At 45.9% G+C, this 144,179-nt stretch overlaps 1 long non-coding RNA gene across 1 annotated transcript; it reads left to right on the top strand.

The window, feature by feature from the left end:
- The first annotated feature begins 75,277 nt into the window (after window positions 1–75,277).
- Window positions 75,278–143,451, top strand: LOC139226460 (uncharacterized). The gene is made up of 3 exons (XR_011587264.1): window positions 75,278–76,094; window positions 141,161–141,279; window positions 143,219–143,451. It is a non-coding gene; the product is annotated as an uncharacterized lncRNA (long non-coding RNA).
- The last annotated feature ends 728 nt before the right edge of the window (window positions 143,452–144,179 follow it).

The raw sequence follows: 144,179 nt of genomic DNA, 5'->3' as shown, positions 1-144,179 counted from the left end.
AACCAGCCCATTTTTCGGCGCACTTACCGGTGTTGCGCCACTTTTCTCCATTCTGAAGTGTGCCGAAAAATTTCCTTCCCACTTTGGCCACTATTTGGCCTTTTCCCTGTAGTCGCGCAGCGTGGACAGTCGAGTCGGGGGTGGAGCCAGTGTTCTGCGGCGTAAACTATGCCGGGACATCTGCACATGCGCAGTGGCGTGTTCGCGCATGCGCAGTAGCTTCTCACCCCAAGCCTCTCCATGTGCTTGCTGCAGCCGCTCTGTGGGACCCATTACCGGCCACTGGAATTGCTCCTCATCCCCAGCCTCTTCGTGTGCTTGCTGCAGCCGTTCTGTGGGACCCGATTCCGGCCACTGGAATCGCTCCTGCCCCTAGCCCAGGCCAAGTGGCCTCCTGGTGCGATTTCTAAGAGATCGATCGCACTGGGAGGCCACTCGGCCAGGACTAGGGGTAGGCAGGAGAACTGATAGAAATCATCGGCAGGCAGGAGTACTATCAGTTCTCCTGCCCGCCCCTAGCCCTGGCCGAGTGGCCTCCCGGTGCGATCGATCTCTTAGAAATCGCTCCAGGAAGCCACTCGGCCAGGGCTGGGGCGGGCGGGCAGGAGAACTGATAGTGCTTCTGCCTGCCGATGATTTCTATCAGTTCTCCTGTCCGCTCCTAGCCCTGGCCGAGTGGCCTCCTGGTGCGTTGTCCTACCACTAGCCCTGGCCAAGTGGCCTCCCGCACCGGCTGGTCCGCTGCCTTCCCGGGTTGAGTTTTAAGATGAAGGTAGGACTTACTTCAATTTTTTATTTGTTATTGAATTCTTAGAACTTTTTGTTTGCAAGGTTTGGTGGTTTGTAAGGCTTGGCGCTTTAGGTGCAGGTCCTCTCCACTTCCCTTCCCTCCCCTATCCCAGGCTGAATGGCCTCCGATGTACCTACCGGCGCCGATTTCTTTAACTCTCCGCAAGGGTTTTCTGAAGTGGCCACATACGCTGGCCTAAGTAGATTTGGAGTAACTATTAGCTGGCCAAAGTTGCCTAAATGGGCAGAACTGGTGTAGGTGGCTGGTAACGCCTCCTTTTGAGGGAAAAAAAACTAAACTAAAAAAATTGTAACTAACTCAGTTACACTGGTGGAAATTGATTGGGGAAAATGGGGATTTTTAAGTTACGCCAGAAAAACCAAGTTACTCCAAAAAAAATGGAGCAACTCCTGGCCAAAATTGAGCCCATTATTACCACCATTGGACAAAGCATTGTTGGCATTATTACTGCCAATATTATTAGTGACATTCAGTAATGCACTATTGGCAATATTGCTACCATTAATTAAAGAACTGTTGACAGTATTATTACCATTAGGTATTGTAGTTGTAATTATTACTATAAATAGATAAAATAATGCTAATTTTATTAATTGATCTCTTTTAGCTTACTGGATACGTGACAAGGTAAAAGCTGAAAGTTGTTTCAGTTCAGTAGCTTTTTTCTGGGTTCTGGCATATGGTCAGATGGAGGATTGCATATTGTGAGGCGTAAAATACATTCATTAAGTTTCAATTCAAACTAACACATTGTTACAAAAAGACAAAAGAGGCAAAGTTGCTAAACAGACTTCCCATTTATACATAAAACTGCGTTACGGAGTATAATTAGCCCGCGTCAGAATTTTGCAGTTGTATTTATATTTTATATTTTTCTCCCTAATATCTGCTGAATGCTTTATTGCTTCTAATTTCTACTTAATATATAAAAAAAATCTGAGTTATCATTGCATGCCTCTCTTAGCGCCATTTATGAAGTGATTGTGATAATGTAACACTAAACTATGTTTAATCCATTTCACAAACTACTGCAAATAGATCCTTGTTAATACTCTGGATCACTCTGGAAAGTAAATTATTCAAAGATGCAACTGCTGGATTAAAGGGGACCAGGTTTGTTGCAGAAACTGCTGTGAAACTGTTGAGTTTCTATAAAAGCCTCAAATTTTAACAGTTAGAACTTGTGTTCGAATTCCTGGCGACTTCTAAATCCTGCTACTTCATTGCACGGAAAACCCAATTGGCTCTAATTTTTCAAAATTTTTGTTGTTTGAATATTTAATGCTTAATAATTCTAGTCTGTGATATAATTGTTGTAGCAAGAAGCTACCAAGCCACATCAATTTGTCTGGTAAGGTTATATCATTATTATGGCATCATTTTTAAGGTGGTCACCTTCTCACCAACAGAAAGACACTGATACCTGAATTCCCAATGGCTTGAGATAGTTCATTGCAACTGAATATTGCAAACCAAAACTTGCAAAAGCAAAGGATCTTGGCTGGGTGGCTGTTGTCCACCGAGGCCAGAAGATGAAATTAGGAACTTGATGTCACATTTTCATCCTCTGAGAACCACACTCAATCACACTGCATGAGCTGCAATAACTGCCTGATGTTTCTTGTGGGCTCTTACTGCTGTATTTTCAGAAGTGTAAAAAAAAGTTGTTTTACATTTAGACTGACTGACATGCAAACCTGGAACATGAACAAACAGAACTCTTGACCTTTTCAAGCCCACATTGCTGTTGAATTAGTTTGGGTTTCATCCTTTTTACTAATCATTAGATATGACTGAATCTGAGGTGGCGGCTCTGAAGTCTGTTTTTGGTTTTTTGTTGAAAATAATTATTATCTTATCAGAATGACTAACCTTATGAATGTACTTCTGCATTTACCGCTAACTACTTGAAGCCATTAGTACCTATATTAGCAATGAAAAGACGTATTCATTTTGTGCCTTTCACACCTCTCAGAAACATCCCAAAGTGCTTCATAGATCACAAATTACTTTGAAGTGCAGCAACTGCTGTTATGTCCAGGAGGAGAGTAAGTGGCTGGCCATCCGGCAGGGTAAGAAGAGCTAGGCAGTGCAGGAATCTGTGGCACTCTTAAACTGGTTTTCAATGCTGATTAACGTGGTGATGATACCTCGGGGGACTGCAGTCTTGAGCACATCCACAACAACGTGGGGCAAATAACTGCACAGGGGGTTGGGGGCACAGTGTAGAAATGCATTGGCCTTAGGGATTCAATAGTCAGGGGGATAGACAGGCAACCACTGACCTGAGTCTCGCATGGTGTGCTGCCTCCCTGGTGCCAGGGTAAAGGACATCTCTGAACAGGTGCAGAACATCTTGCGGGGGAAAGGGGAACAGCCAGAAGTTGTGGCGCATGATGGAATCAATGGCATAGATAGGAAAAAGCTTGAGGTCCTACAGACACTGTTTCAGGAGCTAGGGAGGAAGTTAAAGAGCAGGACCTCAAAGGTAGTCATCTCTAGATTATTCCCAGTGCCATGTGCTGGTGAGTATAGGAGTAGTAAGATAAGATAGGTTATGCACGGTTTGAGAAATGGTGCAAGAGGGAGGGCTTCAGATTTCTTGGGCATTGGGACCAGTTCTGGAATAGGAGGGACCTGTATAAGATGGATGGATTGTACCTCAACAAGGCTAGTGCCAAAGTCCTCGTAGAGAGTTAACTAGTGCTGTGGGGGAGGGTTTAAACTAATTTGGCTGAGGAAAGGGCACAAGGATGACGCATTATCGAGGAGAAACAAGGTGCTCAGAGAAAGAAACAGCATTACAATAAACAGTAATTCAGAAATAAGAGGGATCAGGCAGGAAGGAAATGTGAGAGTGCACATGCATAAATGTCCAGAGTGTGGTACAAGAGGTTGGTGAGCTGCAGGTAGCCACATGGGATTCTAATATAGTGGCAATAACAGAGACCTGACTCAAACAAGGGGAGGAATGGACACTTAATATTCCTGGCTACAATGTATTTAGGGAAGATAGGGAAGGGGTGGCAGTATTGGTCAAAGATATTGTTGCAGCATGAGAAAGGGATAATGTATTTGAGGGTTTTAAGAAAATATCTATGTGGTTAGAATTAAGGAACAATACAGGAACTATTGTGCTACTGGGTGTCTCCTGTAATCCATTAAATAGTGGGAAGGAGATAGAGGAACAAATTTGCAGGCACATTGCCGAAAAATGCAAGAATTTTAGAGTAGTGATAATGGGGGACTTCAATTATCGTAATATAGTCTAGGAAAATAGCAGTGTAAAGTGAAAAGAGGGGGAGGAATTCATGAAATGTATCTTGATCGGTATGTTTCCAGCCCAGTGAAGAAGGAAGCAATGTTGGATCTGGTTCTGGGGAATGAAGTGGGGCAAGTGGAGCATGTTTCAGTGCGAGCGCATTTGGGAAACAGTGATCATAATATCATTAGGTACTTATGGAAAAGAGTGAGGAAAAATCAAATGTGAAAATATTAACTGGAGGAGGGCTAACTTCAGTGAGTTGAAAAGAGATCTGGCCCAGGTGGATTGGAATCAATGACTTACAAGTAAAACAATAAATGAGGAGGCCTTCAAAGACGAGATAGTTCGGGTCCGGACTAGAGACATTCCCACGAGGGGGAAAGGAAGGGATCCAAAGCTACAGCTTCCAGGTTAACTAAAGATCAGGGGCTAGACTTTTGGCACATCATCGGCCATTTATCGCCCATTTAGTGCTGAGATTCAGGTTATCGCCCATATTTGATGAAAAATGGAAACTAGCGCCTGATTATTGCCCATTTACCGCCGGCGCAACTTTTGGCATACAGGAATGAGCTGCATCGCCCGACCTATTTAAAAATATATATACATGACGTCAGCCTCGTGCAAGGCTCAGAATACTGTTTATAATGGAAACTAGCGCCCGATTATCGCCGAGCGCTACTTTCGACATTTCACCCATAATTCACCCAAATGATCGCTCGCCCAAAAAGACTGCATTCACCTGACCTTAACTCGGCACTATGGACACCATTTTGTAACTCAGACGATCTTTAATAAAAGGCTGCTTGAAGTGGTTGGAAGAAGAAGTAATTCGTGAGTGATTTAAAGTGCATTTTTGAATCTTGCCAATGGTTAATTTCCAGTTTATATTGTATTTGTTGAGGACAATTTAAGAAGACAGATTAGAGCATTTATCGTGATTTATGGTGATGGACATGCGGCGAATGTTTTTGTGGTGGAGGAGCGGCGAGAGATCGTGCTGGAGGAACGGTGAGAGATTGTGGCGGAGGTGCGGCGAATGTTGTGGCGGAGGAGCAGCGAGAGATTGTGGCGGAGGAACGGTGAGAGATCGTGGCGGAGGTGTGGTGAATGTTTGTGGATGAGGAACGGTGAGAGATCGTTGCGGAGGTGCGTCGAATGGTTGTGGTGGAGGAGCGGTGAGAGATTGTGACGGAGGAGCGGTGAGAGATTGTGACGGAGGAGCGGCGACAGATTGTGACGGAGGAATGGCGACAGATTGTGCCGGAGGAGCGGTGAGAGATTGTGGCGGAGGTGCGGCGAATGTTGTGGCGGAGGAGCAGCGAGAGATTGTGGCGGAGGAATGGTGAGAGATTGTGGCGGAGGAACGGTGAGAGATTGTGACGGAGATGCGGTAAATATTTGTGGCGGAGGAACGGCGAGAGATCGTGGTGGAGGTGCAACAAATGAAGGTACGGGGCCCAGAAGAGCCGAGGACCCAGGGTCAGCACGGGCCAACCCACACTGCGATATGTGTGCGCACTAGGTCCGTGCAGTAGAGCAGGTCTCCAGTCGCCCTGGTTAACCCTTGCCACTGGATAAAGGCCTAGCTCTGTCAAGCCCATGTGATGGCTGATGTGCAACGGTCGCCATACATTAAAAAAATCCACGCACAGGCATCTTCCACCCTGTCAATTGGAGTTCAGGATTGGAATATCGGGTCCTTTATTGAAACATCTGTGAACACATGTGGAAGCAAATCATCCTCGTTTGAGGGACCGCCTATAATGATGATGATAGTGATGGGGCCTCTAATTTATCAACCAGTATTGACGATTACTCACATGCTGCAGAATAGAGATGGGAGAAGGTTCATTGAAGAGCATTATATGCCCAATCAACGAGGTGGCAGACTGCTGAGGAGGAGGAGACGTTACACCCAACGCATTTACAGGGATAAGCAATCATACCTGGACTTGTCTGATAACACGTGCATTAGAAGGCTGTGATTCTGAAAGGAGTTCATCAGTGAGATATGCCAGCTAATTAATGGAGATCTGCAGCCTACCAGCACCATCGCACTGCCCATTGAGGCTAAGGTTACTGCGGCACTTTCCTTCTACGCATCGGGCTCCTTTCAGGCCTCAGCTGGCGACATTTGCAATATCTCTCAGCACGCCACACATTGCTGCATTCGACAGGTGACTGAAACCCTTTACGCACACAGGATGGACTTTATAAACTTCCCTATGACCAGGGATGCAGAGAGTGAGAGGGCTTTGGGGTTCTCGAGAAGAGCAAACTTCCCCAAGGTGCAGGGAGCAATAGACTGTATGCACATCGGCCTGTGAGCACCTTTATAGGATGCAGAGGTATTTCGGAACTGAAAGGGATTCCACTCCGTGAATGTGCAGTTTGTTGTCGACCACAAGCAAATAATCATGGCAGTAAATGCAAATTTTCCAGGGAGCATCCATGATGCACACATCTTGCGTGAGAGCACTGTCTCTGACCTGTTTAAGAGTCAGCCACAAGGTCACGGTTGGATGCTGGCGGATAAAGGATATGGCCTTGCCAGCTGGCTCATGACACCCCTGTGTAAGCCCAAGACGGAAGCCAAGTAGCGCTACAATGAAAGCCATGTAGCCAACGCATTATCGTCGAAAAGACAATTGGAGTTCTGAAGCAGCACTTCATATGCCTGGACCACTCAGGAGGCAACCTACAATACGACCCTGAGCAGGTCGCTGAGTTCATTGTGGTGCGCTGCATGTTGCATAACCTAGCTATCAGGAGAGGACAACAATTGTCAGATGGGACCGCCAGTCCACCTCAGGGCAGAGGGAGGCAGAAGAGGAGGATGAGGACCTCGGGAAGGACAATCAGGCTGGCGATGAACCCATGCCCCCAAGCAACCCCCTACACCACTGGAAAAGCCCCGTGGTAGTTACGCAGCTGCAAAACTGTTGCGTCAGCAGCTCATAAATGAAAGCTTTGAGTGAAGTTACGTTGGTGACAGTTACAGTTGTGTTACGTTTCATCCTTGCCTGACCTGGACATGGCCATTGTTTGCAACCCTTGTATTGATGTTTTACCATACGTTATTAGAAGACACTTCACAACAATTGTAAAGTTAAATAAAAAATTTTAATAATTCAACAAGTGATTTAAAATACTTTTTTTAACAAACTGTAACACCCCCTCCCCACCAACCCCCAACAGTCAACAAAATGTTTTCAAGAATAATATAACAATAACACCCTCCCACCATCCCCAACAGTCAACAATCAACATATTTAAAAAAATAATAATATAACAATAATAATATACGACCCCCCCCCCACACCTGCAACCACACTTCCCTCCTCTAACTTTAACCCCCCTCATCGTAACCCCCCAGTTTCCCACTTAATCCCCTAGTAATGGGACCAAAACGCCTTGCAGCAGAGTACCTCAAGGGCTGCTGCTGTGGGGATGGTGGGAGGGGGGCACGGTGGCAGGAGTGATGTTGGCAGAATGACTTCAGTAGATCGAGGAGAAGACATTTGCGAAGAAACGTCTTCCGAGTCAGAAGGAAGTTCTTCCTCCTGTCCCTCTTCTGTTGCGCTGGATGGTGGTACGGCACCTTGGGGTGCAGTGCAGTATCCCAAAACTATCGCATGCCGCAAGGCATCAACAGAGTCGGTCGCTCGCCGCATTGCCGCAACCATTTGCCCCATGCCCTCCAAGATTCTGGCAGATAGTGTGGCAATGTTGCCGGTCAAGCCACCAATCGCCTGGAGAAGCTCTTGACCTATGTCGACGCTCGCCCTCGACAGTCACACTATGTCCTCGTTGACATCTGCCTACCTCACCAACTCAACCTCTGCGGGGCCTGCTGAGATGACTCAGAGTGGCCTGCTGTAAGCCATTTGGCCCTGCTCCTTCATCCATTGAGGATGACATAGCCGCAGGTATCACAGATGACCCTGTAGGCTCATCATCCCCCTCCTCGGTTGTCTCTTGTTCTTCCCCCGTGGTCAACACGACCTGCAGCGATTGGGGTGATACTCCAAGGGTCTCCCGTTGTGCCTGGGGAACCTAGAGAGCTGGAAAACATAATTGAGGTTAGTAGAAGAGAAGGGGAGACATGAGAATGCTTGCACTGCGCAGGCATATGTACAAGGAGCAACACTAAATGTGAACAAGAGATGTTACATATGATTAACATGAGAGGACAGAAGAGTACAGAAGCTGCATGCATAACATTACATCATTCATATATTATAATCAAATGGCATTAAATTACTTTAAATTACCACTGGTTTACACATTACTCACGTGGCGCAACAACGGGATCTGCACCACCACGGGTGGCAGAACGATTATGCCTGCCCACTAAGGCTGCGGCAAGCTCCTCCAGATCAGTGAGACGGTGCAGGTCAGCAGGCCCTCCTCCGGTCCGTCTCCGCTCCGCCTGATTCTTAGATATCTTCCTCTGCAAACATGACAAGAGCATGGCATAAGTTAATTGACTAGGTACTATTATGGAAACACAACAGATATTGTAATCCACAATTAGTCACCCCACATGCTATTCATTGTTAACGTTAACGTTATATACTAATACAGTTGGTATCCAATGGATGCATGGTTAGAACATCTATGTTCAGAGAAAATATTTAATAAGATCATATTTAGGAACTAATGCTTGACACCAAACATCTCATGTACAATCTCCAGGAAAGGCCCCATCCATGGGCCGTGCCATTTGGCGCCTGAGGGGAGAGAGGCAGTTTATTGGAATCGATGGAGGTCCCTGAGGGAAGGGGAATCAGGACCACTGTTGAGCTGGTGAGCTCGGCAATAACAGGACCATAATGGGAGGGGGCATCGTGTCCCTGGGCTGTGCTCGGAAACCTCCATGTGGCCGGAGCTAATGTCCCCAGTGAGCCAGGGAAGACAGTGAGCCAGGGCAGCTCTCCTCCAGTCCAAGCTGGGTCACTGTGTGACTGACAGCAGCCGGCGAGACTCACAGTTTGGGCAAAGCTGAGCGGCCTCCTCAGTGCTCAGTCATGCCCCCATCCACCAACCTAACCAAATAGGTGCCAAAGTTAAAGAGTTGCTCACAGCACACAAGCAGTGATGTAATTTAATAATTCTCCTTCTAAACTAAAGTGGTAGAAATGCCGCGTGTTTGCGGTCTGTCTGTTTCCAGTCATTCCTATGGCCTCAATTTTCAATCAAAGCATTTAAATAATAATTAATACTGTCGATTAAGTTTAAGGCATCTCAGCAACATTAGATTAAAAGGGCGCAGTTTCCGACACCAGTCCAAATCTTAACAGGGAAGCTACCCAAGATTACCCAGCTTAATTACAATCTGGCAGATTTACATTCTAATTAATGAGTCAGTGCATCATAATTATAAATTTAATAATTTAATACTTACTCTTGCGAATGAAACAAGACTGTTCCAGCACTTGCGGCACTCATCTATTGTCTATTGTGGGCCACAGATGACACTATAGTGGCAATATCCGCCCATATTCGCTGGTATATCCGGGGGGGAGGTTTCCCATGCCCACCTTGGGTTAATTGGCCCCACTGAGTCTCCACCTCGTGGACTAAGGCCTCATTGGCCTCTTAAGAGAAAGCTTTCACCCTCCTTCTCCCGGCAATCTCCTCAACACTCTCTCCTGACTCCTTGTGCTCCATCTCCATCTTATCTGATTATCAATTCCTTCAAAAAATGACTCCACACAAACTTTCCTTCTGTCTTTCCCTCCCTTTGCCTTCTGAGCATGCGCAGATGACCCCCTGACCTCCTGAATCGCAGGAAAAGTTCTTTGCCTGAAAAAATACGCGCATGTGCAGAACGGCCATGGCCAAGGACGCCAACCTTGCATGACTGACTACATTGCTATCGCTTATTTCACATCGCGAAGGCTATCGCCCAAATTAAAAAGTCGAAAGTAACGGTTTTTAAAATGGGCGATATTCGAACGATCCTGAAAAATAAAAAAAGCACTAATGCCGGAAATATCGCCCATTTTGGGGCGATAACAATCAAAGTGGAAAGTCTAGCCCATAGAGATTAATATGAAACAGAAAAAAGAGCCTTATGATAAACTTTGGGCTCATAATTCAGTGGAGAACCAAGCTGAATTGAAAAAGTACAGGGGAGAACAGAAAAAGGAAATCAGAGAGGCAAAGAGACCATATGAGAATAGATTAGTGGGTAATATAAAAGGGAACCTAAAAGTTATATATAAGAAAAATAGTTAAATGGTAGTCAAAGAAAGGGTAGGTCCAATTAGGGAACAAAAAGATGATTTTCTTGTGGCTGCAGAGGAGATGGCTAAGGTACTAAATGAATACTTTTCATCTGTCTTCACTAATGAAGAGGATGCTGCCAATGTCACAATAAAGGATGGCCCAGGGGAAGCACGGGCCAACCCACACTGCGATATGTGTGTGCGCTGGCTCCATGCAGCAGAGCAGGTCTCCAGTCATAGAAACATAGAAACATAGAAATTAGGTGCAGGAGCAGGCCATTCCTTCCCTTCGAGCCTGCACCGCCATTCAATAAGATCATGGCTGATCATTCAACTTCAGTACCCCTTTCCTGCTTTCTCTCCATACCCCTTGATCCCTTTGGCCGTAAGGGCCACATCTAACTCCCTTTTGAATATATCTAACGAACTGGCCTCAACAACTTTCTGTGATAGAGAATGCCACAGGTTAACCACTCTCGGAGTGAAGAAGTTTCTCCTCATCTCGGTCCTAAATGGCTTACCCCTTATCCTTAGACTGTGACCCCTGGTTCTGGAACTCCCCAGCAACGTGAACATTCTTCGTGTCTCTAACCTGTCCAATCCCATCAGAATTTTATATGTTTCTATAAGATCCCCTCTCATTCTTCTAAACTCCAGTGAATACAAGCCCAGTTGATCCAGTCTCTCCTCATATGTCAATCCTGCCATCCCGGGAATCAATCTGGTGAATCTTCGCTGTACTCCCTCAATAGCAAGAACGTCCTTTCTCATATTAGGAGACCAAAACTGAACACAATATTCTAGTTGTGGCCTCACCAAGGCTCTGTACAACTGCAGTAAGATCTCCCTGCTCCTATACTCAAATCCTCTAACTATGAAGGCCAACATGCCATTTACCTTCTTTACCGCCTGCTGTACCTGCATGCCATCCTTCAATGACTGATGTAACATGGCACCCAGGTCTCGTTGCACCTCCCCTTTTCCTAATCTGTCACCATTCAGATAATAGTCTGTCTCTCTGTTTTTACAACCAAAGTGGATAACCTCACATTTATCCACATTATACTTCATTTGCCCACTCACCTAACCTATCCAAGTCACTCTGCAGCCTCATAGCATCCTCTTCGCAGCTTACACTGCCACCCAACTTAGTGTCATCCACAAATTTGGAGATACTACATTTAAACCCCTCGTCTAAATCATTAATGTACAGTGTAAACAGCTGGCGCCCCAGCACAGAACCTTGCGGTACCCCACTAGTCACTGCCTGCCATTCTGAAAAGTACCCATTTACTCCTACTCTTTGTTCCCTGTCTGCCAACCAGTTCTCAATCCACGTCAGCACACTACATCCAATCCCATGTGCTTTAACTTTGCACATTAATCTTTTGTGTGGGACCTTATCGAAAGCCTTCTGAAAGTCCAAATATACCACATCAACTGGTTCCCCCTTGTCCACTCTACTGGAAACATCCTCAAAAAATTCCAGAAGATTTGTCAAGCATGCACCCAATTGCACCCTCACTAAAGCCTTGACATCTTTCCTAAAGTGTGGTGCCCACAATTGAACACAATACTCCAATTGGGACCTAACCCGTGTTTTATAAAGGTTTAGCATAACTTCCTTGCTTTTATACTCTATGCTTCTAATTATAAAGCCGAAGATCCCATATGCCTTATTAGCAGCCTTCTCAACTTGTCCTGCCAAGTTCAAATACTTCTGTAAGCACACCCCCAGGTCCCTCTGTTCCTGCACTCCCTTTAAAATTGTACCATTTCATTTATATTGCCCCTCCTCATTCTTCCTACCAAAATGAATCATTTCACTCTTCTCTGCGTTAAATTTCATCTGCCATGTGTCTGCCCATTTCACCAGTCTGTCTATGTCCTCACTGTTTACTACATTTCCGAGTTTCGTGTCATCTGCACACTTTGAAATTATACCCTGTATATTTACTAGAATGGTACCAGATATGAAACACTTCAGTTACGTGGAGACACTGGGCTTGTTCTCCTTAGAACAGAGAAGGTTAAGGGAAGATGTAATAGAGATGTTGAAAATCTTGAAGGATTTTTATGGAGCAAGTGAGGATAAATTGTTTTCAATGGCAGAAGGATCAATTAGCAGAGAACACAAATAAGGTAATTGGCAAAAGAACCAAAGACAACATAAAGGAAAAAAATTGACGCAATGACTTGCTATGTTCTGGAATGCACTGCCTGAAAGTGTAGTGGAAGCAGATTCAATAACTTTTAAAAGGGAATTGGATAAATACTTGAAAAAGAAAAAAAAATGCAGGGCTATGGGGAAAGAGCAGGGGTGTGGGAATGATTGAATAGATCTTTCAAAGAGCCAGTACAGGCACAATGAGCCAAATGCCCTCTTGTGCTGTATCATACTAGGATTCTATGTAGGCAAATACAGCAGCCATTTTGAATACAGTGAGATTCCACACACAGCAGTGATTTGACTGACGAGTTAATCTGTTTTTCATGATATTGTTTGAGGGATCTTTAACATTCACCTGAACGAGAGGATGGGGCTTCGGTTTAACAACTCCAACAATGCATCATTTCCTCAATACGGCACCGAAGTATCAGACTAGATTATGTGCTCAAATCATAGAATCATAGAAATGTACAGCATGGAAGGAGGCCACTTTGGTACATCGTGTCCATGGTGGCCAACAAAGAGCTATCCAGCCAAATCCCACTTTCCAGCTCTTAGTTCATAGCCCTGTAGGTTACGTCACTATAAGTGCACATCCAAGTACTTTTTAAATGTGGTGAAGGTTTCTGCCTCTACCATCCTTTCCAGCAGTGAGTTCCACCACCCTCTGGGTGAAGAAATTTCCCCTCAAATGCCCTCTAAACCTTCTACCAATTACTTTATATCTATGCCCCTTGGTTGTTGATCCTTCTGCGAAGGGAAATAGGTCCATCCTAACCACTCTATCTAGGCCCCTCATAATTTTATACAACTCAATAAGGTCACCCCTCAGGCTCCTCTGTTCCAAAGAAAACAAACCCAGCCTATCCAATCTTTCCTCATAGCTAACATTCTCCAGTCCAGGCAACAGCCTCGTAAATCGCCTCTGTGCTCTCTCTAGTGCAATCAGTACTGGGTCCAAAGAACAGAACTGTGGCCTAACTAGTATTTTCAAACAGATCAAGCAAAACCTGCTTGCTCTTTTATTCTATATCTTGGCTAATAAAGGCAATTATTCCATATGCCTTTTTAACCACCTTATCTACCTGGCCTGCTACCTTCAGGGATCTGTGGATCTGCACTCCAAGGTCCTTTTGTTCCTCTACACTTCTCAGTGTCCTACCATTTAGTGTGTATTCCCTTGCTTTGTTAGGTCTCCCCAAATGCATTACCTCACACTTCTCCGGATAGAATTCCATTTGCCACTGTTCTGCCCACCTGACCAGTTAATTGATACCTTCCCGCAGTCTACAGCTTTCTTCTTCATTATCAACCACACAGCCGATATTAGTATCATCTGCAAACTTCTTAATCATACATTCAAGTCCAAATCATTGATATATACCACAAAAAGCAAAGGACCCAGTACTGAGCCCTGCAAAACACCACTTGAAACAGTCTTCCAGTCACAAAAACCCCCATCAACCATTACAATTTGCTTCCTGCCTCTGAGCCAATTTTGGATCCAACTAACCACTTTGCCCTGGATCTTTTACTTTCATGACCAGCTTGCCATGTGGAACCTTTTCAAAAGCCTTGCTAAAATCCAGATACACTACATCAAATGCACTACCCTCATTGACCCTCCTGTTACCTCCTTAAAAAATGCAATCAATTAGTTGTCAGACACCACCTGTACAAATCTGTAGTGGTACTTGAACCAAGAACCTTATAATTTAGAGGTAAGAATGCTACCAAATGAACCAAACTGACACAATTGAGACTGTTTGAAGGTCTTAACCCAAGAAACCATAGAAAGCCAAGTACCTTAAATATTGGTAGCATTGGGAGACTGGTGTACTAGAATGCTGCCTTTCCTTCATCACTTGATGTCCCAGTGTATAAATGGCTTATGTGATGTTTTACTGAGCCTCTTTGCCAGTAAGGCTGTAGGCTTCATCACTGATCTGGGCTTCAGGTGGGGCAGCAGCTCATGGTTTAATATTGTTGAGCTGGATGAAGTTGATTCTGATTGAGTGTCTTCTTCTTAACTATGATTCATTATCTCTTGCTTTTATCTCAGGGACTTGATTAACATTCCATCCAGAGTGCCCTTTCTCTCTGTTGGATAACATGATGTTGCAGAGAATAGTCACTATCCTTTCAACTCTGTAAATTGATCGAGCTCTGATTCAGCCAGTCAAAGAGTTGAACGTTTCATCTCATTGGAGAAGGTTAGAGGGTACCTAGTTTGTACAGGTTGAAGTCCCATGTCCTTGGCACAAACCTGCTTATAATTATGACCTCTTCATCAACCTCAATAAAATCCATTGTATCGATAATGCACATGATACAATCAGTTGTTGTGGTGTTGCTAGAGGTTGGCTTGAAGGTGTACAGTTTGGGTAATGAAGGAGACACTCTGTGATAGACAAGGCACAACACACATCTTGAGTTGGGACTGTGTCATTGATGCAAAGTATTAAAACATACCATGACTGTGATATGCAGACTTGCTGAATGGTACTTCAGTCATTTTTGCACCCCAATAATAATGAGACTGTGGGGTCAGCTGTTATTTTATAAAATCAGAATGGTGAGATGTGGCAGATAATTTGCACAGAGAACATAAGCATCTTAGTTGAATTATTTCCACTGACCCAATGTTTGTAAGTCAGTAAGTAGTGTGGAAAAATGAAATGAATACACTAGTTAATCAATATACATGGCATAAGGAATTTGCTGGGGTGGTCTGGTCATACCATATGGGGTACCTGTTAAAAGCAACAGATCAAGAAAAAGACCTGGGGTAATAGTTCAGAGTTCATTACAGATGTACAAGCAATGTGAGGTGACTATAATAAAAGAAAATAGTCTTGTTCTGCTAAGACCATTGAGTACAAAACAAAAAGCTTAGGCTCCTGAAGTGCAGGGGAATTTTAACCTGGAGGAGCGCATGTGTTTGGGTATGGATGGGGGTTTAAGTCCGGCAAAAATGCGAGCACATTGGGAAGCGAGCTCCAACCCATTGACTTCCGTGTTTAACTCGAGCGTGTTAGTTTTGTTGTGTGTAATTTCCAAGGGAGATGCGGGTTGTTTATTAACACATGGCATTCGCTCAATTTGAGCAATATTTCAACACAGTTATATGTTTAACGTCGCATCCATGGGTTTCCCGGGCTTCCGCCATTGAAACTAAGGTGAGAACACTACAGCAATTGAGGGGGCTGATTAAAAGCCATGGAAATACTGAAATAAATACTCGGTACTCACAGCTGCTTTCTTACCTACTAGTGGGAAAGGGTTGTTCACATTACTGTCGCTGAGGCTTTACGTTCTACACTTTGGAGGTTTTCTGAATCACATCAGGGTGGGTGGCGCCTTGGCTGCTTTAGATTGGACCTCGGCTGAGGAGCAATATGACCAGCACCCCCAGCAGCAGCCTGCTGTTGGGAAACCTACAATTGGACAGTAGAGAGGGGAACAGCAGAAGGGTGTACAGGCACAGGCTGAGTTTCCTTGACAAAATGGAACAGCAGTGTTACAGAAGGTTCAGATTGTCGTGTGAGATGGTGATAGACATCTGCAGCCTCCTACCAGAAGACATGCTGGACCTGGTGGCTATTCATTGCCGGTGGCCAGCACCCTCAACATTTTTACTTCCAATACTTCCAGGGCTCTGCTGGAGACTTATCCAGGATCTCCCAGTCGGCGGCTCTCAAATACACAAGACAGGTGACTGATGGGTTGTTTGCTAGGACTGGCAATTCTGTGAACTTCCCCTGCAATGACGCCAGTCAGAATGATTGGGCGCTCATGTTTGTGTCACTTGTTGGCTTCCCACAGGTGCAGGGCATCATTGACTGCACAAATGTGGCAATTTGTGCACACCAGATCAACCAGGAGTATTTGTGAACTACAAGGGTGTTATGTCTCAAATAAAGCAATGTGACTGAGTACTGTAGACTTGAGTAAGTGTGACCCTAGTCTCTTTATTCTGACTCCAGAGTTCTCGCACAGCATGGGCAACCTGCTTATATGCAGTGCTCCCAAGGGATGCTGGGGTCCCTTGGGACTCCAACAGATGCGCCCTCTGGTGGCAGTAGAATGCTGGTTACAAGGTGTTGCATACATAACATCACTCCCCCCTCCCCCCCAAAGTCATTAATACACTTATTTACAGGGTGAGATGATCTGGGGCTTTCCGCTCCCTAGTCGATCGTCTCGGTACAAATGCAGGTGTAGGTGAGTTGGTTGGGCCGTCGCTGGGCTGCTGTGCAGCTGGCCTTGCTGGGCTGCTGGGGATGATGAGTTCAGCTTCATGGTCAACCGTGATGTCGGTTGCCACTTGTGTGTGTATCGGAGGGTCGAAGTTGGTGGTGTCCTCTTCAGGTTGCTCGTGATTGTCTGTGAATCGCAGTTTGGTTTGGTCCAAATGCTTTCTGCAAGTTAGTCCATTTGCAAGTTTGACCTCAAACACCCTACTCCCTTCTTTGGCTATGACACGCCAGCAAGCCATTTGGGACCATGTCCATAGTTGAGTACAAATACAGGGTCATTGACTTCAATATCGTGTGACAAATTTGCGCGATCATGGTACATGCTTTCTTGATGCCGCCTGCTCGCGACATGATCATGGAGATCAGGGTGGACTAGAGAAAGCCTTTTTTTGAGTGCCCTTTTCATGAGCAGTTCGACAGGGGGAACCCCGGTGAACGAGTAGGGTCTTGTGCGGTAGCTGAGCAGGACTTGGGACAGGCGGGTCTGCAGAGAGCCTTCCGACACGCATTTCAAGCTTTGCTTGATGGTTTGGACTGCCCGTTCTGCCTGGCCATTAGATGCGAGCTTGAACGGGGCAGATGTGACATGCTTGATCCCATTGCGGGTCATGAATTCCTTGAATTCAGCGTTGGTGAAGCACGGCCCATTGTCACTGACAAGGACATCAGGCAAGCCATGTGTGGCAAATATGGCTCATAGGCTTTCGATGGTGGCAGTAGATGTGCTTACAGACATTATTACACACTCAATCCATTTCAAATAAGCATCCACAACAACCAAAAACTAGAAACGGGCCAGCAAAGTCAACGTGAATCCTAGACCACGGTTTGGAGGGCCATGACCACAAACTTAGAGGTGCCTTTCTGTGTGCATTGCTCAGTTGACAGCAAGTGTTGCATTGGCGCAAGCAAGACTCCAAATCTGAGCCAATGCCGGGCCACCACACATGCAATCTGGCTATAGCTTTCATCATTACTATGCCTGGGTGGGTATTGTGTAGGTCGCGTATGAACGTTTGCCTGCCTTTCTTGGGCAAAACCACGCGACTACCCCACAAAAGACAGTCCGCCTGTATGTACATTTTGTCTTTGTGCCGCTGGAATGGCTTGATCTCTTCATGCATCTCCGCTGGGACACTGGACCAGCTCCCATGGAGGAATGTTTATTTTACAAGGGACAGTAAAGGATCCTGGCTGGTCCAGGTTCTGATCTGGCGGGCCGTAACGGGTGACTTTTAGTTTCTAAATGCATTCATCACCAAGAGCAAGTCTGCAGGCTGTGCCATTTCCACCTCGGTGGTGGGCAATGGTAGCCGACTGAGAGCATCAGCGCAGTTCTCTGTGCCTCGCCTGTGGTGAATTACATAGTTATATGCAGACAGCGTGAGCGCCCATCTTTGGATGCGAACAGAGGCATTGGTATTAATACCTTTGCTCTCTGAGAATAGCGATATGAGCGGCTTTTGGTCAGTTTCTAACTCAAACTTAAGCCCAAACAGATACTAGTCCAATTTTTTCACCTCATAACCGCATGCCAGAGCTTCTTTTTCAATCATGCTGTAGGCCCTTTCAGCCTTGGACAAACTCCTGGATGCATAAGAGACCGGTTGCAATGTTCCCAATTCATTTGCTTGTTGTAACACACACCCGAACCCGTACGAAGGCGCATCGCAAGCTAGCACTAAACGTTTACATGAGTCATACAGAACAAGCAGTTTGTTGGAACATAACAGATTTCTGGCTTTCTCAAAAGCAGTCCCTTGTGATTTCCCCCATACCCAGTCATCTCCCTTGCATAGCAACACATGTAGAGGTTCTAGCAAGGTGCTTAACCCGGGTAGGAAATGAACAAAATAATTGAGGAGTCCCAGGAACGACCGCAGCTCCGTTGCATTCTGTGGTCTCGGCGCGTTCTTGATGGCCTCTGTCTTGGCATCGGTGGGTCTGATGCCGTCTGCCGCAATTCTTCTCCCTAAGAACTCGACCTCTGGCGTTTCAACCTGAGTCCCGCACGATCTAGCCGACTTAGAACCTTTTCCAGGTTCTGCAAGTGTTCGATGATGTTCCGACCTGTGATCAATATGTCATCCTGGAAAACCACGGTGTGCGGAACCGACTTTAGCAGACTCTCCATGTTCCTTTGAAAAATAGCCGCGGCCGATCGAATTCCAAACGGGCATCTATTGTAGATGAACAGACCTTGATGCAGGTGAGGCCTTTCGAAGATTCCACCAGCTCCTGCGTCATGTAGGCCGAGGTCAGGTCCAACTTGGTGAACGTCTACCCTCCTGCCAGTGTCACAAATAGGTCGTCTGCCTTGGGTAGCGGGTACTGGTCCTGCAGCAAAAAACGGTTAATCGTTACATTATAGTCCCAACAAATTCTGACCGTACCATTGCCCTTGAGAACCGGAACAATTGGACTGGCCCATTCGTTGAACTCAACCGGTGTGACGATGCCCTCTCGTTGCAGCCTGTCCAGCTCAATCTCCACTTTCTCTCGCATCATGTATGGCACTGCATGTGCCTTGTGGTGGATGGGTCGTGTACTGGAATCCAAGTCCGGGAAGGATCTGCACCTTGGCCCCAGAGAAATTTCCAATGCCTGGCTCAACCAACGACAGGAACTTGCTCAAGACCTGGGCACATGAGACATCGTCGATGGACGAAAACACTCAGATGTCATCCCAGTTCCAGCGGATTTTTCCCAGACAGCTTCTGCTGAACAGTGTGGGCCATCTCCTGGTACAATCCATAGTGGTAGTTCGTACACCGCTCCATCATAGGAGACTTTTACTGCTGCACTGCCAATTACAGGGATCAGCTCTTTAGTGTAAGTTCTTATCTTGGTATGAATGAGGCTCAGCTTGGGCCTTTGTGCCTTGTTGCACCACAGCCTCTCGAAGGCCTTTTTGCTCATGATAGACTGACTCGCACCCGTGTCCAATTCCATGGATACTGGAATTCTGGTCAGTTCAACTTTTAACATGATCAGTGGACATTTCGTGGTGAAGGTGTGTACCCTGTACACTTCTGCCTCCTCTGTTCAAGTCTCTAGTTCAGTTTGATCCGCCATGGATTGATCTCCTCTGCAACGTCTGCAACGTGGTGGTTTGCAGGTTTGCAGCTCGTCTGCACATTTGCTGGAGGTGTCCCATTGTTCCACAGCCTTTGTACGCATAGTGTTTGAAGCGGCGTTGATGGGCTCAATGATCACCTCCGCAGCGCCAACAAGGTGTTAATTGCCTCGCATTCACACTTGATGGCGGACTCTGAGTCAACTGAGGTCGTGCAGCTGCAGGCGTGTACGTTCTGCCATATGCATTCCTGCTTGAAAACGGCGTTACTTTGTGTACAGTACTTGCCAATGCATCTTTATGCTGCAAAATTTGTTTGGTGTTGTCGCTGGTGGACATAAATGCCTGGGCTATCGTTATGGCTTTGCTCAGGTTCGGTGTTTCAACAGTCAATAGGTTGCAAAGGATAACCTCATGACCAATGCCAAGCACAAAAAAGTCTCTTAGCATTTGCTCCAGGAATCCATCGAATTCGCAATGACCTGCAAGGCGCCTTAGTTCGGTGACGTAGCTCACCACTTCCTGGCCTTCAGACCGTTGACATGTATAAAATCGATACCTTGCCATCAGAACACTCCTGGAGAAGCGTACACAGTTCTTCATACGATTTGGTTGTTGGTTTCACCGGAGCAAGAAAATTCTTCATGAGGCCGTAGGTTGTTGCCCCGCAGACGGTGAGGAGGATTGCCCTTCATTTGGCAGCGTTCTCATTCCCTTCCAGCTCATTGGCCACGAAGTATTGGTCGAGTCGCTCCACGAAGGCTTCCCAATCGTCATCTTCTGAGAATTTCTCCACAATACCAACAGTTCTCTGCATTTTTGCGTGATGGTACATTATCTATTACTTTAGTGACCTTAGTCTCTTTATTCTGACTCCAGAGTACTTGCACAGCATGGGAGTCCTGCTTATATGCAGTGCTCCCAAGGGATGCTGGGATCCCTTAGGACTCCAACAGGTGCGCCCTCTGGTGGCGGAAGAATGCTGGTTACAAGGTGTTGCATTCATAACAAAGGGCTTCCACTCCATCAACGTGCAGCTGGTGTGCAACTGCAGAATGATATTTCTGCAGGTGTGTACAAGATTCCCGGGGAGTTGCCATGATGCTTTTGTCCTGTGGCAGACCAAGCTCCTGACGACTTTGGACCTGGAAGCACACATAAGGGATGGCTACTATCCTCCTCACTATTTACTACATTTCCTGTGGTACATGCTGGTCCAGTTATATGGATTAGTTATTCGAGATGGAGAGGGGTGGGAGGAACAAGTGTCACACCTATAAAATCTATTGACAAAGAGCTAGGTCAGAAGCCAACAAGTATGTATTTTACAATCATGGCCTTCTGGAACAACTGCAGAGATATGTGGTGAGAATGGAGTTGCTACAGTTCTTTAAAAGGTACTTGACATGTCCTGAGAGAAGATGATATTTCTGGCTATATTGGGGTGTGAATACCCATCATTATAGCTCCTTTTTATATAATTTAACTGCTCTAATTTGGAGTGGGTAATGCATGTCTCTCAGAAACTAGCTTGCATGACTTTTTCAATTAATTGCATGCCATTAAACATTGAACGAGCAATTATCCCTACTGTAGATGAAAGGGAGGACACTGCCTCGAGGTGCATGAATGGTGATGTGAATGCTACCAGTGGTACTATGTATTCAGAGAATGCCATATGACTTACAAAATTGGGTCTGTCCCTCCAGCTGGTGCTGCAGGTTTGTATTGTACTTGATATGTGGGGAAAGAGGGCATCACAATTGTAAGGAATAGGCTAGATAGACCAGCTGATCTTTTCCTATCTGGCATTTTTTGTATATTTATAACTATTACCTCAGGGATGCAGCAGTGAACTTCATACTGACTGGTTCAAGAAATATCTCTTGCAGCATCTGGATGTTACTCCTTGTTTGAATATCTCGTCCCAGGAACTGACACAAGTTTGTGATTAAGTGCCTGTAGAAATGCACCCTTCTTAGAGATGATTTGTCACTGAGGGCCAGGTGTATAACACAGTGGTGGTACTTCAGCTGCATTATGGGTTGACCTGCAGGCTTCTTTGCCCACTTTGGTGCATGCTGAGTACATTGGGCCTGTTTTAAACCTGTGGCTTCCATACCCAATTTTTCAGGAAGCATGTAGTTAGTTCATATACCTTCCATTATTTTATTGGACCCCCAAAACACTCAAACAGCATAGATATCATTCAATAAATAAGATCATTTCACTGTTATTATATTGTGCAACCTTTAACTGTGCAGAGAAGAAAATGCCAGATGCTCAAAGCCAATTCAACACAGTGGCCAGAAATCTGCAGTGGCATAAAGGTTGAGGGTAATAGTGACCTTGACTGTCACTGGTAGCGTCTGGCAGATAGATGAATACCATGGCATACCTCTTCAGCACTGCATCTCTGCCACGTCCAGGGAACTGAAGCTATTACAATTAACCTGGGGGGTATCTGCTGCTTTAGTTGCTGCACCTATGCCACGAGACTGAAATCGTTGGTGTATTATTCACTTCTGTCAATGCGGTCCTCCTTCATGTAACTAACTCAGAAGTCTAACTGAGAGATGTTTGCTCTGATTCGCTATGTGGGAGTTACATCAGAAACATGACAGGGAGTTTTCCTTTGCTGGCTGTTCTTAGTGAAAGAGTAAACTTGTTCTTTTAGATACTTCCAGGATTTCATTAGAAATTATCAGTGCAGGAGTTCATCTGATGTTAAGTTAAGAACTTAATCTTATTGTATTGCTTCTCTCACATGAGGCTCCATCCTTTGATTACAACTTACCTTTAACGAGGCCTTAACAAACAATTTTGGGGGACTGACTAACCTTAACCACATTTTAGTGCAGGGAATGAGACTCCAAGTAATGGCAGAAATGTAAGGAACGTCTATTACTGACTTCTACCCTGACTGGCCAGGCTTTAATTGCATCTACATCTTTATTAATCATTAGCACAGAGGAGGGAATGGTGATTATATGCCAGAAGCCTAAATGTTAGGGGAAGGTGACTTCACAAACTGCGAGGCCAAATTGTGAGTAATTTGTACATCTTGCCTGATCACTGGGGTTAGATTTAGGTGTCTTACCCCATCAAACTAAGGTATCACGTATCATTCACAATATAAAAGAACAAAATTTAAAATTGGGTTTCCTTTGGTTGTGGTCTGGCTCAGTCTGGGCTTCTTTGATGTTGAGTTTTCAAGTACCGCTGCTGCAACAGACCGATGGGAGTTACTCATTCCATTACCAATGTCAGAGGATGTTGCAGTCACTGTTTTGTTAGCAGGTTATTTCTTCAGGGAAGTTGCAGGAACATTTGCAGTTTCCTGTTTGCTATGAGTAGACTCACATCAGACCATCACATATGTCCCATCACAGCTACTGATGCAGACAATATGCAAATAATAGGACAAAGCTCACTTTTTAAATAACTAATATGGGCTCCATAGCAGAAACATCTCTGACTGACTTTACACAAAAATACACACACACCCTTATAATGTACACATCATACGTATACTCATACACATCCATACTTACACTCTCATACCTGCTCACATCTAAACTCACACATAGACATTTACTCTCATGCACTCACACCCAGAAATCCTCATGTTTTCAGTTACATATGCATGTACACACACATGCAAAAGGGAGACTGAGTGAATCTACGAAAGTATGAAAATGAAGGACAGGAAAAGGCCATTTGGTTCATTGAGCTTGTCCTATATGGTCATGCTGTTATTCCTACACACCATTACTGCCATCTGCGCCTCCCCCATCCCTCCCCCCTCATCCCGCACACCCATCAACCATGCAGCCTTCAGGAAGAGCCAATAAAATCGAGAAAACATCTTAGGCCAGTTTAGGGGAAAAAAACTCTGAGCTATTCTTCTCTGATGGCAATAATGATAAAACAAGTTCCAGAAGTGACTGGGGATACACAGATCCCAAAGTGTCAGCCCTGGCTCAGTGGTAGCACTCTTGCCTCTGAGTCAGAAAATTGTGGGTTCAAGTCCCGCACCAAAGACATGAGCACAAAAGCTAGGCTGACACGTCAGTGCAGTAGTGAGTGAGTGAGTGAGTGCTGCACTGTTGGAGGTGCTGCCTTTCAGATGAGACTTTAAATCAAGGCCCCACCTGCCCTTTTAGGTGGAAGTAAAAGATCCCATGGCACTATTCAAAGAAGAACAGGGGAGTTTTTCCCAGTGTCCTGGCCAATATGTATCCATCAACCAACATCACTAAATCAGATTATCTGGTCATTATTTCATTGCTGTTTGTGGGACCTTGCTATGAAGTGCCCTAGAAATAGTGGATGCATTGGCGATCATTTTCCAACAGTCTATCGACTCTGGATCAGTTCCTGTGGACTGGAAGGTAGCTAATGTAACACCACTTTTTAAAAAAGGAGGGAGAGAGAAAACGGGTAATTATAGACTGGTTACTATGACATCAGTAGTGGGGAAAATGTTGGAATCAATTATTAAAGATGAAATAGCAATGCATTTGGAAAGCAGTGACAGGATCGGTCCAAGTCAGCATGGATTTATGAAAGGGAAATCATGCTTGACAAATCTTCTGGAATTTTTTGAGGATGTAACTAGTAGCGTGGACAAGGGAGAACCAGTGTATGTGGTATAGTTGAACTTTCAAAAGGCTTTTGACAAGGTCCCACACAAGAGATTGGTGTGCAAAATTAAAGCACATGGTATTGGGGGTAATGTACTGACGTGGATAAAGAACTGGTTGGCAGACAGGAAGCAGAGAGTTGGGATAAACGTGTCCTTTTCACAATGGCAGGCAGTGACTAATGGGCTGCCTCAGGGCTCAGTGCTGGGACCCCAGCTATTTACAATATACATTAATGATTTAGATGAAGGAATTGAGTGTAATATCTCCAAGTTTGCAAATGACACTAATCTGGATGGTGGTGTGAGCTGTGAGGAGAACGCTAAGGGGCTGCAGTGTGACTTGGACAGGTTAGGTGAGTGGGCAAATGCAAGTCAGATGCAGTATAATGTGGATAAATGTGAGGTTATCCATTTTGGGGGCAAAAACACGAAGACAGAATATTATCTGAATGGCGGCAGATTAGGAAAACGGGAGGTGCAACGAGACCTGGGTGTCATGGTACATCAGTCATTGAAAGTTGGCATGCAGGTACAGCAGGCAGTGAAGAAGGCAAATGGTATGCTGGCCTTCATAGCTAGGGGATTTGAGTATAAGAGCAGGGAGGTCTTACTGCAGTTGTACAGGGCCTTGGTGAGGCCTCACCTGGAATATTTTAGTCTCCTAATCTGAGGAAGGACGTTCTTGCTACTGAGGGAGTGCAGCGAAGGTTCACCAGACTGATTCCCGGGATGGCAGGACTGACATATGAGGAGAGACTGGATCGCCTGGGCCTGTATTCACTGGAGTTTAGAAGGATGAGAGGGGATCTCATAGAAACTTCTAAAATTCTGACGGGACTGGACAGGTTAGATGCAGGAAGAATGTTCCCGATGTTGGGGAAGTCCAGAACCAGAGGACACAGTCTAAGGGTAAGTGGTAAGCCATTTAGGACTGAGATGAGGAGAAACTTCTTCACTCAGAGAGTTGTTAACCTGTAGAATTCCCTACTGCAAAGAGTTGTTGATGCCAGTTCATTGGATATATTCAAGAGGGAGTTAGATATGGCCCTTACAGCTAAAGGGATCAAGGGATATGGAGAGAAAGCAGGAAAAGGGTACTGAGGTGAATGATCAGCCATGATCTTATTGAATGGTGGTGCAGGCTCAAAGTGCCGAATGGCCTACTCCTGCACCTATTTTCTATGTTTCTATGTTTCCTACATTACAACAATCACTTCACTTCAAAAGTACTTAATTGGTTGTAAAGTGCTTTGGGCATCCTGAGATTGTGCTTTATAAATGCAAGTTCTTTCATTTGAATGTTTGCCCACTGCCTGCACTGGCAACTTGTTTCAGAGGTCGACAACTCTCAAAAGAAATACTTTCTAACATCTAACCTAACTCTATACTTATGTAACTTAAAGTAATGTTCCCTGATCCACCCTAACTACCCAGCTGGAATAGCCTATCCACATAGACTGAGTAATTATTTCGTTACTTTAAAGACCTCAATCAAATCTCATAGAAATCAGTGCTTTTCCAGGAAAAAAGGCCCAGCTCTTTAAGTCTATTGTGGTAATTGGTACTTATAAACTATATATCGATCTAGTGGCTCTCCAGATTTAGAATATGGGCAGCAGAGTTTTGAGTGAGCTTAAGTTTATGGAGGGTAGAAGATGGGAGGCTGACCAGGAGTGTGTTGGAACAGTCAACCCAAATGCTGCCTGCTAATCCCACAGGACTCATACTTATGTAGTAGTCTTTTGTGAATATAAGAACATAGGATCATTTAGCCCCTTGGGCCTGCTCCGCCATTCCATCATGGCTGATCTGTATCCTAACTCCATCCAGCCGCTTTGGCTCATAGTCTGTAATACCTTTGGTGAGCAAAAATCTATCAACCTCAGATCTAAAATTATTAATTTAACTAGTATCTAGTGCTTTTTGTGGGAGAGAGTGCCACATTTTGTGTGAAGAAATGTTTCTTAACTTCTCTCCTGAATTCCCCTTCGAGACTCGCCCATCAGCAGAAAAAGGTTCCAATCCACTTGAACAGTCCCAGACCCCAGTGAGCTGTTATAAATACAAGCAAGGGGCTCACAAATGTCCCATCTCTTTGATCACACTGGGGTGAGTACCATCAGGACCAGCCCAATCATTTTTGAAACCCCTTATTCTAGCCTGGACTATATCCACATCAACTTTGATACTTGCAACTTTAGCATCAGCTTTACATTATATCAATAACTAGGTACCATCTTCTGTAGTTGAGACTGATAGAAATAAACTGTTTAACACTTCTACCACATCCTGGGAGCCAGCCTAAATCTGTGGTGTAGTGAATTATCTAATGGTTTCTTTACTTTTGGGTGCTGTGTTTGAATTCAGGTCAAACTAAAAGGATGGAAGTCTCTTTTCACTGCCAACTATAAAGAAGATGCCTGGACATCAGCTATACTATAAGTTGGACTAGATTCAATTCTACTGATAGACAAAAGCCATCACCTATGCTGTCATTGTTTATCTATGTTAGACAGAATTCTTCATATACAATAAGTATTCATATATTGTTGATGCAGGCTAACCTGCTATCAAGTCACATAAATGAATCTTGGCAACATAACTATTTTTTGTCAAGCATTCATTTAAACTCTTTGAGTGATGTTAAATTTTCAGATTGTTTCGATTGTTCTAAAGACACGGTACGAGAATGTTAACATTCATATACAAAAATCAAAGCAAGTCCTAACATGGTACAATGCAAGAAACTCTTTGCATGAATGTCTGCAGGAGAAGAGGACCCAGGGGTCAATAAAATGAAAGGAGACAAAATTGGCTCAGTGACAGAAAGCAAAGGGTAATGGTCAATGGGTGTTTTTGTGATTGGAAGGCTGTTTCCAGTGGAGTTCCGCAGGGCTCAGTACTTAGGTCCCTTGCTTTTTGTGGTATATATCAATGATTTAGACTTCAATGTAGAGGGCATAATTTTGAAGTTTGCAGATGATACAAAAATTGGCTGTGTGGTTGATAGTGAGGAAGAAAGCTGTAGATTGCAGGAAGATATAAATGGACTGGTCAGGTAGGCAGAAATGTGGCAAATGGAATTCAATCCAGAGAAGTGTGAGGTAATGCATTTAGGGAGGGCTAACAAGGCAAGGGAATACACAATGGTAGGATACCAAGTAGTGAAGAGGAATAGAGAAACCTTGGAGTGTATGTCCACAGAACCCTGAAAGTAGCAGGACAGGTAGATAAGGTGGTTAAGAAGGCATACATGATTCTTACCTTTATTAACCAAGCCACTGACCACACATGATCAGCTCTGTTGGAAGATGCCTGTGCGTGAGTTATTTTAACGTGGGGTGGCCATTGCACACCTGGGAGGATAGATGTACCAACGTCAGTGTTCTCTATCAGGCCAACATCCCCAGCATTGAAGCACTGACCACACTTGACCAGCTCCGTTGGGCGGGCCACATTGTTCGCATGCCCGACACGAGACTCCCAAAGCAAGCACTCTACTCGGAACTCACACATGGCAAGTGAGCCCCAGGTGAGCAGAGGAAACATTTCAAGGACACCCTCAAAGCCTTCTTGATAAAATGCAACATCCCCCACCGACACCTGGGAGTCCCTGACCAAAGACCAACCTAAGTGGAGGAAGAGCATCCGGGAGGGCTCTGAGCACCTCGAGTCTCATCGCCGAGAGTATGCAGAAAACAAGCGCAGGCAGCAGGAGTGTGCGGCAAACCAGACTCCCACACATCCTTTCCTTCAACGACTGTCTGTCCCACCTGTAACAGAGACTGTAATTCCCGTATTGGACCGTACAGTCATCTGAGAACTCACTTTTAGAGTGGAAGCAAGTCTTCCTCGATTTCGAGGGACTCCCTATGATGATAATATAAGAGCAAGGAGGTTATGCTTGAACTGTATAAAACACTAGTTAGGCCACAGCTAGAGTGTAAGTTGCGAGGAGGATGCAAAGAGACTTCAAGGGGATATAGACAGGCTAAGTGAGTGGGCAAGAACTTGGCAAATGGAATATAATAGGGAGAAATATGAAGTTATGCACTTTGGTAGGAAGAATAGAAAAGCAAAGTATTTTTTAAATGGTGAGAGATTGGAAAATGTTGGTGTTCAGAGGGACCTGGGTATCCTTGTACACGAATCACTGAAACTTAACATGCGGGCACAGCAAGCAATTAAGAAAACAAATGGTATGTTAGTCTTTATTACAAGAGGATTTGAGCATAAGAGTAAAGATGTCTTAATGCAATTATATAGGGCCCTGATGAGTCCGCACCTGGAGTATTATGCATAGTTTTGGTCTCCTTGTCTAAAGAAGGATATACTTGCCATTGAGGGAGTGCAATGAAGGTTCATCAGACTGATTTCTGGGATAGGATGATTGTCCTATGAGGAGAGATTGAGTAGACTACGCCTATGTTCTCCAGAACAAGAAGAATGAGAAGAATGAGAGGTGAAACATACAAAATTCTTACAGGGCTTGACAGGGTAGATGCAGGTAGGATGTTTCCTCTGGCTGATGAGCCTAGAATATAGGGTCACAATCTCAGAATAAGGGGTCAGCCATTTAGGGCTGAAATGAGGAGAAACTTCTTCACTCAGAGGGTGGTGAATCTTTGGAATTTTCTATCCCATAGGGCTGTGGAGGCCAGTCTTTGAGTATATTCAAGATAGCGATCGATAGATTTTTGGATATTAAGGAAGTCAAGGGCTATGGGATAGTGCAGGAAAATGGAGTTGAGGTAGAAGATCAGCCATCATTTCATTGAAAGGCGGAGGAGGCTCGAGGGACCAAATGGCCTACTCCTGCTCCTAATTCTTATGCTCTTATTACAGTTCTAGTCACCACATCACAGGAGAGATGTGATTACACTAGAGAGGGTACAGGGGAGATTTGCAAGGATGTTGCCAGGACTGGAGAATTTTAGTTATGTGGAAAGATTGGATAGGCTGGAGTTGTTTGATTTGGAACAGAGGGATGCTGAGGGGAGACTTAATTGAGGTGTATGAAATTATGAGAGGCCTAGATAGAGTGGATAGGAAGGACCTATTTCCCTTAGCAGAGAGGTCAATAACCAGGGGCTTAGATTTAAAGTAATTGGTAGAAGGATTCGAGGGGAGTTGAGGTGAACATTTTTCACCCAGAAGGCAGTGTGGTTTGGAAGTCACTGCCTGAAAAGGTGGAAGAGGCAGAAACCTTCATCACATTTAAAAAGTACTTGGATATGCACCTGAAGTGCCGTAACCTACAAGGCTACCGACCAAGAGCTGAAAAGTAGGATTAGGCTGGATAGCTCTTTATCAGCTGGTACAGACACGAATGGCCTCCTGTACCGTAAATTTCTATGATTCTATGATGCCACATGCAGAAGAATCTTCTGGAAATTACTAGATTTCATCTTGGAGACAGTAGTTGAAGGAAAGGGTGGGTGGGGAATCTGGTTTGCCACACGCTCCTTCCGCTGCCTGCACTTGTTTTCTGCATGCTCTCGGCGACGAGACTCGAGGTGGTCAGGGCCCTCCTGGATACTCTTCCTCCACTTAGGGCGATCTTTGGCCAGGGACTCCCAGGTGTCAGTGGGGATGTCGCACTTTATCAAGGAGGCTTTGAGGGTGTCCTTGAAATGTTGAGCCATACTGTTGCAAAGAGTGAAACACTTGCACTAAATAGCAAATTATCACATCTCTCAGATGGTGCTAAAATGTTTCACATAAAATAAATTTGAAGTGCAATCAGTGTTATTAGGTAGGCAAACGGGGCGGACAATTTTGTACCCAGAAGTGTACAACAAATAGCCATTGATGATGTTAGTTGAGGGGGGAATTTTGGCCAGGACACAGGGCACAGACCAGAACTGCCTGCTCTTTTTTGAATAGTGCTATGGATTCTTTTACATCAACCTGAGCCAAAGTACTGGACAGACAAGACCTTGGTTTAACATCTCATCTCCCAATACTACACTGGAGTGCCAACTTAGATTATGTGCTCAAGTCCTGGAGTGCATGGACCCCACTAGTGGGATAACATATAATGAATCTGGAGAGCTATTTTACCCCAGTTTGGGATGCAGCTATGCTAATATTGGCTTTACAAATACAAGCAACTCTATTTTGTTCTTTAAACACAAATCTTAAGCAGTGTGCGTAAATCTCCAAAGCCCAGGAAAGTTTGTGGTCCCTATATTCATTTTTTAAAACATACCCCCACACAATAACATACACAGGATGGGGATAATTGGATAATGCAGCCAGATTTATGCTTTTCCAAGTACATACATAAAAATTTACACTAGCACATGGGGGCAACATTATCCAATCAACTCTGCAGCTGCACAGGGGCCAAATAAGACGTTACAGAATACATGCAAAGTATTCGAAATATTGATCTTTAGGCCTCTTCATGACGGTGGTTGGTGTGTGAGCTGGATTCACAGATTGCAAACTGCTGACAGTTATTTTTCCTATAAATCTAATCTGTGAATATCTGAGCCTGGTGCTGGGGTGTTACCATCCCCAATATTTAAATATTGCAAAGTGTGATTTATACCGTTAGAAATACGTAGGTTTGGCTTTGAGTGGGCCTCTGGGCGTGTTAGAAGCAGTTTGCACGTTTCCTGTGGTTTTATCACGTGCGAACGTCGAGTTAAATACAGCCAAGTTGACGGTTAAGATCCTACTTACAGAGAGCGCGACCATGGGATGGTTAGAATCTACAATGGGACTGGGTAACAGGGTATTAGACCCTTTGTATAATTTTACTGCGTTTCATTAAAGCTAGTTAAGATGTAATGTTCAATAGCAAACTTAATGAAGTAATTGTAAGACGTTTTAATGTTGTAGATGTACAGTTGTTAAAATAGTTTTATTTTGTAATGTGAATTTGTATTAATACCGGGAAAAAGTAGATTGTCTCTTCTTGTCTTCAACCAATATTTCCTGATATTGCTATCGGTGGCGTTGCTTTAGTGGGCAAATTTTTACTAAGTTTCCACGCTTTGCGTAAGTTCAACTTCGATTGTAAAGGAGCAAGGTCTCGAACCGGCCCGGGTGGAAGCACCGTCAGTCAGCCCTAACTTTCTGAATATCTCGGTGTCTGTTCAGCGATCTCTTGAGTTCTGCCGTTGTACGCAGCTCGGGGTTGCTGTCTGGAGGTCGATGGTCCTTCAGTCTGGGTTGGCTGGCTTCCTGGCCAGCCGGTTGGCGAACTGCCTCTTACATTTTTTGATCTTGTTAAAGTGGGTAAAATTGGGTCGATGATTTGTGTGTGTAGCAGTTTAATCCGCGATGTCTGCCTAGGTTATTGTAAAATGTAACGGGTGCGAGTGTTCATTGAGTTAGAACTTGGGTCCATGCTGCTCGAACACGTGGAATAAACGGTTTCCAGCATTGTAAGAGGACATGGGTCAGGATACTTGCAATAAATTGAAAATAAATCCGCTATGTGTAAATAAAATGGAAATTAGATGGATTCAAATGTTTGATGTAGAATGCGTGGGTGGGAAAAGCAGAAGTACGAGACGGCGCTGGAGAGAAGCGGAAGAGGATCTTTTGATAGACAGTGCAGTCATCCATAAAGTAGAAAGCACTACTAAACCATTCAACCCAGTGTAGTGTTTCCTACTTTATGGATGAGTGCACTGTGAGCTTCTGAGAGAAGACCTGCAGGACAAGAACACGACTGCACCAACCAAGAACTTCGAAGAATACATGGGCCGAGGAGAGAACTGGTTCAATTCAATGTCTTAATATTCTAGTTGTGCGTACTATGTATCGTTTTTTAAAAAAAAAAATTCTTGGATTCTGCCCTCGGCGTCAATTGGGCAAAGAAGGAGTTGGAGTAAAGACTGTTGCTTTTGTGCTGGTGTCTTTTGTGTGGCTTTTTTTGTGTGTGGGGAGGGAGGGAGGTTATCAGTGGTTGGCAGGCGCTCTCGCTCTAAGGAGCCGCCCTTTTATACAGATTATTAGATTATGGCGGCTGGGGCCTTGAGCCATAAACTGCACATTATGGAAGAGTATTCCACTCAGATCAGGGTGGCTGTAGCCCCGGGGCGAGGAGGGTCCGCTCCGTTCATCTCTTCCCCCCCCCCCCCCCGCCCTCCAGTCGACTATGTGCACTGGAAGCAACCTTTTCAGCTTTAATTACGCCGTTTACTGTGGTTTTTTTTTTTACATTTGATTTGTTTTTCCATCTCTCTTTCCCCCCCCTGCCTCTACAACCGCCAGATTGCCCCCGGGGCTGTGCAGTCCACCTGGTCCCGGTACTCCTCCCGCTACACGAATCGGGGCGGCCCCAGCTCTGATTGTAAACCCCTGACTGACTGACTATCCCAGCCAAGGCCTTTGCTCCCGCAGTGCTGTCCTATTCGGGGGTTCAACTGGAGAGGAAACATAGAAAATAGGTGCAGGAGTAGGCCATTCGGCCCTTTGAGGCTGCACCACCATTCAATAAGATCATGGCTGATCATTCACCTTAGTACCCCTTTCCTGCTTTCTCTCCATACTGGAATTGCTGGTGAGGTTGCAGCTTGCTAGCTGCACCTCGGGGTGGCTGGGAAGGTACTAGACAAATCTCTCTCCCTCAATACCCCCATACGTGCCACCAGTTGAGTTAAACCTCTTTCTGCGAAGATATTCTGAGTCTTAACCAAACTGGTGGAATCAACCTGCTGGCTGGAGGGGAATCCCTCAATTATTATCTGACTTCAGGACACACTCAACCCAGATATAATGAGCGTAAGGATACAATATAAAGCTACGCCCAGCTGGGATAAATACAATATTGGCCCAATAGGGGAGGGGTGCACTTACAAGGTTCGGAAGAAGGCTTTACCCTACATCTAACGGGCTGGGGCTGCCTGAGGGGCCGAGAGAAAATCAGCTTTAGGCTGCGCCTAAGTACAGGATGTGAGCAGGGCGGGGGAGTGGCGAGGACCGAGGAGTCTGCATTAACCCGTAATAGAGTCTCCTATCCACGTGATTTGAGTCTGGGTAGAACCACATCAAATGTGAGTCTTGTTGAGGTAACAGTTTGGAGGCAGTGAGCATAATATTTCAGATCCAAGTTTAAAGTAATGAGGTATCCGAATTTATTAGAGATAATTCTTGACCCAATGTCACTGCAATCTCAACTGCCTATGTTAATGTAGCCCCCTTGCATTGTCGGGCTCAGAGTTCCTCTCAGCCAGTGCTGTGTGTCCATTACCAGCTGCACTGTTATTTAGGTAGCCCCCCCCACACACACCACCGTTGGCCGCAGTGACTGCCCCAGTTGTGTTAATGCTAAGTTGTCTGATTTTTGAAAAGGGCTGGTGCGAATCCAGCTTTAAGCATTCAAGATTCAGTGTGTGTAAAAGCTTCCCGGGAGCTGTGTGGTGGACATTTGGGTTCGTCTTGCTACCTTTTCCTGGGTGAAGATGTCCAGTTGTTGAGTGTGATTGGAGGGAAACACGGAAGTGATTCTTGTTACGGCACAGCACATTTTAGTTCATTTCCATTTATGGTATTCCACTGGGGTGTAGAATCATTGATATTTACAGCACAGAAGGAGGCCATTCGTATCGGTGCCGGCCGACAAAGAGCTATCCAGCCTAATCCCACTTTCCAGCTCTTGGTCGATAGCCCTGTAGCTTATGCACTTCAAGTGCACATCCAAGTAAAACTACATGAAGGTTTCTGTCTCTACCACCCTTTCAGGCAGTGAGTTCCAGACCCCACCACCATTTGGGTGAAAAAATGTCACCTCAAATCGTTGTGTCTTACACCGCAGATATTAACGTTTAATTTGCGACTAAAAAATAAATTGCGGTCTTCTTCCTTAATCTAAAATACTGCTCCCCTTGGCTGACTATTTTGCTGGCTCAATATATTAATGTCATTTAAGATGCAATTATTGATATTTCTTTCCATTCAACGTGATGGGTTTGATCTTCCTAACTAGATTGTGGTAGTAGTACTCGACCGATTAGCTCTCGTGTTGGTGCAGGACTTCACACAGCCTCTAGGTTTGTTCTGTACTATTGCCATCGTGTGCAGCTCGGGATGGCGGAATGATCATTTGCAACAACGTTGCAAGCCGGAAGTGGGGCCGAACCAGGAGCTCATTGCCGCTGGAGCTCCTCGGGCTTTTGGATTATCTCCAGGACTTTTGCTTAAAATATTGCTGTGATTATCTACACGAACATTTTCGCAGCCTTCTGTGGGAGAGAAAACAATTGGAGGTGGGGGAGAGAGTGAAAGAGACCGGCGGGGGGGGGGGCGGGGTGAGAGACTGGGGGGAAGAGAGTGAGACTGGGGCGGAGAGAGTGAGCGATTGGGGGAGACTGGGGGGGGGGGGGGAGAGTGAGAGACCGAGGGGAGAGAGTGAGAGAGCCTGGGGGGGTGGGGGGGGGGGGGGAGAGTGAGAGATCTGGGTGGGTGGGGGAAGAGTGAGAGCAAGACGGGGGGGGGGGGGCGGGGAAGAGAGTGAGAGAGACTGGGGGGGGGGGGGGGGGAGAGAGATTGAGAGTGTGAGCGAGACGGCGGGGGGGAGAGAGCGAGACTGGGGGATGGGGAGAGTGAGAGCAAGACTGGTGGGCGGGGAGAGAGAGAGAGCGAGACTGGTGGGTGGGGAGAATGAGAGCGAGACTGGTGGGCGGGGAGAGAGCGAAACTGGGGGGCAGGGGAGAGTGAGAGCGAGACTGGGGGGCGGGGGAGAGCGAGACTCGAAGGTGAGAGAGAGTGAGGGTGAGACTGGGGGAGGGGGAAGAGAGTGAGGGCGAGATTGCGGGGGAAAGAGAGAGCGAGAGACTGGGGGGGAGGGAGAGAGCGAGAGATTGGGGGGGGGGGGAGAGAGAGAGCGAGAGAGACTCGGGGAGAGAGAGAGAGACGGGGAGGGGAGAGAGCGAGAGACGGGGGGGGGTGGGAGAGCGAGAGACGTGGGGGGGAGAGAGAGCGAGAGACAGGGGGGCAGAGAGAGCGAGAGATTGGGGGGGAGCGAGAGAGACTCGGGGAGAGAGAGAGAGACTTGGGGGGAGGGGGGAGAGAGAGAGAGACTGGGGGGGGAGGGAGAGAGAGAGAGAGAGACTAGGGGAGAGAGAGAGAGACTGGGGGGGAGAGAGAGAGAGCGAGAGACTGGGGGGGAGAGAGCGAGAGACGGGGGGGGGGGGAGAGAGAGACTGGGGGGGAGACGGTGGGAGAGAGCGAGAGATTGGGGAGAGAGAGAGAGACTGGGGGGGAGGGTGAGAGAGACTGGGGGGAGAGTGAGAGAGATTGGGGAGAGAGAGGGAGAGAGACTGGGGGGGTGGGGGAGAGAGATCGGCGGGGAGAGAGGTAAGTGAGTAGACTGGGGGGTGGCGGGGAGTGAGTAGAGACTGGGAGGGAGTGAGTGAGGGGGAGAGGGAGAGAATGAGCAACTGGGGGACAGAGAGCACTGGGGATAGAGAGAGAGACTGGGGGGAGCAAGGGGACGTGGAGAGGGGATCAGAGGGGAGAGAGTGAGGGAACTTGGGGAAGATGGATCACGTTCCACCAACCCCCTCCCCCTTTACACCCGCACCACATTCTCCGGTGCGTGTGTGAAAAGTGACATCATTGGAGTGGATGAAATCCAGATGTCACGACACTGTCACTATTCACTTCACTATCTATGTCACGGAATGGAACAGCAATTTGGGTTGGGAGGGGGGCGTCAGGATCCTGGGTTGGGGAGGGGAGTCAGGAACTTGGGCTGGGGGGTGGGTGGGTCAGGAACCTGGGCTTGGGAGGATGGAGGGTGTCAGGAACCTGGGCTGAGGGGGGGGGGTGGTCAGGAACTTGGGCTGGGATGGGGCAGGAACCTGGGCATCCATCAATGGTTGAGCAATTATAATCAGGGATGCTCAAGAGGGCAGAAATAGAGGAGTACAGATATCTCGGAGGGATGTAGGGCTGGAGGAGATTACAGAGATAGGGAGGGGTGAGGCCATGGAGGGATTTGAAGACAAGGATGAGGCGTTGCCTCAACGGGAGCCAGTGTAGGTCAGTGAGCAAAGGCATATTCCACCCCTTCAATTGGAGTTCAGGACTGGAATATCGGGTCCTTCATGGAAACATCTGTGAACCCATGTGGAAGCAAGTCATCCTCGTTCGAGGGACCGCCGATGATGATGATGATGATGGATGAGCAGGACTTGGTGCGAGTTAGGACACGGGCAGCTGAGTTTTGGATCACCTCAAGTTTACATAGGGTAGAATGTGGGAGGCCAGCCAGGAGTGCATTGGAATAGTCAAGGTAGCAAAGGCATGGACAAGGGTTTCAGCAGTGGATGAGTTGAGGCATGGGCGAAGACGGGCGATGTTACGGAGGTGGAAATAGGCGGTCTTAGTTATGCTGCAAATATGTGGTTGAAAGCTCATTTCAAGATCAAATGTGACACCAAGATTGCGAGCAGTGTGGCTCAGCCTCAGACAGAAGTTAGGGAGAGGGATGGAGTCAGTGGCTAGGAAACAGAGTTGATGGCGGGGTCCAAAAACAATGCCTTCGGTCATCCCAATATTTAATTGGAGAAAATTTCTACTCATCCAGAACTGGATGTTGGACAAGCAGTCTGACAAATTAGAGATCATGGAGGTGTCGCAAAGTGGTAGTGAGGTAGAGCTGGATGTCATCAGCGTACATGTGGAAACTGATGCTGTGTATTTGGATGATGTCGCCAAGGGGCAACATGTAGATGAAAAATAGGAGGGGCCAAGGATGGATCCTTGGACACGAGGGATAATGATGCGGGGGCAGGAAGAGAAACTATTGCAGGTGATTCTCTGGCTATAATTTGATAGGTAAGAATGGAACTAGACAAGTATTGTCCCACCCAGCTGGACGATGTTGGAGAGGCGTTTGAGAAGGATGTAGTGGTCAACTGCGTCAAAGGCTGCAGACAAGTCAAGAAGGATGAGGAGGGATAGTTTGCCATTGTTACAGTCACAAAGGATGTCATTTGTGACTTTGATGAGAGCTGTTTCTGTATTGTGGTAGGGACTGAAACCTGATTGGAGGGATTCAAACATGGAGTTGCAGGAAAGATGGGCGAGGATTTTGGAGGCGACAACATGTTCAAGGTCTTTGGCGAGGAAAGGGAGGTTGGAGATGGGGCAGTAGTTTGCAAGGACAACAGGGTCAAGAGGTAATTTTTTTGATGACAGGGTGATGACGGCAAATTTGAGGGAGAGGAGCACAGTAGCTGAGGAGAGAGAATCATTAACATTGTCAACTAACATGGAAGCCAGAAAAGGAAGTTGGGTGGTCAGCAGATTGGTGAGAATAGGATCGAGGGAGCAGGAAGTGGGTCTCATGGACAAGATGAACGTGGAGAGTCAAGAGGGGAGATCGGAGAAAAACTGGAGGAAGATGTGAGCTCGGGGCTAGTGCAGGGGAGGATCCTTATAGGAAGTTTGGCCCGATGGGCTAGGGGAAGGAAGTGGCAGAAGCAGCTGATTGGATGTTCTCAATCTTAGAGACTAAGAGGCCCATGAGCTCCTCAGGCTTGCTGTCGGAGGTGAGGGGGAGGAGACAGGGAGAGGTGTTTAAGAAGACAGTTAGCAGTGCAAAATAGAAGCCAGGGGTTATCTTTGCATTCCGGAATGATCCTGGAATAGTGAGCAATTTTGACAGACGAGAACAGGACCCGATAGTGCTTTATGTGATCCAGCCAGATCTGGCGGTGAATGGCTAAACCAGTTGTCTGCCATAGATGAGGACTGTATCAGGGGGAACGGCCAGGGTGAGAGAGTAATGGTTTTAATAGGGACTAGGGCATCAAAGGTGAGGGTGAGGGTGTGGTTCAGCAGATCGGTAGATGCAGAAATGTCATGGTGAATGGAGGGCCAAACGCTGGACAGTTGGGATTTCATAAATGCAATTGTAAGAGAGTTGGGAGAGAGTTTTTTCCAGGGGCGGACACAGAAAGAAACAGGGTTGGGTGGGCGGAGGGGGGGTGGGGCGGTTGTGGAAGGGGGATGTGGGTGGAGAGCTAAACGAGGAAGTGGTCAGAGATGGCCTTATCTGCGATTAACATGATGGGAGTAGTGAGGACACGAGAGATGGCAAGGTCGAGGGGATGGCCGTGACTATGGGTTGGCGAGTTTACATGGAGGGAGAGATTAAGGGAGGATAGAAGGCTCCTGAACTCAGAGGAGAGAGCATGATGAATTGAGATGCAGGTTGAAATCACCGAGGATGAGAAGTTGTTCGGTGCAGAGGCTGGAGGAGGAAAGCAGTGAAGATATCTTGGTAATACCATTTTTATGGTACTTGGTTGGGCGGTGGAGAAGGAGAATTTTAAATGAGAGGTGAGAGCGGTGGAATAAGGTGACCCTCTATTCCCTTCTCCCTCATATTACAACACATTCCAACAGTGAATACTCTCCAAAATGTACTTCATTGGCTGTAAAGTGCTTTGAAACGTCCGGTGGGCGTGAAAGGCGCTATATAAATCCAAATCTTTCTTTTCTTTCATATGCTTGTCTAGCCACCCCTTAAATACATTTATATTATTTGCTTCAACCACTCCCTATGGTAGCAAGTTCCACATTCTCACCACTCTCTGGGTAAAGAATCTAGTGCAGCAAGTAGGTACATCACCAAGGATTATTAATTTTTTTAAAGAATGTAGTTTGTGGTGGTGGTAGTAGTGGTGAAACTATCAGCCTTCGCCATCATTACCCTCAAAAAATGACCGTAACTTTAGGATTTAACATGCAGGTAAACATGGACATTTTGAAGTTCCGATCAGTCGTTCACTGCTCCGCCACAGGCTGTGCTATGGAAATCCGCCCACATGGAACACCACCAACCTGACCCCGCCACACAGCACTGCCCCCCGGTCATCAAAATCCACAGTGCGGCCTTGGACAACGTGGACCATTTTCCATACCTCAGGAGCCTACTATCAGCAAAGGCAGACATCGACGCCAAGGTCCAACACCGCCTCCAGTGTGCCAGCGCAGCCTTCGGTCGCCTGAGGAAGAGAGCATTTGAAGACCAGGACCTCAAATCTGGCACCAAGCTTGTGGTCTACAGGGCAGTAGTGATACCCGCTCTCCTATATGGCTGAGACGTGGACCATATACAGTAGACAACTCAAAGCGCCGGAGCAGTACCACCAGCGCTGTCTCCGCAAGATCCTGCATATCCACTGGGAGGATAGATGTACCGATTTCGGTATTCTTGCTCAGGCCAACATCCCCAGAATCGAAGCACTGACCACTCTCGACCAGCTCTGTTGGGCAGGCCACATCGTCTGCATGCCCGACACGAGACTCCAAAAGCAAGCGCTCTACTCGGAACTCCTACACGGCAAGCGAGCCCCAGGTGGGCAGAGGAAACATTTCAAGGACATCCTCAAAGCCTCCTTGATAAAGTGCAACATCCCCAGCGGCACCTGGGAATTCCTGACCAAAGACTGCCCTAAGTGGAGGAAGAGCATCCGGGAGAGCGCTGAGCACCGAGAGCATGCAGAAACCAAGCGCAGGCAGTGGAAGGAGCGTGCGGCAAACCAGACTCCCTACCCACCTTTTCCTTCAACCACTGTCTGTCCCACCTGTGACAGAGACTGTAATTCCCGTATTGGACTGTATAGTCACCTGAGAACTCCACTTCTAGAGTGGAAGCAAGTCTATGATGATGGAACTCCCCCGAGTCAGTAATCAGTTGAAATCACATAAAAGGATGAAAACGTCCCCTTTTGCGATGGAATATCGCTGTTAAAACGTCACTAAAACTTTAACAAATGCAAAATAAATCTGTTGTAAATCTAAAATAAAAAACAAAGTGCTGCAAATACTCAGCAGGTCAGGCAGCATCTGTGGAGAAAGAGAGTTAATTAATGTTTCAGGTTGATGACCCTTCGTTCAGTTCTGATGAAAGGTCATCGACCTGAAATGTTAACTCTCTTTCTCCTCAGTTGCTGCCTGAGTATTTCCAGCAATTTCTGTTTTTATTACCTCTAAAACTTTAAGCCTTGTTGAAAGATGTGTAACTCGGTTTTTCAACTGCGTTCTCACTGCTGAACAGCTGTTCTGGCCATTTTTTTTTTTTTTTAAATTTGAGGAATGTCAAATTTTCCATTAACATGATTAATAATTATAAGTTTTTGATATAATATATTTTTAAATAGTTTGTTTATGATATTTCAGCTTCTATCTTAATCATATGTCCCAATCTTTATTTTGCTCTCTGTGAAATTTATAAAATGTGAATTTGAATCTGTGCATTTTACTTCCTGGTTTGCTGTCTGTGGTTGGTTGCTCAGCCAGCTGTTGCTGCACATTTAGGATTTGCTTGATTTGGCACCAGATTCAAAAAAAGATCAGGATAGCTGACATTCATGCCACAGAGATCGCTAAATCTTTGTGGGCAGCTTTCTTCGAGATCACCGGTGAGCACTGTTGCTTTGCCGCTGACCACAAATTGCGGGCCAATGGGATAGATGTTGATTTTGTGTGATAGTATAAAACAGGTGAACAATGGAAATAAAAATTGGGAGCGATGTAAAACGGGCTGTCAATTCACTATCAGATATTTTACACTATTGCAGAAAGTTAAAGAGCTAACCCGATATGTACTAGGGCTGACCACAAATACCGATGTTGCACATGATGATATATTTGCCAACTCTGGTTGGAGGCATTCCTGGAACTTTGATAATGTGACTTTCTGACCATGTGTGTCTGATCACAGGATATATGATCATGTGACACATTATCACATGATTTCTACAATTGTAAATTACATTTACCTTCTAAAGATTGGATCCACTGTAGGGGAGTATTTTACCTCGTGACCGCACCAGCAGCTGTTGTACGACAAGTTCCAAAAACCAGGAGGCCTCCCATGAGCAGGCGAAAATGGGACACTGAGGGCGGGGCTAAGGGGAAACTGAGGGTGGGGTAGAGGGAAATCCCCCATTTCAGAGACCCCTTCATTTCAGAGAACCCTGCATTTCACAGACCACCCATTTCACAGACCACCCATTTCACAAACCCCTCTATTTCATAGACTCCCCATTTCAGAACCCCCCCTCATTTGTTGAGTCTCCCAGAATGCCAAGACTGCCAGATTGATGACTCCCCAGACTCTTCCCACCTGCATTCCGTTAGATCATGAGACTCTGCAGGCGGCATCACAGAGCGGGGAGGGCATACTGCAGTGGGAAATTGAAATCACTGATCTCCCGAGCTGCTGGAGACATCACTTTGGGGAGGTACTCGCAATTCTGGGAAACTCCTGGCCATTCTGGGAGGATTTGGAACCCTACACGGAGAGTCAAGACCGAGTGTAGTCTTTTTCGTAAAGCAGGATTAGATGGCAGCAGATAATTGGACCAGGTGCATAGACTGTAATTTAGTCTCCATTTTAAAGTCATACAGGAATTTGTGTGAGTGGAGTGGAGTAGAACTGGTTTGCAGCGTAGAACTTTCCCTGCAGTACAGGTTGAGGAGCTGGGAGATGCAAAACTGAGGTGCTACATTGACATCACTGGTGGCACAGTGTAATTACAGTATGACAGGATTACACAGGCAGTGCCATTATAAATGTGGATATCGGAATTTATGATGTAAAAAGCTAACACTAAAGTGTGAAAATAACATGATACAAGATGGTAAGTTTTGTAGACAACAAGCATGTGCAGATGTAAAATATTAATGTGTAGCATTTATATATTTCTTCTTGCACAAAAAAGAGACTTGCAAGACCTCAGGATGTCTCAAAGCACTTTACAGCCAATGAAGTAATTTTGAAGTGTAGTCACTGCTGTAGAGATAATATCGCAACAGTTTACAAGTGGTGAAATGGACACTGAGCAGGACAGGGGAGAATTGGATGAGATGGTTTTTAAGGAGGCCATTGAATGTGGAGAGGGAGATAGCATGGCAAAGTGGGTTTTGGGAAAGAATTCTAGAGGGTAGCGACTTATTGGGTGAAAAATCAGCTTCTGATGATGTAACAGAGGAAACAGAGAATGAGGAGCCCTGAGTCAGAGGAGTAGAGGGTGTGAACAAGAGTGTATGATTGGAGATCATTCACATAGACTAGGGCAATTTGCAAACAGATTAGAAGCTTGAAATTGTTTTTCTGGAGCTATTGGAGCTGGATGGGAATGCAGCTGATGGGTGGATCATAGAGAGAGAGGACTCGGGTCACAGAGTCTGTGAAGGAGACGCTGGGAGGGGAATGCTGGTGAAATCAATCTTGAGGTAATGAAGATATGGGAGAGAAGTGGAAGAATGTGCTTGTGTTTTGAATGCAGCATTAATGTTGCACAACACAACACCAAATGTAGTTAGAGGGCAGTTGGGGAGGCCAATGGAGGTGGAACCTGGGTAAGGAGACAAAATGCATGGATTCAGTTTTGTTGAGATTGAGCTGAAAAAGTTTAGACTAATCCAGGACTTGATGTGGACGAGGTAGTCAGAAAACATGGCAACAGTTTGAGTGGAAAACACCACAGAGTGAGCTGGTAATAGTGAGATGAGGTCAATGAAAACAGTACTTTGATAAAGGGAAATTGGTTAGAGTGGAATTTAAGAGCAGAGGGGAAAGGAGAAAATTAGTTTAATTGAAATTAAAGTAGCTAAGAATATAAGCTTAAATATGACTTAACTAACAATTATATAACAATGGCAGCACAGGAAGGGACAGTGATATTGGGTTCCTGTGTGAGATGGGAGATTCAAGTAGCAGATGTTAACTTGGACATAGACATTAAAAACAAGTATCTCCAACCAAACTTATTTCAGCTCAGGATCTCAGAACTTGACGTGGAGTTGGAGACAATATGATGAACGATGGATGGAGAGGTTTCTGGAACTAGAATTTGAGTGCGATAACCACTCCCCACTTTCTTCCAGTCTGGGGAAATAGACTTTCTCTATGAAAACCAGTAGACAATAAAGAGAAAATGGCAGTGAAATTTAACAAGTACTTTGCCTCAGCTTTTACAATAGCGAAGGATATTGGTGAGGAGGTACATTTTGAATTGGTTAAAAATCAGATGAGTGATATCATAATATATAAAGAAAAGTATTAGTGAAGTTAGTTACGCTAAAGGAGGAGAAAGTGCTGGGCATGACAGAATACATCCTGAGGGAAAAGGGAGAAGAAACAGCAAAGGCCCAAGAAATTATATTTTATGGTACAAGAGGCATCAAGTAGATAAGGCCATAAAAAAAGCTAATAGAATTCTGGATTTTATGATGAGATATGGGGCCTAAATTGCCCTCCGCCCCAAATGGGGCGGATAATTCAAATTAAATGAGTATTCTCTGCCCCAATCCATGCGGCAGAGAATAGAGGGAAATTGGCCTCTAACTTTTATAATTTGTCGGGGCAGTGTTTGGGGCAACTGAGGGACGGAAGTGTTATGGGAGCGAGGCGGAAGACGGGTAGTATCATCAGCGCCGCGCTGAGCACATCGCACTGATGCGTAGCAACGTCCCTCCCCTTCAGCTAAAGGGGAGGGCCACTGCGAGCTCTGTAGCCACTTTAGTGGCACCCACTGGGCCAATGGGGAGGGCTTCGGCCGAGCCAACAGCCGGCACCCAAGATGACAATTAAAATAAAATGGTGGCCGCAGCGGATGCGCCGCCCAGCCACTGGCAGTTTCACGCCGCGAAAAGCGGTCGAGGGCACCGAGTGGCGGCGGCCCCACTCCTGCAGGGCAATTTCCCTCACTGGGCAGAAAGATGTCGCTGCCGGGCGGTATGTAGTCGCCGCATGCTTGACGGGGTGGGAACAAGAGAAAATAGATATAAGATTACATGTAAGAGACTTAGGACAGCGAGCAGTTATGGCTGAATGTGTAATAGGGTACCAACTATGAAGTTGATTTTCAAATGTAGCCCACCCCCATCTCACCTGAAAAATGGATGTTGGCTGCTGGAAATTGGCTGGGGTGCCTCGGTATACCCAAGGCTCACCTGATGGATTTTAGTATGCAAAAAAGAAAGAGAGAAGAAAGAAAATATGCAGTAACACCCTGTGGTGTGTGGCCTCCAGCCTGGTCACCTCCAATGCTGTGCGCCCTCGCTGTGCCAGAAATGCTGATGGCCTCTTCCATTGGCGTCAGGATCTATCTTATGACAGGGCATCGATCATTCCATTCTCGTACTCTCCCTTCTGTTGTGTGCTAGCTTCTCCTGCTCAATGAGTGGAAGTGGATTAGCCTGTGCCCTGTTGCAAGATTTTCAATATGTCTGAGACTGTGTCGCATTTGTGCTTGATGACAGGAAGAAGTAGCAAATGTGACCAAGAGGGCTGTAGCAGGTGTTTAGAATGTGAGTGCAAGCAGAAGAGGCCCAATGAAGTCTCTCATTCTGATTTGAGGAGAAGCATGGGAAGTGGGGAGGGAAGGATTGCAAGTGTTAGGGTTAAAGTAGGGTAGTGCAGGGCTGTGCGGGGAGCAAGAGCAAGGTTTTGTCTTATAACACTCCTGTGAAGCGCCTTGGGAAGCTTTACTCCATTAAAGGTGCTATATCAATACAAGTTGTTGTTGTTATTGTTTGTCTTGGAAGAGTCCCCCAACTCTGAGCTACATTTGACCCCCTGTTTCCTAATTAATTTGCTTCCTTCAAAAATAAATTATGTAAAATGACACCCTCCCTCCCCAAGAGCTCACGAGAGAGTTTCTCTTCCTTGTCTCTATTATGTATGGAGAAAGAGTCAGACTGAACACTGTGAGCTCAAAGTAAAGTGTGACCTGAGACTTTTATTGCAGGTCTCCAGAGTGCCTCTCCAACCTGTGAGGCCTCCTTAAATACCTGTGCTCCCAAGGTATTATGGGATCCCTTGGGACTCCAGGGGATGAGCCCTCTGGTGGCTGTACAAAGTAAATACAAGTTTACATATATAACAACACTTCCCCCCCCCCCCCCCCCTTCCCCAAAGTCAGTAGTGTGACTATTTACAATGTGAGTCGATCTGGGGCCCTTCTTGCCCTGGTTGATCGTCTCGGTGTGAAAACTGGTAATGTTGAATCATTTGTTGGGCGCTCGCTGGGCTGCTGTGCAGCTGGCCTTGCTGGGCTGCCTGGTGTGTTGGGCTGCTGTGGATGATGGGTTCTGCTTCGTGGTCAACCGTGGTGTCGGTTGCCACTGGTGTGTAAGTTGGGAGATCAAAAAAGGTAGGGTCCAAAGTGTGTTACTCAGGATAGTCCTTGAATCTGAGTTTGATTTGGTCCAAGTGTTTCCGGTGAATGAGTCCATTTGAAAGTTTGACCCGAAACACCCTGCTCCCCTCTTTGACCATGACAGTGCCGGGAAGCCACTTGGGACCTTGTCCATAATTCAATACAAATACAGTATCATTGATTTCAATCTTACGTGACACATTTGCGCTATCATGGTATGCACTTTGTTGAAGCCGCCTGCTCTCTACCTGTTCATGTAGATCAGGCTGAATTAATGAGAGCCTTGTCCTGAGTGCTCTTTTCATGAGTCGTTCAGCAGGTGGGACCCCAGTGAGCGAGTGGGGTCTCGTGCGGTAACTAAGCAGGACTCGGGATAGGCGAGTCTGCAATAAGCCTTCAGTTACCCTCTTCAAGCCTTGCTTGATGGTTTGCACTGCTCTCTCTGCCTGACCATTGGACGCTGGTTTAAACAGGGCAGATGTGACATCTTTAATCCCATTACGGGTCATGAATTCTTTGAACTCAGCACTGGTAAAGCATGGCCTGTTGTCACTCACCAGGACATCGGGTAAGCCGTGAGTGGCAAACATGGCCTGCAGGCTTTCAGTAGTGGCAGCGGACATGCTAGCCGACATTATCTCACATTCAATCCACTTGGAATAAGCGTCTACAACCACAAGGAACATTTACCCAAGAACATGTACCCTAGATCACGATTTGGAGGGCCAAGACCATAAACTTAGCGGCGCCTCCCTGGGTACATTGCTTAACTGCGAGCATGTATTACATCTGTGAACGCAGGGCTCTAAGTACGCATTGATACTGGGCCACCACACGTGGGATCTGGCTATCGCTTTCATCATTACGATGCCTGGGAGGGTACTGTGGAGGTAATTGATGAAGGTGTCTCTGCCCTTCTTGGGGACCACTACTCGATTGCCCCACAGAAGACAGTCTGCCTGTATCGACATTTCATCTTTGCGCCGCTGAAACGGCTTATCTCTTCCTGCATTTCCACTGGGACGCTGGAGCAGCTCCCGTGAAACACAAAGCTCTTGACTAGAGATAATAAGGGGTCCTGGCTTGTCCAGGTTTTGATCTGCCAGGCAGTGATGGATGATTGCTCAACCTCAAATGCTTCCATAACCATGGCTGTGCCATTTCCACCCCGTGGTGGGCAATGGCAGCCTACTGAGAGCATTGTCGCAGTTTTCTGTGCCTGGCCTGTGGCGGATGGCATAGTTGCATGCGGACAACGTGAGCACCCATCTCTGGATGTGGGCAGATGCGTTGGTATTTATCCCTTTACTCTCGGAAAACAGGGATATAAGTGGCTTATGGTCAGTTTCCAATTCGAATTTTAGCCCAAACAGGTATTGATGCATTTTCTTTACCCCATAGACACACGCTAATGCTTCTTTCTCAATCATGTTGTAGGCTCTCTCAGCCTTAGGCAGACTCCTAGATGCATTAGCAACCGGTTGCAGTTTCCCAAAATCATTAGCTGGTTTCAATACACATCCGACGCCATATGACGATGCATCACATGCTAGTACCAAACGCTTACATGGATCATACAACACAAGCAATTTGTTTGAGCATAACAATTTTCTCACTTTTACAAAGACATATTCTTGGCTTTTGCTCCAAACCCATTCGTCCCCTTTTCGTAGTAAGATATGCAGTGGTTCTAGCAGTGTGCTGAGACCCGGTAAGAAATTACCAAAGTAGTTCAGGAGTCCCAGAAACGACCGCAGCTCCATACATTGGTGCCCCACAGACGGTGAGGATGATCGCCCTTCGTCTGGCAGTGCTCTCTTCCCCATCTAGCTCGTTGGCTACGAAGTATTGGTCGAGTCGCTCCACAAAAGTTTCCCAATCATCTCCCTCCGAGAATTTCTCCAGGATGCCCACTGTTCTCTGCATCTTTGGGTTCGCTATCTATATCTTGTTGCCAGTTGTTATGTATGGAGAAAGAGTCAGACTGAATACTGTGAGCTCAAAGTAAAGTTTGACCTTAGTCTTTTATTGCAGGCCTCCAGAGTGCCTCTCCAACCTGTGAGGCCTCCTTAAATTATGGGATCCCTTGGGACATCAGGGGATGAGCCCTCTGGTGACTGTATAAAGTAAATACAAGTTTACATATATAACAGTCTCCCCTTGTGGGCACCCCTACCTTGCTCAGTTGTCTAACTAATTAGTATAGAAAAGATAATTCCAGAACTCGGCTGTACTGAACCTTTTTTTGCCTCTCCCAGCAGACTTGATGGTTGGAGGAGTGGTGGAGAGAGGGGTGACGGTGGGATATGGATGGAGGCAATGGTGTCCAGGATTATAGGACAGGTTTGATGGACCAGTTAGCTTTTACTCCGAGATGAAGGGGAAATCATGTTTAACTAATTTACTGGAATTCTTTGAGGATATAACGAGCATGGTGGATAGAGATGTACCGATGGATGTGGTGTATTTAAATTTCCAAAAGGCATTCGATAAGGTGCCACACAAAAGGTTACTGCAGAAGATAAATGTATGCGGAGTCAGAGGAAATGGATTAGCATGGATCGAGAATTGGCTGGCTAACAGAAAGCAGTGAGTCGGGATAAATGGGTCCTTTTCGGGTTGGAAATCGGTGGTTAGTGGTGTGCCACAGGGATCGGTGCTGGGACCACAACTGTTTACAATATACATAGGTGACCTGGAAGAGGGGACAGAGTGTAGTGTAACAAAATTTGCAGATGACACAAAGATTAGTGGGAAAGCGGGTTGTGTAGAGGACACAGAGAGGCTGCAAAGAGATTTAGATAGGTTAAGCGAATGGGCTAAGGTTTGGCAGATGGAATACAATATCGGAAAATGTGAGGTCATCCACCTTGGAAAAAAAAACAATAAAAGGGAATATTATTTGAATGGGGAGAAATTACAACATGCTGCGGTGCTGAGGGACCTGGGGGTCCTTGTGGATGAAACCCAAAAAGTTAGTTTGCAGGTGCAGCAGGTAATCAGGAAGGCGAATGGAATGTTGGCCTTCATTGCGAGAAGGATGGAGTACAAAAGCAGGGAGGTCCTGCTGCAACTGTACAGGGTATTGGTGACGCCGCACCTGGAGTACTGCGTGCAGTTTTGGTCACCTTACTTAAGAAAGGATATACTAGCCTTGGAGGGGGTACAGAGACGATTCACTAGGCTGATTCCGTAGATGAGTGGGTTACCTTATAATGATAAATTGAGTAGACTGGGTCTTTACTCGGAGTTCAGAAGGATGAGGGGTGATCTTATAGAAACATTTAAAATAATGAAAGGGATAGACAAGATAGAGAGAGGTTGTTTCCACTGGTCGGGGAGACTAGAACTAGGGGGCACAGCCTCAAAATACGGGGGAGCCAATTTAAAACCGAGTTGAGAAGGAATTTCTTCTTCCAGAGGGTTGTGAATCTGTGGAATTCTCTGCCCAAGGAAGCAGTTGAGGCTAGCTCATTGAATGTATTCAAATCACAGATGGATAGATTTTTAACCAATAAGGGAATTAATGGTTACGGGGAGAGGGCAGGTAAGTGGAGCTGGGTCCACGGCCAGATCAGCCATGATCTTTTTGAATGGCGGAGCAGGCTCAAGGGGCGAGATGGCCTACTCCTGTTCCTAATTCTTATGTTCTTATGTTCTTATGTACCAATCCTCTGATTTTGTCTATTCGCAAATTAAGCCAAAGTACAAAATGGCAAAGAGCAAATTTAAGACTGATGTCAAATGTTTTTACATGTGAGCAGTGAAGGCTAAACTCCTGGAATAATTCCCAGATGATGTTGTGATGAGAGGGTTGCATGTTATTTCTGGATGGGTGAGTTCGAGTAGGACCATATTTATCATGTGCACTGTGACCAACCAGCCTGTGCTCTTTCCACTATTCTGATACAGCTCCAGTAGAGGGCACTGCATCCTTTGAGTTGAGCTGCATTTCAATCTGTTCAGCACCTCAGCTCGAAGCAGGGAATCACTGTGGATTTGAGCAGTGCTCAAACAGCTTGACAATACAGCTTGACCTATCACCTTCATAAGTGACCATCAAACATGCATCCTAGCCAGGACCTTACAGTGATTTTCATGTAAACAAAGTACTGAACCCTGATACTGGGCTGTTGTGCTGGATCTAGAACCTGTATAGTAGACCTAGAATTCCCTAGGGCCTCAACTCTGATGCTGCACCCTGAGCCCTGATACTCGGGTCCCGAATACTGAAATGAACAACAGTAAAAAAAAGAACGAAAGCCTTAACACACAGCAGCCACCTTCTACAGTTACATTATTTTGTAAGATTTCCGCTCCACTGCCAGGTCATTTTCACTTGGCTATCCTTTCAGTATGTAGTGCAACATTTGTCTCTGAGTCTAGCCTGACACATATTACTGGGTGATACTGGAACTGAGTAATGACCAAAACATAAGCCTCACATGTCAAAAAACAGTCAGGACTATGGTGGAGTTAAAGCCACTCTCAGACAGATACATTTCAATTGCAACCAAGATAATCCAACAGCTAAACTTTATTTCCTTTGGGGTCAATTTTCCCCAGTTATTTGCACTGTTTTTTTGGCGTGTGCTGCTTTTCTGGCCTAAATTAAAATATCCAAGTTTCTCCAAAGATTGTGCACCAGTGTAACTCAGTTAGTTGCGATTTTTTTTTAGATTTGTTTTGTTTTACCTCATTGGAGGCGTAACCTGCCACTTGTGCCAATTCTGGCCATTTAAGCAAGTTTGGCCAGCTCCGATTTACTCCAATTTTTCTTAGGACGGCGTATGTGACTGTTGTGGAAAAACCTTCTGGGCAGCTAAGAAAATCGGCACAGGTAAGAGAATCAGCGCAGCAGATGCACTTCCAGGCCCTGGATAGCAACAGCAGAGAGGGGAGAGAGAGTGGGAGAAGCCTTTCAGCCAGAGTTAGGAGCGGATACCGGGAGGGAGGGGGCCCTTCGACCTGGGATAGTAGAAGGTACCGGCATCGGGAGGCACTTTGGTCTGGCATAGTAGCGGGTAGCGGCATTGGGGGTGGGGGGGGGGGGGGGGTGGGGGTGGGGGAGATAGACTTTTGTCATAAACACTTTAATAATTTAATGGTGGTAAGTTGCTGCAATGTGTAATGTGCTTATGCAGATTGCTGTGAGCTGGCTGTTGTATGTGTCACTTTCCAGCCTCAGTCCACAGTGTATCCCTCATTACCCTGACAACCCGATCTTTTTGGCGCAGATCTTAGGCTCCACCCCCAAAGCTAAAGGACAGGTTAGATGGCACCAAAATGAACAATTTAAACGGGGGAACTTGGATGATTTTTTGGGACGTAGTTGAGCCCCAAAAAAACAGGCGTAACTCTTCAAATACACCAAAAAACAGCTTTGGGGAAAATTGAGCCCAGTATCTTTCCTTAAACATCACAGCTGGACGTGCTTAAATTGGATTCCCTCCTTTTGGCACCAATATCAACATATGTTGATTGGTCATCAAAATAAACATCCCACTATACAGATGTTGGTGTGAATTGGCTGGCCTTGTGTGATAGCTCATGCTTGCTTTCCAATCTGTGAACAATTTCTGCAGAGACTAATGACTGAGATGCATATGCTATAGGCCTACCTTAAATCTCTTCACAAGTGTGTGGAAGGACAATGCCCATTCCATAATGTGAAGCATCCATCAGAGGAGTGACTACTTTTGTCAAATGGCAGTGAATGGTGAACAACAGATAACTCGGAAGGCTGCTTAAGGCCAGAAAATACAGTCACCTGTCAGCACTCACACATGTACTCACCACTAGCCTAACTTGACTACACTCACCACTAGTCTAACTAGACGCACCCCCACCATAAGCCCACCAGACACACCACCACTACTAGTCTAACCAAACACACACCCCACTAGCTCACCAGACACACACGCACCACCAGTCCACCAGACTCTTTCTGTGTTGTAAATCCTATCATTTTATGAAATTTATCACAATTTTTAAAAAGATCTGATGCAGCCAGAGATTCCTTATATGCATTCTGAATTTGCTACATGAAGAGGTTCCTCCTTTTACCATATAAAGTGCTTCTTCGCCATGGAGTCTTTAAAGGTGCTAACATATTGAACAGGCTGTTTGTCAGTCATGTTGTAATGAATGATTCTGGGATTAATGTACATAAACACATTTAACAACCTTTACATGACCACAGTGCCAACTGTGGCTCAGTGGGTAGCACTCTCATCTGAATCAGAAAGTTGTGGGTTCAAGTCCCAACCCAGATGTAAAAGATCCCATGGCACTATTTCGAAGAAGAGCAGGGGAGTTAATTTTATCCCTCAATCAACATCACTAAAACAGATTATCTGGTTAGTATCACATCGCTGATTGTGGGAGCTTGCTGTGTGCAAATTGCCTGCTGCGTTTCCTACATTACAACAGTGACTACAATCCAAAAGTACTACTTTAGCCGTAAAGCGCTTTAAGACATCCGGTGAGCGATGGCGGCTCTAGTGTGGTCCGGGCTGCCATCGTGCAGCCCAGCACTCCGTCTTGGGTGCCGGGCTGGTGGCCCAGTGGCAGCGTGCAGAGTGTGCAGTGGCCCTCACTTTAATCAAAAGGGAGGGGCGTTGAAGCGCGTCAGTGGCAAATCCGCCCCTGTAGCGCCTCCGGACCCACCCCTAAACGAAGTGGAACACTGGCGATTGCATTGAGGGGCGGTAAGCCCAACTCAGCGTAGGGGGCGGGACTTCCGCGTCGGGCCCTAAAAGTCCCGGCTCTGGAAGGTTACCGCCCCCAATCGGGGCGCAGGGCAATTTGACCCTGAGTTTCAGAAATATTCTTACTGAAAGAGTCGGAGATCCTAAGGAGAGTGTTTGTCAGATTTGCAGTCATGGGTCTGGGGTTATGTTATTGAAACCTGTAGGTCCTTTGTTTACTTGCCTTAGTATTAAGGATAAGAGAGGACAGTTGTTGTACAAACTCAAACTCTTTGAAATCTTATAAGGACAAAGATTCATTTTAAAGATACAGTTAGGTTTATGAGAAATGGTACAGGGAACTGCAGTGTGTAAACTTAAGGATCAACTGTAGATTTGGTGTTAGGGTGGAGGGAAGTCACGGCTGCAGAAAATACCACACTACCAATTTAAGGATGAAGGTGGATGAAAGACTCACAGCAATCTGCAGGCATAGTTTCTTTTAGGAAATAAATTAAATTAAATGAATTACACTGTTGAATGTTACTGATTCTTTGTGGTTCCTCACTCTATGAATTTCTATTTGTGTCACTTTGTGTACGTGATTCGACTCGTGCATCCATGGTGACTCAATAGGTTTTAACACGGAAAACTACATTTGTAAAACAGTCGAGGAACACATTGAAGAGGTAAAGAAGTTCGATAGATAATTGAAAGGACTGGTGGATAATGAAGTGGACCTGCAGGTAGTAGGGAATAGCTGCAGATACCAGAGAACACCTTCAGATACTGGACAGGATGTGCAGGTACTAGAAAGAAGCTGCATATACTGGAGCAGATTGGCAGATAATAAAGGGGACCTGCACTAAATGGATGGGACCTGATGATACCACAGGGACTGGCAAATACCAGAGGAGACCTACATATATGAGGGGGATAGATAGCACAGGGTACCTTCAGGCACCAGAGAAGGGGTGAAGATACTAGAGGGGAGTTGCAGATACTGGAATAGACTTGCAGATAATAAAGGGGACTTATGCAAACTGAAAGGATCCAACTGATACAAGAAGGGATCTGCAGATACCAGAAGGGACCTGCAGATGTAAGAGGTATAGATACCACAGAGCACTTTCAGAGATCAGAGCAGAGGTGCAGACACCAAAGGGGACCTGCAGACATCAGGCAGAGCCACTCCAGCATCAAAAATGTTCAAGTTCTTCAAAGGAGAGGTGCAACCACATTTGAATTCTTAATCTCTCATTGGCTGCTCATTTATTTCAATCACTGCTAATGCAACTATTTGATGTTATGTGTGAAAATAATAATAGGATTGGGCAGTCAACACGGATTTATGAAAGGGAAATCATGTTTGACAAATCTATTCCATTTTTTCAGAAGGCATTCGATAAGGTGCCACACAAGAGGTTATTAAAAAAAATAAGGCTCAAGGAATTGGGTGTAATATATTATCATGGATTGAGGATTGGTGGACAGAAAACATAAAGTAGAGGAGACTAGGCCTATATTCCCTAGAATTTAGAAGAATGAGAGATGATCTCATTGAACATGTAAAATTCTTAGAGCCCTTCACAAGGTAAATGTTTGGAGGATGTTTCCCCTGGCTGGGGAATATAGAACTAAGAGTTATAGTCTCAGAATAAGGGGTCAGCCATTTAGGATTCAGCTGAGGAGAAATGTCTTTATTCAAAGGGTTGTGAATCTTTGGAATCATTGAACTGAGAGGGCTGTGGATGCTCAGTCATTGAGTATATTCAAGACAGAGATACATTTTTGGATACTAAGGGAATCAAGAGATGTGAGGAAAGTGCAGGAAGGTGGAGTTGAGATAGAAGATCAGCCATGATCTTACTAAATGGTGGAGCAGGTTCCAAGGGCTAAATGGCCTACTCCTGCTCATATTTCTTAAGTTCCCAACTTCACACTGAAGACACCCTCCATTGTGTTGTGTGGCAATACCACAGTGGTAAATAGGATAGATTCAGAACAGATCTAGCCGTTCCAAACTGGGCATCTAACCGTGCGTTGCCCACATTCTGTGAATGTATAAAAATAAAGCCTTGATCAAGTACTCAATATGGGCCATGAGAGTTGATATGGTAGATTGTCACATGGCACATTCTTTGGTATCAGGCATGCAGATGCAGGATAAAGTGGTTGACTTCGCACACTACATGCACATAAATAAAATAAAACCTACTTTTGTTCATAAAATTAAGGGGATTTTCATATGGAACTGTGGACCTTCAGCAGCAGCAGCATTGTATTCTTCCTCAATCTAACAGCACCAGATATACCGAAAAATGAGGTGTCAACCTTGTGTAGTTACAACACAGGACTACATCCATGCTAAACAGTGGAAGCAGCATGCTAAGGACAGAGCTAGGCGATCCCATAACCAATGGATTAGATCAAAACTCTGTAGTCCTGTCACATCTATTCATGAATGGTGGTGAACAATTAAACAACTAATGGGAGGAGGAGGCTCCATGAACATCCCCATCCTCAATGATGGCAGAACCCAGAACGTGAGTGCAAAAGATAAGGCTGAAGCATTTTCAACCATCTTCAGCCAGAGGTGCCAAGTTGATGATCCATCTTGTTTTCTTCCTGAGGTCCCCACCATCACAGAAGGCAGTATTCAGCCAATGAGATCCACTCCACATCACGATGAGAAACAGTGGAACACACTACATTAAGAAAACGCTATGGGCTCCGACAACATCCCGGATGTACTGCTGAAGACATGCTCCAAAACTAGCTGCGCCTCTAGCCAAGCTGTTCCAGTGTAGCTACAACACTGGCATTTACGTGACAAAGTGGAAAATTGCCCAGCTGTGTCCTGTCCACAAAAAGTAGGACAAATCCAATCTGGCCAATTACTGCTCCATCAGTCTACTCTCAACCATCAGTAAAGTGCTGGAAGCTGCTATCAAGCAGCACTTACTCACCAATAACCTGCTCACCAATACTCAGTTTGGGTCCTGTCAAGACCACTCGGCTCCAGTCATTACAGCCTTGGTTCAAACATGGACAAAAAAGCTGAATTCCAGAGGTGAGGTGAGAATGGCTGTCCTTGACATCAAGGCAGCATTTGACCGAGTGTGAGATCAAGGTGCCTGAGTAAAATTGGGAAACAGGGGGAAAACTGTCCACTGGCTAGTCATACTTAGTATAATGGAAGATGGTTGTGGTTGTTGGAGACCAATCATCTCAACCCCAAGACATCACAGCAGGAGTTCTCATGGCAGTGTCCTAGGCCCAACCTCTTCAGTTGTTGCATCAATTACCTTCCCTCCATCATAAGGTCAGAAGTGGGGATGCTCGCTGATGATTGGACAGTGTTCAGTTCCATTCGCAATTCCTCAGATAATGAAGCAGTCCATGCTCGCATGCAGCAATACCTGGACAACATTCAGGCTTGGACTGATAAGTGGCAAGTAACATTCGTGCCACGCAAGTGCCAGGCAATGACCATCTCCAACAAGGGAGAGTCTACCCACCTACTCTTGACATTCAATGGCATTACCCTCATTGAATTCCCCCACCATCAACATCCTGGGGGATTACCATTGACCAGAAACTTAACTGAACCAGCTACATAAATACAGTAGCTACAGGAGCAGGTAGAGGCTGGGTATTCTGCGACAAGTGGCTCACCTTCTGACATCCCAAAGCCTTTCAACCATCTGCAAGGCATAAGTCAGGAATGCGGTGGAATACTCTCCACTTGCCTGGATGAGTACAGCTCCAACAACACACAAGAAGACACCATTCAGAACCAAGCAACCAGCTTGATTGGCTCCCCATCCACCATTATAAAAATTCACTCCTTCCAGCACTGGTGCATTATGTCTGCAGTATGTCCCATCTACAAGATGCACTGCAGCAACTCGCCAAGGCTTCTTCGACTTCCCAAGCCTGCGTCCTCTAGAAGAACGAGTGCAGAAAACGCATGGAAACACCATCATTTCCAAGTCATACATCATCCTGACATGGAAATATAATTGCCGTTCCTTCATCGCTGGATTAAAATCCTGGCACTCCCCACCCAACAATACTATGGGAGTACCTTCACCACATGGACTACAGCAGTTCAAGAAGGTGGCTCACCACTACCTTCTCAAGGGCAATTAGGGATGAGGATGCAAAGAGGCTGCATAGAGATACAGACAGGTTGATTGAGTGGGCAAGAACATGGCAAATGGAATACAATATGAGGAAATGTGAAGTTATCCATTTTCATAGGAAAAAAAGCAGAATATTTTTTGAATTGCGAGTGACTGGGAAATGTTTGCATTCAGAGGGACCCGAGAGTCCTTGTACATGAATCACAGAAAGTTAACATTCAAGTATATCAAGCTATTAGGAAAGCAAATGGTATGTTAGCTTTTGTTAGTCTCGTACTGTAAATTGTCACATGGCACATTCCTGAGCTTTTTTTCCTATGATGCAAGATAAAGTGGTTGGCTCTGCCACTATATATACATGAATTTAAAAAAAAACATTATTTTCATAGAATTAAGTGGGTTTCCATAAGGAACCTGCCACATGCAATCTTTACACCTGTGAGAACCCTTCCTGTTTGTAGAACGGGGTAGCTCTCTCTGTTTCACTGGTTCCATTCGAGAAAAATGTGCATAGTGCAGCCTTCTTGCTGCTGTCAGACTAATGCAGCAAATGTTACGAGATCTTGCCTGACAGGATTCTGTCACAAAGAAATTCAAGGCAACTATGACCCTGACTTCAGGTCCTCAATCAGCAGTTAACAAGTCTCAACAATAGCCTTCAGGGCAAACAGAGTCCTCTGAGGCACTTGAGGTGGTCAGTAAAATCTATGCAAGACCTTCTTGGTCTGAAAACACTGGTGTGCACATGTAGGGAGCAAAAGTCTTTGGTCACACTCCAAGAACCTCCAATCTAGCCTCTTCCATCTCACCATAATCTTCCTCTTTATAACAAAGAAGTAGAGTGATTCTCATTGGGAAATCCTTATCCCCAGTCCAAATGTGTACTTTTGACAGAGCTGAGTAGGAGTAGTAACTAAAATCCTGACAGAGCCTCCAATGCAATAAAGAGGCATATTCAAGCGAAGTAACACCAACCTTCAGTTGCAGCAACTGAAATGGTCACCTCCAAGCTGTAGCCACTTCAAGTTCTGGTTCCCCTACCTCCACTTATATACTGGCTGTAATTAATTCTGAGCAAGCCATGTCCAGTTGATCTAATTTAAATGCTATGGAACAGACTCCTAACAGCCCTATCTTGGACTTTGCCCCCTTTTGTAGTTGTCATTGCTCAGTGATTCTTATAACTAATGCATTATTGTATTTTTTATTTAAAAATGTGCAATATTTTAACAGATAGGGTAGAGAGAAACTATTTTTGCTGGTTGGGGAATCTAGGGGCTAGAAATTTGGTATTGCCCTGGTTGGAAGTTTAGTGCCAAGCGCTAATCAATCTCTCTGCCCACTAAATTCAGTCAGCACTCAAAGAATGCAGGGGAGTGTTAAATCAGGCACTAATGGCGTAGGTGAGTGGCGTTAGGCTCTGAGCAATAACGAATATGAGGTGTTGTGTAATCGGGAGTGTGCATTGATGAAGGTGCCTTCCAGCCATTAAAGGGGAGGGTCACTGGAGTCTGCACACCAACCCCCAATGATTCGGGGAGTGCAGAATGGCGATATACTCTGGGGACGAAGCAGCATTTATCTGGCTGCAGATACATCCTGCGCTTTCTGCCACTCATAAATGACCTTTGGAACAGAAGTTCCTTGACAGCTGGGGTGTATCCCTTTAAGAAGCTCCCCACCAGCTGCAAGTCGGCTGGTTCACGCCTCCGCTCCCTGGCACTGTCGGTGTGAGGCGGTAAGGCGGAGGGGGGTGGGCACTTCTGAAGTGTGCAGATCGAGCACCAAGCGAGTGTTGCATGCTCGCTGACATCACTATCTGCATGGCGAAAGGTGCTGAAGCGCTAATGGTTATCACCGGCACTATGGGGCCGGAGAATTTGCCATCGGGCGCGGGATTTGCCCCGCCGTGCTGCTACTGCCTGAGCGCCCCGTTAACATGACGAACTTCTCACCCATCGGGCGCGGGATTTGCCCCGCCATGCTGCTACTGCCTGAGCGCCCCGTTAACATGACGAACTTCTCACCCGTGGACTCGGGGGCATAGTCTAAATATTAGAGCCAGACCTGTTAGGAGTAAAATTAGGAAACATTTCTACACACAAAGGATGGTAGAGGCGTGGAACTCCATTCCCCAAACTGCGATTGATGCTCGATCAATTGTTCATTTTAAATCTGAGATTGATAGATTGTTAACCAAAAGAAGGAATATGGGCCAAAGGCGGGTATACGGAGTTAGGTCGCGGATCAACCATGATCGCACTGAATAGCGCAACGGGTTAAATGGCCTCTTCCTGTTCCCTGCCCCTTTTCAGAGTTTCAACTTAATCTGCCTGTTTTGCTCTTTGCCCCCTCCCCAATTCCCAACTCTTGCCCTTTTGCCTTCTCTACTGAATCTCGCCTGTTTCCTCTCTCCATGAGCCAGCCTTTGCCTTTTTCACCCCCGCTCCTCTTTCACCTGCATATTGTCTTTCCTTTCACGAATAAAACCCCCGGACTTGCCAACCGTCTTCAGCGGCGGGAAGGGCTGTTGCATTTTTAAACCGCGTGGGAATATATTTGCTGAACAAAACCGACAAGCTAAGTTAGAAGCACAAGGGACGTTTTTTTTTTAAGGACTGAGCTGGCTTCCCAGCAGTGAAGAGCAGGGACAATGAGGCACCACCACAGGGGTGGGGAGGGGACAGGAGCTTGCTGCCTGGAATTGGCTGCTGTTACCCGGCCGCTCGCACGGTGTCGCCTGTGGGCTCGGCTTCTTGATCTGAATTCCGCAGGTGTGGCGGCTGGCGGCTGTTAGCTGTGATGCTAGCGTGAAAGAGAACACCCAGCAGTCCGGAACAGGGCGGTGCAAACTCGCATTCCTGATACACAAACAAATTCACGCCAAGAACAAAAATGTATGCGGTCTGCCCCTTATACTGAAAGTCCAGAAATCATTCACTGTTACTGATGCATAACACACTGTGGTTAGAGTTGCAAAATCCTGACCTTTATCATTAAGTTTTTCTTTTTCGTCTTTTTGAGAACTGACGCCGAAATTAGTTTTTCGCAAGTGTTGGCAGCAAACCAGCATCACAGCCAAGTGGTGCACTGAATGTTGAAGGGCTAGTTCACTGCAGGGGCATCACAGCTGAATTCTGTCCTCGCCCACGCCCCACATATACAATTTACAGCAGGACTCCCTCCTTTGTATCTGGAGGGAAGTAGTTTTTCAGGATTACCATGGAGAAAGGCTGCTACAACCACCTGTAGTTTAAATTATTGATGTGCTTCAAGTCGCTCTTTCATTTAGCTGTCATTGTGTGAAGCTACACCCCTTTCGATCTGTCTACTAATTAACTACACTGGAGCCGTCTGTTCCGAGGCTTTTTGTGGGCCAGTATTTCAAGTTGCTGAACATCTAATCTATTCTGGTTTGCAATCCATTTTCCACCAAGTGAACAGACCGTGCGTCAACCTTCTCAAGCCGTCTTATGTGGGGTTGCAGCTCATGGATCTGCTTATTGGTCAGGTGGTAGAGTGACTCCATCACCAACCCACACACCAAAGAAATGTATTTAAAAAAATGTAAAAGGCATGAGAAGGCTAATGGGGGAATGAGTCCTGCTTACTCAAAGTGGCCTGCATTGACTTAACGGAAATCAGTAATCACGTATTCCCCTGGGAGGACAGACGCACCAACGTTAGCATCCTGGACCAGGCCAACATCCCCAGCATTGAAGCACTGACCACACTTGATCAGCTCCGCTGGGCAGACCACACTGTTTGCACGCCAGACACAAGACTCCCAAAGCAAGCGCTCTACTCGGAACTCCTTCAAGGCAAACAAGCCAAAGGGGGCAGAGGAAACGTTACAAGGACACCCTCAAAGCCTCCCTGAAAAAATGCAACATCCCAACTGACACCTGGGAGACCCTGGCCAAAGACCGCCCTAAGTGGAGGAAGTGCATCCAGGAGGGTGCCAAGCACCTCGACTCTCATCGCCGAGAGCATGCAGAAAACAAGTGCAGACAGCGGAAAGAGCATGTGGCAAACCTGTCCCACCCACCCCTTCCCGCAACGACTATCTGCCCCACCTGTGACAGAGACAGTGGTTCCCGTATTGGACTGTTCAGCCACCTAAGGACTAATGTCAAGCAAATCTTCCTTGATTCTCAGGGATTGCCTATGAGGATTGGGTTGGGGTGTTCAGTAGATGCAAGAACAGGCTGGCACTCCCTGGAAGGGCTTTTTCTCTGAATTTAAGGAGAAGATGAATTTGGGATGTTGCATGTTCAGCCATGAACTCATTGAATGGCGGTGCAGGCTAGAAGGGCCGAATGGCCTACTCCTGCACCTATTTTCTATGTTTCTATGTTTCTATGTTTACATGACGTAGGAGCTGGAGGAGTCTTCGAAGGGCCTCACCTGCATTAACATGCACAAGGGATTGTTCATCTACAACAGATGCCTGTTTGGAATTCGGTCGACTGCAGCGATCTTCCAGAGAAACATGGAGAGCCTACTCAAGTTGGTACCACACATGGTGGTCTTTCAGGACGACATATTGGTCACAGGTTGGAACACCGCCGAGCACCTATAAAACCTGGAGGAGGTCCTCCAGCGACTGGATCGCATAGGGCTGCGGCTGAAGAGGTCGAAATACATCTTCATGGCAACAGAAGTGGAGTTTTTAGGGAGAAAGATCGCAGCGGATGGCATTCGGCCCACAGACGCCAAGACAGAGGCTATCAGGAATGCGCCCAGGCCACAGAACGTCACGGAGCTGCGGTCGTTCCTGGGACTCCTTAACTATTTTGGTAACTTCCTACCGGGGTTAAGCACACCCTTAGAGCCCCTACATGTGTTATTGCGCAAAGGTGAGAACTGGGTATGGGGAAAAAACCAAGTAATTGCTTTTGAGAAAGCCAGAAACATTTTATGCTCCAACAAGCTGCTTGTATTGTATAACCCGTGTAAAAGACTTGTGCTAGCATGTGACGCATCATCGTACGGAGTCGGGTGTGTATTACAACAAGCTAATGTTGCGGGGAAGTTGTAACTTGTCGCCTATGCTTCCAGGAGTTTGTCTAAGGCCGAGAGGGCCTACAGCATGATTGAGAAAGAGGCATTAGTGTGTGTGTTCGAGGTAAAGAAAATGCATCAGTACCTGTTTGGCCCCCTGTTCGCAGAAAACAAGTGGATAAATACGAATGCCTCAGCCCGCATACAAAGGTGGGCACTCGCGCTATCAAGGTATAACTATACCATCCGCCACAGGCCGGGCACCGAGAATTGTGCGGATGCTCTCAGTCGGCTACCATTGCCCACCACAGGGGTGGAAATGGCGCAGCCTGCAAACTTGTTGATGGTGGCGCAGCCCGCAGACTTGTTGATGATCATGGAAGCGTTTGAAAATGATAAATCACCTGTCACGGCCCGCCAGATTAGGACTTGGACCTGCCAAGATCCTCTGCTGTCCCTAGTAAAAAACTGTGTACTGCATGGGAGCTGGGCCAGCATCCCCATTGAAATGCAAGAGCTAATCAAGCCGTTCCAGCGGCGAAAGGACGAGCTGTCCATTCAGGCAGACTGCCAGTTGTGGGGTAACCGCATAGTGCTACCAAAAAAGGGCAGGAAGACGTTCATCTCGGATCTCCACAGCACAAACTCAGGTATAGTAATGATGAAAGCAATAGCTAGATCCCACGTGTGGTGGCCCAGTATCGACTCTGACTTAGAGTCCTGTGTACGGCAATGCAGTGTATGCGTTCAGTTGAGCAACGCACCCAGAGAGGCACCACTAAGTTTGTGGTGCTGGCCCTCCAGACCATGGTCGAGGATCCATGTCGACTATGCGGGCCCGTTTCTTGGTAAAATGTTCCTGGTGGTGGCGGATGCTTTTTCAAAATGGATTGAATGTGAAATAATGTCGGGAAGTACCACCACCGCCACCATTGAAAGCCTGAGGGCCATGTTTGCCACCCACGGCCTGCCTGACATACTGGTCAGTGACAACGGGCCATGTTTCACCAGTGCTGAATTTAAAGAATTCATGACCCGCAATGGGAACAAACATGTCACCTCGGCCCCATTTAAACCAGCCTCCAATGGGCAGGCAGAGCGGGCAGTACAGACCATCAATCAGAGCCTTAAACGAGTCACAGAAGGCTCACTCCAAACCCACCTGTCCCGAATACTGCTCAGCTACCGCATGAGACCCCACTCACTCACAGGGGTGCCCCCGGCTGAGCTACTCATGGAAAGGACACTTAAAACCAGACTCTCGCTGGTTCACCCCAACCTGCATGATCAGGTAGAGAGCAGGCGGCAGCAACAAAATGTAAACGATGGTCGCGCCACTGTGTCACGGGAAATTGATCATATGTGCTAAACTATGGACATGGTCCCAAGTGGATCGCAGGCACGGTGATAGCTAAAGAAGGGAATAGGGTGTTTGTAGTCAAACTAGACAATGGACAAATTTGCAGAACCACCTGGACCAAATGAGGCTGCGGTTCACAGACTGCCCTGAACAACCCACAGCAGACACCACCTTTTTCGATCCCACAACACACACCCAAAGGATCAACGACACCACGCCGGACCAGGAAATCGAACCCATCACGCCCAACAGCCCAGCAAGACCAGGCTCACCTAGCAGTCCTTCAGGGCCAACAACACGCCAGCCCAGCGAGGGCACAGCCAACACACCAGAACAGACATTTGTACCGAGGCGGTCCACCAGGGAAAAAAAGGCTCCCGACCGCCTCACCTTGTAAATAGTTTTCACTTTGACTTTTGGGGGGGGGGGGGGGGAGTGATGTTGTGTACCTGTAAAGCATGCACTCCCATGTTCCGCCACCAGGGAGCTCATCCCCTGAAGTTCCAAGAGATCCCAGCATCCCTTGGGAGCACTGTATATAAGCTGGCCCCTAAGGCCTGTTCCTCACTCTGGAGTGTCTTATTAAAGACTGAGGTCACTGTTACTTTAACGTCCCTGTGTGCAGCCTCATCTGTGTTAGGAACACAATACCGATAAAGTGGAATGCTTTGTCCTGGATGGTGTTGAGCTTCTTGAGTGTTGTTGAAACTGCACTCATCCAGGCAAGTGGAGAGTATTCCATCACACTCCTGACTTGTGTCTTGTAGGTGTTAGAAAGGCTTTGGGGAGTCAGAAGACAAGACACTCGCTGCAGAATACGCAGCCTCTGACCTGCTACTGCAGCCACATTATTTATGTGACTGTTCCAGTTAAGTTTTAGGTCAATGGTGACCCCCAAGATGTTGATACTGGCGGATTCGATGATGGTAATGCCATTGAATATCAAGGGGAGGTGGATAGACTCTTTTGTTGCAGATGGTCATTGCCTAACACTTGTGTAGTGTGAATGTTACTTGCCATTTAGCAGCTCCAGCCTAGATGTTGTCCAGGTATGCAGGTATGGACTGCTTCATTATCTGAGGAATTGTGAATGGAAGTGAACACTGTGCAATCATCAGCGAACATCCCCACCTCTGACCTTATGATGGAGGGAAAGTCATTGATGAAGTAGCTGAAGATGGCTGGGCTTCGAAGACTGCCGTGTGGAACGCCTGCAGTGATGTCCTGGGGCTGAGATGCTTGACCTCCAACAACCACAACCATCTTCCTTTGTATTACATATGACTCCAGCCAGGGGAGACTTTTCTCCTTGATTCCCAGTGACTTCAGTTTTATTAGGGCTCCTTGATGGCACACTTGGTACCTTGATGTCAAGTCACTCTTCCCTCACCTCTGGAATCCAGCTCTTTTGTCTATGTTTGAGCCAATGTTGTAATAAGGCCTGGAGCCAAGTGTTCCTGGTGGAACCCAAACTGAGCATCAATGAGCAGGTTATTGGTGAGTAAGTTTTGCTTGATAGCACTGTCAACGACACCTGCCAACACTTTGCTGATGATTGAGAGTAGACTGATGGGGCAGTAATTGTCTGGATTGTTTTTTTGTGCACAGGACATACCTGGGCAATTTTCCATTTTGTCAGATAGTTGTACTGGAACAGCTTGTCTGGAGGCAGGGCTAATTCTGGAGCACAACTCTTCAGCACTACAGTCGGGATTTTGTCGGGGTCCATAACATTTTCTGTAACCAGTGAACTCTTGATATCAAGTGGAGTGAATTGAATTGGTTGAACACTGGCATCTGTGATGGTGAGGACCAATGTTCCCTTTAGGCTGCATGGCCAAGCAGCTATCTGCAACTCCCATGCAGCCGGCTCACTGGCTTTTAAATAGGAAAAAATGTGCAGGCGCAATATTTAGAATGGGCCTTGCAGCCCTGGAAAGGGGTCGCACAACCCCCCAAAAAATGACACTGAACGTTGGTGGGCACCTCAGGAATATCTGCGAACTTCTTAATCATATGCCCTACATTAAAGTCTAAATCATTGATATGTACCACAAAAAGCAAGGGACCTAGTACTGAACCCTGCGGAACCCCACTGAAAACAGCCTTCCAGTCGCAAAAACACTCATCAACCATTACCCTTTGATTCCTGCTTTTGAGCCCATTTTGGATCCAACTTGCCACTTTGCCCTGGATCCCATGGGATTTTACTTTCATGACCAGTCTGCCAGGTGGGACCTTATCAAAAGCCACGTCAAACGTACTGCCCTCATCGACCCTCCTTGTTCCCTCCTCAAAAAATTCAATCAAGTTAGATAGACACGACCTTCCCTTAATAAATTTATGCTGATTGTCCTTGATTATTCAGTGTCTTCCTAAATGAAGATTAATCCTGTCCCTCAGAATTTTTAAAAATAATTTGCCCACCACCGAGGTTAGGCTGACTGGCCTGTAATTACTCAGTCTAACCCTTTCTCCCTTTTTAAACAATGGTTTACCAGTCCTCTAGCACCACAGCTGTAGCCAAAGAGGATTGGAAAATAATGGTTAAAACCTCTGTTATTTCCTCTCTTGCTTCTCTCAACAGCCTTGGATACATTTCATCCAGGCCAAGGGGTTTATCCACCTTCAAACATGCTAAACCCTTTAATACTTCCTCTCTCACTATGTTTATTTAATCTACTTTTCACACTCCTCCTCCCTGATTGCAATGTCTGCATCATCCCTCTCTTTTGTGAAAACAGATGCAAATATTCATTCAGAACCATACCTATGTCTTCTGCCTCCACACACAGGTTATCTTTATGATCTCTAATGGGTGCTATTCTTTCTTTAGCTATCCTCTTGCTCTTAATGTAGTTATAAAACATCTTTGGGTTTTCTTTGATTTTACTTGCCAATATTTTTTCATGCCCTCTCTTTGCTTTTCTAATTTCCTTTTTAATTGCATCCCTGCACTTTCTATACTCCTCTAGGGTTTCTGCAGTATTGAGCCCTCGGTATCTGTCATAAGCTTCCATATTTTTCCTTATCTTACCCTGTATGTCCCTTGAACTTCCAGGGGGCTCTAGATTTGCTAGTCCCATCCTTTTTCTTTAAAGGAACATACTTGCCCTGAACTATCTCCTCCTTCAATGCCTCCTTCTGCTGTGACACTGATTTACCTTCAAATAGCTGTTTCCAGTCTCCTTTGGCTAAATCACATCACAGCTTGTTAAAATTGGCTTTTCTCCAATTGAGAACTTTTATTCCTGGTCTATCTGTGTCCTTTTCATAACTACTAATCTAACTGAATTATGATCACTACCACCAAACTGCTCTCCCACTGATACTCCTTCCACCTGCCCAGCTTCATTCCATAAAACTAAGTCCAGAACAGCGCCCTCTATTGTTGGGCTTGCTACATGCTGGCTAAAAAAGTTTTCCTGAATACATTTTAAGAATTCTGCTCCTTCTATACTTTTCATACTAATTCTATCCTAGTTAATATTAGGATAGTTGAAATAATCTACTATTACTGCACAATTGTTTTTGCACTTCTCAGAAATTTGCCTACAAAGTTGCTCTTCTATTTCTCTCTTACTGTCTATAGTACACTCCCAGCAGTGTGATCGCCCTTTTTTGTTTTTCAGTTCAACCCATATGGCCTCATTTGATGATCCTTCCAACATATCATCCCTCCTCACAGCTGTAATACTTTCTCAGCTTGTGGAGCGGTTATGTGTAGTCCTTGTGGCACAACGGTAGCACGTGTGACTCCAGATCAGAAGATTGCGTGTACAAATCATGTTGAGGTCACTGTTCGTTTGGATATTGTTCTTCCAGAATTAATATTTTTCCACCGGTACGCTCGCGGCCTTCCGCGAGAAGTGGGCGCCGGAGGGACTGGAGTGCATCGTTACCCCCGGCAACTAAATTTTAATTTTGATTTTATATGTTTTAAAGTTTAATTTGTTTTAATTGACGGTTTTAGTGTTCCCCTCCCCTTTTATAGGGTGCACTTGTAAAATATATGATTTTAATGCCCCCCCCCAAAAAAAAGGGCAGTTGAAAAGTGTCTGGAATGTCCCCCAGTTCGGGGGGCACTTGATCTAACTTTATTTTGTCCCCCAAAAGAGTTGTGGAGTGGTTGCACTGTAAGTGGCTTAGCCAGTCACGTGATGTTCACAAGACTCAACAGAACCCCAATTAATTGAGTTCAGGTTCTCCATAATGAGGCATGCAGTTGTGAGCCTGGTGGCTGAACTGCTGTGGAGTGACTATAAGAGAAGCTGCCATCAATACTACAGGGGTGCCCAGAGAGAGAAGAGCAAGAGCTGCCACAAAGTTCGAGAGAGGGGAAAAGAACGAGCTACAGCACCATCAGCTGAGTGGAAGGAGGGAGAGCTATTTTCCAACATCTACAGGTGGGCGTTTTGGTGCACTCTCCAAAAAGACATTGTTTTGTAGGTGGGGGGAGGAAAGAAGATTAACAAGGCGGCTGGAATATTGTGGGGGATGTGTGTAAGTGTGTGGGGTTCTTGTGTTCAACTAGGCCCCACACACCACTAAAAACACCCCTCCCCATTGCCTGGCCCGGGACAGCTGGAGCTGCTTGGGTGAAGTCGTATTTAATTAACATCACTTGGTAGACGACGGTGCCTGGGTAGTTCCAGCCATCCCAGGTGAAGACATCTTCTTCACCCACCCCCCAAAAGACCATCAGTGCATAAAGACTTTGTTTTACCATTGGACAGTGTACTCCTGCGAGCTCCCCAATGCTGTGAGGGGCGACCCTGTCCTCACAGCCTCTCTCCTTCCCACCCCCTTCTTTCTCTCTGTCTCTCCTCTCTCTCTCTCTCTGTAAAGGCCCCTTTTTCTCTTTTTAAAATTAAAATTACTGAGCAGGGGAAAGATTCCTCCCCCAATTGTTAAACAAGCAGGGAAGAGGTGAGTCTTAAATAAGAGTTCCCTCTGCTCAAGTAGGAGACCAATTAAGACCTACAGGCTTGTGTCTTGGGGTGAGTGTAGCCCTTAAAGGGACTCTGATATGGCGAGTCCATCTTCGTCGGTGGCGGGGCCAGCAAAGATGCACGTGTGGCAATCATTAAGTTAAATGGAAGGGAAACCTCCTGCAGAAAACTCCCAGCTGCCATTTGTGAAGCTGAAATTCAAATGTTACTGTCAGTCCTGCGCTTATGGAAATGCCACTTGTGAGAGTTTTATTCAGACTGAGTTATATTTTTGGGTCGGGTGCATTGGAGGAAACTAAATCAATGTTCTGTTTTCCTGATTTGCAGGAGGAAGCCTCGCCTGGGAGTGTCCAACACACTGCTCACCCGATTGCTCCCAGCTCACTATGAGGATGGAATTTCAATTCCACTGGGCTGGACTCCAAGACAATTACATTCTGGATTCTGTCTGCCACTGGTAACTGTTCACACATCAGACAGAAACAAAACAGATTCACTGTAGTGAGAAAAGAGGTTTCAGATTAGCTGTGAACTGTACTGAACCCCACAATATTGGGGACTGGCAGCGAAGTGCTTTACTTAGATTTAAACCAAGCCCAGTCAGATAGAATGAAGCTCTCTGCTTTCTTTTCATTCTATAACATTCCTCTATTGGTTATCTTTTCAGAGTAAACTCAGTTCCTAGTGGGTGCAGGCACATAGCACTAAACTGCTCCTTAATGTGGTGGTAATTGGCTGTAGGTTGGCTGCTTCACTTTGAAAGGCTGCAATGTTGATTGGTGTATGAAATGACCTAGTGGTGAGATAGGATAAAAGACATCTCCATCTCCTATTGGGTATCACTGGAGCGGCACTGTTCTTTGTGGTGTTATGATGTTTTCAGCTTTACTCTGTGTCCCCTATGTACTAACATGTCAGAGGAGCAGGTTAGAATGCAACAAAGAGGAACCAATGATCGATATGCCTTGTCTTGTTTTCATGTCATGAATGCTTTACACTTCTGCTCCAGGTCTGAGAGATGTCCAACAAAATACCCAATGAAAATGTTTCCTTGGATTCAGTCATTTGTTTATGCAGTCCTTGTTTCCCAATTAAGATGAGACCTCTATTCGGTTTCATTCTGATGTAATGTTTGAGTTTTTGATGTTGTGCCCCGGATCGTACTGTTAGCGCGAATGTTTTCCTGGAAGAATCACTCAACACTCGGGGTCGGTTCCAATGCCAAAACGGCCTTTATTAAGCCGGCGGGGAGAGAGCCTCTGATCCAACTCCAGGCACTCCACTCCGCCGAACAAAGAAATTAATTGATATTTATATGTTTTACAATAGTTCATTCCAGTTACTCAGCCCATGTCAGCTGGACACAATCCAATCATAACGACTATAAATTACAAATCAATTCCACATGGGACTGCGTGATCATCTCATGTTTTAGCTGGGGCTTATTCATGGCTTCGTGATATTCTCCAGAACCCCTTATCTCTACTGTCCTTGGGTTCTGCTTGCACCTAACCTCCTTATCCTTATACAGTCACAGGAATTTCTTTGTTCAGTATTCTGCTAGGACATCTTGTCTGTGGTTTGTTGATTAAGGACATTCTGCTGAGCTCACCCTTTCCAATGTTCCTGTACACGGAACTGCAGTGTCATCAGCTACCCAAAAATGTAGTCAAGCTAACTGTTAGCTGAAATCCCCTAGTGCTTTGCGGAATCCCTGGCAACCATTTTATATCTGGCTACCATTTTACACATACATACATACCATACATATATTCAGCAGGTGCCTTTGCCTTTGAAAATGCCCTACAACAGTACAATATACCTCCTGGATCAACAATCTATCCATATGCTATTGTACAAAAAGGTTCCACAAACAAGAAATTAATAAGCAACCAAATCATCTGTTTTTGGTGGTGTTGATTGAGGGAATTGTGTTCCCCAGGATAGGCTAAAAATTCCTCGTGGTTAAGGAAGAGGGAGCTAATTTACAGAGACCTCTCCGGAGAGCATGAAAACTCCCTGTTCTTCTCACGATAGTCACTGAATTTGTTACATCCATCTGAGCTGGCTGATGGAGCTCCGATTGGATCGGAACTCATTCAGGAGGGGAGAGCTGCAGGGATCTTTGAATGGGGGAAAGCTGTGTCACCAGTCAAAATTCAACTCCGTGTTTTATAGCTGGTGAGTAATGGCTGGATAAAGAAATCCTGTCACGTGCCACCCCCAAACGGGTCATTCCTTTCACATACACAACTGCACCCCACTATTGTTTAAGACACATCGAGGAACTGAGATTGAAAGGTGTTAGGGGTGGCCTAGAAATTGATTGACAGACTTAAAAGGGGCACCAAAGCATCTAATATGGTGGGCTGGATACACATTCGGTGCTGCAAGTTTATCCTTTTATAGACCCAATGATAGTAAGTATTATGGAGAAATGAGAGCATATGTACCCTTTTGAAGAGAATGAATAGTAATTAATAGAAGATATTGAGCAGGTAAACCAGAAAGAGAGAGACACTCTCTGGAGAGGTGTGGGAAGAGAAGGAAGGGGGCAAAAAAAAAAATAGGACAACACCCTGTATTGGTGCAGGAAGAAAGAGATAAACAGAGAGTGACATCAAATTAGGCAGAGGCAGGGCAAAAGAAAAGAGAGGGAACTCCTGTTAAGTGAGGGGCAAAATAGAAAGCAGAACTCTGAGCAGGAGGAAAGAGGGGGAAAGCTGCAATGTTGCCCATTGGGAAGAGAGGATTTCTAACTCTTCTAGAGGAGGAGCCATGTTTGGTGTTGGGCTTTAGCAAGCCCCATTATAAGAGAACAGGTGCTTTGACTCACCAGAAGCAATGCCAAGGATGATCCACTGTTTGCTTATTGGTGGGGTGGCTCCATCCCAGTGTTTAAATGGGATCTTTAATCCTCGCTGAGCTTCACCCTTGTGCTTCACAAAGCCACTGAATCTCCCGATCTTACTGTACCCTGTAATCTATGCTCAGGTGCCTGTTCTATCGGGTATTTCGCTACGTGTTTGTCCTCCTTCATTAATACAAAAGTAAACTTGTCAACACCAAACATCTTCATCACAGGTGATGGTCGTGTGAACAGCTGGGGCTGTTGCCTTTCCATACAATACTTCATCAAGAACACAAATGCATAGCGAGAGAGCTGAAGAGTCTGAACCCACACTGGAGTGGAGATACAACTTTCCAATAATTGAGAAAAATCATGGGAACTTTTCAGCAGGTAGAGAAAATATCACTGGTAAACTAGTGGTTATGCTACTGGATGACTAACATTCAAATCCTAGCATAACAAGTTGTGAAATTGAATTTAATGGGCTGAATTGTCACCACCATTCTGTGCTGTTTTTTGGAGCAGTCTAAAATCTGCAATTTTCCCCTGGAAGTTTCTGCACCATTCTAAAGTAGGTACATTTGATTTTTTTTTTTTTAGTTTCCGATTTTTTTACGTCACTGGGGGCAGAACCTGCTGGGTGCACCATTTCTGGCCATTTAAGCGAATTTGGCTAAATACGATTTTTTTCTCAAACGGCACAAAGCAACCTTCTGAAAAACCTTCCCTACACTTAAGAAAATCAGTGCAGAGAAGAGAATCGACAGAGCGAAGATGCCATTGTTTCAGCAGAACTGAAGACATGGTGGGGGGTGGGGTTCCTTTCGGCCCACAATAGATGCAGCTGGTGCTGGGGCCTTTCAGCCTGGGATTGCAGCAGCACCGGCACTGTAGAGGTGAAAAAAATCTTTAAATGCCAAAAAGGAATTTCATATTGTTTCATATATTGAGATTTCAGTCTGTTGTCCCAAGTCTCATTTAGTGATCTATTTTACAAAGGGGAAATGCTTTATTTGTGCCTCAGCTCTTCAGTGTGTCCCTCGTTACCCTGGCAATCTCAGTTTTTCGGTGCAGACCTTAAGCTCCACCCACAGAGCTTAAGGACATCTGCGCAGCTCCAAAATGTAAGGTTATGCCGGCAAAACTTGGAATTTTTTTTGGCGAAGTCCGGCCTCTTTTTAAAAAAAAATCTGATGTACCTCAGCGTAAGTGCTGCCTCCCCCAGTTGAAGTTCCTTACCCAAGCGCCAGAGCAAATCAACCAAAATATTAGGACAGGCTTTTCTCAATGACTAAGACTGGTTTCACTGAGGACTGCGTTTGCAATTTTTTTTTAATCAAACCCTGTTACTTTATCAGTCCCTTGATATTGTTGTATAATGTATTGGTCTGCCTCCATATTGGAGGACTATGGTCACCTGATCATAGGAAGAAAATACAGAGGGAACAATAAAGAGGATTCTGGCTGTGTCTTGAGGAAAAACTACAGAAGTTACATTTGTTTTCTTTGGTGAAAGACATTTCAAGGTGACAGATGAAAATTAGGAAGGGAAGTGACAAACCTGATCCAGGCAATTTGCTTATTATGCTGAAAGGTTCAATCCCTGGAAAAAACACATTAAAAATAAAGTTAAAAGTAAGAAAGGCAGCGAGGTGAAACTTTTTTCACAAAAAGCTTGATGGAGATTTGGTTTAAGTAACTAGGAAAGAACATTGAAGTGAACAGTGGGCTGCCCCTGTTCTGGTATCAGGTGGCCTGTTGTATTCCAGTGATGTCTTCTTGCTGAGGTAAAAGGTTCACCACATGTAGCCCAATTAAAGGGGTATGAATGGAGAGAACCAATTAATAGTGACCTGTTACTGCTTTCTGAACTCCATTACTAGCCCAGGTCCCAGGGTGAAAGGACAATTTTCTGTCACTCACTCCCAGACCCAGCAGTGGCAGAAACCTTGAAACTCTTTGTCTGGGCCACACCTGTAGCCAATGTACGGGTGAAGAGATCTTTTTCCAACCAAATACTTACTGACCCCTTTTGAGTTTATTTATTTTAGATCAAACTTCATGGACAATGACTTTTCTCACTGTTGCAGATAATAACTCAAAGAGACTATGTTCCTTCGGTAATTGGGAAGGACACACTGCAGAAATATCTACCAGATTACACAGGCTACCTCGAGTTTGTAGATCCCAATATTGCCAATGTTTTCTCAATGGCAGCTTTCCGTTACAGACATCTCAACATTCAGTCAACACTATTCCATTTTCATCAAAGCACCTGGAGTACAAAAACTTGCTCCTGCACCCGACTTTCTTCACTCCCAGGAGACTGGTAAAGGAAGGTTGGTAACACCCTTTAATATCACTGCAGCATAGTCAACCCAAGACATTGGACTGATACTATGAGCATGGTTGGACTTCATTAATGGGCACATAGCATGGTGTTTGCAGTAACTAGATTCTAGTTGCAAGTTTATAAGGTGTAGGATTATAGAGCAGGAGGCAGGAGCTGCACACCCAAAGTACACCATTCATGTCCATGGCTTGAGGGTGGGGACTGTTATTTTCTGTCCAGGGCCATCAACTTGGCCCAGAGTTCAGGCATGGTCCAGAAATGCCTAGTGCTGGTAAATGAGGGGAAACTGTACTGCAGTTGCAGGCCTTGGGACCTTCTAACTGCTGCTATCCCAGAAGGTCTTAGTGTCATAAGATCATTGTGGGAAGGGGATTTGAAAGGAGGAGAAAAAAAAAGTACCTTTAGCTTTCTTTAGACCTTGCCAACCTTCCCATCCACAGGAGTCCTAGTGCTAGCTCCACTTAGATATTTCAGAGGTTCTTCCAATTTGGTGGCCAATGGACTGATAATTTGTGGTGAGAAAGCAGGAACATTTAAAGTACTTTGTGAAACCTGAATGGCCAAGAATGCTGTCCAGGCCTGTACAATGGACAATCTTAGTTAGCTCTTGAGTGAGAAATTGAGACTATTCCTTAAATTGGAGAAATTCCCAACCCTTCCCCCTCATCATACACCTACTAAATATAGGGTCAGTGAAAGTCCTGCCCCCTCCCAGCATTCCCCATCATCCAGCTGCTATACTCAGCTCAGTGAATGCAGATGTTCTCTATGGAGTGTTTGCAGTCAACAAGTTAGGTCAGATGTGTGCGTTTCAGAAACTTCACAATGATATTTCCCCTTTGTTCTTTAGATTCTGGTGGGAACATGAAGGAGCTTTTACTGGCAGCCAGCGTCAGGCTGTTGGTCAAATCTCCATGTCCAGGATAATCTGTGATAATACCAGGATTCAATTTCTTCCTTGGGATGTACTGACATTCAAACCATACTCACAAGGATATGTAAACTGCAGCCAGATACCACAGGTAGACCAGCGTGCCTGGAGGATGTGAAAAGTATGGCATCTCTGGGCTGGGCCCAGTCTCCACAAACCTGTCTGATCTGGAGACACAAGTTCAAATCCAACAATGGTAGCTGTGAAGTTTAAATTCAGTTAATTACATAAATGTGGAAATCTAGTATCAGTAATTGTGAACATGAAGTTACCGATTGTCCAAAAAAAAATCTGATTCACTAATGTCTTTTAGGGATGGAAATCTGCCACCTTTACCCGGTCTGGCCTATGTGTGACTCCAGACCCAGAGCAATGTGGTTGACTCTTAACTGCCCTCTGAAATGGTTAGCAAGCTCTTAAGTTGTATCACATTACTAGGAAAAACAGCAAAAATAAACCAGCTCGACCACATGGCATCGACCCAGGCACCGCATTCAAACAGGACAATTGCACACCCACCCCAGTCAACCCTTCAAAGTCAATAATATCTGTGGACTTGTGCCAAAATTGGGAAGCTATACCACAGGCTAGTCAAATCTATCATACTCAGAGAATCATACTCCAACATCACAGAATCCTCCATCACTATCCCTGGGTATGTCCTGTCCCACTGGCACGATAGACGCACCAGAGGTGGTGGCACAGCGGTATACAGTTGGGAAGGATTGGCCCTTGGAATCTCAACATTGAGTTCAGACCCTATGAAGTGGGGGGGGGATGTAGGGGAAGGGAAGGGGGAGGGCACAGTTCAAGTGAGGGGCGAAAGGGCACCTCTTGCTGGGAACAGCCCCAGTGAATGAAGGATTGAATCTCACCAAATGAAAATGCACAATGCCTTGCGCTCGGATGTCTTTGTTCCTCTACCTCCCCTCTCCTCCCCTCTCCTCCTCCCTCCCGAGAAATTAGATTCTGAACCACGAGGAGGATCAAACGAGCATTTTCCACAGCGGCCTGTGAGTGAAACCCCGAGCTGCAACCTGCCGCGCTGCACTCCTTCTATCCGCCTCTCGCCCCTCTCCCCTCTGAAGCCCGTCCCGTCCCGTCCCGTCCCGTCCGTTCCGTTCCGTTCCGTCCCGTCCCGTGCCGTGCCTCCTCGATTACAATCCCTCTACCACACCCGCTCCACTTTTAAAATATTGTCCTTAAATTAACTTCTGAAGCATTACTCGTGCTCCCAATCAAGTCTCCTCTCACAGCTGTGTTGTTTTAAGTGTAATTTAAAAAAAAGAGATCTATTTGACGCCTTGAGCAAGCGGAAGCATTTCTTTTCTGGGTGGAGAGATACTGCGCAGGCGCAGTTAGAACACCCAGGGTAAAAGGCACGCAGATCTGAGCGCGTGGAAATTCCGAACCTGGCGGAAATAAAAGAAAAAAAGCCTTGATAATACTGCGGGGGAAAGAAAAGGTTTTTTACTCTAATTAATTTCATCCTCAACTACATTTCCGTTAAAAGAAACGCTTTCCTCAGCTGCCAATGTTATAGAGCAGCCTGATGTAGTAGACCAACCTCTTCCAAACCAGAGCTGCACAACTCGGCCTGTGACAGAAAGTTAGGGCTAAATTTTGCCCAAGCCCATTTTCTGGCACATTGCCAGAGTTATGTCTGTTTTTCTGTGCCGGAAATAATTTGCTATAATTTCCCTGATCTATAATTTGAATTTGGAACCACGCAGCGTGTCCAGCCACCTCGCGGGGTGGAGCCTGCTGTTTGCGCCAAAAAACTATGCCACACCTTTTCGCATGCACGGAAAATAAAAGTTACATTTCTGAAGTCGTTGCAATGGACGCACATGTGCAGTACAGTTCCGAGTTGGCAATCTGCCATTTTTAAAGAGACAGTTGTGTGAGAAGGAGTGCTGTGTGAGAGCATTGGAAAAATCGGAGCTGCAGCAATACAAGATACAACGCGGTGCAAGGACCAAGAATTTCTTACAGGAAGAAGTGTGGGCACTAGTTACTGTGATTTGAGAACAGATGGCAGGAGCTGGACACCAGCAGAGGTCACAAAAGTTCCTTCCAAAGAAATGAAGAAACACTGAAACCAAGTTGCAGAAGATTACTGTGCAATGGTGACCAACACAAGATCTGGAGGCCAGTGTAAAAAGAAGTGGCAGGACCTTGGTCAAGTAGTTACTGTAAGTAATGTTTTCATTTATTCACTGGAATTGCAATTGTAAATGCGACCATCTGTATGTCTGACACAGCAGAATGACACCCTCTTTTAAAAAGTTAGGTTTTCATCTTTGTAGAGGAAGGTGGCATATCTGGGAAAAGAGGGTGTCATAAAAGGGAAAGAACTCGAACAGGAGGAGGCCTGGCAAATCTGCACCCACTGACACCCTTGGAAGAGAGGGTTGATGCTTTGATGGGTCCTGCCTGGAGAAAAGCAATCATCACTGCACAAACTGGGCCCACACTCGAGGGAGAGGGTAAGTCCTGCAAATTCATCGTGGTCCTTCAAATCAGCCTGCTGCCTGGCCTGCGATGTGTGAGCTTACTCATGCCAGCCACCCTGTCCCCTCCTCTGTTGCTAACCACTTGACTCTGTTGTATTTTGCAGAACTTGAGACCAACCCTGATAATGCACAAGAAGATTCAGACGCGGACGAGCCTGAAGAGGAGAACCTATTCCAATCCAACCCTCTAGACCAAGAACATGGGAGTGAGGGAGAGAGGGAGGGGATGGAGCTGGATGAAGCTCCACTGTTTTACTGACTTTGGAGGAGTTGCCGCTCATTTCGGTGACCGCCCCTTCTGTGACTAGTAGTTTGAGTGCTGGTGGGACATTCCATGGCTTCCCAACTTCCGAGGTTGCAGGTCCCAGTGGTGAGGTGCAACGAGGCACACCCAGGGCTCCCCTGTCCCAGGCTGCAGATCCCAGTGGTGGGGTGCAGCGAGGCACACCCATGGCCCCACTATCCCAGGGGTTCTCCCTCCATCCCCCCCCCCCCCCCCGGCCATGGCTTATTTTCTAGCTGAGCCCCGAGCCCCTGTGTCCGGGTGCGGGGTTGATTCTGCCGGCCAAAGCTACAACACTCCAGCCCTGCTTTAAAACGTTCGGTGGTGGCGTGTGAGTGAGTAAAAAAAAATGAGAAAACTTCTGAAATCCAACAAACATCCATTTACTATGTTGACAGGTTAAAAAAAGTTGAACTTTATTCTTGATTTTTTACAGTGTTCTTGACTCCCTCCAAAATCTTTGATTTAAAAACTATGGCATCTTTCAGCGCCGATCAATGTTCGCTGGTTTTCTTAAGTGCCCAGAAGGTTTTTTCGGAAGTGGCCAGATACGCTGACCTGGGAGGAAAAAATGTTGGCAAAACGGCGAAAAATTATAAAAAACCAGCGCAGTCATAGGGAACGCCTCCTATGACGAAAAAAAAACTGGCCTAGAAAAATCACAAATTAATTCAGTTACACCGGCGCAGATCCCAGGGGGAAACTTGGAAAAAAATAAATATGCCAAAAAAAAAACGCCAAATGGCGCAAATGACCCGGGAAAATTGAGCCCCTCATTCCACATCAATAGTACGAAACAATGACGGAAAGGTAAAGACCGTCCGATCGATAGAGCCTGCCCCACACAATTGTGATATGTTGTTTCTGTATGGGGTGGAGTATATCTTCTTGAAGCTGGTATCCATTATTTTGTGGTTTCAGTGGTTATGTGGATTAGTTGACTGATGGAAAGATTTAATCCTGGTCCAACCACATTCTAACATGCAATCTATAATTATAATTGGTGTGTAAACATGCTCACCGAAACATAGAAAATAGGTGCAGGAGTAGGCCACTCGGCCCTTTGAGCCTGCACCGCCATTCAATGAGTTCATGGCTGAACATGCAACTTCAGTACCCCATTCCTGCTTTCTCGATGCTCACACCGTCACTACTGAATGTCGCTAATCATACAGTTAATATACAGTTAATGAGTCGCCGGATGCGTACAATGTGCGCACGCACCCAAAGAGGCCTCGCAAATGCCGGTATTTGGCACATTTGCAACTAGCTTTTGCGATCTGTCACAATGTCTTCTGACAGATCGCATGCATCCCCGCAGGAAGGACATCCGTGGGGCAGAGATTGGGTTTTTTGCCCAACTCTTGCCCAGCGAATGTTCTTCAAACTCTTACTCCTGGTAAAAGCAGGTGTATAGCCGACTTTTACCAGTGTAAGAGTTTTAAAACCTAGAAATATTTGATTTAATCATTCTGTTTATATTAAAAACTCTGTCCATTAAGGTTAGTTTATTTTTAACCCCATTAAAACTCATTAAAAAAAATTCAAAAAAATATATTTTTGTCTAAAACATTCAATTTCAATTCATAATAAATATGTGAGTTGTTTTTTTTACTGTGTGTTTCTTGTATTAGGGGGCTTTTCTCATTGATAGTAATGGGAGCTCGTAAAATCAGAGCTCCCATTATTATCAATGAGAATACTAGATAGCGATTGGTGGTCCAGGCCCACGTGATTCCAGGATACATTTACATATCTGGAAACATGTACCCATATGCTGCGCAGCGAATGAAGGCCTCCGATCGGAATCTTACATTCCTCCGGAACCACCAGGTATTTTCGTAGATTTTGTTCGGGTTGGAGGTGTTCATCTGAAGGAAGCCTCCGACCGCAATTTCCTCCCGTAGATGTTCATTGATGGTCCAGACCCACGTGATCCCAGGTCACGAATATGTACTTGGAAGACATGTTCCCGTACGCTGGACTGCGAAACTAGGCCTTCGACCGCAATCCTATGTTCCTCTGGGACCACGAGGTATTTTCATAAAAATTTTTTCTGTTGGAGCCATTCATTCGCAGGAAGCCTCCGACCACAATTTTCCCCCATTGCTTTCATTTCAGTAACTCTGTTGCTCAGTTACTGCTGTCTCGCGCACACTACAAATTATTTAACTCCTTTGTGACTTACACCTATGAGTCAGGATACCACCTGGTGAGAGTGGGCACTATAATATGACAGTGGCACAGTGCATCACCTAGCTGTCGGGGTGAGAACTTCGATGCAATATCTTTTTGGCAAGCTAACTGTGTATTGGGATGAATGATTCTGTGGGTTGAAATTTGAAATTGGTCGCAAATTTCAATGAAACTCTTCTGTTCACTATTTTGAATATATCAGTAATTTGTTTTTACTGTAACCAGTAAAAGAACTTCTGAATCTATTTATATACTCAAATGTTTCCCTGCCCTCCTTAATTATGAATCCCCAAGAGAATAAGCAGCGATGAAACCACACTCCGTACTGAGCCCAGGGGCCAGAAAGTTCTAGTCCCAATTTCATCTAGGTGGGGCAGGGATAGAGAATTTAATATTGCCAATTCTACCACCTCATAAATCAAGAGACAAACTCTTAAAAATCATGGCCCTGAATTTGCGGTCAGCGAATTCCTGTGGGGAAATGCCTTCGATCCGCAAATAAAATGCTCACGTACCTGGTAGTCCAGGAGGTATGGTGATTTGCGGTCCTGGGGCTCTCTGGGTACGCGTGGGCAAAGGCATCTTAAGTGGGCAAAGGTATCTCGGGCGCAGGCAGTTCGCGAGCAGCCTTGCGATTACGTGGGGCAGCCCAATAAATGACAGAAGGGAATTCCCATTCATACTTACGGGGATTCTGTATGTACGGAATCCCGATAAGTATGAATGGAAATACCCCCCCAAAATGTTTTAAAACCATCACATATTTAAAATGAATTAAAAAGGCATTTTATTCAATATTTAAAACAAAAATGTAATCTTTTGAAAAATAAATATACATGTTTTAAAGGGGCTAAAAATAAGCTTACCTTAATTCACCGGTTTTTAAATGTATAAATAATTGCTAAAATTTGATTTTTCTGTTTTTTTAAAACTCTTATGCTGGTAAAAGCAGACCCTACGCCTGCTTTTACCAGGTGTAAGAATTTCACGGGCATTTATTGGGCAAATAGCTCAATACCACAGAAAGTAGTTGAGGCCAATTCACTAAATATATTCAAAAGGGAGTTAGATGAAGTCCTTACTACTCGGGGGATCAAGGGTTATGGCGAGAAAGCAGGAAGGGGGTACTGAAGTTTCATGTTCAGCCATGAACTCATTGAATGGCGGTGCAGGCTAGAAGGGCTGAATGGCCTGCTCCTGCACCTATTTTCTATGTTTCTATGTTTCTAACTCTATGCCAGCGGATGCCCTTTTCCCGGAGATGTGGGTGATCTGTTAAGAGAATTCTTGACAGATCGCAAGTTTTGGGTTTTAACCCATGCCTAAACCCAGAACTTGTGCAGCCCTTCTTGGTGCATGCGATTGACAGTTGGTTTATAAACCTCAATAGTGGCTTTACAAAAGAATTTAAAAAAAAATCCTACCTGTTATCACCACGTTGCTATGCTTGGGTACTCCTCTTGAGTTTTGGGTGGGTGATTTTTCAGTATCAGGTAATCGCAAACTTAGTGAAATCTAAACAAAAATTAAGACTTTGTAATACCCGTTTTTTCAAAGACTTATCGAATCATGTGATAGTGTTATTGATATTGATGTAGGTTCTGACGGTAGTGATATTTGGGCTCAGGCCGCTGTGGGCCACCGCGGTACACAGGCCTGTCTCTGGAATGACTGCCACTGTCCTGCTCCGCAGCATACTGTCTGCCCTATAGGCTGTTTACCATTCCCATCACAGCACCAACAGCTGCCTGTGTCGTCTTCAATGAACAAAGTAATACTATGTAAAATACTTACTGATCTGCTGTGCATGTTCAGTATTTCCTGAGCGCTTCAGACCACGTACTCCAAAGCTGCAAAATAAGTTCGACAAAGTCGCTAAACAGTCCAATGTGGTGAGCTCCTAAACTATTCAAATGCAAAGAGGATAAAACCCCTGGTCCAGATGGATTGTATCCATGCATTTAAAAGAATCTAGGGAAGAGATGGAAGAGGAATTGCTACATATATTTAATAATTCGCTGGAAAAAGGTGTAGAGCCAGAGGACTGGCAGATAGCTAACTAATACCTACATTTAAGAAGCGGGATAGAATATGTTTAGGGAATTATAGACTAGTCAGCTTAACATCGGTGGTAGGAAAAATAATGGAATCCTACTAAAAGAGAAAATAGAACATCTAGACCAAAAATATAATAATGAATAGTCAGCTTGGATTTCAAAAGGGAAGCCTTGCTTGACCAATCTCATTGAATTTTTTGAAGAAGTAACAGAGAGTAGACAATGGTATGCAGTAGATGTAATTTATCTAGATTTTCAAAAGGCCTTCGGTAAAGTACCCCATAATAGACTGATGAACGAGGTCAGAGAATGTGGAGTCAGGGGACAAGTAGCAGAATGGATAGCTAGCTGGCTTCAAGACACAAAGCAGAGAGTAGGGGTAAAAGGTACTATTCACAGTGGCAGAAGGTGGGTAGTGGTGTTCGACAAGGATCAGTGCTGGGACCACTGTTCTTCACAATTTATATTAACAATTTAGACTTTGGAATTAAAAACACAATTTCTAAATTTGCAGATGACACCAAATTGGGGGCAATAGTCAATACCAAGGAGAACTGCAAATTACGGAGGAATAAACTTGCAGAATGGGCATATAATTGACAAATGAAGTTCAGCATAGATAAATGTGAGGCATTACGTTTTGGTAGGAAGAATAGGGAGGTCATTTATTACTTCGAGGGTGCGAGTCTAGGTGGGATAGAGGAACAAAGAGATCTCAGACTACAAATACACAAATCACTAAAAGTTGCGACACAGGTTAGCAAGGCCATAAAAATGCAAACCAAGCACAGAGTTTATTTCCAGAGTTATAGAATTGAAATGTAGGGAAGTTATGCTAAACCTGTGTTGAAACTTGGTTAGACCACATCTAAAGTACTGCATACAGTTCTGGTCGCCATATTATAAAAAGGATATAGAGGCACTGGAGAGGGTGCAGAGAAGATTTACAAGGGTGATACCAGAAATATGAGGGTGTATATATCAGGAAAGGATGAACAGGCTGAGTCTCTTTCCTCTTGGAAAAAAGAAGGCTGAGGGGTGACCTAATAGAGGTCTTTAAAGTTATGAAAGGTTTTGATAGAGTGGATACAGAGAAAATGTTTCCACTTGTGGGGAAGAGCATAACTAGAGGCCATCAATATAAGATAGTCAGGATAATAAGGAATTCAGAAGAAAATTCTTTACCTAAAGAGTAGTGGACATGTGGAACTCGCTACCATAGGGAGTGGTTGAAGTGAATAGTATAGATGTATTTAAGGGGAGGCTAGACAAGCATATGAGGGAGAAGAGAAACATAGAAACATAGAAAATAGGTGCAGGAGTAGGCCATGCAGCCCTTCGAGCCTGCACCACCATTCAATAAGATCATGGCTGATCATTCACCTCAGTACCCCTTTCCTGCTTTCTCTCCATATTCCTTGATCCCTTTAGATGTAAGGGCCATATCTAACTCCCTCTTGAATATATCCAATTAGCTGGCATCAACAACTCTCTGCGGTAGAGAATTCCACAGGTTAACAACTCTCTGAGTGAAGAAGTTTCTCCTTATCTCAGTCCTAAATGGCTTACCCCTTATCTTTAGACTGTATCCCCTGGTTCTGGACTTCCCCAACATCGGGAACATTCTTCCTGCATTTAACCTGCCCAGTCCCGTCAGAATTTTATATGTTTCTATGAGATCCCCTCTCATCCTTCTAAACTCCAGTGAATACAGGCTCAGTCGATCCAGTCTCTCCTCATATGTCAGTCCTGCCATCCCAGGAATCAGTCTAGGGGTCAACTTTCGCTGCACTCCCTCAATAGCAAGAACGTCCTTCCTCAGATTAGGAGACCAAAACCGAACACAATATTCCAGGTGAGGCCTCACCAAGGCCCTGTACAACTGCTCCTATACTCAAATCCCCTAGCTATGAAGGCCAACATACCATTTGCCTTCTTCACTGCCTGCTGTACCTGCATGCCAACTTTCAATGACTGATGTACCATGACATCCAGGTCTCGTTGCACCTCCCCTTTTCCTAATCTGCTGCCATTCAGATAATATTCTGCCTTCGTGTTTTTGCCACCAAAGTGGATAACCTCACATTTATCCACATTATACTGCATCTGCCATGCATTTGCACACTCACCTAACCTGTCCAAGTCACACTGCAGCCTCTTAGCACCCTCCTCACAGCTCACACTGCCACCCAGCTTAGTGTCATCTGCAAACTTGGAGATATTACACTCAATTCCTTCATCTAAATCATTGATGTATATTGTAAATAGCTGGGGTCCCAGCACTGAGCCCTGCGGCACCCCACTAGTCATTACCTGCCATTCCGAAAAGGACCCGTTTATCCCGACTCTCTGCTTCCTGTCTGCCAACCAGTTCTCTAACCACGTCAGTACATTACCCCCAATACCATGTGCTTTAATTTTGCACACTAATCTCTTGTGTGGGACCTTGTCAAAAGCCTTTTGAAAGTCCAAATACACCACATCCACTGGTTCTCCCTTGTCCACTCTACTAGTTACATCCTCAAAAAATTCTAGAAGATTTTTCAAGCATGATTTCCCTTTCATAAATCAATGCTGACTTGTCACTGCTTTCCAAATGTGCTGTTATTTCATCTTTAATAATTGATTCCAACATTTTCCCCACTACTGATGTCAGGCTAACCGGTCTATAATTACCCGTTTTCTCTCTCCCTCCTTTTTGAAAAAGTGGTGTTACATTAGCTACTCCTACTCCTGCAATTCCTACTCTGACTAGCACGTGGCACTGGTAGCAATCCTGAGATTACTACTTTTGAGGTTCTACTTTTTAATTTAACTCCTGGCTCCCTAAATTCAGCTTGTAGGACCTCATCCCATTTTTTACCTATATCGTTGGTACTTATATGCACCATAGCTGTTCACCCTCCCCCTCCAAAATGTCCTGCAGCCGCTTCGAGACATCCTTGACCCTTGTACCAGGGAGGCAACATACCATCCTGGCGTCTGGATTGTGGCCGCAGAAACGTTTATCTATTCCCCTTACAATAGAATCCCCACCACTATAGCTCTCCCACTCTTTTTCCTGCCCTCCTGTGCAGCAGAGTCACCCATGGTGCCATGAACTTGGCTGCTGCTGCCCTCCCCTGATGAGTCATCCCCCCCAACAGTACCCAAAACAGTATATCTGTTTTGGAGGGGGATGACCGCAGTGGACCCCAGCACTACCTTCCTTCCACTGCTCTTCCTGCTGGTCACCCATTCCCTATCTGTTTGTGTAACCTTTACCTGCGGTATGACCAACTCACTAAATGTGCTATTCACGACATCCTCAGCATCGCGGATGCCCCAGAGTGAATCCACCCGCAGCTCCAGTGCCGCAATGCGGACTGTCAGGAGCTGCAGCAGAACACACTTACCGCACATGTTGTCGTCAGGAACACTGGAAGCGTCCCTGAGTTCCCACATAGCACATGAGGAGCATGACACGTGTCCGAGCTCTCTTGCCATGACTTAACCCCCAGATTAACTTAATTTGGCAACAAAAATGATAAAGGTTACCAACTGATAAAGGAAAAGAAAAAGAAAAACTACTCACCAATCACCAGCCAATCACTTACCACTTGGCTGTGACGTCACTCTTCGATTTCTACAAACTGTGCTAAAAGAGACAGTGTGATTTATATACAAACTATGCTAATAGAGGCAGTGATTTATATACAAACTATGCTAATAGAGACAGTGATTTATATACAAATTATGCTAATAGAGACAGTGATTTATATACAAACTGTGCTAATAGAGAGTATGATTTATATATAAGCTGTGCTAATAGAGGCCATGGGCTAGAACCTCCACTTTTTTTGCCTGCTTAATGTCCACTTAACGCCCATTTTACCACTGAAATGATGTATAACGCCCATATCTCGCCCATTTTGGCACAAAATGGAAACTGACGGGCGGTTTTAGGAAACTTATCGGCAAGTGTTACTTTCCCCGTGTGGTTAACGCTGAGAAAAAGTATTACCGCCCGCCCATTTTTTTTGGGTGGAATCAGCAGGATGGGCGAATTCAACGTCCATAATATCGCCCAGCGTTATTTTCCGCACGGAATTAACGCCGCAATTCAATATTAATGCCCGGCAACTGTTTTTTGTCGTAAAGTGCATATTTACCCAAACTAACGGCCATGGAGTTCGCCCATCGTCAATTTCACCACCTCGCACACATTTCGCCCACAATATCGCTCGATCAAAAAAAACACCCACAAAAAGTGGAACTAACCGGAACGAATCACAGCGTTATGCACGCCATGTTGCAAATTACATGTCGCGTCCTTTAAAAGGCTGCTGTGCTTCAACCTCGGCGGAGTTCGGATGTACTCTGCAGGTCGTTGGAGTTGATGTGAACATCTCTAAAAGCATCTTGATCAAAGTGTTACCGATTGGAATTGAAGAGGTGTGCTCGTCGGGACATTCCTTGTTTGTGTGCAATCGGTGGAAAACAGAGCTGCAGTGGGGCCTGTCCTTCCCCAACCTCTCTTGGTGACCAAATACATGCAACAGACACGGCATCGTCGAAGGAACGCTGCACTGCATTATGTGCCCAATGTACGAAGTGACACACAGATGAGGAGGACCAGATGTTATACCAACCGCAAATAAAAGGAGAAGCATTCTTACCTCGACTTGCCCGACAGTACCTGCCTTCGGACACTACGCTTCCACAAAGAGTTATCACTGAGGTATGCCAGCTGATAAGGTGCACTGTCCGTCGAGGTCAAAGTCATCGCGGCACTGTCGCTCTATGCCTCGGGTTCTTTTCAGGCCACAGCTGGCGACATTTGTGGACTTTCTTAGCATGCCACACATTGCTGCATTAGACAGGTTACTACAGCCCTGTATGCACACAGGAGGGATTGATCAGCTTCCCTATGACCAAGGAGGCACAGAATGAGAAGGCTCTAGGTTTCTCCAGAATTGCAAACTTCCCCAAGGTGCAGGGAACAATAGACTGTATGCACGTCGCGATGCAGGCACCTTTTCAGGATGCTGAGGTTTTCAGGAAGCGCAAGGGATTCCACTCTCTGAACATCCAAATGATTGTCGACCACCAGCAAATTATACTGGCTGTGAATGCTCAATTTCCGGGCAGCATCCATGATGTGCACATCCTGCGTGAGAGTACTGCATCTGACTTGTTTAACAATGGGCCACAAGGTCAATGCTGGAAGCTTGGGGACAAAGGATATGGCCTCGCCACCTGGCTGATGACCCCCCTGTGTGACACCCACACCGAGGCCGAGAGGCAATACAATGAGAGCCAAAGAGCAACTCGCAATATTGTGGAGAAAACCATTGGAGTGCTGAGGCAGCGCTTCAGATGCCTGGAACACTCAGGAGGCGAGCTCCGATACCAGCTAGTGGTGGTGTGCTCCATGCTACACAACTTGGCTATCAGGAGGAGACAAGAATTGCCTGATGAGTCTGACAGTCCACCTCACCAGAGAGAGGAAGAGGAGGATGAGGAGGCGGACGCTGACATCGGGCCAGACAATCAGACTGACGCTGAAGCCATGCCCATGCCCCCCTGTAGACCACATGAAAGGGCCCGTGGTGGCATGATAGCTACAAGAGCCTTACGTCACGAGCTCATCAATGATCGCTTTGCCTGAAAGAACGTTTGTGTTATTTACAAGGCTGACACACTGCTGGGTGTGCAGGTCATACATCAATGATGGGCATCACCTTGGTGATAGTTAACGCTTACATTGATTGAAGTTAAGTGTGATTATACCCTTTGATGTTAAGGAATCACCACCGTGTAATGGTGCAGCTATCTGAACCAATGTGCTGCAAGGTTTTGTTCAATAAAAAATATTTAAACCAAACATTTGTCTGAAATCATCAGTATTTCTGTACAAACCAACCCTTCCGCCCCCCCCCCCCGCTTCTCTCCCCCCCCCCCCCCCCCACCACCTCTACCCCCTTCCTCTTACCCTCCTGACTCCAAGCCACCTGGCCGAGGAGGTCATCAGGCGATGCTTCATTGGGTGGGGGGGGAGGGGGAGAGTCGGGCGGGGGGCGGGGGGTGGTGACGGCCGAAGCGCAGCTTGGACGGATACGGGAGAGGACAGTCCTGAGATAGGACCGTGCTCCGAGCCATAAGCAAGATGTTGCTCCTGGCTCTCGTGCGGTTGGCAATGGGGGTGCGTCACCTTGGGATGCAGTGCAGCGCTCCAGGACCACTGGGAGCCCTCTGCCACCAGTGTTCCTGGCTACCAGCTCCAGGGCCTCCTCCATCCCTTCCATTCTTTATTGGACAAAAACTCGGTGCCAACTATGTTCTTGGTGCTTAGTGGGCTTTTTGCTGCTGGTGAATCTCCGTCGTTCCTCCCAAACAAACACACACCACAGCCACACACGCTTTCAGTGCCTCTGAGCTCCCTCTCTCTCTCTCTCTCTCCTCTTCTACGCATGTCATGATGACCCTTGACCTCCTAAATTGCAGGAATTGTGCTTTGCCATGCCATTGCTAAGGACGGCCACACTTTACGGCAGAAGGTCAGAAAAATTTTACACTAACGCCTGTTATGTATGGAGAAAGAGTCAGACTGAACACTGTGAGCTCAAAGTAAAGTGTGACTGAAGTCTTTTATTGCAGGTCTCCAGAGTGCCTCTCCAACCTGTGAAGCCTCCTTAAATACCTGTGCTCCCAAACCTGTCAGTAGCGATGTCGCACTTTATCAGGGAGGCTTTGAGGGTGTCCTTGTAACGTTTCCGCTGCCCACCTTTGGCTTGTTTGCCATGAAGGAGTTCCGCGTAGAGCACTTGCTTTGGGAATCTCGTGTCTGGCATGCGAACTATGTGGTCTGCCCAGCAGAGCTGATCAAGTGTGGTCAGTGCTTCAATGCTGGGGATGTTGGCCTGGACGAGGACGCTAATGTTGGTGTGCCTGTCCTCCCAGGGGATTTGTAGCATATTGTGGAGACATAGTTGGTATTTCTCCAGCGACTTGAGGTATGTACTGTACATGGTCCATGTCTCTGAGCCATAGAGGAGGGCGGGTATTACTACACTCCTGTAGACCATGAGCTTTGTGGCAGTTTTGAGGGCCTAGTCTTCAAACACTCTTTTTCTCAGGTGGCCGAATGCTGCACTGGCGCACTGGAGGCGGTGTTGGATCTCGTCGTCAATGCCTGCTCTTGTTGATAGGAGGCTCCTGAGATATGGGAAGTGGTCCACGTTGCGCCGTGGATCTTGATGACTGGGGGGCAGTGCTGTGTGGTGAGGACAGGCTGGTGGAGGACCTTTGTCTTACGGATGTTTAGAGTAAGGCCCATGCTTTCGTACACCTCAGTAAACACGTCGACTATGTCCTGGAGTTCAGCCTCTATGTGCGCAGACGCAGGCATCGCCTGCGTGCTGTAGCTCGACGACAGAGGTTGGGGTAATCTTGGACATGGCCTGGAGATGGCGAAGGTTGAATAGGGACAGTTTGATTTTTATACAAACGGTGCTAATAGAGACAGTGTGATTTATATTCAAACTATGCCAATAGAGATACTGCGATTGATATTTAACTATTAATCGAGACAGTGTGATTTATATACAAACTGTGCTAATGGAGACAGTGGGCTAGAATTTCCATTATTTTTGTATGCATACCACCCACTTAACGTCCATTTTAATGCTGAAATGAGGTGTAATGCCCATATATCGCCCATTTAGACACAAAATGGAAAGTAACGCACATTTCTCGGTGACTTATCGCCAAGTGATACTTTCGGCATGGACGTAACGCCGATAAAATATAATACCGCCCGCCCACTTTTTTTGGGTGGAAAGATCAGAATGGGCAAGACCAACGCCCATGATATCACCCAGCATTACTTTCGGAATGTAATTAAGGCCAAGATTTAATAATCCCGCCTGGCCACTGTTTTTTGTCGTAAAGATCACATTTGCTGAAACTAACGCCCAGAAAATCGTCCATCCTTACTTTCAACATCTCGCACACATCTCGCCGACAATATCGCTCGCCGAGAAAACCGCTGTGAAAAAGTTGAACTGACTGGAACTACTCAAAGTGGTATGGACGCCATTTTCTCCGGTCGCATCATTTAAAAGGCTGCTCTGCTTCAACTTCGGGGGAGTTTGGATGTATTCTGGAGGTGTTTTGAGGTGATGTGAACATGTGAACAATTATCATACTGTGGATGATTGGAATTTACTTTAGGTGTCCTAGTGGGGACATTCATTATTTATGAACAATCGGAGTAATATAGGTAGCTATTGGAATGGGGCCTGTCATTTCTCTGCCTCTCTTGATGACCACGCACATGCTGCAAACTCGAGATGGCAGAAGGTACATTGGATATCATCATGTGCCCGATGTAAAACGTGCCAGACTGATGAGGAGGACCAGATGTTACACCCCCCGCACTTACAGGGAGAAGCAGTCTTATCTCAACTTGTGTGACACCACCTGCCTTCGGAGACTGCACTTCCACAAAGATGTTATCAGTGAGATATGCCACTCATCAGGGGACTTCTGCAGCCTGTCAGCACCATCAGGACCGCACTGTCCGTCGAGGTCAAGGTGACCGTGGCATTTTTGTTCTATGCGTCGGGTTCCTTTCAGACTTCAGCTGGTGACATTTGCGGTATATCTCAGCATGTCACATATTGTTGCATTAGACAGGTCACTGAAGCCCTGTACGCACGCAGGAAGGACTTTATCAGCTTCCCTATGACCAGGGAGGCTCAGACTGAGAGGGCTTTAGGATTCTACCGAATTGCTAACTTCCCCAAGGTGCAGGGAGCAATAAACTGTATGCACATCGCGATGCGCGCATCTTTTCAGGATGCAGAGGTTTTTAGGAACCGCAAGGAATTTCACTCCCTAAATGTGCAACTTGTTGTCGACCACCAGCAAATTATTATGGCAGTGAATGCTAAATTTACGTGTAGCATCCATGATACTCACATCCTGCGTGAGAGCACTGTAGCTGACATGTTTACCAATCAGCCACAAGGTCAATGCTGGATGCTTGGTGACAAAGGATGTTACCTCGCCACCTGGCTGTTGACCCCCCTGCATGACACCCACACCGAAGCCGAGAGGCGATACAACGAGAGCCACAGATCCACTCGCACTATCGTGGAGAAAACCATTGGAGTGCTTAAGCAGCGCTTTATATGCCTGGACCACTCAGGGGGTGAGCTCCAATACCATCCTGAGCAGGTAGCTCAAATCGTGGTGGTGTACTCCATGCTGCACAACTTGGCTATCAGGAGGGGACAAGAATTGCCAGAAGGGTCTGACGGTCCACCTCAGGAGAGAGAGGAAGAGGAGGATGAGGAGGTAGATACTGACCTCGGGCCAGATAATCAGGCTGATGCTGAAACCATGTCCCCGCCCCCCTCTAGACCGCAGGAAAGGGCCAGTGGTGGCATGATAGCTGCAAGACTCTTACGTCAGCAGCTCATAAATGAGTGCTTTGCTTGAAAGAACGTTGTTGGTATTTACAAAGCTGCAACACTGCTGGGTGTGCAGGTCATATAGCACTGGTGTGCATCACCTTGGTGACAGTTAAAGTTTAAGTTGATTCAAGTTAAGTGTAATTATACCCTTTTATGTTAAGAATCACCAGTGTGTACCGGTGCAGCTATCTGAGACAATGCGCAATAAGGTTATGTTAAATAAAAACATTTAATCCGACCATTGGTCTGAAATCATAAGTATATCTGTAAAAAAAACACCCCTCTCCCACCCCACCCCACAACAAATTTATCTCATTTACATCATTACAATGGTCCCCATTTCCCGCAAAACAGAACACAAATGCAAACCAACAAGGTAGCCCCCTCGCCCCTTGCCCCGACCCTCCCACCAAAATAGCAGCAGCAACCTAAAAATATGCCCCAGACAACATCTGCGGCCATGCACCTCGTCATTTCCTTCTCCTCCTCGTCTCTACCCCTTCCCCTCCTGACTCCAAGCCACCTGGCTGAGGAATTCCTCAGGCGCTGATTCATTGGGGGGATGACGGCAGAATCACTGCTTGGATGGATATGGAGGAGGATGGGCCCGAGATGGGAACGTGCCCAGAGCCAAAAGCAAGATCTTCATCCTGGCTCTCATGGGTCGTTGCCAATGGGGGTGCGGCACCTTGGGGTGCAGTGCCACGCTCCGGGACCACTGGGAGCCCTCTGCCACCAGTGTTCTTAGCTAACAGCTCCAGGACCTCCTCCATCCCTTCCATGTTATATATTATTTGTTGGACAGAAACTATGTTCTTGGTGGTTAGTAGACTTTTTGCTGCTAGTGAATCTCCCTCGTGCCTCCCACAACAGCCAAACAAGCACACACCACACCCACACAGGCTTTCTGCTCCCTCTCTCTCTGACTCCTCTTCTGCACATGTAATGATAACCCCGACCTCCTGAATTGCAGAAAACGAGCGTTGCCATACTGTTGCTAAGGATGGTGACACTTTATGGCAGAAGGTCAGAGAGATTTAACGCTAATGCCCATTTAAGATCACTCGCGGTAACGCCCATTTTTAAAAATGGAAACTAGGGGGTTTTGAAAATGGGTGATAATCCGGTGATCTGAAAACCCATATTTACTGCCCATGTGATTTATATACAAACTGTGCTCAGAGAGAAAGTGTGATTTATATAAAAACTGTGCTAATAGAGACAGTGTGATTTTTATACAGACTGCGCTGATAGAGACAGTGATTCAAATACAAACTGTGCTGATAGAGACAGTGTGCCATTCGGGCCTACCTCAGGCTTCCCACCACATCACCCATTCGATGATCCCCGATGATCTCCGGTGACTTCCGGCAACCACCAACGACCTCCGGCGAGTCCCATGAGTTCGGGCCATCCAGGCCTCCCGCAGGCTTCCCATCACATCACCCATTGGTGACCTCCGACGTACTGCCACGACGTCCGACAACCTCCGGCAACCTCCAGCGATCAGCGACGTTCCCCGATGACCTCCGGCGACCTCCGGAGGCGGCACCCTTGACCTGGACCTGGCTATCAGGCCTCCACCCGTCCTCCAGCGACGATCGGAACACCTCCAGCGGCGGCGGATGGGCCTCTCCTTCATGACAGAGTCTGGGCCTCCTTGATGACAGCTGGACCTCCCTGGTGACAGACGACCTCCTCCTCAACAATGATCAGGTCCCCCTCTCCCCACGTCGGCGACTGGCCTCCCCATCTCCTTCATCTCCTGCCCCCAACCAGGCCTCGGACCACCTGTCACCAAGGGCGCTACCCAGCGCCGAGCCTGCGGCCAACATCTCGCCGCAGGCAATTGGGCCCATATAGCAGTGCCTGGCCTCCAGACCTCCTGGACCCCCTTGCCACTGGACCAAGACCTCGCTCAGCTAAGCCTGTGTGGTAGTTGATGTGCAACGACCACCCCACGTTAAAAGAACTCACGCACAGCCACCTCTCACTCCGTTAACATGAAGTTCGGGACCTGGAACGTCAGGACCCTCATGGACAACCCCAACAGCGACAGGCCGGAACGCCGCACCGCCATAGTTGCCCGGAACCTGGACGCTTTGATATCAACATCGCCACCCTAAGCGAGACCCGGTGGGCAGGGGAAGGCCAGCTCAAGGAACAAAGTGGAGGTTACACCTTCTTCTGGAAAGGGAAACCAGAGGAAGAACACCGCCTCCACGGAGTCAGCTTCGCCATCAAAAACGAGCTGGTTGACCGCCTCAGATACTCCCCCTGCGGGGCTAACGAACTCCTCATGACTCGTCGACTTACCCTATCCCGGAACCAGTGTGCCACAGTCATCAGTGCGTATGCCCCAACACTCGATGCAATTGATGAGGCCAAAGAGGGTTTTTATACCAACCTCGAAAAATCCCTGTCCTGCTTCCCTGCGGGCGACAAACTGATCCTCCTCGGTGACTTCAATGCCAGGGTTGGCAAGGACACAGACCTCTGGGGGGGCGTGATTGGCAGAGAGGGGGTAGGGAAAGCCAACTCCTTTGGTACCCTATGCCTGACAAAATGTCTAGAGCATGAACTTGTCATCACCAACACCTTGTTCTGCCAGAGGGACAAATACAAGGCATTGTGGCAACACGCTCACTCCAAGCACTGGCATCTGCTCGACTATGTCATCGTCCGAGCCAGGGATCGCAAGGATGTGCGCATCACCCGCGCCATCCAAGGAGCTGATGACTGCTGGATGGACCACTGCCTAATCCGATCCATCATCGACATCAACATCGCCCCAAAGCAGAGGGGGCAGCATAAGCAGTGCCGCAAAGAAGTCAATGCCAGAGCACTTAAGGACCCAGCCAAGAGAGCCCTATACAGCCAGCGCCTCACAGCTAACCTGGTGTGTCTCGACGACTCTGAGACGTAGAATGCCCACAGCGCTTGGTCTGCCTTCCATGCCTCCATAACCAGTGCCAGCAAAGAGACGCTCGGTTACTCAACCAGGAAACACTAAGACTGGTTTGATGAGAATGATTAGGAGATTGCAAGCGCAGGGCATTTCTGAGCCTTAAACAACAACCCAATGCAGTTAGCAGCAAAGCAGCATTACAGACGGCTAAAGGCTGAGTTCCAACACAAAACCCGGGACCAAAACAGGTGGTGGATGGAGAAAGCGCAGGAGATACAGCAGCTGGTCGACAACCATGATGTACGAGGATTCTTCACCTATGGCCAAACACCCAAGACCCCACCCCACTGCTGGCCAAGAACGGGGAAACACTCATCAAGGACACTGAGGCAGTAAGGGCCCGCTGGAATGAGCAATTCAAAGATCTTCTCAATCAAGACTCTGCCTTTGATGCGAGTGTTCTCGCCTCCATCTCGCAGCATGCTACCCGCCACCACCTCAGTGAGACCCCAACACTGCACGAGGTAGAAAAAGCCATAAGACAGCTTAAAAACAACAAGGCTACGTGTGCGGACGGAATCCCTGCTGAGGCATTGACGTATGGCGGAGAGGCACTTCATGGCGCGAATACACGACCTCATCTCTCTCATCTGAAGGGAGGAGAGCATGCCGGGGGATCTCAGAGATGCAGTAATCATGACCATCATTAAAAATGGGGACAAGTCTGACTGTGGCAACTACAGAGGAATCTCCCTGCTACATCAGCCACTGGGAAAGTTGTCGCTAGAGTTCTCCTCAACCGTCTTCTTCCCGTGGCCGATGAGCTCTTCTCGGAATTACAGTGCGGATTTCGTCCCCTATGAGGCACAACGGACATGATTTTTGCAACGCGACAGCTACAGGGAAAATACAGGGAACAGCGCCAGGCCTTATACATGGCCTTCTTCGACCTTACAAAGGCCTTTGACACTGTCAACCGCGAGGGTCTATGGAGTGTCCTCCTCCATTTCAGATGCCCTAAAAGTTCGGCACCATCCTCCACCTGCTCCACCATGACATGCAGGCCGTGATCCTTACTAACGAATCCACCACAGACCCAATACACGTCCGGTCCAGGGTCAAACAGGGCTGTGTCATTGCCCTAACCCTCTTCTCAATCTTTCTCGCTGCCATGCTCCACCTCACAGTCAACAAGCTCCCCGCTGGAGTGGAACTAAACTACAGAACCAGTGGGAAGCTGTTTAACCTACGCTGTCTCCAGGCCAGATCCAAGACCACCCCAACCTCTGTCGTCGAGCTACAGTATGCGGACAACGCCTGCGCATATACAGAGGCTGAGCTCCAGGACATAGTTGACATATTTACTGAGGCGTACGAAAGCATGGGCCTTACGCTAAACATCCGTAAGACAAAGTTCCTTCACCAGCCTGTCCTCACCGCACAGCACTGCCCCCCAGTCATCAAGATCCTGGACACCGTGGATCACTTCCCATATCTCGGGAGCCTCCTATCAACAAGAGCAGGCATCGATGATGAGATTTAATACCGCCTCCAGTGCACCAGTGCAGCCTTCGGCTGCTTGAGGAAAAGAGTGTTTGAAGACCAGGCCCTCAAAACAGCCACCAAGCTCATAGCCTACATGGCTTTAGTAATACCTGCCCTCCTGTATGGCTCAGAGATATGGACCATGTACAGCAGACACCTCAAGTTGCTGGAGAAATATCACCTACGCTGTCTCCGCAAGATCCTACAAATCCCTTGGGAGGACAAGCGCACCAACATCAGCGTCCACATTCAGGCTAACATCCATAGCATTGAAGCACTGACCACACTAGATCAGCTCCGCTGGGCAGGCCACATAGTCCGCATGCCAGACACGAGACTCCCAAAGCAAGTGCTCTACTCTGAGCTCCTTCACGGCAAATGAGCCAAAGGTGGGCAGTGGAAATGGTAGAAGGACACCTTCAAAGCCTCGCTGATAAAGTGCGACATCTCCACTGACACCTGGGAGTCCCTGGCCCAAGACTGCCCTAAGTGGAGGAAGTGCATCCGAGAGGGCGCTGAGTACCTCGAGTCTCAACGCCGAGAGCATGCAGAAATCAAGCGCAGGCAGCGGAAAGAGCTTGCGGCAAACCAGTCCCACCCACCCCTTCCCTCAATGACTATCTGTCCCACCTGTGACAGAGCGTGTGGGCTCTCGTATTTTACTGTTCAGCCACCAAAGAACTCACTTCAGGAGTGGAAGTAGGTCTTCCTCGATTCCGAGGGACTGCCTATGATGATGATGATGATGATTTATATACAAACTGTGCTAATAGAGACAGTGTGATTTATATACAAACTGTGCTAATAGAGACAGTATGATTTATATACAAACTGTGCTCATAGAGACAGTGTGATTTATATACAACTGTGCCAATAGAGACAATGTGATTTATATACAAACTGTGCGAATAGAGACAGTGTGATTTATATACAACTGTGCCAATAGAGACAGTGTGATTTATATACTAACTGTGCTAATAGAGACTGTGGGCTAAATTTTACACTTTTGTGCATATCCCCCAAAAATGGGCATTATTTCCGGCGTGGGAGGTTAAAATGGGTTTTCAGATCGCTGGCTTCTTGCCCATTATCAAAGCACCTAGTCTCCATTTTTGAAATTGGGCGTTACCGCGAGCAATATGAAATGGGCGGTAGCGTTAAAATCTTGCTGACCTGCCGTAAAGTGTCGCCACCCTTAGCAAGCTCGAGTCCCACGATTCAGGAGGTCAAGGGTCATCCTGACATGCGCATAAGCGGAGACAGTGAGAGAGGGAGCTGAGAGGGACTGAAGGCGTGTGTGGATGTGGTGTGGCTGCTTTGGGAGAAAGAAGGGAAAGTTTAGAGCTTTAGAGCAAATAGGGAAACAAAAATTAGCTGTTGCCAGCCACATATTTGCCCGAATTTGGCCTATAATGGAAGGAGAGGAGGAGGCATCACAGCCAGCTGTGGAGACTGACGCTGGAGAAAGTAGTGAGATGGGAGAGGAGCAAATTGGAGGGCGCAAAAAAGTGAGGAGGTTCTCGGGCGAGGCAAATGCCTCCCTCCTGCAGGAGGTCGAATTACGCTGGGGTGATTTGACACAGGGAGGATGTGGGAAGCCCATCCCAAAGGCCTACCAGAAGATAGGGACCCAGGCAGCAGAGGTGGTCTTGTCGGCGACCAGCGAGGTGCGTGAGGACAACCAATGCCGCAAACGATGGAACGACCTTGCAGGATCCGCAAAAGTATTACATTTATTTACATGTATTTATGTATTTATATAATTTGATTTGTAACAGTCATGAGTGACTTTCAGCAGATGTGAGGTCTTTCACTTTTACCGGGAATGTTTTACGCAAAGCCCTGTGGTCACGATGCACGTCTTTAGGTAAAGAATAATAATTATCATAATAATCATGATTACATCTGTTGGTTATGTGTTGTATCTATGGTGTATGAGATGATACAATGAACTCCGTACTGTGAGCCAGTGACCAGGTGTAACCTGGTCAGTCTTTAATGGCTTCCAGAAGTGAAGATACAAAGGTGAAGTTCAGGTTATATACCAGGCTCAGCACACGTGTACCTATAACCCTAGGACCTCAGACGGTAATGCCCTTTAGTGGTGGGCAGACCTTATGTACATACATTACATCATACCCCCAGCAGTTCTTGGCTCAAGTCCATATTACAAGATCAGACAGTCCGGAGCCCTTCGCTCCCTGATTGACCGTCTCAGTACAATCCCAGTGCTTTCTGAGTCTCTCACGACTTGGAGCTGGGCGTTGACCACAGTGGGTTCTTCTGATGGCTGGACATTGGTTGGTCATCGAAGCTCGCGGTGTTTTCTTCCAACTGTTCCGGTTCGTCAGTGTGCCTTAGCTTGATTTGATCAATGTGTTTCCTGCACATCTTCCCATTCTTGAGCTTAACCATATACACCTGGTTACCCTCCTTAAGCGTAACATTGCCCGGGAGCCACTTGGCCCCTTGACCGTGGTTAATAGAAACATAGAAAATAGGTGCAGGAGTAGGCCATTCGGCCCTTTGAGCCTGCACCACCATTCAATAAGATCATGGCTGATCATTCCCTCAGTACCCCTTTCTTGCTTTCTCTCCATACCCCTTGATCTCTTTAGCCATAAGGGCCATATCTAATTCCCTCTTGAATATATCCAATGAACTGACATCAACAACTCTCTGCGGTAGAGAATTCCACAGGTTAACAACTCTCTGAGTGAAGAGGTTTCTCCTCATCTCAGTCCGAAATGGCCTACCCCTTATCCTTAAATTGTGACCCCTGGTTCTGGACTTCCTCATCATCGAGAACATTCTTCCCGCATCTAACCTGTCCCGTCCCGTCAGAATCTTATACGTTTCTATGAGATCCCCTCTCATCCTTCTAAACTCCTGTGTATAAAGGCCCAGTTTATCCAGTCTCTCCTCATACGTCAGTCCAGCCATCATGGAATCAGTCTGGTGAACCTTCGCTGCACTCCCTCAATAACAAGAACGTCCTTCCTCAAATTAGGAGACCAAAACTGAACACAAGATTCCAGGTGAGGCCTCACCAAGGCCCTGTACAATTACAGTAAGACCTCCCTGCTCCTATACGCAAATCCCCTAGCTATGAAGGCCAACATGCCATTTGTCTTCTTCACCGCCTAATGTACCTGCATGTCAACTTTCAATGACTGATGAACCATGACACCCAGGTCTCGTTGCACCTCCCCTTTTCCTCATCTGCCGCCATTCAGATAATATTCTGCCTTCGTGTTATTGCCTCCAAAGTGGAAAACCTCACATTTATCCACATTATACTGCATCTGCCATGCATTTGCCCACTCACCCAACCTGGACAAGTCACCCTGCAGCCTCTTAGCATCCTCCTCACAGCTCACACCGCCACCCAGTTTAGTGTCATCTGCAAACTTGGAGATATTACATTCAATTCCTTCATCCAAATCAATAATGTATATTGTAAATAGCTGGGGTCCCAGCACTGAGCCCTGCGGCACTCCACTAGTCACTGCTTCCCATTCTGAAAAGGACCTGTTTATCCCGAGTCTCTGCTTCCTGTCTGCCAACCAATTCTCTATCCACGCCAGTACATTACCCCCAATACAATGTACTTTGATTTTGCACACCAATCTCTTATGTGGGACCTTGTCAAAAGCCTTTTGAAAGTCCAAATACACCACATCCACTGGTTCTTCCTTGTCCACTCTACTAGTTACATCTTCAAAAAATTCCAGAAAATTTGTCAAGCATGATTTCCCCTTCATAAATCCATGCTGACTTGGACCGATCCTGTCACTGCTTTCCAAATGCGCTGCTATTTCATCCTTAATAATTGATTCCAACATTTTCCCCACTACTGATGTCAGACTAACCGGCCTATAATTCCCCGTTTTCTCTCCCTCCTTTTTTAAAAAGTGGTGTTACATTAGCTACCCGCCAGTCCATAGGAACTGATCCAGAGTTGATAGACTGTTGGAAAATGATCACCAATGCATCCACTATTTCGAGGGCCACTTTCTTAAGTACTCTGGGATGCAGACAATCAGGCCCCGAGGATTTATCGGCCTTCAATCCCATCAATTCTCCTAACACAATTTCCTAACTAATAAGGATTTCCTTCAGTTCCTCCTCACTAGACACTCGGTCCCCTGGTACATCCGGAAGGTTATTTGTGTCTTCTTTCGTGAAGACAGAACCAAAGTATTTGTTCAATTGGTCTGCCATTTCTTTCTTCCCCATTATAAATTCATCTGAATCTGACTGCAAGGGACCTACGTTTGTCTTCACTAATCTTTTTCTCTTCACATATCTATAGAAGCTTTTGCAGTCAGTTTTTATGTTCCCAGCAAGCTTCCTCTCGTACTCTATTTCCCCCCTCCTAATCAAACCCTTTGTCCTTCTCTGAATTCTAAATTTCTCCCAGTCCTTAGGTTTGCTGCATTTTTTGGCCAATTTATATGCCTCTTCCCTGGATCTAACACTATCCTTAATTTCTCTTGTTCCCACGGTTGAGCCATCTTCCCTGTTTTATTTTTACTCCAGACAGTGATGTACAATTATTGAAGTTCATCCATGTGATCTATAAATGTTTGCCATTGCCTATCCACCGTCAACCCTTTAAGTATCCTTTGCCAGTCTATTCTAGCCAATTCACGCCTCATGTCGTCGAAGTTACCTTTCCTTAAGTTCAGGACCCTAGTTTCGGAATTAACTGTGTCACTCTCCATCTTAATAAAGAATTCTACCATATTATGGTCACTCTTCCCCAAGGGGTCTCGCACAACAAGATTGCTAATTAGTCCCTTCTCATTACACATCACCCAGTTTCGGATGGCCAGCTCTCTAGTTGGTTCCTCGACATATTGGTCAAGAAAACCATCCCTAATACACCCCAGGAAATCCTCCTCCACCGCATTGCTACCAGTTTGGTTAGCCCAATCTACATGTAAATTAAAGTCACCCATGATAACTGCTGTACCTTTATTGCACACAACCCTTATTTCTTGTTTGATGCTGTGCCCAACCTCACTACTACTGTTTGGTGGTCTGTACACAACTCCCACCAGCGTTTTCTGCCCTTTGATATTCCGTAGCTCCACCCATATCGATTCCACATCATCCAAGGCAATGTCCTTCCTTACTATTGCATTAATTTCCTCTTTAACCAGTAACACCACCCCGCCTCCTTTTCCTTTCCATCTGTCCTTCCTAAATGTTGAATACCCCTGGATGTTTAGTTCCCAGCCTTGGTTATCCTGGAGCCATGTCTCTGTGATGCCAATTACATCATATCCATTAACTGTGCAGTTAATTTGTCCACCTTATTCCGAATACTCCTCGCATTGAGGCACAGAGCCTTCAGGCTTGTCTTTTTAACACACTTTGCCCCTTTAGAATTTTGCTGTAATGTGGCCTTTTTTATTTTTTCCCCTTGGATTTCTCTGCCCTCCACTTTTACTATTCTCCTTTCTATCTTTTGCCTCTGTCTCCCTTTTATTTCCCTCTTCCTCCCTGCATAGGTTCCCATCCCCCTGTCATGTAAGTTTAACTCCTCCCCAACAGCACTAGCAAACACTCCCCCTAGGACATTGGTTCCGGTCCTGCCCAGGTGCAGACCATCCGGTTTGTTCTGGTCCCACCTACCCCAGAACCGGTTCCAATGTCCCAGGAATTTGAATCCCTCTTTGCTGCACCACTGCTCAAGCTACGAATTCATCTGAGCTATCCTGCGATTCCTACTCTGGCTAGCTCATGGCACTGGTAGCAATCCCGAGATTACTACTTTTAAGGTCCTACTTTTTAATTTAGCTCCTAGCTCCTTAAATTCGTCTCGGAGGACCTCATCCCGTTTTTTACCTATATCGTTGGTACCTATATGCACCACGACAACTGGCTGTTCACTCTCCCTTTTCAGAATGTCCTGCACCCGCTCCGAGACATCCTTGACCTTACACCAGGGAGGCAACATACCATCCTGGAGTCTTTGTTGCGGCCGCAGAAACGCTTATCTATTCCCCTTAAAATTGTATCCCCTATCACTATCGCTCTCCCACTCTTTTTCCTGCCCTCCTGTGCAGCAGAGCCACCCATGGTGCCATGAACTTGGCCGCTGCTGTCTTCCCCTGAAGAGTCACCCCCCCCCAACAGTACCCAAAGCAGTGTATCTGTTTTGCAGGGGGATTACCACAGGGGACCCCTGCACTACCTTCCTGTTGGTCACCCATTTACTATCTGGCTGTGTACCGTTTACCTGCGGTGAGACCAACTCGCTAAACGTGCTATTCACGTCATTCTCAGCATCGTGCATGCTCCAGAGTAAATCCACCCACAGCTCCAGTGCCACAATGCGGTCCGTCAGGATCTTCAGGCAGATGGACTTCCCGCACACGTAGTCGTCAGGGACACCGGAAGCGTCCCTGAGTTCTCACATAGTACAGGAGGAACATAACACATGTCCGAGCTCATGTGCCATGACTTAACCCTTGGATTAACTTAATTGGGCAACAACAATGTTAAAAGGTTACTTACTGATAAAGAAAGAAATCGAAAAACTACTTACCAATCACCAGCCAATCACTTACCCCCTTAGCTGTGACGTCACCTTTCAATTTCTTTCTACTTCTTTGTTGCCTTCTGCCCCTGCTGCAGCTGCACAAGCCACGCCTCTCCGACTCACCAACCGCCGCTGGGCCTATTTATAGGTCTCCCCACGCTGCCTCCCCGACTCACCAACTGCCTCTCCGACTCATCAACTGCCGCTGGGCCTATTTAAAGGTCTCCCCACGCTGCTTCCCCGACTCACCAACTGCCTCTCCCTTAAGTACATACACTGGGTCATTTATCGATATGTCGCATGACACTGCGGTCGTCATACCACTGCTGGCGTTGATGTCGGGTTTCAACATGATCGTTAAGGTCAGGATGGACTAGAGAGAGCCTGGTTTTGAGGCTTCTCTTCATCAATAGTTCCGCAGGCGGGACCCCGATGAGCATGTGTGGCCTTGTCCTATAACTGAGCAGTATGCGTGACAAGCATGTCTGTAAGGAACCGTGAGTTACGCGTTTCAGGCTCTGCTTGATGGTTTAAACTGCCCACTCCGCTTGTCCATTGGATGCGGGTTTGAATGGGGCTGACCTCACATGTTTTATGCCGTTACGTTTCATGAATTCTTGAAACTCCAGGCTTGTGAAACACGGTCCATTGTCGCTGACAACGATATCTGGCAGACCATGTGTGGCAAACATGGCTCTCAGGTTCTCAATGGTGGCAGTAGAAGTGCTGAATGACATGATCACACATTCTATCGATTTGGAGTATGCATCTACCACCACAAAAAACATTTTACCGAGGAAGGGGCCCGCAAAGTCGATGTGGATTCTAGACCACGGTTTGGATGGCTATGACCACAGATTGAGTGGAACTTCCTTTGGGGCATTGCTTAACTGCATGCAAGTGCTGCACTGATGCACACATGACTTTCAGACCGAGTCAATGCCAGGCCACCAAACATGGGACCTGGTGATGACCTTCATCATGACAATACCGGGATGCATACTATGTAACTCCCGTACAAATCTTGCCCTGCCTTTCTTGGGCATTACAACATGATTACCTCACAGTAAACAGTCGGATTGGATAGAAAGCTCATCTTTACGACGGCTGTACGGTTTGGTTTCATCACCCATTTCCTTGGGGATGGTCGACCAGTCCCCATTAAGAATGCAATGTTTTACAACCAATAGGGTCAGATCCTGGTTGGTCCAGGTCTTAACTTGTTGGGCAGTGACAGTCGACCCTTCACTCTCAAAGGCATCCATGACCATGAGTAGTTCTGCGGGCATTGGCGTTTCCACCTCCAGTGTGGGCAACAGAAACCGGCTCAATGCATCAGCGTGGTTGTCGGTACCTGGTCTAAGGTGAATGACATAATCATAGGCAGATAATGTCAGCGGCCAACTCCTGGATGCGGGATGACGCGTTGGTATTGATACCTTTGTGTTCCGAGAACAACTATATAAGTGGCTTGTGATCGGTTTTCAGCTCGGAGCGAAGCCCAAACAGGTACTTGTGCATTTTTTTTTACCCCATAAACACATGCTAAAGCCTCTTTCTCTACCTTGCCGTAGCTCTTTCCGCCTTGGACAAACTTCAAGACGGGTATGCAACTGGTTGTAGCTTGCCTGACTCATTGGCTTGCTGGAGTACGCAGCTGACCCCATAGGAGGATGCATCACAGGTCAAAACTAGATGCTTGCATGGGTCATACAATATCAGTAGCTTGTGGGAACACAACAGATTTCTAGCCTTCTCAAAGCTCTGTCTTAAAGTTCATCCCACACCCAGTTGTCTCCTTTCCTGAGCAGCTTGTGCAAAGGCTCTAATAATGTGCTCAATTTGGGTAAGAAGTTACCGAAGTAGTTGAGAAGACCGAGGAACGAACGCAGCTCCGTCACACTCTGGGGCCTGGGCGCATTTTTGATGTCCTCTGTTTTCGCGTCTGTCGGCCTGATTCCATCTGCAGCAATCTTTCATCCAAAGAATTCGACCTCTGGTGCCAGGAAAATGCACTTCGAACATTTCAGCCTGAGTCCCACTTTGTCCAGATGACGCAGAACCTCTTCCAGATTGTGCAGGTGCTCAGCGTTGTCACGACCTGTGACTGTGATCCAATTTGGTGAACGATTTTCCCCCAGCTAGCGTTGCAAACAGGTCATCAGCTTTCGGTAGTGGGTACTGATCTTGTTTCGAAACTTGGTTGATCGTGACCTTGTAGTCGACCGGTGAGATGACCCCTGTTATATATGTGGACTTGTATTTACTCTGTACAGCCACCAGAGGGATCATTCCCCAGAATCCCAAGGGATCGCATAATCCCTTGTGAGCACAGGTATTTAAGAAGACTTCACCGGTTGGAGAGGCACTCTGGAGACCTGCAATAAAAGACTATGGTCACACGTTACTTTGAGTTCACAGTATTCAGTCTGACTCCTTCTCCATACACAACTGGCAACGAGATACAGATAGCGAACCCAAAGATGCAGAGAATAGTGGGCATCCTGGAGAAATTTTCCGAGGGAGATGATTGGGAAACTTTTGTGGAGCAATTCGACCAATACTTCGTGGCCAATGAGCTAGATGCGGAAGAGAGTGCTGCCAAACGAAGGACGATCCTCCTCACCGTCTGTGGGGCATCAACGTATGGCCTCATGAAGAATCTGCTCTCTCCAGCGAAACCCACAGAGAAATCGTACGACGATTTGTGCACAGTGGTCCGAGAGCATTTGAACCCGAAGGAAAGCGTTCTGATGGTGAGGTACCGGTTCTACACCGACAAAAGGTCTGAAGGCCTGGAAATGGCGAGTTATGTCGCCGAGCTAAGACGCCTTGCAGGACATTGTGAATTTGAAGGACATTTGGAGCACATGCTCAGAGACTTTTTCGTACTTGGCATTGGCCACAGAACCATACTTCGCAAACTTTTGACTGTAGAGACCCCAACCTTGAGTAAGGCCATAGCGATAGCCCAGGCGTTCATTGCCACCAGTGACAATACTAAGCAAATCTCTCAGCCCACAAGTGCTGCTACAAGTACTGTGAACAAAGTGATGTTGTTTTCGAATCGTAACGTACAGGGCAGGTCACCTGCAGCTACACATCCGCAGATGTCTCAGAGTCCACCATCAAGGGTGTTGAATGCAAGGTCATCAACACCTTGTTGGTGCTGCGGGGGTGATCATCATTTCCATTCATGCCGATTCAAAGGGTACGTTTGCAAGGTCTGTGGAACAATGGGACACCTCCTACAGGTGAGCTGCAAATCCTGTTAAACCTGCAAACCACCATGTTGCAGAGGAGGACCGATCCACGGAGGATCACGACTAACCAGAGCCTCAGACCGAGGAGGCTGAGGTACATGAGGTGCACACATTCACCACGAATTGTCCCCCGATAATGCTGAATGTTGAACTAAATGGAATCTCGGTGTCAATGGAGTTGTACTTGGGCGCGAGCCAGTCCATCATGGGCAAAAAGACTTCTGAAAGATTGAGGTGCAACAAGGCCTCAAGGCCAGTCTTAACTACTGTTCGCACGAAACTAAGAACTTACCATCATCATCATCATAGACAGTCCCTCGGAATCGAGGAAGACTTGCTTCCACTCTTAGCATGAGTTCTTAGGTGGCTGTATAGTCCAATACCAGAACCACAGTCTCTGTCACAGGTGGGACAGGTAGTTGTTGAGGGAAAGGGTGGGCACGGAGCCTGGTTTGCTGCACGCTCCTTCTGCTGCCTGCGCTTAATTTCTGCATGTTCTTGCGATGATATTCGTGGAGCTAAGCGCCCTCCCGAATGCACTTCCTCCACTTAGGGCGGTCTATGGCCAAGGACTCCCAGATGTCAGTGGGGATGTCGCACTTTATCAGGGAGGCTTTGAGGGTGTCCTTGTAACGTTTCCTCTGCCCGTCTTTGGCTTGTTTGCCGTGGACGAGTTCCGAGTCGAGAGTTGCTTTGGGAGTCTCGTGTCTGGCATGCGAACTATGTGGCCTGCTCAGCGGAGCTGATGAAATGTGGTCAGTGCTTCAATGCTGGGGATGTTGGCTTGGACGAGGACGCTAATGTTTGTGCGTCTCTCCTCCCAGGGGATTTGCAGGATCTTGCGGAGACATCGCTGGTGATATTTCACCAGCGACTTGAGGTGTCTACTGTACGTGGTCCACGTCTGAGCCATACAGGAGCGCGGGTATTACTACGGCCCTGTAGACCGTGAGCTTGGTGACAGTCTTGAGGGACTGGTCTTCAACACAAAAGAACTGTTTCCTGTAATCGGCAGTGGTACTGTAAAGGTCTCCTACGATGGAGCGGTGCACAAGCTACCACTCTGGGTGGTACCTGGTGATGGTCCCACACTGCTCAGCAGGAGCTGGCTGGGAAATATACGCTGGAACTGGGACGACGTCCGAGTGCTATCGTCCGCTGATGACACTTCGCGTGCCCAGGTCTTAAACAAATTTCCTTCGCTGTTCGAACCAGGCATCGGGAAATTCCAAGGAGCAAAAGTGCAGATCCACCTAATTCCGGTGACGCAACCCATCCATCACACGCGACAGCAGTACCGTACATGCTGATAGAAAGGGTAGAGATCGAGCTAGACCGGCTGCAAAGAGGGGGCATCATTTCACTGATCGAGTTCAACAAGTGGGCCAGTCTGATTGTTCCTGTCCTCAAGGGAGATGGCACCGTCAGAATCTAGGGTACACATCGACTATGCAGGCCCGTTCTTGGGTAAAATGTTCCTTGTGATTGTAGACACGTATTCCAAGTGGATTGAATGTGAAATAATGTCGGCTCGCAAGTCTGCTGCCATTACTGAAAGCCTGCGGGTCATGTTTGCCACTCAAGACTTACCCGATGTCCTGGTGAGCGACAACAGGCCATGTTTTACTAATGCAGAGTTCAAAGAATTCATGACCCGTAACGGGATCAAACATGTCACATCTGCCCCGTTTAAACCAGAGTCCAATGGTCAGGCAGAGAGAGCAGTGCAAACCATCAAGCAAGGCTTGAAGAGAGTAACTGAATGCTCACTGCAGACTCGCCTATCCAAAGTCCTGCTTTGCTACCACATGAGACCCCACTCGTTCACTGGGATCCCATCTGCTAAACTGCTCATGAAAAGAGCACTTAAGACAAGGCTCTCGTTAGTTCACTCTGATCTACATGAACAGGTAGAGAGCAGGCGGCTTCAACAAAGTACATACCATGATAGCGCAAATGTGTCACGCGAGATTGAAATCAATGATCCTGTATTTGTATTGAATTATGGACAAAGTCCCAAGTGGCTTCCTGGCACTATCGTGGCCAAAGAGGGGAGCAGGGTGTTTCGGGTTAAACTTTCAAATGAACTCATTCACCAGAAACACTTGGACCAAATTAAACTCAGATTTACAGACTATCCTGAGCAACCCATCTTGGACCCTACCTTTTTTGATCCTCCAACATATACACCAGTGGCAACAGGCACCACGGTTGACCACGAAGCAGAACCCATCATCCACAGCAGCCCAGCAGGACCCAACAATACCAGCTTTCACACCAAGATGATTGATCAACCAGGGCAAGAAGGGCCCAAGATTGACTCACATTGTAAAAAGTTATACTATTGAATTTGTGGGGGAGTGTTGTTATATATGTGAACTTGTATTTACTCTGTACAGCCACAGAGGGCTCATCCCCTGGAGTCCCAAGGGATCCCATAATCCCTTGGGAGCACAGGTATTTAAGGAGGCTTCACAGGTTGGAGAGGCACTCTTGAGACCTGCAATAAAAGACTACGGTCACACTTTACTTTGAGCTCACAGTGTTCAGTCTGACTCTTTCTCCGTACATAACAAATACTTTTTTACTTGTCTCTCGGGAGATTGGCAAACATTACCATCTATACTAATGGGGGTTATCAAATACAACTACCTATTTTCCAAGGAAGATTTACAAACACAACCGTTTAACCCTGGAGAATGGCAACCTCCCCATGGCTCAGTTGGGAGCACTCTCGCCTGTGTGTCAGAAGGTTGTGGGTTCAAGTCTCAATCCAGACATTTGAGGACAAGAATCAAGACTAATTCCAGTGTTTTGCTGAGTAGGTGCTGCACTGTCAGAGGTGCCGTCTTTTGGATGAGAGAGCGGTTGAAGGGATCAAATACCAAAGGCCACAAAAATTAAGAGCAAATAGGCTAACAGAATTGTGGAATAAATTATCAGAAAAAGGACATCATAGTAGATGGCATAAATGGGTTCAGGAGACAATTTGACTTGCTTCTGGGGAGAGACATGATTGAGGGATTGGGTGAGAAGCTGAAGGATAGGGTGAGAAGATGAGTAGGTGGGGTTGAAGGATAGGATGAGGAGGTGGATAGGTGACCTGATATATGATAACAGGTCTAAACTTCCTGTTCCAAATGATTTTGTCTTTAACTCAATTGGTCCTTCAATTATGCTGTCCCTGAATCACTAGGGCAGATAGAAACAGTTGCAGCAGACAATAAACATTTCTGAATGAAAAGTTTCAATCGCTAAAAGAGACAAATGTTAATGGAGTTCACAATGCAATCTCTCAGCTTCTCTTTGCTCATTTCTTACGCCAGCAGATTTGGTTAGTCTCATATGCAAACATAAATGAACCGTAATGTCAAGTTTGTGGAGGCTGGGCCCAGCCAGAGGTACCATACCTTTCTCATCCTCCCTCCAGGCACTCAGGTCTACCTGTGGTATCTGGCTGCAGTTTACATATCCTTGTGGGTATGGTTTGTGTCCAAATATATCCCGAGGAAGAAATTGAATCCTGGTATTATCACAGATTATTCTGGACATGGAGATTTGGGCAAGAGGTTGACGCTGGCTACCAGTAAAAACTCCTCCATGTTCCCACCAGAATCTAAAGAACAAAGAGAAACATCATTGTGAAGTTACTGAAACGGAGAAATCTGACCTAACTTGTTGACTGCAAACACTCCATAAAGAACATCTTCATTCATTGAGCTGAGTATAGCAGCTGGATGACGGGGAATGCTGGGAGGAGACAGGACTTTCACTGATCCCACATTTAGCAGGTGTGTGATGAGGGGGTGGGGTTTGGACTTTCTACAAATAAGGAACAGATTCAGTTTCACACTCTGGAGATCTAACCAAGATTGCCCATTGTGTTCACTGTGCAGGCCTGGACAGCATTCTTGGCCATTATCACTTCTGTGATTTAATCATCTCCTGTCCTCGACCTAATGTGGTGTATTTGGACTTTCAAAGGCTTTTGACAAGGTCCCACACAAGAGATTGATGTGCAAAATTAAAGTGCAAAATTAAAGCACATGGTATTGGGGGTAATGTGTTGACGTGGATAGAGAACTGGTTGGCAGACAGGAAGCAGAGAGTAGGGATAAATGGGTCCTCAGAATGGCAGGCAATGACTAGTGGGGTGCTGCAGGGCCTAGTGCTGGGACACCAGCTATTTACAATCTACATCAATGATTTAGATGAAGGAATCGAGTGTAATATCTCCAAGTTTGCAGACGACACTAAGCTGGGTGGCGGTGTGAGCTGTGAGGAGGATGCTCAGAGGCTGCAGGGTGACTTGGACAGGTTAGGTGAGTGGGCATATGCATGGCAGATGCAGTATAATGTGGATAAATGTGAGGTTATCCACTTTGGTAGAAAAAACATGAAGGCAGAATATTATCTGAATGGTGGCAGATTAGGAAAAGGGGAGGTGCAACGAGACCTGGGTGTCATGGTACATCAGTCATTGAAAGTTGGCATGCAGGTACAGCAGGGGATGAAGAAGGCAAATGGCATGTTGGCCTTCATAGCTAGGGGATTTGAGTATAGGAGCAGGGAGGTCTTAATGCAGTTGTACAAGGCCTTGGTGAGGCCTCACCTGGAATATTGTGTTCAGTTTTGGTCTCCTAATCTGAGGAAGGACGTTCTTGCTATTGAGGGAGTGCAGCGAAGGTTCACCAGATTGATTCCCGGGATGGCGGGACTGACGTATGAGGAGAGACTGGACGGACTAGGCTTATATTCACTGGAATTTAGAAGAATGAGAGGGAATCTCATCGAAACATATAAAATTCTGACGGGACTGGACAGGTTAGATGCAGGAAGAATGTTCCTGATGTTGGGGAAGTCCAGATCCAGGGGTCACAGTCTAAGGATAAGGGGCAAGCCATTTAGGACCGAGATGAGGAGAAACTTCTTCACTCAGAGAGTTGTTAACCTGTGGAATTCTCTGCCGCAGAGAGTTGTTGATGCCAGTTCGTTGGATATATTCAAGCGGGAGTTAGATATGGCCCTTATGGCTAAATGGATCAAGGGGTATGGAGAGAAAGCAAGAAAGAGGTACAGGTGATGATCAACCATGATCTTATTGATTGGTGGTGCAGGCTCGAAGGGCCGAATGGCCTACTCCTGCACCTATTTTCTATGTTTCTATGTAATCGCAGACCATGGGACATAAATTTATCTTTGCCATTTTTGCTTCACCGTTACAACTGCGTCTCGAAACTGCATATGTACATTCTAGGGTCTTGATTAGCACCTAGTACTGAGGCTCCCGCCTGAATCAAAGAGGTGCCTGGACTTGCCTTGGAGTGGAAACGGGACGGTGATTGCAGCACGATAGTTTTAGGGCCACTACTCTTGAGCAATCTCAGAAGGCTGAGTGATTAAGGCTAGGTTTGGCTCTTCATGGTCTCAGTGGCTCTCCAATTGGTTCACACAAGACACATTTTTGGAGAGAAAAAGTCCAGTGACATAATCTTCACAATTTTCTGCACAGTGATGGAAAACCATCACCACAATCTCAACATGCTCTACCCAGCAAGACAACTAATGACTGACCGAACCCATCACAACCCAGACTGGCAGACTGGAGTGTCAGGAAGCCCTGGGTCTCTGATCTGCAATCCCTCGATTGTGAAGTGGAAACCCACAACTCAACGAATGTCAACATTTTCAGGTGTTTTTGTTCTGATAATATTGCCCATTACCTGTCTCCATCTCTCAGGTTCTTGAATTGTTTTGCTGTTAAACAGGCAAACAAAGGGCCCAACTTCCCACCTTCCATGAAGGGTTCAGAGATTCCCCCCACCCACACGTCGATGTTATGCAGGGTTCTGTACTGGTTGAGGAGTTTCCATGCTAATGGACCACTGTTGAGGACTGTGGAAAGATCATACCGATTCCTGGGTTGTGAAAGACCACAGAATTTTCGGCAAGCATTGTAACCTGTGACATTCAAAGAGAAAATACACCTGTCAGTTAATGTGTGCTGGTTGCACTAGAAAAAGTACACAATGAACTGTGTTTCATTGTCCCACTACATTCCGAGCTTAGATCTGTGCCAGGACTCTGGCAGTGCCTTTCTGAAGCTAACTAAGCAGAGATTTGTGGAATGGGCTAGCAGTACTCTCCCTTGTTATGTTGTCTTGCCATAACTTGTGAGATGAGAGTGGGGGTGCGGGGAGGGGGGGGCGGATGGCAGAAGTGGAACTAAATAGGAATCATAAACCACCCAACCACAACCCACAAACTTGTTCTTGAAGTCCATTAGAACTTACATCAGCCTTTTAATCACTAAGTTACACAACTGGAGGATGATTCCTTCATTGGGCACCCTGTGAAACATGTAGTGCAGCAAAGTAATCACAGAACCTGTAATGATTACTCTAGTTGTTACAGAATATAGAAAAGCTACTCTGCAGTAATCATCAAATCTATAATAATGAATCTGCACTAAAAAGGATATGTAATTATTTTTCTGGAATAATTACTCCGCAGTCAATATTCTGCATTAATCACAGAATATGCAATGATCACTCGGTAGCAATATGATAAGTAGTAATCATGATGTATTACTCACTAGTAATCACACAATTTACATTAATTATTCTGTAGTTATCATTTCTATAAAGTAATCACTTTGCAGTAATTATATAATATATAGTAATTACTTTGAAGTAATAATGGATTATGCACCCTCGCCTCTTAGTTAGAAGGCTGTGGATCAAAATATCCCATAGCACTATTTGAAGAAGAGTAGGGGATTTCTCCCTGATGTCCTGGCCAATATGTATTCCACAACCAACATCGATATAAACAAATTAACTGCTTATTTATCTCCTTGCTGTTTGTGTGACCTTAGTGTGCGCAAATCGGTTGCCGCCTTTTCTTTACATTATAATAGTAACATTATAATAGTGACATTATAGTATTTATTTGCTTGTATATTGCTTTGGGGCATCCTGAGTTGTGAAATATGCAAATTGTTTTTACATGTATTGGTAAGTATTGTTTGGCATATATCCACTGTTATATTCTCCTTGTTAAATGCTGGCACAATACCTAGGGCTGGAAATTTGTTTATGCAGCGCCTCTGTTAGTGCTCTGGAGGGTGGTAATGCATCTGGACTTGCTTACCGTCGGCCACGCAGCTTGGAGCGTTCCAGCGGGAAATTTGGTGCTGGTACACCCACAGAATGGACTTCATAATGTTCCCAATGAGCAGGGAGAGCCAGAATAAGCCGGCACGTGGGTTTGGCAGGATTGTGGGCTTCCCGAGGGCTCAAGGAGCCATTGACTGCACACACATAGCCTTGCGAGCACCATTCGAGAACGCTGAGGTATTCAGAAACCGAAAGCGATACCACTCCCTGACTGCACAGCTGATGTGCCACCACACGCAGCGCCTCCTCGCAATGAATGCCAGCTCTCCAGAAAGTGCACATGATGTGTTCATTCTGCGTGAGAGCACTGGCCACGAATGTTTCAGCCACCATGGGAAGGGCGCGGCTGGCTGCTTGGGGACAAAGGATATGGCCTAGCCATCTGGCTAATGACCCCCCTCCGCAACATCCATGTGCCAAATTAGGCACACACTTACAACAATAGGGTGCGTCAAACAATGCAACATATTTACAACCATTATTTACACAATGAGGACATCTGTCCATGATGGCCAAAGTCTTTAGTCAGACTTTGTCTGGCATTTGCCACCCCTTACCTTCACCCTCCTCCCACGCCTAATGCTCCTCCTTAATGTTGCCTCAGTGCCTGCAGCAAGGCAGCCTGATGGCTGCTGTGTGTGGTGGGGGGAGATAGTACTGATGGCCTAGCAGGACGCCCTGGACCAACTCTGGGCCTGGAAGGCCTGGCTGCGAACTGCACCGCCTCAGCATCGGTGGCAGCAGTCTCAGGTGGCTTGGGTGTGGACCGTGGCAGATGCAAAAGCAGAGTGGCAGTGGTGGGAGCCGGAATGCTGTCATCTTGAGCAAGGACAGCACCTTCCATTTCCAGTGGCCCACTGCCACTCACCCGGGGTGGAGCCTCAGCATCCGGGGCAATATATGTGAGCACATATTGCTGGCCTGCTTCGGCACAGTCACTTCCCCGTTGGACTGTGGGGAACATAGAGAGGATGGCAGCCATCAGTATTTGCATGGCATCATTCTGCAACTGACTCAAAGCAGACCGAGCCTGAAACGCAGCAGTCTGAGAATTTATGCCAGCAATCTTTGTCAGCATCACATCACAGTCCTTACGTGGCTTGGGCCTGTGATGCGATAGCTGTTGCCATGTCAACCATGGCACGTGCCATCCCCTCTGGGATTCCACTGTCGCTTGTTGAGTCCATCTCCCTCTGTAAACGGGCAAGGATGGGCTTGGTGGACTGCTGAGAGACATGGGCAATGCTTGAGGCGGCCTCCCCCAACCGAGTAAGTGCATCCATGTTCTGCGGGACCTTCTCTAATGCACCCATCAGCTCACGGTGCATTTGCATGGACTCCTTGGACATAGCCTCCAAGTCCAGGTCCATGTCTGACTGTCTCTCAGCAGGACTCCTGGTCCAACTCACTCTCCGGGGAGCTGGAGCCACCTCTCGCACTGTGCGTTGCTGTAAGCCATCGGGGCCAGGAGCCTCAGACGCTTCGAACCCCAGGAATTCGCCACACCGATGTGGCATCCTCAGTCGGTGGGCCTGATGGATTGTCCCGCTCAATCAACAAACTGTCATCCCCTTCCTCATCTTTTCCCCCGTCAGCCGATGTTGACAGATCACAGACAGGCTGCCGCGCTTCTGGTTCATCATCTGTAAGCACAAAGCAACAGAAGTGTGGTTAGTAGGGGAGGGGGCAGGGAGATAAGAGGAAGGTGACATTGGACATTTATATGTAAATGGGGTAGGCTATTTGCTATCAAGGGTCACGGATCTCACATCAGTCACAAACGCCATTCACATACCATCACTATCCACAAGGGGCTCTGCTTCACCGCCCAGTATGGCACCAACTGGTGTGCCCATGAGGGGGGACACTTGCTCCTCTTCCTCAGTGAGGTCCTGTATATCAGGCCCACCAGCTCCGGTGTGCTGCTGCTCTGTACGATTGTGAGCCACTTTAGCCTGCAATAAGAAACACAAGAAGGTGTGAGTGAGTGTGCCGCTCATCGTGTGGCATATAAGCCTTCCAGAGTAGAGTAGTTCCTACTGTCTGGAAGTGTGCAGATGTCCATTAGAATCTGCGTGGCTTCACATAGTGCATATGGGAATGGTGGGATGAGATGATAGCCACGCAGGATTACGGATCAGACTGACGTTTTGCAAACACATATCAAGCGTGAAAGAATAGTGCGAGGAGGGGTGATACTGAGTAGGGAACAAGAAGGTGCTCGATGCTTGCATGCACAGGGCATGGCTGAAGAACTGAGCCTCAACTTTTCAGGTGGATTCAACCAAGACCGTGGCCTGGAACACATAGAGAAGAGGCAGGTACTGCAAAGACTTTACATTGTGTGAGACAGTGAGGTTCACATCTGCAGAGAGCAAAATTCACCAGAACCCTCCCTGTGTTTGGGCACATTCGAAAGGAAATTTAATTTGGGACTATCTACCGAAAAGTTTGGAACTCTAAAGTGCTTATGGAAGAAACTACGAACTTTAATAGAATTATGAACTTTTACAAGACAAATTCAAGCCTGTGGGCGGACCTAGGGAACAAAAGAAGCCCACTTGATTATTGGAACTGTCTGGGTGTCAGGACTGAATTAACCTGTCTGGAAGAATAAGTATTTGGAAATCTTCCTCCACAAGAGACATTACTATCACAGTATCACCCAGAGATAGCTCCCCATCAACATGGGTCTGGACAAACCATTTTCAGCATATACATCACAAAGAGGCCCAATCCAGCCTGTATGCGAAAGACTAAGCACAAAAGGACATTGCAATGACCAAACTAATATTTCCATCAGGAAACAGTTTTTCGAAGATCAACCCACCCAAGACATATCAACTTTAACGAGCCCGACAAAATATTACAAAGTAGAACCAAGCCCACCAAAATTATACAAAGGATTGTGAAGAGATTTGGTGGCAAGATTAGAACACTGAAATCGTATAACTGGCCACTGTTTTCAACAAAGGAGAGAGAAGAGAGAGAGAGAGGGAGGAGAGAGAGAGGAGAAGAGAGAGAGAGAGGGGGGAAAGACTCTCCAGCCTCAAAGTCTTGAAGTCTTGAAGGAAGGAAGGAAGAACATCACCATCTACCATTAATTATCAAAAGGATTGGTAAGCATAAGTCCCTGCCCTGGAGTCTAACCTAGCTAGAATTAGGTATTGGAAGGTGAGAGGTATAATTTTACTGCAACCCCCTTTGAATGTGTAGTATATGGTACTTTATTAGAGTGATTATAAGTTTGACCTTGTACCTTTCCTTGTCTTGTTCTTTATTAGAGTGATTGTAAGTTTGGCCGTGTATTTTCTTACTAGAGTAATAAGCCAGTATTACTTTGACTGTAATAAAACCAAAGTTCTTTGCATCAAACCAGTGTCCTCTGCATTTTTGTCACACCCCCCAAATAAATCCAGAGTACAGAACCCAAGGGAGGGGAAGCGATTTGAAACCGCTCAAGTTGATCAGTAGGGAACCTGACCCCAAACACCCCCTGCACCCTTACAAAATGGCGACTGTGGCACAACTCTGGTACACGGGGTGTGATGTAGAGAATGCTGGTTTGGGGCAAAAAACCAAAATGGAAGAGAGGATTTCCTCCTATATGTACAAGAAAGTGAATGTAACGAAGGAATGGGTACTTAGTCTATTGCGCCCTGAGCGTCCGGCTGACACTGCAGCCCAGTGGACAGCAAGGAAAGATCACAAAGAAGCAGTAGAGAAAGCAATTTGGTTGGTCTGTCTACAGCGACAGGTCCAACTACCAGACAGAATGAATGAAACATTACAGGCAGAGTTATGGGAATGTGCAGAGAGCTACCAGGAAAGGATTATGTCAGAAGAAAGATTATCAGGAGAACTCCATAAGCAAAAACAGGAAAGGGCCCAAATAATGGAAAGGTTTAAAAACAGTCAGGACTATTTTCAATGTCAGGTTACCGAGGCCAAAAGTAATGAAAAGTCACTGAGGGAGGAAAGCACTCGCCTCACCCTACAGGTAAAAGAGCTCCAGGAAAGATTAAAAAATGTGCAAGCAGCGTATAAAGTAGCTAGCACTAATGGGTTTGAACGGGAGACCACGGTCCCTGTCAGCAACAAAATTAAAAGTTTAAACCTTGCTCTGTCCAAGGCAAAAGGCATGGTATGCCTAACAAGCCCGGGTAGCCCCAGGTAAACCTGGAAGAGAAGGAAGAAACTACTTGGCCACTATCTGTGGCACCAGTGACTACACCGGTTCAGCAGCAGGAGGGGCAAATCAGTTGCGGGGCAGACAGGGATAGTGAACCACCACCACCTGTGGCACCGAGTTTCAGAGAGGGAGGGGAGCCAGAACAGGGAGAGCCAGAACCATGGCCAATGTGCCCGGTCCGGCAACAGAAGTTTGGCCCGCCCACCCTTAACGGAGGTCCAGGCCCCCTGGAAAGTCAGTTTGTGGTCTCCCACACTCCCCACCAGCTTAGGGCCATGATAAGCCACCTGGGAAAGCTAACTCCAAAGGGAGATCCCTTGGTTCACTTTGTGGAAGTGGAACAGGCAGGGGATATTTATGGGTGCGATGGTGCAGAAATGACAAAGATGCTTCTCTTATCTCTAGACAGCAAACTGTACCAGTCCCTCTCTACTGAGAGCAAAAGAGACAGAAAACACTTGTTGCCGTCCAGAAAGACATTTTAGAAGCTATGGGCTGCAATGATGGGAGTCCCTTCTCTAAAGTAGAGAAAACGGTGCAGCTCACAGGAGAAACCCCACAGGTCTTCGCAGACCGACTGTGGCCGGTGTACAAAAGCACCTGTAGGGGGGACATAGACAGAGATCACTTAAACCCGGATGAATTAGCACACTGGCTCCGAAGCCTAGTAGCTAACAGTTTACCCAGAATAAGAACCAAGGCTGAGGCCTGGTTCGACCCCAGAGATGCCAAAGCCACAGAACAGGGAGTACTTAGGCAGCTGACCCTAGCTTACAGAAACGGCAGAGGGACAGAAGAACACCCAGAAAAGGGAACGGTTCACGAAATCCGACCTAGCCAAGATAAGAGGGAATGGCGTCACGAGGGGGGCAACCCCTGCGATACAAAACGTACCTGCTTCAGGTGCGGAAAGAGTGGGCACTGGAGAAAGGATTGTAAAAATCCTTGGAAGAATAGTGCAGGAAAGAATTCTCCAGCCCCTGCCCAAAAGACCGAGACAGATAAGCCAGTCCCTACCCACTCGTTTGAGACCTTTTTAATTTGCTCCGCGCCATGTTAGGTGGCCCTGGAAAGGTATCCACCGCCACAGGTACCGAAATCTCATCTGCCCCCTCCCAACCAAAACCGTGACTAGGACAGGTGCAGCCTGTCCACCTGTGTGCCCTCGAGTATGATGCATTGGGGAAACCGACGTTCAGATGGAAGTGGAAAAGGTGAAAGGGACTTACCGGCTGGACACCGGTGCCTCAAGCACCCTTGTCTATGCAGCTAACCCCGCCGCCTCACCTCTGTCTAACGGGGTCCTCTACAGCTTGGTGGGTTTCACAGGCACTGATCAGACTGGCTCATTCTCCGTTCCGCTCTCCATTCATTTCAGTACACTCCACACTAAGTGGACTTGTGTACTGATGAAGCGGGAGCAAGAAGGGAGAGGGATCCTGGGGGCTGACTTCATCCTAGGCCATGGGATCCTGGTGGATTTAAAAAATCACTGTCTTTGGGGGTCAGTCTGTACAGGACAGGAGAGTGAGGTGATGGTTATCCCAGGAAAACAGGGAAAAGGGACGGTGTGCACCATGAAACCAAAGGAGGGTTACAACCTTGAATCACTGGTCAGTAACATCCCTGTAGAATATAAGGAATATGTGAGGAAAAAACTTGCAGCTTTTGGCATTCACAAACACGACTGCGGGAGAATAAATGGGGTCGAGGTTAGCGTAGACGGGGACCCCATGACCCGCCCACAGAAACAGTACAACTTCCCCAGGGAGGCGGAGGCAGACATGGAAACAGCCTTGGGTTCACTGGTTAGACAGGGGGTATTGAGACCAATAGCTACCCATGTGAATTCTCCATTGTGGGCGGTTAAGAAACCGGACAACTCTTGGAGAGCCACGGTGGACTATCGAGTACTCAACCATAACATCCCCGCCTGTGCACCCACTTTTGCTGCTGTCGCCCACCTCATTGGAAGTATCCCAGCCTCCGCAACCATCTTCACGGTGCTGGATATTTCCAGCGGGTTCTGGTCTATACCTTTAAGAAGGGAAGATCAGTACAAATTTTCTTTTACCTTTAAAGGACAGCAATATACTTGGAGCGGTCTCCCTCAGGGCTTCCACAACAGCCCCAATATTTTCCATCAGTGTATGGCCAACTGTTTAAAGAGTTTCAGCAGACCCCAGCAATTAGTACAGTATGTAGATGACCTGCTCCGGTTCACTGATGAGGGGGAGGAGCTTGGCCCACTGCTGGCTGAGCTGCTGGAACTGCTGAAAGAAGAAGGATTTAAAGTAAACCCCAAGAAGGCACAGATCGGCCTGAAGGAAGAAAAATTCCTGGGACTGGTTGTGCGCGCTGGGGAGAGAGCCATTGACAAAGCTAGAAGGGAAGCAATGCAGAAGTTACCCGCCCCCAACACAGTGACAGGGGTAAGGTCTTTTCTAGGGTTAACCGGGTACTGCAGCGACTTCATTGAGGATTATGAAGCCACAGCAGCCCCTCTGCTCCGACTCCTACACAAGGGAGTGAAGTTGGAATGGGACAAAGGTTGCGAGGCAGCATTCATCCAACTGAAGAAAGACCTGCAGACCGCGCCAGCTCTAGGGGCCATAGATGGGGGGTAAAGAATTTTTCCTGGAGGTAGCAGCCAGTGGGGACAGCCTGAGCGCAGTACTGCTCCAAGAGTGACACGGCCGGCTGAGACCAGTGGTCTACTCCTCCAGGATACTCACTGATGTGGAGAAGGGATACTCCAACTGTGAGCGGCACCTCCTAGCCACTCACTGGGCTGTGAAAAGATCACTGATCTTCACAGGGGATCCCCACTGTAATGTCCTTACATACTACTATAAATTCACACGAGGCACATTCTGCAGACAAGGTCACTCTGTGACCTGAACCTTTATTCACAAGACCAAGAAGTGATGACCCTGCGTGGGACCTCCCTTTCTATACTTGGATGACCAGGTTAGGCAGAGTGCGGTAACGAGGCGCTGATGCAATAGCACCAGGGTGAGGCGAATCCAGCGCCGCACAGCAAATCCGGACCCCCCATTGCAACGCCGCTAGGGACTTCAATGCCAGGCTGATCATGACATCAGTAAGCGTGCAATGCTCACTAGGCATCCGATCTGCAAAATTCATTCTGGTCACCTTTGTGCCTCGACAGAGAGAGCAGATGCACAGCTGCAGGAAGCCGGCTTCAGCATCGTTATTTAAAGGCATCCACATTAATCACTTGCAACTGTCTGTGAAGGTTAGTTTCAGCCAGCGAATCAGTTTGTATGAGTAATTTCAAGGTTATTTTTTATCAGCAGTCTTCTGGCAAGTGCAAAGTGGCTACATTTATTGTTCAAGGAATCAAACTGCTACACTTGGCAACGTTAATGGGGGTTTTGCTGGCATGACACCTTGCCCTCCAGGATATACGGCAGAGGGAGTGTAGGCAGCCTGAAATATGGGAACATATGCACAGAGGGATGAGGAAGCACATCAGGGCTCTCACCAGGAGACTTTACCCTCCGAGGGTATTCCGACAGCACATCTACTACCTTCAATTAAGTGAGGAGCAGTGTATTAGATTGCTCTGCATCACCAATGTGGTGGTCACAGAACTCTGCCACCTCCTCCAAATACACCTCCAGCCTCACACCTCAAATCTCTTTTGCTCACCACATGCCCATCATACCATCCCATCCTCCTTGGTGCAAAGGTAAAATGAAAGAGATCACAAAATATTGCAAACTCCATAAATAAATTTATGCATAAACATATTTCACATATCATATTCATTCTAATAACTAATAACCCTTGTGCCTGCCATAGTTGAATAGCTGTCATTGTGTGCAAGGCATGAGATGTGGGTTTGAGTTTTGGTTGGTAGTCTTCCGACCAGAATCTACATTCCTCCAGGCCCACCAGGTACTTTCGTAATTTTTTTTCGGGTCGGAGGCGTTCGTACGAAGGAAGCCTCCGACCACAATTTCCCCCCGATATTACACACATCTTATCTCGACTCCTCACCTCCTGCACTTTTTGTCTGAGAGAAAACAGCATTTTAGATTGTTTTTAAACTTTTTTGTATCATTTCTTATAAAAAGTTTTCCAAATGCAAGATTTTCCAGTACAACCTAAATATTTAACAAGGAAAATCACCTCAAATGTCTAAAAATTCCAATTCAAATACTGCCAACCTTTTTAAAAAAATAAGCAGAACTACCGGTAATTCAGAACGGGGCTAGTGCAGATTAGTTCAAAATTAGTCTTACTGCACATGATAATTACATAGTTGCTAAGCATGAAGATGAACCAGGTAAGAAGCAAATACGAATTAATAACTTTACGAAATTAGATGGGAGACCTTTAAATTGCTTTTATGTAACTGCAAGGAGTGTTAGAAGCAAATTGTTAGAATTGCAATCCTATGCTGTGTTGGAGCATTTAGATGTATTGTGTATTTCTGAGACATGGCTAGATGACGATGATGGCACAGAAATTCACCTGAACAAGGGTTTCAGAAAGGATAGATTAGGTCAAAGGGGAGGTGGGATTGCTATTTTTATCAGTGAGAATCTAACAGCTGAAGAGAGACTTGATATTGCCTCATCAGGCTCAGCTGAAGCTATCTGGGTTCAAGTGGACCAAGCTCAACGGGCAGGAATTAATTATCTTTAATTGTTGTAAGCCCCCGGGTCAGACACTTGAACATGATGAGTTATTATGGAAACAGATCACTGATGCTTTTAATATAAAATGCCACCTTTGCTTGGTGGGTGATTTTAATTTTTCTGGCATTCAGTAGCACGATGTTTACCTGATGTTGTGGGAAGTGTAGCTGAAAAAATTATTGAACATATACAAGACTGTTTCCTGACTCAACATGCTAATGAAGTAACTAGGGAAAATCATATATTGGATTTGGTGTTTGGTAGTGAGCCTGACCTCGTATCAGGCCTCCATGTGGGATAACATTTGGGCAACAGTGATCACAGCATTATATGGTTCCAATTGGCGAGTAGAACTAAAGGTACTGAGAACCTGCAACTCGTTTCATTTCAGAAGGGCAAACTTCTCCAAAATGGCAGATGATTTGGAACAGGTAAATTGGCTAACCCTCCTCGGTGGTGATGCGACCGATGTTGAATATAAATGGAAAGTTTTTAAGAATAAGATTAAAAATGTGGAAAACAAACATGTACCCAAAATCAAAAGAAGGAAATGTGGTAAGAAAAAGCCAAGATGGCTGACTGGTTATGTACAAAGACAAATAAGATGTAAACAGAAATGTTTCTATAAGTTAAAGAAATTTAACACTCAAATAAATAGGGTTGAATACAAAGAACAACTAAAGAAAACTAAGGCTGCTATTAGATTAGCAAAAAGGATGATGTAAAAAAGGATTGAAAACAAGTGCGGCAGTAGTGGGAAGAGCTTTTTTTTAGATCTGTGAAGATTATTGGGCCACTGAAGAGAGTTCAAGGGCAGGTTATAAATGACTCGCTGAGTATGGCAGAAATATTAAATGAGTACTTTGCATCAGTATTCACCCTTGAAGATGATGCTCAAATATTAGAATTTAATAATACTAGTTTTATCAGTAACATTAACATCGATAAGCACCTTGTTTTAGAAAGAATTAAGAACTTAAAAATAGATAGAGCAGCAGGGCTGGATGATATCCACCCGAGGGTCCTCCGGGAGATAGGAGATGTGGTGTCGAGCCCCTGGCCTGTTTTTAGTAGCTCACTGCACTCTGGAATGGTTCCGACAGATTGGAAGGAGGCTAATGTAATCCCCATTTTAAAAAAAGGTGACGAGTAATTATAGGCCCATCAGTAATAGGTAAGATGCTTGAAAGAATCATAAGGGATGCAATATATGACTTTTTCAGGCGCAAGAATTTTGAGGACATTTGCTGGGCAAGATATGCGTAAATCCCGCAATCTTGCCCAAGCAAGTGTCCTCGCACCCGATCTGTGGATAATCTGTCAAGCTCCAGCTTGACAGATCGGAAAAGCCGGTTTTCAGTGCGTGCGCATTGTGCACTGAAAACCGGCTTTTCCGATGTCTTCCCAGGTCCATAGAAATTTTCCAGGCCATTGTATTTCTTGAAGAAGTTACCAAGTTGGATGAGGGAAGCCCAGTAGACATTGTCTACTTAGATTTCCAAACAGCTTTTGACAAAGTACCACACAAGAGGCTTCTCTATAAGATCAGAGCCTCTGGTATTAGTGGAAATATATTGAGCTGGATACAGAACTGGCTGGCAGGACGCAGGCAAAGAGTAGTTATAGATGGATTTGGATCTGTTTGGAGACCGGTTACCAGTGGTGTCCTGGAGGGATCAGTGTTGGGATTGTTGCTTTTTACTGTTTTTATTGATGATCTGGATTCAGGGGTTGGCGGCACAATTTGCATATTTGCAGATGATACCAAGATCTGTGCAAGTGCTAGAACTGTAGAAGAGGCTCCTCTGATTCAGGCAGATTTTAATGCTTTAGAGACTGGGCTCAATGCTGGAAAATAACATATAACTTAGGTAAGTGCAGTGTTATGCATGTCGGCAGGGCAAATGCTCAACATTCATACACCCTCCAGGAAAAGGCATTAAAGATGGTGGAGATAGAAAGAGATTTGTGCATTCTAGAGCATACATCCTTAAAGGAACACGAGCAATGTCATGCAGCAATAGCTAGAGCAAATAGGGTGTTGGGGCATATCCATAGGACAATTGTGTATAGGACGAGGCTTATTGTTTTGTCCTTGTACAAGACCTTAGTCAGGCTGCACTTGGAATACTGTGTCCAGTTTTGGTCTCCTCACATGGTGGGTGATACTGAGTTTCTGGAAAGGGTGCAGAAGAGGGCCACTAGACTAATTCCAAGTCTAAAACATCTTAGTCATCAAGATAAGTTAAAAGAGTTGGGACCCTTACCTTAGAGTAGTGCAGACTTGGGGGTGGGGTGGGGTGGGGGGTATGATTGACGTTTATAAGATAATGAAGGGATTAGACAGCGTTCCAGCTGATGGTTTATTTCAATTAAATAGGTTAGGCAGGACCGGGGACACAAATTTAAGTTGTGTAAGGCTAGATCTAGGTTAGATGTCAGGAGGTGGTTCTTTTCACAGAGAATTGTAGACCTCTGGAACAAGCTGCCGTCTCATGTGGTGGATGTAGACTCACTGAATTCCTTCAAGCAAAAGCTGGATTTGTTTCTGGCTGCGGTGGAGATGAACTCCTCCAGAAGATAGGTACTGCAGGGAATTTAATGGCCAGATGATCTTCTGGTCTAATTTCGATCACCTAGATGGGTCGGAGAGGAATTTCCAAGATTTTTTTTTTCCCAATTGGCCTAGGTTTTTAAATCTTTTTTTGCCTCTTCCAGGCGATCACATGGTTTCGGGTAGGGTGCAGTGTATATGTTGTGATACACAAGATATCGCAATTGTGTGGGACAGGCTTGATGGACCAGATAGTCTTTCATTTTTCGAATGATCGTATGTTTACTGTGGTCACAATGTAAGTCAGGTTTTTCACAATTTATAATTTCAAGAAAAGTTTCAATAACCAAATTAAGAAGGCAGTGCTTTGTTACAATTCAAATCGATCTAAAACAAAACCACATATTTTAATTAACAACATTAGCATAAAAATGATTAACCAGCTTCTCCTCTCTTGACACAGAAAAGTGTGTGGAGCTAAAACAAACATAACAGACACCTTTTTTTTAAAAGACAGACTTTCACACAAACTGAAATTCATGCATCTCTTTCAAGGCTCCTTCAATTCAACAAATCTTATTTTTTTTCTTTTTCTCAGCACAAAAGCCGAATCTTCTGTGTCAGTTTAATTTTCTTTTTTTTTAATTCCCTGTTTTTTTCCCTTCCTTTGCTGAGTTCACAGATAGGTTCGTATTCAGCTTAGAACTTTGTTTCTGTTTATCTCCCACTCTTTCTCTTGCTCTTTATGCTTCTCAAGTCTACACGCTTCACATAGAAGTGGGTTATGTAAGACAGTTTCTATCCGGCTTCTTTAAGTTTAGTCTTCTTCTCATTCACTTGGGATAATATCGCATACAAGCACTTGGAGTAACTACATTCGTCCTCTTGGACGAATCCGATAACTTCTTCGAGACTGCTCACGATTTTATCGCCACAATCACTACTCGCCATTTTGCTTTTGGTTTCAGTGACGAAACACACCCCCTTACAAGGTTTCCTACTCAGTTGGCTTGCCTGGCGCCTTATGATGATGTTATAGACCAAGTCCATCTCCAACTCGTTTCTCCACAATAAGCCTTTTTACAGTCCTGCCTTGGTATCCAATTTGTTAGAAATAGCCAAGTTTAAGGCTAGCTCTGGTTACTTTAATAATCAGGATTGACTGTAAACCAATATGGTGGATATATTGTGTTTAATCAGAGTTTAAGACGGAATATAACACATTAGTTATACAGCAAAAACAAAGGACTGTAACAAGAAGCTCATTCTGGTCCCGATCGGACAAACGGCTGGCGCACATGAGCAATTCTCTGACTTGCAGTCTCTTTCTCTGTCTATAGTTTCCTTCGGTAAAGCATGGGATCACTCGAAGAGTGATTGAGCAGCTCAACTTCTGTTTCACTCTCCCCTCACACCATTTGTGTGGTCAATCTTGATTAGGCTACTTTTATTCTCTCTCTTTAGGGGTGGGCCTGACATGGGATATTGGCAAGATCTTTTGACCTGTAGAGGTTTCCCTAAAAACTTAATATCCAATACTGTATCATGTTATTGTTTCAAGAACCTGCCCTAAAGATATCTTATGATCTTTGATCTGTTTACACTAACCCAGGGTTTCTTCCTGTCAAAATCATTTAATCTCTCTTGTCCCTATTCTCTCGGGTACAATCCTGAAGCTCAAACCAGAAATCTGCTCGCTTCAGAGGGTTACCTGCTTTACGATGTAGCAACTTATTTATGCCAATTCTCACAAATTCCATCCATTCTAAGTCTTTCTGTAACAAATTGTCTAAAAGATACATAGACAAAGCTGAAATTTTAACTTGAAAACATAAGATAATCGCTTAGCAACAGGGAGATTGTATATAGTACAAAGAACTATACCCTCCATAGGAAACCAAGACGTTAGCATTTCTAAGCATTTCTCTGATTCGAAGAGACTTTCCATTTGAAATTCAAATACAACCATTTAAACACAACTTTTTCCCATCACATACATTTTTAGACATCCCTGATTACTAACACAACCTTGATGACTGATATTAGGATTATTACTTGAGCAAGGCTATTTCCTACAGTTATGGTTTATGATGTGATAATGCTTTTTTACAGACAGAGGGAGACCATAGTTATAGTAAATCTCTTGCAACTACAAGTGTGATAGAGTGGCCTACGCATTGTCAAGTTGCATTTAGGTGCTTGGATAAATCTGGTGAGCCCTGCAATGCAGCCCAAGGAGAATCACTGGAACTTGCTGCGTACTATATAGTATCATACTGAAGAATGCGTGATGCTTCCAGAGCTGATAGTGGTGCTGATGATGATGGCGAAAGGGGGCAGAAAGTGTATAGAAAGAATCATTAAAATAGCACACATTCTTATAAAAACAGAATAATGCATTAGTTATAAGTATCGCGGAGAACAATTACAACCTAGAAAGGGGGAAAAGTCCAAGATAGGGCGGCGGAAAACCCTAAATATTAAAATAAAAAAGGGAAGAAAATGACTAGGGATAACCAACAGCCAGCGAATAAGTTATAGTGCTTTCAATGAATAATGGTTGACATACCAAATGAAGATACGTAACATCATCATCATAGGCAGTCCCTCGGAATCAAGGAAGACTTGCTTCCATTCTTAACATGAGTTCTTAGGTGGCTGAACAGTCCAATATGAGAACCACAGTCTCTGTCACAGGTGGGGCAGATAGTCATTGAGGGAAGGGGTCGGTGGGACTGGTTTGCCATACGTTCTTTCCGCTGCCTGCGCTTGATTTCTGCACGCTATCGGTGACGAGACTCGAGGTGCTCAGCGCCCTCCTGGATGTGCTTCCTCCACTTAGGGTGGTCTTTGGCCAGGGTCTCCCAGGTGTCAGTGGGAATGTTGCACTTTATCAGGGAGACTTTGAGGGTGTCCTTGTAACGTTTCCGCTGCCCACCTTTGGCTCGTTTGCCGTGAAGGAGTTCCGAGTAGAGCACTTGCTTTGGGAGTCTCGTGTCTGGCATGTGAACTATGTGGCCTGCCCAGCGGAGCTGATCAAGTGTGGTCAGTGCTTCAATGCTGGGGATGTTGGCCTGGTCGAGGTCGCTAATGTTGGTGCGTCTGTCCTCCCAGGGGATTTGTAGGATCTTGCGGAGACATCATTGGTGGTATTTTTCCAGCGACTTGAGGTGTCTACTGTACATGGTCCATGTTCCTGAGCCATACAGGAGGGCGGGTATGAGCTTGGTGACAGTTTTGAGAACCTGGTCTTAGAACACTCTTTTCCTCAGGCGGCTGAATGCTGCACTGGCGCACTGGAGGCGGTGTTGGATCTCGTCGTCAATGCCTGCTCTTGTTGCTAGGAGACTCCCGAGATATGGGAAGTGGTCCACATTGTCCAGGGCCGTGCCGCGGATCTTGATGACTGGGGGACAGTGCTGTGTGGTAAGGACAGGCTGGTGGAGGACCGTTGTCTTGCTGATGTTTAGCGTAAGGCCCATGCTTTTGTACACCTCAGTAAATACATCGACAATGTCCTGGAGTTCAGCCTTGTATGTGCGCAGACACAGGCGTTGTCCGCGTACTGTAGCTCAGCGACAGAGATTGGGGTGGTCTTGTACCTGATCCAGAGTCAACAGTACTCAAAGCAGTGTATCTGTTTTGCAGGGGGATGACCACATGGGACCCCTGCACTACCTTTCTTGCACTGCTCTTCCTGCTAGTCTTCCATTCCCTAGCTGGCTGTGGACCCTTCTCCTGCGGTAAGACCAACTCACTACACGTGATACTCACATCATTCTCAGCATCCCAGAGTACTTAAGGAGGTGGCCTTGGAAATAGCGGATGCATTGACAGTCATTTTCCAACATTCCATTGACTCTGGATCAGTTCCTATGGAGTGGAGGGTAGCCAATGTAACCCCACTTTTTAAAAAAGGAGGGAGAGAGAAAACAGGGAATTATAGACGGGTCAGCCTAACATCAGCTGTGGGTAAAATGATGGAATCAATTATTAAGGATGTCATAGCAGTGCATTTGGAAAGAGGTGACATGATAGGTCCAAGTTAGCATGGAATTGTGAAAGGGAAATCATGCTTGACAAATCTTCTGGAATTTTTTGAGGATGTTTCCAGTAGAGTGGACAAGGGAGACCAGTTGATGTGGTATATTTAGACTTTCAGAAGGCTTTCGACAAGGTCCCACACAAGAGATTAATGTGCAAAGTTAAAGCACATGGGATTGGGGGTAGTGTGCTGACATGGATTGAGAACTGGTTGTCAGACAGGAAGCAAAGAGTAGGAGTAAATGGGGACTTTTCAGAATGGCAGGCAGTGACTAGTGGGGTACCGCAAGGTTCTGTGCTGGGGCCCCAGCTGTTTACACTGTATATTAATGATTTAGACGAGGGGATTAAATGTAGTATCTCCAAATTTGCGGATGACACTAAGTTGGATGGCAGTGTGAGCTGCGAGGAGGATGCTATGAGGCTGCAGAGCGACTTGGATAGGTTAGGTGAGTGGGCAAATGCATGGCAGATGAAGTATAATGTGGATAAATGTGAGGTTATCCACTTTGGTGGTAAAAACAGAGAGACAGACTGTTATCTGAATGGTGACAGATTAGGAAAAGGGGAGGTGCAATGAGACCTGGGTGTCATGGTACATCAGTCATTGAAGGTTGGCATGCAGGTACAGCAGGCAGTTAAGAAAGCAAATGGCATGTTGGCCTTCATAGCGAGGGGATTTGAGTACAGGGGCAGGGAGGTGTTGCTACAGTTGTACAGGGCCTTGGTGAGGCCACACCTGGAGTATTGTGTACAGTTTTGGTCTCCTAACCTGAGGAAGGACATTCTTGCTATTGAGGGAGTGCAGTGAAGGTTCACCAGACTGATTCCGGGATGGCGGGACTGATCTATCAAGAAAGACTGGATCAACTGGGCTTGTATTCACTGGAGTTCAGAAGAATGAGAGGGGACCTCATAGAAACGTTCAAAATTCTGACGGGGTTAGACAGGTTAGATGCAGGAAGAATGTTCCCAATGTTGGGGAAGTCCAGAACTAGGGGACACAGTCTAAGGATAAGGGGTAAGCCATTTAGGACCGAGATGAGGAGAAACTTCTTCACCCAGAGAGTGGTGAACCTGTGGAATTCTCTACCACAGAAAGTAGTTGAGGCCAATTCACTAAATATATTCAAAAAGGAGTTAGATGAAGTCCTTACTACTAGGGGGATCAAGGGGTATGGCGAGAAAGCAGGAATGGGGTACTGAAGTTGCATGTTCAGCCATGAACTCATTGAATGGCGGTGCAGGCTAGAAGGGCCAAATGGCCTACTCCTGCACTTATTTTCTATGTTTTTATGTTTCTATAAGGGCTGGTGCTGTTCCTTGCATTTTCCTGCAGCTATCGCGCTGCAAAAATCATGTCCGTTGTGCCCCTTAGGGGACGAAATCCGCACTGTGACTCCGGGAGGATCTCATCAGCCACAGGGAGAAGACGGTTGAAGAGGACTCTAGCGACGACCTTCCTAGTGGCTGATAACAGGGAGATTCCTCTGTAGTTACCGCAGTCGGACTTGTCCCCTTTTTTAAAGATGGTCACAATCACTGCATCTGTGAGATCTCCCGGCATGCTCTCCTCCCTCCAGATGAGAGAGATGAGGTCATTTATTCGCACCAGTGGTGCCTCTCTGCCATACTTCAGTGCCTCAGCAGGGATTCCATCCGCTCCCAAAGCCTTGTTGTTTTTAAGCTGCCTTATGGCTTTTTCGACCTCGTGCAGTGTTGGGGTTTTACTGAGGTGGTGGCAAGTCGCGTGCTGCAAGATGGAGCCCACAAGATCGGACCTACCTCAGGCTTCCCACCACACCACCCATCAGCGACGATGACCGGGGTCCTCGATCTACGACAACGCCCGGTGAACAGGTGAGCCTCCGACCAGGCATCCGGGCCTTTGCTCCTCCAGCAGTGGCGGGCCTTCTCCAGTGGCGGTGGGCCTCCCTCCTCCAGCGGCGACGGGCCTTCGCTCCTCCATTGGCGGCGGGCCTTCACTCCTCCAGGGGTGGGCCTTCACTCCTCCAGCGCCGATCGGGCCACTCCTCGACGATCTGGCCTCTCCTTCCCCACAGGTGACCTCCTCCTTCTCCTTCTCCAGCATGTGGTGAGCATCATGGCTGTGAACCCCCCTGACCCCCCCACTCTGAACCCCAGATATGTAACACCTGCCTGATGTCCCCCGTATCCTTGCAACATCTCTTGCATTCTAAACCTTTTACCAATTTCCTGTATTAAACAGAAATTTTATGGTTCTGTGCCATATCTGACTCCTAAAAGCTGATAGCTTACACAGAAATGAACTTGTAACTCTGAGCAAAAGTTTAATTTACAGAACAACATTCACCAAAGAGTGCCAAAAATTACACCCATCGCCTCATCTACAACCACTTTTTAACAATGTGTCTATTCTTACATATGAGCATAAGAACACAAGAAATAGGAACAGGAGTAGGCCATACGGGCCCTCGAGCCTGCTCCGCCATTCAATAAGATCATGGCTGATCTGATCATGTTCACAGGTCCACTTCCCTGCTTGTTCCCCATAACCCCTTATCCCCTTATCGTTTAAGAAACTGTCTATTTCTGTCTTAAATTTATTCAATGTCCCAGCTTCCACAGCTCTCTGAGGCAGTGAATTCCACAGATTTACAACCCTCTGAGAGAAGAAATTTCTCCTCATCTCAGTTTTAAATGGGCGGCACCTTATTCTAAGATCGTGCCCTCTAATTCTAGTCACCCCCATCAGTGGAAACATCCTCTCTGCATCCACCTTGTCAAGCCCCCTCATAATTTTATACGTTTCGATAAGATCGCCTCTCATTCTTCTGAATTCCAATGAGTAGAGGCCCAACCTACTCAACCTTTCCTCATAAGTCAACCCCCTCATCCCCGGAATCAACCGAGTGAACCTTCTCTGAACTGCCTCCAAAGCAAGTATATCTTTTCGTAAATATGGAAACCAAAACTGCACGCAGTATTCCAGGTGTGGCCTCACCAATATCTTATATAGCTGTAGTAAGACTTCCCTGCTTTTATACTGTATCCCCTTTGCAATAAAGGCCAAGATACCATTGGCCTTCCTGATCATTTGCTGTACCTGCCCCAGGGATATATCTGCCTTCAATCCTATCAATTTCCCTAACACAATTTCCCACCTAATAAGGATATCCTTCAGTTCCTCCTTCTCACTAAACATTTGGTCCCCTAATACTTCCAGAAGGTTATTTATGTCTTCCTTCGTGAAGACAGAACCAAAGTATTTGTTCAATTGGTCTGCCATTTCTTTGTTCCCCATTATAAATTCATCTGAATCCGACTGCAAGTGACCTACGTTTGTCTTCACTAATCTTTTTCTCTTCACATATCTATAGAAGCTTTTGCAGTCGGTTTTTATGCTCCTGGCAAGCTTCTTCTTATACTCTATTTTTCCCCTCTTAATTAAACCCTTTGTCCTCCTCTGCTGAATTCTAAATTTCTCCCAGTCCTCAGGTTTGTTGCTTTTTCTGGCCAATTTATATGCCTCTTCCTTAGATTTAACACTATCCTTAACTTCCCTTGTTAGCCACGGTTGAGTCACCTTCCCCGTTTTATTTTTACTCCAGACAGGGATGTACAATTGCTGAAGTTCATCCATGTGATCTTTAAATGTTTACCATTGCCTATCCACCGTCAACCCTTTAAGTATAATTTGCCAGTCTATTCTAGCCAATTCACGCCTCAAACCATCGAAGTTACCTTTCCTTAAGTTCGGGACCCTAGTTTCTGAATTAACTGTGTCACTCTCCATCTTAATAAAAATTCTACCATGTTATGGTCACTCTTCCCTAAGGGGCCTCACACAACAAGATTGCTAATTAGTCCTTTCTCATTACACATCACCCAGACTAGGAAGGCCAGCTCCCTAGTTGGTTCCTCGACATATTGGTCTAGAAAACCATCCCTCATAACTAGTTATTGGTTGCCAACCAGAGAATGAACCAATTTTCCCGACTCTCTGTTCTCTATTAGTTAACCAATCCTCTATCCATGCTACTATATTACCCCCAACCCCATGAACTTTTATCTTGTGCAGTAACCTTTTATGTAACACCTTTTCAAATGCCTTCTAGAAGTCCAAATACACCACATCCACTGGGTCCCCTTTATCCACCCTTGTTACATCCTCAAAGAACTCCAGCAAATTTGTCAAACATGACTTCCCCTTCATAAATCCATGCAGATTCTGCCTGACCAAATTTTGCTTTTCCAAATGTCCTGCTTCTTTAATAATGGACTCCAACATTTTCCAACCACAGATGTTAGACTAACTGGTCTATAGTTTCTTGCTTTTGTCTGCCTCCTTTTTTAAATAGGGACGTTACATTTGCAGTTTTCCAATCTGCTGGGACCTCCCCAGAATCCAGAGAATTTTGGTAAATTACAACCAATGCATCCACTATCCCTGCCGCTACTTTTCTTAAGACCCTCGGATGCAAGCCATCAGGTCCAGGGGATTTATTAGCCTTTAGTCCCATTATCTTACTGAGTAACACCTCCTTAGTGATTGTGATTGTGTTAAGTTCCTCCCCCCCCCCCCCCCCTATAGCCCCTAGACTATCCATTATCAGAATATTGTTAGTGTCCTCTATCGTAAAGACCGATACAAAATATTTGTTCAGAGTTTCTGCCATCTCCATGTTCCCCATTACTAATTCCCCGGTCTCGACCTCTAAGGGACCAACATTTACTTTAGCCACCCTTTTCCTTTTTATATACCTATAGAAACTCTTGCTATCTGTTTTTATATTTTGCACTAGTTTACTTTCATAGTCTAGCTTTCCTTAATCATTTTTTTAGTCGTTCTTTGCTGGCTTTTAAAAGCTTCCCAGTCTTCTGTCCTCCCACTAGTTTTGGCCACTTTGTATGTCCTTGTTTTTAATTAAATACCATCCTTTATTTCTTTAGTTAGCCATGGATGACTATCTTTTCTCTTACACCCTTTCCTCCTCACTAGAATATATTTTTCTTAAGATTTGTGAAATATCTCCTTAAATGTACACCACTGTTCATCAACCGTCCTACACTTTAATCTATTTTTCCAGTCCACTTTACCCAACTCTGCCCTCATACCTTCATAGTCTCCTTTATTTAAGCTTAGTATGCTGGTTAGAGATCCAACTTTCTCACACTCCATCTGAATTTAAAATTCAATCATGCTATGATCACTCATTCCGAGGGGATCCTTTACTAGGAGATTGTTTATTAATCCTGTCTCATTACACAGGACCAGATCTAAGATAGCCTGTCTCGTGGTTGGTTCCGTTACGTACTGCTCAAGGAATCCGTCCCTTATGCACTCTATGAACTCCTCCTCAAGGCTACTCTGACCAATTTGATTTGTCCAATCAATATGGAGGTTAAAATCACCCATGATTATTGCTGTTCCCTTTTTACAAGCCCCCACTATTTCCTGATTTATGCTTCGACCAACAGAGTTGCTGCTGTTAGTGGGCCTGTAGACTATGCCCAACAGTGACTTTTTCCCCTTATTGTTCCTTGTCTCCACCCAAACTGTTTCAACACCCTTATCATCTGAGCCAATATCGTTTCTTACTGTGGCAGTGATTCCATCCTTTATCAATAGAGTTACCCCACCTCATTTTGCTTTCTGTCTGTCCTTCCGGATTGTCAAGTACCCCTAAATATTTAATTCCCAGTCCTGGTCACCTTGCAACCATGTCTCTGTAATGGCTATCATAGCATATCCATTTGTCTCAATTTGTGCCGTCAACTCATCTATCTTGTTACAATGCTACGTGCATTTAGACAAAATGCCTTTAAGTTTGTTGTAGCTAACTTACCTGCTCTAGCTCCGAGTCGACAATCCTATATGCTTCCTTCATAAGATAAGCTTCACTTCAGTGTGGTTGGGATGGTTCCCCTGTAGTCTTTGAGGCCTGAGTGATGCTCACCTCAGGGAAGCAGCTATCCTAGAGGCACCAGCTTCCAGCAGCCTTTCAGTTGCAGTGGCAATGGATATTGGGCCAATATCTGAGGCTCCCTCGAGTAAAGGCATTGGAGTGAGCTTTAAGGAACCAGGCTGTCCATTCTCTGGACAGACAGTTATATCTCTACCCACTGCATGCAAGTCACTGGTGCTGGGCACAGATTCACAGGTGCAACTGGTCAGTGATGTTACAGACCTGCCACGTAAATACTGTGGCAACACGAGCAAGTCAGAGGCTGGGTTTTGTGTGGCGAGTATGTCTCATCCTGACTCCCCAGTCTTTCCACCATCTACAAGGCACAAGTCAGGAGTGTGATGGAATACTCTCCACTTGCCTGAATGGGTGCAGCTCCAACAACACTCAAGAAGATCGACATCATCCAGGACATAGCTTAATTGGCACTCCATCCACCATCACCTTAAGCATTCACTTCCTCGACCACTGATGCACCGTGGCTGTATTGTGTACCATCTACAAGATGCACTGCAGCAACTCACCAAGACTTCTTCGACAGCACATCCCAAACCCGCAACCTCTTTCACCTAGAAGGACAAGGGCAGCAGACACGTGGGAATGCCATCAACTGGAAAGATAGCACCGTTCCTTCATCGTTGCTGGGTTAAATTCCTGGAATTCCCTACCTAACAGTACTATGGGAGTACGTTCACCATATGGACTGCAGTGGTTCAGGGAGGCGGCTCACCACCACCTTCTCAAGGGCAATTAGGAATGGGTAATAAATGCTGGCCTTGCCAGCGATGCCCATATCCCAGGAATGATTAAAAAAGAAAGCAATCGGAAGCTCATCTCAGGATCAAATATGACACCCAAGATGTTACCTTTAAGGATTAGTGTATATTGTCACCCTGTTAGCTCATCTGCACTTTTTGTGTGCTAATCAGATGTCAATATTATGTCACCAAAAGTTTCGGGGAGTTTCTAGTCTTCAGGCTAAATGTGAGCATATTCTGCCAGTCTGTAACGCAGCCATTGAGAAAGGAGCAGCATTAAATCCTGTAAATCACCGTGCTGCAATTCAGAGCCAGTAAAGCACCTAAAATAACTGGGAAAGTAAAGGTAGATGATTATTCACAATAGATGTGGATGTTGCTGAGAAAAGACAATTTAACAGGTTAGCAGCAGCCAACCCTTCTGCAAGGAATCTGCAAGAAAAAACGCACAAGTTGATGAATAATTTATGCTGTCCCGAAACAAATTTTGTATCAGGAATGTAAGAAGTAGCATTGACACCAGTGAGCCATCACAGTCTTGGATGTGGGTTAACTCACATGGAAGGCCCCCGCAATGCATAGCTCAGGAAGGTCTACTAGTACCAGGTTGCCAGTGAAACCCTGAAATCAGCCAACATACTTCATTCAAAGGGAATCACTTAAAAAGATAGATAAGTTATTTAGAACAAAGCACACGCACCAAAGTAGAAGCATCTTGCCAAATAAAGCTGTCAACATTCACACACCATAGTAGAGAAAATAAATACCCTACACTTGATTTGAACAATGTGCTGAGTAGTTTTTGTCATTGGTTTCAATACAGCAAGATCCATGGTTTGACACCTTGAACAAACTACATGCTGAAGCTGCGTTACAGGGTGCATGCAGTAGGTGCTAATTATTTTGAAAACATTTGATGAGGGGGAGCGGAGCGGGGGAGGGGGTGTTGTCATGTGAGGCTGCTCTGAACAGACCTGGCAGATGCAAAGATCCTTGAAGCTATAAATAGTATGTTTGATAATCAGGTGGGGCCTGGCCGTGAAGTCGAAAATCTAACTCAGCACAAGATTTTGTTTAATTGCATTTGACTATACATAAATAAGATCATCATTATCATCATAGGCAGTCCCTCGAAATCGAGGAAGACTTACTTCCACTCTAAAAATGAGATCTCAGGTGACTGTACGGTCCAATACTGGAATTACAGTCTCTGTCACAGGTGGGACAGACAGTCGTTGAAGGAAAGGGTGGGTGGAGAGTCAGGTTTGCCGCACGCTCCTTCCGCTGCCTGCGCTTGTTTTCTGCATGCTCTTGCCGATGAGACTCGAGGTGCTCAGCGCCCTCCCGGATGCTCTTCCTCCACTTCGGACAGTCTTTGGCCAGGGATTCCTAGGTGTCGGTGGGGATGCTGCACTTTATCAAGGAGGCTTTGAGGGTATCCTTGAAACATTTCCTCTGCCCACCTGGGGCTTGCTTGCCGTGTAGGAGTTCCGAGTAGAGCGCTCGCTTTGGGAGTCTTGTGTCGGGCATGTGGACAATGTGGCCTGCCCAACGGAGCTGGTCGAGTGTGGTCAGTGCTTCAATGCTGGGGATGTTGGCCTGATCAAGAACACTGACGTTGGTGCGTCTATCCTCCAAGGGGATTTGCAGGATCTTGCGGAGACATCGTTGGTGGTATTTCTCCAGCGATTTAAGGATAGGATAAATAGGATATTGGGTTGAAGTCACATTCAAGAATTATTATTACATGGAATATTGTTTAATAGTCCTACCTTATGATGTCAAGCCCCTTGAGAATTTTTGATGTTTCAATGAGATGAGATCTCATTCTTCTAAACTCTTGAGAATATAAGCTTAGCCTGCTCAATTTCAGCTCATACGACAATCCCCATATCCTAGGAATCAATCTAGTGAACATTCGTTGCACTCCCTCTAAGGCATGTTTATCCTTCCTTAGATAAGGAGAGCAAAAGTGTACACAGGTCTCACTGAGGCTCTATATAATTGCAGTAAAACTTCTTTACTCTTAATCTCCAATCCTTTTGTAATAAAGGCTAATATGCCATTTATGCATATTAACTTTCTGTGATTTGTATACAAGGATACCCAGGTCCTTCTGAATACCAACATTTCCCAATCTCTCACCATTTAAAAAAATAGTCTGCCTTTCTATTTTTCATACTGTAATGTGAAAACATTTGCAATCTTTCATTGTAGGATCTAAACGATTCCGTATTCCTGTCAAAGTCTCCCAAATTACTGGCATAACTCGTTGTCAAATCCACGTTGCCTTCTTAACTTAATAGCTTAATCACTCTCAATAATCTTGAATTTATTTTCAATTATTCCAAATGGCTTTCTTTTTCTTAGTGCAACACTGTTCAGTACTCACAAAATAATGGTACTACCAGACTCTCATTCAGGAATCATGTTGCCGGTATAGCTCCTTGCTGTGCTCCACTTGCATTTGCCTTCTCATAAATGGAAATTCCACCAGAAATTTCTTCATGAAGAAAATCCCATCCTCATCGCCATTTTGTAATGTATTTGCTTCATGGGTTCTTTTCTTAAGAATTCATAGCAACACATTGCTATTAAGAACTAGTTGGTTTATAAGCAAAGGTTTATGTTATGTCTGTAATGTACTTGTGAATGATTCCACAAGGCAATGTGTTGTACTCAAACTGTAGTGACCTTGATCCTTTATTTGTGACTCTAGAGTGAGGCAACCGCATGGTTGCTACCCTTTTATACAGCCCTTGCCACCAGGGCAGGAAACCCCGGTATCTAACAGTTGCACCCTCTAGTGGTGCCAACATAGTATATGCACAGTGTAAACCTTATTGATAGTACATGAGGTAAACAAGTCTCCATCTTATGTAACTATACAGTGACTACACAGCGAGTATATCTACAGTTTGCATATATAACATCACTCTCCCCCAAGTCCTTTGTGCCAATTACCTTTGCACTATGTGCTCTGGCTTAGCTCTCCCCAGACTTAAGTGCTAGTAGCCCTTGCACCTTGGCTGTGCTTTGGCTTGGTTCTCTCCCTGTTAATCCCCAATCCTTTTGCCACAACGTTGGGTAGTGGTTACCAGTTTGGATGGTTCGATGGTGCAGTGGATTCTGGGCGTGAACCATGTGCTCGTCCATGGCTATATACATTCATTTACCCCCCCACCTCCCCCACAGCGAGACCATGCAGCTCGCCCGTTACATTAACATACAGGATCAGACACAGTGCAAGTACAAAGAAAGGAAGAAAAAAAAACAGTTTGTTTCGTGACACCTTGGTCCAGTGACTTACATTTGTTACGTTTTACGGTCGTGCGCCAGGATTGGGTAGATTGCAGTCATAGTTCAGTCATGGTCAGTACTGAGGTAGCAGTACAGGTATGTGAGGGCGCTGGTTCCAGAGCAACCGGACGGGGTCCTAGTCATCTGATGGCGGCACTGCGCCCCCTCCTAGCAGGGTGGGCTTGGTTCGCTCACCTTGCCAGGACTCAGGGCCTTTGCTGTTGCTTAGTGGTGGGCAGAGCCACAGATGTGTGTGGCCTCTCTGTCCTCCTTTGAGGACTGCAGAATCTTCTGCCTTCTCTCTAACGGTGTTGGGAACCTGGCTGTTCCAGGTCCCATTTGGGGAACTCGTTGGTTCTGACCTTTCACTCCCGGACATGGCCGAGGTAGTGATTGGGTCTGGGGGCTGCGCTGTCTCCACCCATGTGGTGGACAACGACGGCCGACTATGCGTATTGGCGCCATTTTCGTTTCCAGATCTGCAGCGAATAGTGCCATCGGGTGCTTGCAGTGTGGGATAGACCTGGATCAGTGCCTTCACCCTCCTGATGTCGCTGGCCTATAACTTGTGGGGACACCTGGGGCAGGGCATCAGGATCAGCGCCGTTACCCTCCCGAATTCGCTCGCTTGCTACTTTTGTGGACACTCTATTCCTGACATCTCACAACAACATTTTGTTCACAATCTTAATCGGTTCATTACATTGATTGCCATGCATACAATATCTCTTTAAGTTCAGTTGGTTGCAGGTCTCCTTTAAGAGAATCCTGCTGGCTTTACCCCAATCAAATACTTTGTTAGACACCACATGTTGGTCCCTCAGCGTTGCACCTTGTGGTATTGCTGCGGCCATCTTTTTTTTCAGCCATGCTGCACCTCGCTAACAGATTTGTCAAACAAGATTTCCCTTTCATAAATCTGGATTGACTCTGCCTAATCATATTATGATTTTCTAAGTGCCCTGATGCCACATACCTTATAATAGATTCTAGCATTTTCCCTACTACTGATGTCAGGGTAACTGGTCCATAGTTCCCTGTTTTTGCTCTCCCTCCTTTCTTAAATAGCAGGGTTACATTTGCTACCTTGTGACTGTTCCATAATCTAGGGAATTCTGGAAGATCAAAACCAATGCATCCATTATTTCTGCAGCCGCCTCTTTTGAAACACTAGGGTGTGTGCTATCAGGTCCACGGGATTTGTTGGCTTTTAGTCCCAATTTCTCCAGTACTATTTATTTACTGATACTAATTTCTTTATGTTTCTCATTCTCACTAGACCCTAGCAGTTTCTCACTAATTCCGGAATGTTTTTTGTGTCTTCCGTGAAGACAGATACAAAGTACTTATTTAATGCTCTGCCATTTCCTTATTCCCCATTATAATTTCTCTTGTCTCTGCCTGTAAGGGACCCACTTTTACTTTTGCAAATCTCTTCCTTTTTTCAATAGAAAATTTTTGCCAATCTGTTTTTATGTCTCATGCTATGTCTCTTTGGGTTAGAACCTCCACTTTTGTGCGGCGATATTTCTGGTGTGGGTGGTAAATAAGGGCATGCTGGTCTTCATAGCGAGGGGATTTGAGTATAGGAGCAGGGAAGTCTTACTGCAGTTGTACAGAGTCTTGGTGAGACCACACCTTGAGTATTGTGTGCAGTTTTGGTCTCCTAGTCTGAGGAAGGATGTGCTTGCTATTGAGAGAGTGCAGCGAAGATTCACCAGACTGATTCCCGGGATGGCAGGACTGACATATGAGGAAAGACTGGATCGGCTAGGCTTATACTCACTGGACTTTAGAAGAATGAGAGGGTATCTTATAGAAACTTATGAAATTCTGACAGGACTGGACAGGTTAGATGTAGGAAGAATGTTCCCGATGTTGGGGAAGTTCAGAACCAGGGGTCACAGTCTAAAGATAAGGGGTAAGCCATATTGGACTGAGATGAGGAGAAACTTTTTCACCCAGAGAGTTGTGAGCCTGTGGAAATCTCTGCCACAGAAAGTTGTTGAGTCCAGTTCGTTGGACATACTCAAAAGGGAGTTAGATGTGGCCTTTACGGCTAAAGGGATCAGGGGGTATGGAGAGAAGGCAGGGGTAGGGTACTGAGGTTGCATGATCAGCCATGATCATATTGAATGGCAGTGCGGGCTCGAAGGGCCAAATGGCCTGCTCCTGCACCTATTTTCTATGTTACTATGTTTTCAGATCACTGGCTTCTCGCCCATTCACAAAGCACCTAGGCTCTATTTTTGAAAATTGGCGTTACCGCGAGCGATATGAAATGGGCATTAGCATTACATTTTTTTGACCTGACGTAAAGTGTCACTGTCCTTAGCAACGGCATGGCAACGCTCGATTTCCGCGATTCAGGAGGTCAAGGGTCATCATGACGTACTGTGGGGTAAATGAGTATTTTGTGGGAAGTAGTGAGTATTTAAGGGAGGCAAGTATTGAGGATTGTGGGAAGGGTACTAAGTAGTGAAGTGAGAGAGAGGGGGATGGGGCAATCAAGATGAGTGACATGGAGATGTTGAATTTGTTGAAGGAAAATTCATGATTGTGGAGGTAGCAGTTAGAATTTGGAGGAAGGGTAGTGGATATGTGTGGAATGATTAGGTGAGAGGGTGTGTAATGAGTACTGGAAAGGTAATAAGTATGGATGGTGTCTAATGAGCATGGGGGTAATGGATCTTGCGGGATTGGTGCAAGCAGATTGCAGGCAGGGAAACCGGTAAGGGTAGCAGTTTGAAATAAATGCAGAGGGAGAGGAGTAGAGTTGGAGGGTGGAATGACTATGGAGGATGAGAGAGTGAGGTGCACCTCACTGAAGTGTAGAGAGTGGAGCGCCAAAGTGAACACAGGTAGCCATGGAGGAATGGAGAGCGGACAGGGTTAAAATGGGAGGTAATCCATAAATGGAAGCGATGGAATCAAGTAGAAATAACTGAGGAGAAAAAGAAGAAGGGAACCGGATGGAAATGAAGAGGAATGAATGCGGAGCAAGGAGATAGTGAGGCTGAAGACTTTTGAGAGAATAAGCTTTCTTGAAAAAAAATAAAACCAGCCTTTGGGAGAAGTAAGCCCAGGCTTTGCAAGAAGTAATTAATTAAATAAATCAGTTAAAAAAGAAACTTAAAAAAATGTAAACTTAGATTAACTTTAATAAGATAAAATTTGAATTATATGGATTCTTGCTGTGAATTAATTAAAAGAAAGCAACTTCAGTGAGGAATAAGAAGGCTTACCACAAAGATTAAATAAATGGAGGCTCAAAAAGAAGCAATTCAAAGTTAGACATTTTAAAAAATATTTAAAGGATTACAAAACATATTAGTTAGTGACAGGTCAGTCAACCATGGATGGAATTGGGAGATGGCGTTTGTAATGTAGCAGCACCATCATCATCATAGGCGGTCCCTTGTATCGAGGATGACCTGCTTCCACGCCAAAAAAGGATTAGTTCACAGGTGTTTCACACAACTATCCATTACAAAAAGAAACATACTATTTTGTACTTGTACAAGACTTTATTTACAATACTTTGTCCAGTTTTGCTTCCCTTACAAGGTGGGTGATATTGAAGGAAAAGGTTCAGAAAAGGACCAGAAGAATGACTCTCAGTTTAAAACACCCAAGTTACCCAGATAAGTTTAAAAGAACTGGGTCGACATACAATAGAGAAAAGGTAGACATGAGGGGAGATTTGATTGAGGTCAATAAAATAGTAAAAGGATTAGATCGCTGACAAATTATTTAAATTAGATACGTTGGGGAGGATGAGGTATCATGCTTATAAATTATGTAAAGGAAGAAATCTTTTTTCTTTTTCCAGAGAATAATAGACCTATGGAACAAGTTGCTGGCTTATGCAATATGTGCCGATTCACTGTATACCTTCAAAATAGAGCTCGACTGGTTCCTGGCTAGGACGGAGATCATGTCATACAAGAGGTAGGTACAAAATAATATAAGTCATTGTCAGTGTGTTCTCCTGGACTATATTCGGTCGGAGAGGAATTTTCCAGATTTTCCTGCCTAATTGACCATGAGTTTTTGACCTGGTCTTCCGCAATCCCAGAAAATTAAATGGCATCTAAAGAGTAAGGAGTCTGTTAACATAAGAACATAAGAATTAGGAACAGGAGTAGGCCATCTAGCCCCTCGAGTCTGCTCCGCCATTCAACAAGATCATGGCTGATCTGGCCGTGGACTCAGCTCCACTTACCCGCCCTCTCCCCATAACCCTTACTTCCCTTATTGGTTAAAAATCTATCTATCTGTGATTTGAATGAGCTAGCCTCAACTGCTTCCTTGGGCAGAGAATTCCACAGATTCACAACCCTCTGGGAGAAGACATTCTTTCTGAACTCGGTTTTAAATTGGCTCCCCCGTATTTTGAGGCTGTGCCCCCTAGTTCTAGTCTCCCCAACCAGTGGAAACAACCTCTCTGCCTCTATCTTGTCTATCCCTTTCATTATTTTAAATGTTTCTATAAGATCACCCCTCATCCTTCTGAACTCCAACGAGTAAAGACCCAGTCTACTCAATCTATCATCATAAGGTAACCCCCTCATCTCCGGTATCAGCCTAGTGAATCATCTCTGTAACCTCTCCAAAGCTAGTATATCCTTCCTTAAGTAAGGTGACCAAAACTGCACACAGTACTCCAGGTGCGGCCTCACCAATACCTTGTACAGTTGCAGCAGGATCTCCCTGCTTTTGTACTCCATCCCTCTCGTAATGAAGGCCAACATTCCATTCGCCTTCCTGATTACCTGCTGCACCTGCAAACTAACTTTTTGGCACTCTAAAAGAGTTTCATGCACAAGGACTCCTAGGTCCCTCTGCACTGCAGCATGTTGTAATTTCTCCCCATTCAAATAATATTCCCTTTTACTGTTTTTTTTTCCGACATTGTATTCCATCTGCCAAACCTTAGCCCATTCGCTTAACCTATCTAAATCTCTTTGCAGCCTCTCTGTGTCCTCTACACAACCCGCTTTCCCACTAATCTTTGTGTCATCTGCAAATTTTGTTACACTACACTCTGTCCCCTCTTCCAGGTCATCTATGTATATTGTAAACAGTTTTGGTCCCAACACCGATCCCTGTGGCACATCACTAACCACCGATTTCCAACCCGAAAAGGATCCATTTATCCCGACTCTCTGCTTTCTGTTAGCCAGCCAATTCTCGATCCATGCTAATACATTTCCTCTGACTCTGCGTACCTTTATCTTCTGCAGTAACCTTTTGTGTGGCACCTTATCGAATGCCTTTGGAAATCTAAATTCACCACATCCATCGGTACACCCCTATCCATCATACTCGTTATATCCTCAAAGGATTCCAGTAAATTAGTTAAACATGATTTCCCCTTCATGAATCCATGTTGCGTCTGCTTGATTGCACTATTCCTATCTAGATGTCCCGCTATTTCTTCCTTAATGATAGCTTCAAGCATTTTCCCCACTACAGATGTTAAACTAACCGGCCTATAGTTACCTGCCTTTTGTCTGCACCCTTTTTTAAACGTTATGCGGATGGTATCACAATTGTATGGGACAGGCTGGACTTTTCCTGTCGGACCTTTTTGTATGTTCATAATTAAGTCAAACTGGGTTAACTTATTGCAAATCCCCAACTGTATATGGTAGAGAAAAGCAGCACGAAATGAGTGATACCCAGGTGAGCAGTGAGAGTTCATGTTACTTTATTGTAAATTTCATACAATCAAGATTTCAAAGAAATAATCATTTTGAAAGGACAGCTTTAACAATCTGTCTTACATTATAATCGCTCATTCGAAATATGAATTGGACACAATTTCTAATTTAACCCATCCTAATTTAAACCCATATTAATAATTGGCTCCAATCAAAACTCTAAGAACTGATAAATATTGAAAATCAGAAGAATGCAATCAACGTGAATATGGAGGGGAAAAAAACGACAATCATCAGTGTTAGCGAAGGATCTGCCTCTAAGAAACCAGCAGCAACCTGCAGCCAATGGTTCCAACAGAATGAGGAGAGGAACCGTTTCAGTGAGGAACCTAGAGAGTGAAGGGCAGGCACTGCAGCCAGTGGTCTGGATTATAACTTCATTGTTAACCATTTATCATATTGTAAATCTAGCCTTTGTACTTCCAATAAATAAAGTCTTTAGATTTTTGATGGGCATGAAGGAGCATTCTCATTGGACAAGAGAATCATGGGGCAACAGCCAACATCTGCCAAAGCAGCTGCTGTGAAGCAGGTTCGATGACAGGTCACAGCAGAACATACATAAAAATGGACAGCAATAAATTAGAACAGTTTCATTGCCCACTGAGTGTAATGAACTCAAATGAGAGCCTTTGGCGGAGAAATTCTGTCTTGTTCTGTTTGGGGGCGGTAACACTTGGGAAGAGCGAGACTTCGAGCTAGTCACAGAAGTCTCACCCCTCTCGATAACTTCGGGTTTACCACCCCTGGAAGGAAGCGCCACTTCCTTCCTGGTGCGGTAACGGGACGGACACCTCAGCAGCGCTACGCACTTGGCCGCGCAGCGCTGCTGCCTCTGAGGGGCTCATCCCTCAATTAAAGGGAAGGGCCCACGCTGCCGACTCTGCAAAAGAAAAAGGCACCCATGTGGACCACCCACCGGTGAGTGAGGTTGCCGCACGATCAGCCCCGCACTCAAGCCTAGCGGGATCGGAGAAGAGTATTCCAGATTTTCTTGCCGCGAATAAACTGCATTTGGAGAGGCAACTAAAAGGTACGTTTTTTTTTCTGCACTCGGCCACCTCGCCTTTAATTTCTGTCCCGGTAGCGGCCGGCTGCCGGATACCTGTCCCTGAAGCTGTTGGT

The sequence above is a fragment of the Pristiophorus japonicus genome, chromosome 16, assembly GCF_044704955.1.
Source record: "Pristiophorus japonicus isolate sPriJap1 chromosome 16, sPriJap1.hap1, whole genome shotgun sequence".
Lineage (NCBI taxonomy): Eukaryota > Metazoa > Chordata > Chondrichthyes > Pristiophoridae > Pristiophorus > Pristiophorus japonicus.
This window is presented reverse-complemented; position numbering and strand designations above follow the sequence as displayed.